At 46.1% G+C, this 144,179-nt stretch overlaps 2 protein-coding genes across 7 annotated transcripts in view; one reads left to right on the plus strand and one right to left on the minus strand.

Moving 5' to 3' along the window:
- The window catches only part of TRAF6 (TNF receptor associated factor 6), a 19,060-nt gene extending 17,279 nt beyond the window's left edge, over nucleotides 1-1,781 (plus strand). Inside the window, exon 8 of one of the 2 annotated variants that reach the window (XM_018059227.1) lies at nucleotides 627-1,781. In XM_018059227.1, coding sequence (XP_017914716.1) covers nucleotides 627-1,496 — 870 coding nt within the window. In that variant the 3' untranslated portion in view covers nucleotides 1,497-1,781. The remainder of the gene's footprint in view (nucleotides 1-626) is intronic. The other variant, XM_018059228.1, reaches the window with a different exon arrangement.
- PRR5L (proline rich 5 like) lies at nucleotides 29,595-108,923 on the minus strand. 5 transcript variants are annotated; one of them, XM_018059229.1, is made up of 9 exons: nucleotides 108,728-108,919; nucleotides 85,504-85,791; nucleotides 83,361-83,441; nucleotides 67,649-67,697; nucleotides 53,196-53,253; nucleotides 48,445-48,536; nucleotides 43,833-43,973; nucleotides 40,021-40,147; nucleotides 29,595-30,869 (listed from the first exon to the last, which is right to left on the minus strand). In XM_018059229.1, exons 2-9 carry the CDS (start codon nucleotides 85,665-85,667, stop codon nucleotides 30,475-30,477), a joined length of 1,107 nt encoding a protein of 368 aa, XP_017914718.1. In that variant the 5' UTR covers nucleotides 85,668-85,791; nucleotides 108,728-108,919; the 3' UTR covers nucleotides 29,595-30,474. The 5 variants fall into 5 exon arrangements, with proteins under 5 accessions (XP_017914718.1, XP_017914719.1, XP_013825268.1 ...); XM_018059230.1 differs by lacking the exon at nucleotides 108,728-108,919 and adding an exon at nucleotides 108,654-108,699; XM_013969814.2 differs by lacking the exon at nucleotides 108,728-108,919 and adding an exon at nucleotides 87,092-88,478.

Here is a 144,179-nt window from a genome sequence, read left to right on the forward strand (position 1 = left end):
AATAGGAAGACAGGGAAGATTCCACTTTGCAGTAGATTTGTAAAATTAAGTGCAGGGTTGGAGACAGTGCAGGTGGATGACTCTTGGTTATAAAAGGAAGAGGAAGAAAATGGTATTAGCTTGAGGGAGACAAAGGGGTTGCTCCCGCCGCACCCCGGTTTTTTTTTTTTAACAGGAAAGACTTTAATAAATCTTTTCTGAGGAGAAGGGTTAAGAGGAGAGAATGTTTGAAGATAAAGGAGAAAGGAGATGGCTAAACAAAACCTTCTGAGGAGGTGAAAAGTGATGGATGCCACTTGGAGCCCAGGTGAAGCATTAATTTAGGACAAGAGGAGGGTCAGCTCTGAGTCCAAAGAGGACGGGCATAGATCCTGATACTTTTACAAGTGGGAGGAGGTTTGTCTGAGTGAAACCTGAATGGATATTCAGCAGATAGCCTCTCAGTTTTTCAGGAAATGAAGAGGCAAGATCATTTCTCTGGATGGAGAATCTGATGCAGTCAAAGAAGGTCGTAGGGGACTGAGGAAAGTGACGATGTGACCAGAACCTTTTATTTGACTTGGCTAGGTCCCTTTCCTGGTCCTCACATCTCTGTTCCTAACCTGAGGCCTGTGCTTGATTTTCAGATGCAGAGGAATCACTTGGCACGCCACCTGCAAGAGAACACCCAGTCGCATATGAGAATGATGGCCCAGGCTGTTCAGACTTTAAGCCTCGCAGTGGCTCCTGCACCTCAGTGCACCATGCCTCCGTATGACTCTGTCCCTCCCGCTCGGCCTTCCTCTGGGCGTCACTCAGAAGTCCACAATTTCCAAGAAACCATTCAACAGTTAGAGGGTCGCCTTGTAAGACAAGACCATCAAATCCGGGAACTGACTGCGAAAATGGAAACCCAGAGCATGTATGTGAGCGAGCTCAAGCGAACTATTCGAACCCTTGAGGACAAAGTTGCTGAAATAGAAGCACAGCAGTGCAATGGGATTTATATCTGGAAGATTGGCAACTTTGGGATGCACTTGAAATCGCAAGAAGAGGAGAAACCCGTTGTCATTCACAGCCCCGGATTCTATACTGGCAAACCCGGCTACAAGCTGTGCATGCGCCTGCACCTGCAGCTGCCGAGCGCTCAGCGCTGTGCCAACTACATATCCCTCTTTGTCCACACGATGCAAGGGGAGTACGACAGCCACCTGCCTTGGCCCTTCCAGGGAACGATCCGCCTTACAATCCTTGATCAGTCTGAAGCAGCTGTGAGGCAAAACCACGAAGAAATAATGGACGCCAAACCAGAGCTCCTGGCCTTTCAGAGACCCACCATCCCCCGGAACCCCAAGGGTTTTGGCTACGTGACTTTTATGCATCTGGAAGCCCTCAGACAAAGAACCTTCATCAAGGATGACACGTTATTAGTACGCTGTGAGGTCTCCACCCGCTTCGACATGGGCAGTCTTCGGAGGGAGGGTTTTCAGCCACGGAGTACTGACTCAGGGATATAGCATCCCCTGATTTGTTCAAGAAACAACAAAAGACATCTGGAGCAAACTTAGCCTGTTTTCAATAATAATGTACAAACAAAAAAAAAAACAATGGGAAAGATATAATACAAGTGAATTTTATTTGACTTCCTATAGATTTCAGGGGATTTGAGCCAAAATCCTTGAAAGCTTAAGTTCTCATTCACCCTGGTTTTTCCTCCAGGGTGTTATTAAGGATATTCAGAGACTACTTTAAACCCTAAATATAACCTTACTTATTAAATGGGACTGTTGTCTATCAAATAATTCTCCTTTAAGTTGTTTCATTCTACCTTGCTTACTATTTCCTTTAGGCTACAATGTAGCATTTCTCCAGAGTTAGAACTCAGAACCATGTGAAAACCAGCTGCTAGGTGTTAGGCTATACATCCTTCTTTGTCTGTTCCAGACAGAGTGAATTACACAGCCCTTCCATGTTTCTTTGTTACCTAGTGGAGAAGGCGATGGCACCCCACTCCAGTACTCTTGCCTGGAAAATCCCATGGGCGGAGGAGCCTGGTGGCTGCAGTCCATGGGGTCATGAAGAGTCGGACACGACTGAGAGACTTCCCTTTCACTTTTCACTTTCATGCATTGGAGAAGGAAATGGCAACCCACTCCAGTGTTCTTGGCTGGAGAATCCCAGGGACGGGGGAGCCTGGTGGGCTGCCATCTACGGGGTTGCACAGAGTCGGACACGACTGAAGCGACTTCCCTTTCACTTTTCACTTTCATGCATTGGAGAAGGAAATGGCAACCCACTCCAGTGCTCTTGGCTGGAGAATCCCAGGGACGGGGGAGCCTGGTGGGCTGCCATCTACGGGGTTGCACAGAGTCGGACACGACTGAAGCGACTTGGCAGGAGCAGCAGCAGCAAGGTCTGGAACAAGGAGATTCACATGGTTCTGAGTTCTAACTCTGGAGAAATGCTACATTGTAGCCTAAAGGAAATAGTAAGCGAGGTAGAATGAAACAACTTAAAGGAGAATTATTTGATAGACAACACGGTAGCATTTAATCACCAACATAGAAAGTTTAAATGTCTCGCCTAGTCAGCCAGTGTGGCAGCTCATTGGTGGTGAGAAAAGCGGTTTGAGTCCAGAAATTTTCAGCTCTTTTGGACACTGCTGTTCCTGTGATTGTTGTCCAAAAATAAGTACCTGTCAAGGTACATGTAAAACAATAAAGTTTTTCTTGCTGCACAGGTGAAAGAAAGCCTGAAGGAAAGCTGCTGCTTTTTGATGACTTATTTTCTTCTTTGTGCAGCTTACCTGTTAGACATTTTTTTCTACAATAAACTGTCCTTTTCTCAGAGAAAAAAAAAGTTACATGTTGCCACAAAACATTCAACCCTAACAAAAAAAGGAAATAATATTTAAAAGCTTCCTGGTCAAATTTCTATTAAAAGTATGTATGTGCATTAGGTACCGAGGTGAGTCATTTCCTCCTTTGGATATGTTTTTTTTTTTTTTCTACTAACTTGGGAGCCTTAAATCGAAACAAAAACAGGTTTTTACCTCGCTTCAGCTTATCCTAGCTTCAGGTTTCCCTGAAGGAGTTGGATTAGATATTTCTAAGGTCCGTGCCAACCATAAAATTCTGTTTTAAGAAATGAAGTTCTAACCAGCAGAATGTTGACAGTAATTACAAAAGGATTTTGCCAGTAAAAAATGGGTGTATTTTTTGCTGACGTAGTACTTCAATTTAGTATCAATTTAGGGTCTCCTTTTAATTTGAACAATTTTTTTAAACTCCCAACATTTGGCATTTTGTAATAAACCTGCCACTTACTATATACTCGTCATTCCTTGTGAATGTGGGATAAGAGTAATGATCAGACTGTCTTTCCACATAGACGGTTTTGTTGACTCCAGCTCAGAATCAAAACTTAGCTGGAAAGTGGATCTCTTCCTTTCATTTTTCAGCCCTCCAGTCCCACTCTGAAACATGCTGGTTTGGACCCAGCTGACCTACAAGTATCTGGACTGTGTATCTGTTTTATTAACCTTTTAACATTAATTTTTGGAAATTGTTAAAAATAATTTCTTCTTTTCCCAGAGATATCCAGCCCAGTGTTCAGTGAAACTTGCAGGTCGTACCCTTTGTTATTGGAAAACAAGTCAGCATGCTGACTGGTAGTTTGGTTTTTTGTTTTTTTTTTTTAACCTGTTCTTTAGGTGTTGCAGCAACGACAGTTTCTGGCTGTTCTGCAGAATGATGGGGGTGACTAAATGCATGCGTGTGCAGCCGCTCAGTTGTGGCCAACTCTATGACCTCATGGAGGATAGTCCACCAAGCTCCTCTGTCCATGGGATTTCCCAGGCAAGAATACTGGAATGGGTTGCCATTTCCTTCTCTAGGGGATCTTCCTGACTCAGATTGAACCCAGGCCTTCTGCGTCTACTGCATTAGCAGGTGGATTCTATACCACTGCGCTACCTGGGAAGCCCTGAAATAGGATGAAAATTGAGGATTTTTTTCCCCTAATGACGGACTAACGCATTGGATGCTCTCTAGCAATTAGTTTTTGTGGCAGGTATAAAATTATAAAATTGTCCTTCATTACTGTTTTTATATACCGTAAGTCTTAGATAAACTAAGAGCATCCATGTGGGTAGAGTACACCCTCCTCAGAGGGGAGCAGTTGCTGTCTTCCCTCTGCCCAGGGAATCCTCAAGTCTTTGGTGACCAGAAAATGTTCTTAATTATTAGATTTTTCTAACTTAAGATTTTGAAATATCTTTCCTTAATTCAGTAACTGCTATTCTTGTTTTGCCTCAATTAAATTATCATTGTTTTGTGTGAAATACCATCAGGTGTTTTTGTGATACCGTTCCATAAATACCTAAGCAGTGCAGTGCCTAGAGGAAATGAAAAAGAAGCAATAGTTTTGAAGCTTTTTCCTCCTCTCCTCGCAATTCCAGTTGTTATAAAATTTCATAAAATGCGGGAAAGTAATCCTGGATGGGGAACACATGGAGAAAGGAGACGTGCTCCTTTCAAGGGGCGTTGGCAGCAGGACACTGGCCCTGCCTATGGGACAGGAGTGGTGAGGGGCACAGTCCGCTCCTCTCAGGGCTGGAGGCTCTGAAGGTCCGTGCATTCCCTCCATTTCCTGGGAAGTCTGCAAAGCACAGCCGCCGTGCTGTCTCTCAGAGGGAGAACCTCCTCTTAGAGCTTCCTTGTCTCTGCTGATTGCAGCTCCCCAACTGTCTCCTAGATTTCAGGATAAAAGCTAAATGGAGAAAAAGGGCAGGTGGATTTCTGTATTCCAGGAAAGAGATGCAATCAGTGGTCCTGAAAGCACATAAGCACTTCCACTTGAGCTCTGAGGGGCATTCAGCAATGAGCAGCAGGACAAGGTTCTGTCCAAGGCGGAAACCCTAGACTTGACGCCCTGCCTGGCACACGGCACACACTCACGATCGTGAACGTTGAAGTTCACCATTTTATGGGAGGTTATTTGTCATGAAATGTTGGGATATTGGGGGATTGTTTGGTGGTTTACTTCTCTCCCCCAGCACTTTACTATGAAATTTCTCAAAAATGGAGAATTATTGAAAAAATTTTACAGTGGTCACTACCTAGAATTCACAAATAGCATTTGGTTGCATTTGCTTTATCACTTAAGAGTGCTACTTTTAATGAGACGTTCAAGTTTCGTTTCTCTTAAAATTGCACTGCTAAAATAATTAAACAGCTTTAAGCGAGTTGTTTTAAACTCTGGGGAAATGTGATATTTGCATTATAGCTGGAATTGTAGTCCTTTCTTTACACTAGTTTTAAACGTGTACATCTGTCCTGTTGAATTTCAGACTTAATTATTTTGCCTGAAGGAATGTTTTTTTATAACAATTATTTTAAAGTCCTTGATCAGTTGTACAGAATATTCTGATGTTGTTTTCACACTTGATAAATTATCTAATTAATTTTTCTGGTGAGAGTGTACGTGGGGCTCATTTTGCTTAAAGTTTCAGGATAGTGTTCCCCAGAGGGCCTGAAGAAGCAGGGTAATTTAGCATATAAACCACTAAATTAGGAGCTAAGAGATTTAGATTTTACCCCTGACTGACTATGGACAAATCACTTCTCTTTATCTTTGTGTCAGTTTATCTCCTTGTAAAGTGGGGACTAGAATTTGATATTTAGGTTTTAATAAGTAATAGGTAACATTTATTAATGCTTGGACCAGTTAGGAAAGACTTTTTAAAAAAGAAAAAAAAAAAAAATACACGATGCATCCAAGGAGGTTCTCATAATTATCTAACTGTATGACAAGCTTCGGAATGAACTCTGATTTGAAAAATTGCAGCATGGGCCATGGTCAAAAGTATCTTATCAAAATCCAAATCCTGCTGTTGCTTAGAACTTGCTGTTGCCGCAGAATTTGTGAGTGGTTTCCCCAATCCAGCTGGACTGTGAAAATTATGTATTTTGTGAGAGGGTGAATGGGAGGCCATTTCCTCCTCTAGAAAATCTTCCTGACCCAGGGATCGAATCCTCGTCTCCTGTGTCTCCTACACTGCTTTTGGATTCTTTACCACTGATCCATCAGGGAAGCCCTAAAGATGGGAGGAGGCGGACATTAATCACAGCAAGATTGAAAATCAATGTCGAGTTGAAGAACAGGTTGTACGGAAGGGCGGGGCTTAAAGGAGTCATCCTGATTCAGTGCCACACACATTCCACTGCTCCCCAGTCGACCCACACAACGCGGAACACCAGCCCTGCTCCTGCCAGCCCAACCTCAGGAGGTCTCCGTCAGGTCAATACAATTGAATTACAGGATCGACCAGGGGCTAAGCAGCGTCTCTCTGCTCCATTTAGCAGATGAGTGTGCCCTGTCCTTTCTATTAATAAACCCAGGTAATGAATGTAGATTCACATTTATCTTACAAAGTCTCTTGAGGTTTTTGCCTTAGATCACATCTTAGTAGTGATTGCAAAGGTTTGACCAAAACCATGCTCCTTGATTGGCATCCTCAGTCAGTCAGTTCAGTTGCTCAGTTGTGTCCGACTCTTTGCTACCCATGGACTCCTGTCACTCAAATTCATGTCCATTGAGTCAGTGATGCCATCCAACTATCTCATCCCCTGTTGTCTCCTCCTCCTGCCTTCAATCTTTCCCAGCATCACGGTCTTTTCAAATGAGTCAGCTCTTCACATCAAGTAGCCAAAGTATTAGAGTTGCAGCTTCAGCATCAGTCCTTCCAACGAATATTCAGGACTGATTTCCTTTATGATGGACTGGTTGGATCTCCTTGCAGTCCAAAGGACTCTCAAGAGTCTTTTTCAACACCACAGTTCAAAAGCATCAATTCTTCGGTGCTCGGCTTGATTTATAGTCCAACTCTCACATCCATACATGACTACTGGAAACCATAGGCTTGACTAGATGGACCTTTGTTAGCAAAGTAATTTCCCTGCTTTTTAATATGCTGTCTAGGTTGGTCGTAACTTTTCATCCAAGGAGTAAGCGTCTTTTAATTTCATGGCTGCAATCACCATCTGCAGTGATTTTGGAGCCCAAAAAATAAAGTCTGCCAGTTTCCACTGTTTCTCCATCTGTTTATCATGAAGTGATGGGACCAGATGCCATGATCTTGGTTTTCTGAATGTTGGGCTTTAAGCCAACTTTTTCACTCTCCTCTTTCACTTACATCAAGAGGCTCTTTAGTTCTTCATTTTCTGCCATAAGGATGGTGTCGTCTGCATATCTGAGGTTATTGATATTTCTCCTGGCAATCTTGATTCCAGCTTGTGCTTCATCCGGCCCAGCGTTTCTCATGATTTACTCTGCTGCTGCTGCTGCTAAGTCGCTTCAGTCGTGTCCAACTCTGTGCGACCCCATAGACGGCAGCCCACCAGGCTCCCCCATCCCTGGGATTCTCCAGGCAAGAACACTGGAGTGGGTTGTCATTTCCTTCTCCAATGCGTGAAAGTGAAAAGTGAAAGTGAAGTCACTCAGTCGTGTCTGACTCTTCACCACCCCATGGACTGCAGCCCACCAGACTCCTCCATCCGTGGGATTTTCCAGGCAAGAGTACTGGAATGGGATGCCATCGCCTTCTCTGGATGTACTCTGCATATAAGTTAAATAAGCAGGGTGACAATATACAGCCTTGACGTACTCCTTTTCCTATTTGAAACCAGTCTGTTGTTCCATGTCCAGTTCTAACTGTTGCTTCCTGACCTGCACACAGATTTCTCACAAGGCAGGTCAGGTGGTCTGGTATTCCCATCTCTTTCAGAATTTTCCACAGTTTGTTGTGATCCACACAGTCAAAGGCTTCGGCATAGTCAATAAAGTTGAAGTAGATGTTTTTCTGGAACTCTCATGCTTTTTCGATGATCCATTGGATGTTGGCAATTTGATCTCTGGTTCCTCTGCCTTTTCTAAAACCGCCTTGAACATCTGGAATTTCATGGTTCACGTATTGCTGAAACCTGGCTTGGAGAATTTTGAGCACTACTTTGCTAGTGTGTGAGATGAGTGCAACTATGTGGTAGTTTGGCATCCTATTGAATATTAATTTAGAACAAATGCCAGACGGACACAACTATCCCCTTCTGTCAGTTCTGGATACTCCCTTAGCCTCTATATTACACCAATATCTTTATCCTAAAAGTTGCTGTTCATTTGTTTGGCTATGTTCAACTCTTTGTGACCCCATGGACTGAAGCACACCAGGCTACTCTGTCTTCCACTATCTTCTGGAGTTTGCTCAAATTCATGTCCATTGAGTTAGTGGTGCTGTCTAACCATCTCATCCCCTGACGCCTTCTTCTGCCCTCGATCTTTCCCAGCATCAAGGTCTTTTTCCAATTAGTTGGCTCTTTGCATCAGGTGGCCAAAATATTGGAGCTTCAGCTTCAGCATAAGTCCTTCCAGTGAATATTCATTGTTGCTTATTAGGATCCATTACGGTCAGCCGGTTTGATCTCCTTGCAGTGCAAGGGACTCCCAAGAGTATTCTCCAACACCACAGTTCAAAAGCATCAATTCTTCAGCACTCAGCTTTTTTTGTGGTCCAACTCTCACATCCGTACATGACTACTGGAAAAACTATAGCTTTTACTATACAAACCTTTGTACTCCTCATGTGAAGAGTTGACTCATAGGAAAAGACTCTGATGCTGAGAGGGATTGGGGGCAGGAGGAGAAGGGGATGACCGAGGATGAGATGGCTGGATGGCATCACGGACTCGATGGACGTGAGTCTGAATGAACTCCGGGAGATGGTGATGGACAGGGAGGCCTGGCGTGCTGCAATTCATGGGGTCGCAGAGAGTCAGACACGACTGAGCGACTGAACTGAACTTACTATACAGACCTTTGCTGGCAAAGTGATGTCTCTGCTTTTTAATACGCTGCCTAGGTTTTTCATAGCTTTCCTTCCAAGGAGTAAGCGTCAATTTCATGGCAGCAGTCACTGTCCACTGTGATTTTGGAGCCCAAGAAAATAAAATCTGTAACTGCTTCTACTTTTTTCCCTTCTTTTTGCCACGAAGTGATGGGACTGGATGCCATGATCTTTGTTTTTTGAATGTTGAATTTCAAGCCAGCGTTTTCATTCTCCTCTTTCACCCTCATCAAGAGATTCTTTAGTTCCTCTTCACTTTCTGCCATTAGAGTGATATCATCTGCCTACCTGAGGTTGTTGATATTTCTCCCAGCAATCTTGATTCCACCTTGCGATTCGTCCAGTCTGTCATTTCACGTGATGTACTCTGCGTATGAGTTAAATAAGCAGGATGACAATATACAGCCTTGTTGTACTCCTTTCCCTATCTTGAATTAGTCCGTTGTTTCATGTCCTGTTCTAACTGTTGCTTCTTGACCTGCATATGGGTTCCTCAGGAGAAACCTGAGTACTCTTAAAAAGTACCCTTAATCAAAATGAAAATAGACATTCCAAGTATTTTTAATAAAATGACTACTTTGATTTTTGCCTTATCTTTGTTCTGTTTTGGAGACTATGTAACTCACTGTATTGGGATGAAAGAACCATCCTAGGCACTAGTTTTCACTTGAAATAAAATTAATATCTTGTTCTTTCAGGAAATAATAAGTGAGGTTTCATTCTAGTTCTTGGTTAGGCTGTGGTCTCTTCCCTGGGGCCTGTAAGACTGCATCTCACAGAATGAAATCAGGCCCAAAGAGAAAGGAACCAAACAGGTGAAAATGTGAAACCAGAAAACCAGTTGAACTTACTCCCAAACAGATAAATTATTAAGTCTCTGTTCTCCCCAGTTCCTGGGCAATGGCTACCCTCCTCTCTCCTTAGTCCGCAAACTCGCTAGATAAGTTCTATAAGTAATGGTTGCCTCTACTGTGGGGCAATTAAAATCATTTTTAGTAAGCTCTCAGTGGGTCTTGTTGTTCAGTCACTCAGTCGTATCTGCCTCTTTGTGACCCCATGGACCGCAGCGCGCCAGGCTTCCCTGTCCTTCACTATCTCCTGGAGTTTGCTCCAACTCATGTCAATTGAGTCGGTGATGCCATCCAACCATCTCATCCTCTGTCACCCCCTTCTCCTCCTGCCCTCAGTCTTTCCCAGCATCAGGGTCTTTACAGTGAGTCAACTGTTTCATCAGGTGGCCAAAAGTATTGGAGCTTCAGCATCAGCATCAGTCTGTCCAATGAATATTCAGGATTGATTTTCTTTAGGATGGACTGGTTTGATCTCTTAGGTGTCCAAAGGAAGAGTCTCCTCCAGCGTCACAGTTCAAATACATTACTTCTTTGGTGCTCAACCTTCTTTATGGTTCAACTCTCAGTTCAATGGGTCTGTCTCTTCTAACACAGACTCAGCTACCTTAAGTGGAATATAAAATCTGGTAAGACATGTAGTTGTTTTACAAAACTCCACCTTAATTTTTAAATTAACGTTCCAGAAATGAAATACTGGTATTAGTCCCAGAGTAAGCCATAACAATTTTTAAAAAACATTCTGCCTCTATTTTGGGCTACTTTTTTGACACTGTCAAAAGTTCAGGGGAAAAAAACAGAAGTAAAACCAATGAATCATTGAAGTAGCCATTGGTAAATGTTTATCACACACACACACAGAAAGCTTGCAAATCGGGCGCATTCAAACCAAAACATGGAATGAGGCTCAGAGGTATATTGTTATAATGCAGTTTATCTAGTGTGGAGACAGTGCTTATTCTTCAGTTATTGGTCACAATATTAGAATTTTCTTAAAGAGTTGTTTAGTGGTTACTTCATATTAATTTTGGGGAACAATTGAAGTTTCGCTTATGATTTTCAGAGGCATAAGCAAGAAGTGACTCAGGGCAAGTTTGCCTTGCTTGTCTTGCAAAATAAGCTAATCACTTGTATGACCAAACTGGTTTTGTCTGCTCAGGAAGTTTTCAAATTTGATCTTCCTTTGTCTTTAACAATACATCTCACTCCCAGTCCATCCCCATGGATGTATGTTACACTGTCGTCACAGTTTCAAAATTAACTTTTGTCCATGGGCCAGCAGGATTACAGTATAAAGTAATGATGGTAGCCTTGGCAGAAAATGATGCGTAATCAAAGAATTTTTTCTTGGTCTGGGTAGGGATTTGGACGTTTTAAAATAAAAGTGGGTCTGCAAGTCTGATCTTCACAGAATTTATACTGCTGAAAGCTAAAGAATAAAACTGCACTGAAAAATAATCCTTATCCACCGCCCCTTCCTCTGGCTGCTCTAGCCTGACAGGAGTTGATTTTAAAATAGAGAGCGAGCCTCTGTCTGAGGAGGTCTGTCTCCCTGTCTCAATCCCCGTTTCCTTCCCCCGGGCTGGTCATTTCACTTGAGGTGTCTCGCTAAAGTAGATGAAGCCCCACCAAAAGTGCTTAAAGGTGGTAACCAGTCATTCCCTTTAGACTAGTTAGGAACTTGAAAGTAAAATTTTTTCCAAACACATCTGAAATTCCTTTGGAGCCATGGTGAAAGAAAAAGAGGAAAGAAGGAAGGTTTTCTGAATACATCTAGACTAATCGAACTGAAATTGACTGGGTTTTTGTTTTGCTTTTCAGTTGATTAAAGAAGTTGACTTTCTAATGCCTATAGGGCCAGTGTTTTGCAATCCTTTTTTATCCCTCACTACCCACAGTAAATTAGATAGAGATGAATGAATAAACAATATGTACACCAACTAACCTGACACGATAGGTTTCTGAAACACTTATTTTCACAAGCAGCCCCCAGAACACAAATGAACTTTTAAGAATGAGCTTGCCTCTTGAGTCAAGATCTGAGCATTTTAAAATAGCCCAGAAAGCTAAAGGTAAAGTTCTTTCACACACACACCACACACAGCACACACCACACACACACACACACACCACACACACACACACACACACACACACACACACACACCACCACACACACATGCAACTACAGCATCAGTTGTCCACTGGGGCTAGTGGGGCTTCCAGGCCATGCCTTGCTCCTGTTCCATCCATCCTGACCCTGGAGCCTCGCCTCTCAGGGCCTGGTCCTGATGCTCCTGCGTCTGTCTCCTTCCCCCAGCCTGAGGCAACCTCACGGCTTTGTATAAGGAAAGGTCCATCTCCTGTTTCTCCAGGATGTGGGTCCTCTCCTGCTCCCCTGCTCCTCTGAATTCTTCTGTGGTTGATGCTTTAGGAAAACAAAGCCGCCGAGAAAGATTTACAAAGTCCTTCATTGTTTGGTTTGTTTTGCTTTTGCCCTGTACCTCCCCTGAGGCAGGGCTTTCTCAGTGGCTCAGGCAGTAAAGAATCTGTGTACAATGAAGGAGACTCAGATTCGATCCTTGGGTTGGAAAGATCCCCTGGAGAAGGAAATGGCAACCCACTCCAGTAGTCTTGCCTGGAGAATCCCATGGATGGAGGAACTTGGTGGGCTACAGTCCGTGGGGTTGCAAAGAGTTGGACACGACTGAGCAACTAACATTTTCCTCTGAGCCAAAGAGGTGGTATGCTACCTAAATGAGGAAGGTGGGGAGTGGGGAGAGGAAGGAGCAGATTTCTTAATACTGAGTTACTAGCAAAACTGTATTCTTAATCAGAATATGAACTTTCAAGGAAAGGAATCAGAGATCTCTAATATGATCCTAGCCTTTGTTAAAGGATAATTTTCAAGAGTCAACTTATGGATCTCATACAGACCTGCCTCCTGAGAAATCTGTATGCAGGTCAAGAACCAACAGTTAGAACCAGACATGGAACGACGGACTGGTTCCAAATTGGGAAAGGAGTACATCAAGGCTGTATATTGTCACTCTGCTTATTTAACTTATATGCAGAGTACATCATGAGAAATGCTGGACAGGAAGCTGGAATCAAGATTGCTGGGAGACACTCCTAGGCATATGCCCTAAGATAACCAAAAATGAAAAAAGACACCTGTGTCCCATTCATTGCAGCACTATTTACAATAGCTAGAACATGGAAGCAACCTAGATGTCCATCCACAGATGAATGGATAAATAAGTTGTGGTACATATACACAGTGGAATATTACTCAGCCATAGAAAGAAACACATTTGAGTCAATTCTAATGAGGTGGACGAAGCTAGAACCTATTATATAAAGTGAAGTAAGTCAGAAAGAGAAAGATAAATATCGTATTCTAACACATATACACGGAATCTAGAAAAATGGCACTGAAGAATTTATTTATAGGGCAGCAATGGAGAAACAGACATAGGAAAGAGACATGGGACATGGGGAGAGGGGAAGAGAGGGTGAGATGTATGGAGAGAATAACATGTGAAACTTACATTACCATATGTAAAATAGATAGCCAAAGGGAATTTGCTGTATGGCTTAGGAAACTCAAACAGGGGCTCTGTATCAACCTAGAGGGGTGGGATGGGGAGGGAGATGGGAGGGAGGTTCAGAAGGGAGGGGATATATGTATACCTATGGCTGATTCATGTTGAGGTTTGAGAGAAAACAACAAAATTCTGTAAAGCAATTATCCTTCAATAAAAAAATAAATTTTAAAAATAAAATTAAGCTACAAAAAAAAAAGATTGCTGGGAGAAATATCAATAACCTCAGATATGCAAATGACACCACTCTTACGGCAGAAAGCAAAGAGGAACTAAAGACCCTCTTGATGAAGGTGAAAGAGGAGAGTGAAAAAGCTGGCTTAAAACTCAACATTCAAAAATCTAAGATCATGGCATCTGGTCCCATCACTTCATGGCAAATAGATGGGAAAACAATGGAAACAGTGAAAGCTTTTATTTTCTTGGGCTCCAAAATCACTGCAAATGGTGACTGCAGTCATGAAACTGAAAGACACTTGCTCCTTGGAAGAAAATCTATGACAAACCTACACAGCATATTAAAAAGTGGAGACACTTACTTTGCTGACAAAGGTCCCTATAGTCAAAGCTATGGTTTTTCCAGCAACCATGTATGGATGTGAGAGTTGGATCATAAAGAAGGCTGAATGCCAAAGAATTGATGCTTTTGAACTGTGGTGTTGGAGGAGACTCTTGAGAGTCCCTAGGACCGCAAGGAGATCAAACCAGTCAATCCTAAAGAAAATCAGTCCTGAATATTCATTGGAAGGACTGATACTGAAGCTGAAACTCCAATACTTAGGCCACCTGATGCGAAGAGACAACTTATTAGAAAACACCTTGATGCTGGGAATGACTGAAGGTAGGAGAGAAGGGGACAACATAGGGAGAGATGGCTGGATGGCATCACTGACTCAATGGACATAAGTTTGAGCAAGCTCTGGGAGATGATGAAGGACAGGGAAGCCTGGCGTGCTGCAGTCACGGAGTCGAGAAGAGTCGGACACGACTGAGCAACTGAACAACAACACGGATATCAAATGAGCATGCAATAAAGGTTTTATTTAATTCTTGATGAGGGACCCAGTCAGATGCTATAATCCATCCAAAGCAGAACCTAAAGAACAGACACACTTAGAGACTGGGGATATCTACATGAATGTCCAGCTTCTTCCTTGGTGGGAGAGGGAAGTCAAGTCAGTCTCTCCCCACAGGACATAATTTGTATTTCTAGAAACAAGAATTATTTCGTATTGCTTTCAGTTATCCATAGGGCGGAGCTGTAAAGTAGCTTCCCTAGAGTGAGAATCTGATAACCCTGAAGGATGTGTTCTGGACTAGACAAGGCATAGTGTGCCATCAAAGCACAGAACTTCCCTGCCTTCAGGACTAACAAGAATTCATTGCAACTGTGTACATGGTAATTAAATACACTCAGGGGGCCCATTCCTGCCTAGGATTGGACTCCAACAGGTGTGGGATGACAGCTGGTTCTAGTCCCTACAAAACTCCAAACATGACAGGCCAGAGTCAAGAGAAGCTGTCTGGAGAATCATTTGGCAGCAGGGGGCAGCAAAGCTTCATCCCTAAAGCATGTGACCTTCAGAAAAAAATTCGTAAAATAGGAGTAGCCTAAAGTCCTTGCTGAAGAATTGATGCTTTTGAACTGTGGTGTTGAAGACTCTTGACAGTCCCTTGGACTGCAAGGAGATCCAACCAGTCCATTCAGAGGAGATCAGTCCTGGGTGTTCCTTGGAAGGACTGATGCTAAAGCTGAAACTCCAATACTTTGGCCACCTCATGCGAAGAGCTGACTCATTGGAAAAGACTCTGATGCTGAGAGGGATTGGGGGCAGGAGGAGAAGGGGACGACAGAGGATGAGATGGTTGGATGGCATCACCAACTCGATGGACATGAGTTTGAGTGAACTCCGGGAGTTGGTGATGGACAGGGAGGCCTGACACACTGCAGTTCATGCGGTTACAAAGGGTCGGACACGACTGAGTGACAGAACTGAAATGAAAGTCCTTGCACTTTCAAGGAGTCCATAAATTCCGCTAGATTTTTTGCAAAAAGTTGTACTTTGTACCTTTCTCTGGGAAGGGAGTCCTTAATTTTTTTTTTTTTTTTTTTTTTGCTTTAAGTCTGATGAAACCTACAAAGCATGTCCCCCCATACTAGAAATTCCATGTCTCAACTTTCATATTTACACATTGATTGCCAAAGTAGCTTCAAATTAGAAATACCTGAGGAATTATCAGGTCGAACCATACAAAACTGCTGTTTTTGTAAGGTCGATAAAAGAGTTGAGTATAGCAATTTCTCAATGGTCAACCTACATAATCAGATTCCTGATTGCCCACTCCTGATTCCACCTAGCCCTTGTTCTGATACAGCCAGTTGGTGGATGAGCATTTGAGATCAATTGCCATCTCCAAGTTGAAGCTTAGGTAAATACACTGTTGGGACTCCAGTCCATCCCAAGTCCTTAGCGTTTAACCCCAGTCCCCTCTGTCCACAGGGTGAGAATCAAGTGGGCATTGGGACCGTCGCCACCATGCAGTTCACTGGAGGACTTTCTCAAGATGCCTGGTCTGTGGACCACCAGAATCTCCTGGGGTGCTTATTAAAAATGCATACCATTAGGTGCTAGGCAAACCCCCAGAATTAGACTTCGAGTGGCTGGCTGAAGAATCTACATTTTAAATAGGCTCCCCAGGTGACGGGGAGATGGGAGGAAAGAGTATCATCTGAGTCTACCAGCTAAATCAAATTATAATCATTGAAATGATAAAATCATGACTCATTCAAATATAAACTATGTCAAAGGTTTTGATCAGCTCATTAATTTAGGATGGAACCATTAGATGGTAAGACTGATTCCAAGAGCATTCGCGTGAAAAAGAGTTTATATAATCCACGAGGAAAAGCATTTCAAAACAAAAAAAGAATGTTAGAATAAGATTGCTAGGTTACAGAAGAAACTGGCTAATGGCGTGCAAGCTAATAAAGCCATGACCCTTGGGGTTATCTTTCCTACCAAATGGAAAAATACAAATGAAAATGTGATTTTGCAGTATCTGCGGAGAGGGAATGGCAGCCCATTCCAGTATTCTTGCTGGAGAATCCCATGGGCGGAGGTGCCTGGAGGGCTACAGTCCACAGGGTCACAAAGAGTCGGACAGAACTGAGTGACTAAGGCTTAACGCTATGCTTGCAGTATCTGAGCTATGATCAAATAATAAATAGTAAAGTCAAACAGCAATACATTCACCCAGAAAATTCAATAATCTTCAGGTGAACTTGTTAAACAATTCCCCAGTGTGACTTTGAAAGAACATACAGCTCAATTTTTTGCCTTATTCAGTTTGGGGGATTCTTTTTTACAGAGGATGAAGACCGCAGAACATGGAGAGGGTGGATTCCATTCATCTGGGTGAGAAAAAGTTCAGGAAGGAGAAGATGTATTCAAAAACAAGAACCAGTTAATTCAGAAGGAGGAGAAAACTGACTGATACTCAGAATTCATGGGCCGCTTCCTTGGATTTATTTTAGACACTAGCTACAATCACTTTCTCCTGCCTTTTAAGTAAGTGATTTGTCATCTTTGTAGTTATTTGGCTTACAAACTAGTCATTCCCTAATCATTCCTCTTAGAAGTTTGGTTTAAAAGTTTGCTACGTTTTCAATATTGTTCCTTTGTTTTTCATCTAAAAGTTCTGGTACTTAGTTTTAAAAAACATCAGAAGTATCCTCTGATTTTTATGGAACAATTGCCCATCTGGGGGATTAAACTTTGACTGTTAAGAGACATGAAGTGAAAGAGAAAACCATGGGTCCCAACCCAACCTCCATATTTTTCCATAACTTTCTTTTGCCTTTGGAGAGAGAGTTTAGGAATGAATCTCCGTTCTGGATTAACATCTGAAGTTCACCAGCTTCTTCAGTTCAGTTTTTGGAGAGAGAGTTTAGGAATGAATCTCCGTTCTAGATTAACATCTGAAGTTCAGCAGCTTCTTCAGTTCAGTTCAGTTCTTTCTACTAATTTCAAGTAAAATAAAAATTTGGTAATTCTTGTAAAGTAGTCTTTCAATGGGTATCAAGTGAGATTCAGATTTTTTTTTCTTCTTTGTACTTTTCTGTGTTTTTCCTTTCTGTAAACCAAGACCATGTCTTTTTTATTAAATTGATTTAAAAAAATTCACTTCCTTGATCAACTTTATCACTCTCAGTTACTGATATAACAATATCTATCATTTATTGGCTTTTTAAATTTTGAAAAAAAAGTTTTATTTTTGAAATAATTTTATTTAGATATGTTTTACATAGCATAAACCCACCAATTTCTAGATATCTATACAGCAATATTCATAGAAGTATTATTCACAGTAGTCAAAAATGTGCTTAGTCGCTCAGACGTTTCCAACTCTTTGCAACCCCATGGACTGTAGCTTGCCAGACTTCTCTGTCCATCGGATTCTCCAGGCAAGAATCCTGAAGTGGGTTGCCATGCCCTCCTCTAGGGGATCTTCCCAACTCAGGAATCGAACCCAGGTCTCCTGCATCGCAGGCAGATTCTTTACCATCTGAGCCACCAACACAAATGTCCGTTGAAGGAAGATAAACAAGATGTAGTACATACATACCCTGCAATATATCTCATCCTTCAAAAGGAAAGAAATTTTGACACAAGCCACAACATAGATGAACTCTGAAGACATTATTCGGAGCAAAATCAGTCAGTCACAGACGGACAAATATTGTATGATTCCACTTCAACAGGGAGCCCAGAATAGTCAAATACAGGAGATAGAAGATAGAGTGGTGGCTGCCAGGGGCTAGAGGAGAGAAATGAGGAATAATAATTGCTTAATTGGGTACAGAGTTTCAGCTGGGGAAGATGAAGATAGTTTGGAGATAGATGGTGGTGATGGTCGTACAACAATGTGAGTGTTTACTTAATGCCACTGACCTATACACCTAAAAAATATTAAAACAGCAAATTTTATGTAGATTTAACCACAATAAAAAAAAAAGAAAAAAAAATGCAATGTCAGGTGTACAGTTACATTTTAGTAACTTTCCAGGTGGTACAATCATCATCATAAATCAGTTTTAGGACATATTTATCCCTGCGATAAGCCCACTGATGCCCATTTATCATTAATCCCCACTCCCATTTCCTACCCCAGGCAATCACCCATCTGCTTTCTATCTCTGTAAGTGTGTCTTTGTTGGACATTTCATATAAATGAATCATACAATAAACAGTCTTTTGTATCTGGCTTCTCTCACTTAGCCTGACATTTTTTGAAGTCTGCCCAAGATGTAGCCTGTGTCAGTAGTTGCTTCCTTTTTTGTTGCCAAGTAGAGCTTCACTGTGTGGGTATATCTCATTTTGTCTCAGCATTCATCAGTCTATAGATGTTTAGGTTTCCAGTTTTTGGCTATTAAACCCAAGGCTGCTAGGAACATCCGTAACTTTAGCTAACCCAGAGACAGCCTGAACCTTTTCTATGCCATTTGTATGCACACATGTGTGTGAATGTGAGCAGTATATAGTGTACACATGTGTGTGCACATATATATTTTATTTTTTCTCTAATCTTGCAAGGTAGGCATAATTAGTTGCATTTTGTGAAAGGAAAGAGAGCTCAAGTAAGTTGCCCAAAGTCACCAGCTCGTATTGCTGGGCAGAGAGAAAGGTCTGTGTGGCTACAGGGGCAGACAAAGGAGAAGGAGACAGAGACTATAAACCGGGCCCTGGTTTTCCTGTGGACCTCATTCTCTCCCTGCGCTCACCGGCTCTGAGAGGAACGAGATGGGGAAGTGCCTCAGGGCACCTCTCGCACACTGGTGGGCAGCCTCACAGAGGGAACTTCCCTCCAGTGGGACACCCTGGGAAAGCCAGGGGCCCCACGGGGCCACCCAGCTAGCTCTCATCTTTCTCAATCACTGTTCTTTGGTTCAGTAATTTAGGTTACACGTTACAAAGGGTGGAAGAAGAGTTTATCAGAATATAGTTAAAAGCTAGGTCTCTGCAGCTGGACCACCTAGGTTCACGTTCTGGTGTGGCCCCTTACTAGCTCTGTGGCCTTGGACAGGCTGCTCAGCCTCTCTGTGCCTCAGCTTGAAGTGAAGTCAAGTGAAAGTCGCTCAGTCGTGTCCGACTCTTTGCGACCCCATGGACTGCATAGTCCATGGAAATCTCCAGTCCCAAATACTGGAGTGGGTGGCCGTTCCCTTCTCCAGGGAATCTTCCCAACCCAGGGATCGAACCCAGGTCTCCCACATTGCAGGTGGATTCTTTACCAGCTGAACCACAGGGAAGCCCAAGAATACTGGAGTGGGTGCCTCAGCTTAAAACGTGAATAATAATGTGTCTCCATTGCATTGTTAAGAGGTTTAAAAGAGAGAATATAGAAAGGGTTGAGTGTTACGCTAGCACTTGGTCATAGTTGGCCTTAACTGAATATTAAATGTTGTTCTTACAATTACTTGTTACAGAATTATTCTTGGGGGGGAGGGGGGTGGTTCCCAGAAGCTTGGAAGACTCTTAGGGCCCCTGCGTCACCCTGAGTCCCCATCACCTCAGCACATGATGCTCCAGACATCAGCCTATCTTCTCTGTAGGCTTTTCCAGTTACTCCTGCTGCTGCTGCTGCTGCTGCCAAGTCGCTTCAGTCGTGTCCGACTCTGTGCGACCCCAGAGACGGCAGCCCACCAGGCTCCCCCGTCCCTGGGATTCTCCAGCCAAGAACACCGGAGTGGGTTGCCATTTCCTTCTCCAATGCATGAAAGTGAAAAGTGAAAGTGAAGTTGCTCAGTCATCTCTGACTCTTAGCAGCCCCATGGACTGAAGCCCACCAGGCTCCTCCGTCCATGGGATTTTCCAGGCAAGAGTACTGGAGTGGGGTGCCATTGCCTTCTCCGCCAGTTACTCCTACCCAGGAAGAAAGAGGACAGGCAGCTGATGACAATATTCCCTGAGAGAAAACACTCCCATCATAGCTCAAAGGCAGAGAGACCTCAGCTCGCGACTGAGCACTTTAGGAAATGATTGATCTCCTGGTTTCCCTTCAGATTCTTCCCTCCCACCCCGATGACCGGCCCATCTGTCCCCACTCTCTCTCTGGGTTCCCCCAGTCCCTTCTGCACGAGCCTGCCGCCCAGGCTTCCCTCCAAGCATCTTTGCATTTTGAGGGAAGAACAGAGCTAGAGATGAGTTGGGAAGGATTACCTGAGGTTTTCCTGCTCTGGTTCCCACTACCCGCATATGTGTAGATTCAGAAACAAGTCTCTCCTTTAACCTGAGAACTGCTGAGCCTCCTCTCCAATTGCAAGGGAAGTATTTAACAGTTAAATCTGAAACCATGTGAGAGGGCACGCCTTAGCAGCCGCCTATCGACTGAATCACGGATGGATACATGCTTGAAATAGACCCGATTCTTGAGAATTTGGACTGAGAAATTCAAAGAAATCAGACTGCAGGAGTCCGTGAACTGGAAGGCCTCTGTACCTTTCAGGGGACATGTGTAACAGAAGAGGGGAGCATTTACACAGAAGCTTGTGTGTGCGGGAGTGTGTGTATGAGTTAAGCAGACTCCCTTAGGATCTTAGTTCTTGAAAGGTTCCAGTCTGCCCTTACAGGAATCCCCACAGAATATCCTCCACTTAGGTTACAATGTACTCCTGTGCTTTCAGTGACCCTCTCCAACTGCATACAAGCTTGTTCAAACAAGCATACCATAGGCAATATTGTACTTAGAAAGCAGAGCAGTGATTTAAAAGCTCTCTGGCAAGAGGTCAGACCAAACTACATTTGAATCTCATCTCTCTCATTTTCTGGTTATGTGATCCTAGGCAAATTGCTCAATCTCTCTGCACTTCAATATCCTCATCTAAGGAGGATGATAACTTTTCTTCATGAAACTTCTCGGAGGATTATACAAAACAATGACTGTAAAATACTTAGGGTGGTACATAGCATATAGTTGATCAATAAATGATTATTTTATTATATTTATATTGTATTATATCTTTATTGACATTTTATCATTATGAAATTTAATTAGCAACCCCACATTTCTTTTCCTAGCATTTACATAGTATATGTTTCCAACCTTTCAATCATTCTCTGTTCAAAGATTTAAAGTGCGTCTCTTATAAACAGAATATTGTTATCTTTTAATCTGGTCTAACCTTCTCTGTCTTTTCATTGGAGTGTTTATTAATATTTAATGTAATTTCTGATGTCATTGTATTTTACTCTACCGTCTTGCTACTGGGCATGACCCTTACTCCCAGAATGTGGGCTTTCTTGGGCCTCAACCAAAAGGTGGGACTTGAACCTCTGTCTCCTCAGCATTCTGCAACAGCTGAAATCTGTTCTGCTCTTTAGCGTCCCAGCTGCTGTTTTCTGCTGGGTTTCTTGGAGTTCTCACTGTATGTTCAGCTTGTGTTTGTGTGTGTGTGTGTGTGTGTGTGTGTGTGTGTGTGTATGTGTGTGTGTGTGTGTACACGGGCACGCTCAGTTGTGCGCTCAGTCGTGTCTGATTCTTTGTGACCCTATGGGCTGTAGCCCGCCAGACTCCTCTATCCATGGAATTTTCCAGACAAGAATACTGAGCAGGTTGCCATTTCCTCCTCCAGGGGATCTTCAGACCCAGGGATCAAACCCACATCTCCTGCATTGGCAGGCAGATTCTTTACTGCTGAGCCACCAGGAGAGCTCCATGTTCAGCTTAGGAGTCAGTCAACAGCTTGAGGGAAATGAGTATGCAGGTTTCCCATTTAGTCCTCTCCATCATTCTCCCTTCCTTCAAGTTCCAGCTACCCTCGAGCCTTAAACTCTGATCTCAGTCCAGTAAGACTGCTGCTTGCTGCTGCCACCCACTCCATCTTACTCACACCCCTGCCAGTGACTTGGGGAAAAACCATCTGTAAAAACCAGGATGAATGTGAAGTTTTACCTCATTTGTTTCTCTTCTCTTAGGGAGGGATCATAGCCATTCAGATCCTGCCTGCACTGGGTAATCGCCAGTTCCTCCAAACAGTTACTTTATATATTTTATCCAGCTTCTATAATTATTCTGGCAGAGAGGTTCATCTGATACAAGTCATTCCCCTATGGCCAGAACCAGAAGCTATGTGCTATTTCCACTTATTGAGCCCGTCGCAAAACTGCCTTGGAGTGGGCAGCAAAAGGTTTTGTTGGCAGGCAACTGACTTGATCCTAGTTCAGTCTATAGAGAATGGAATGACCTCATAATTTGGACTCCAGACAAAGCTATCTCCAAGATATATAACTGATATCAGACTTAAGTTGAGGTATTTGTTAAAAATTATGTGTTCCTGAGAATATGAAAGAATTCAGGAGATTGTTGGGTTCAAGGTATTCACATTGCTTAGTATTCTTCTCAAAGGTGATTAGCCATAGGCCAGAAGAACCAAGGAAATTAAGAACCAATGTAATGAGTCAAGATTGCCAGGAGAAATATCAATAATCTCAGATATGCAGATGATACCACCCTTAGGGCAGAAAGTGAAGAGGAACTAAAAAGCTTCTTGGTGAAAGTGGAGAGTGAAGAAAAATTGGCTTAAAGCTCAACATTCAGAAAACGAAGATCATGGCATCTGGTCCCATCACTTCATGGGAAATAGATGGGGAAACAGTGGAAACAGTGTCAGACTTTATTTTTGGGGGGCTCCAAAATCACTGCAGATGGTGACAGCAACCATGAAATTAAAAGACCCTTATTCCTTGGAAGAAAAGTTATGACCAACCTAGATAGTATATTCAAAAGCAGAGACATTACTTTGCCAACAAAGGTCCGTCTAGTCAAGGCTATGGTTTTTCCAGTGGTCATGTATGGATGTGAGAATTGGACTGTGAAGAAAGCTGAGCACTGAAGAATTGATGCTTTTGAACTGTGGTGTTGGAGAAGACTCTTGAGAGTCCCTTGAACTGCAAGGAGATCCAACCAGTCCATTCTGAAGGAGATCAACCCTGGGATTTCTTTGGAAGGAATGATGCTAAAGCTGAAACTCCAGTACTTTGGCCACCTCATGTGAAGAGTTGACTCATTGGAAAAGACTCTGATGCTGGGAGGGATTGGGGGCAGGAGGAGAAAGGGACAATAGAGGATGAGATGGCTGGATGGCATCACTGACTCGATCCGGGAGTTGGTGGTGGACAGGGAGGCCTGGTGTGCTGCGATTCATGGGGCCGCAGAGTCAGACACGACTGAGCGACTGAACTGAACTGAGTGAGTGACGTGGTGAGGAAGGCATACTTCTGAAGGTAGACTGGGAAACTAGGCAACTTCCTTACAGCTCTTTGAGGTTTGAAGTCATTGATTAAAAATCATAAATAGCACCCAGTGTCTCTTGGGGATACTGGCAAGGATCAAGTCCATCAAGTTGGTCAGCTTCACTGGTAATTTAAAGAAAGCTGAGGAACAATCACCAAAATTATCTGAAATGCTATGGTTTCCTTAGGTGGGGGTGAGAAGAATCATTCTGAAAGTCTGCAGGTCTGGGTCTCACGTTGAAAGGAAACTTCTGGTAATGCCTAAGCTTGGTTACCTGGGATGGTTACTGTCTTCTTTAGTAGGCATGTAGTTTTCAACCCTGGTTCATTGGTCTGGGTAGGGAACAAAAGCCACATCTGTCATTTTAACAGAGAGCATTTAGTAGAACGATTATTAATCAGGTATTGGACAAATAAGAATAAAATGGCAAAGAGTAGACACCGAGGAATCACAGAAGTAACTGCAGGAAGCAAGGACAACCCATAGAAGGGAACGACTGGGAATGACTGAGGTGTCAAGAGTTGGGGGGGTGGGGGCTCTGAGAGCTGGACTGACAGTGTCTGAGGGGGCCCAGTCCAGGGTGCTGCTGTCTCTCGGAGAGGATGTTAAGGTGGGTTCTGGGAGGGAGGAAAACCTGCAAACTGGAGGTAGCTGCAGCTACTAGACCCAGCTGCCAGTGCAATGGTGACAAGACAGGAAGCAGTGACTCCACCAGCTTCCCAGGCTCCCTCTAGCGCCCCCCACTGGCAGAACCAACAGCGGGCCCCATCTCACAAAGCAGATGGGTGATGTGCAGAGGCCCTGCACCCGCATCCCCAAATACAGAAAAGGCTGGAAGCTAAGCCAACAGCTCAACAACCAACACACCAGGAAGATTTAGGCTTAAGTGGAGAAAGATTTAAAATAAACAAAACTATAGCTCTAATATTTTTACGTTAGGAAGGCAAAGTGCATATTTGATATTTCAGACGTGATATTTAAGCAAGTCCCATTAGAACGTCACTTTTATAACTCCACTTTAAAATGCGTAATTGAGTAATTAATTTAGACTTGCAGTTTTAAAATAGTGACATCTAAGTTTAAGTAGAGAATAAAAAACATTTAAAGTTTCCCTTATTTATAAGTTTAATTTATTAGTTTCTATAAGAATTTAGGATTGGGGAAGATTTTGCATGCTGTCAGAAAAACTGAAGTACTTTAAAAAGAAATAAATATATTAAATTTATAAATGCATTTAAAGCACTTGAAGTGCTGAGCTAAGGTTGTAAATAGGACCAAGCATTATTCAAAGGCTCCTCCAAAGTTATTGCTACAATCTGTGAGACTTATATAAAGAACAATAAAATGTGTAAGCTGAACTTAAAAGCCCCAAAAGTTTAACTTGTCTCTTAAATTGAATATTGATTCTAAAGATGAAATGATTAATTGTACTGTTTATTAAATGATTACTAATGATTATACTTATAAATATTATTTTTAAAGCCACATTTAAATCTATTAATATTAAAGATTAAAAAAAAAACATTGAGGGGTTTCTCTGGTGGTGCAGTGGTTGAGAATCCGCCTGCTGATGCAGGGGACATGGGTTCGAGCCCTCGTCCAGGAAGATCCCACATGCCATGGGGCAACTAAGCCTGTGCACCACAACTACTGAAATCCGCTCACCCTAGAGCCCGTGCTCTGTGGCGAGAAGCCACCGTAATGAGAAGTCTGCACTCCGCAACGAGAGAGGAGCCCCCACCTTCTGCAACTAGAGGAAGTCCTTGAACAGCAACAAAGACCCAGCATCAGTTCAGTCGCTCAGTCGTGTCTGACTCTTTGCGACCCCATGAATTGCAGCACGCCAGGCCTCCCTGTCCATCACCAGCTCCCAGAGTTCACTCAGATTCATGTCCATTGAGTCGGTGATGCCATCCAGCCATCTCATCCTCGGTCGCCCCCTTCTCCTCCTGCCCCCAATCCCTCCCAGCATCAGAGTCTTTTCCAATGAGTCAATTCTTCACATGAGGTGGCCAAAGTACTGGAGTTTCAGCTTTAGCATCATTCCTTCCAAAGAAATCCCAGGGTTGATCTTCAGAATGGACTGGTTGGATCTCCTTGCAGTCCAAGGGACTCTCAAGAGTCTTCTCCAACACCACAGCTCAAAAACATCAATTCTTCGGCGCTCGGCCTTCTTCACAGTCCAACTCTCACATCCATACATGACTACTGGAAAAACCATAGCCTTGACTAGACGGACCTTAGTCGGCAAAGTAATGTCTCTGTTCTTGAATATGCTATCTAGGTTAGTCATAACTTTTCTTCCAAGGAATAAGGGTCTTTTAATTTCATGGCTGCAGTCACCATCTGCAGTGATTTTGGAGCCCCCCAAAATAAAGCCTGACACTGTTTCCACTGTTTCCCCATCTATTTCCCATGAAGTGATGGGACCGGATGCCATGATCTTCATTTTAGCCAAAAATAAATAATAAATAAAACAACAAAAAAATTGAAATATTTTCTACATAAGGAATCCATTGTCCAGGTTCCCCCAACCCCTGCTCCCCACCCTATGAGGTTTTCTAGAAACAGTTTGAGAAGAGCAAGAAAGGCAGCTTTGAGTGGACATCAAGTTTAAAGGCCCCCAGGCCAGGCAGACTGGTCTCCCTGGACACTGAGACTGGTACCCACCTGCTGGCTGCAGCTCAGTCTTCTAGTGTTCCCGGCACACCACGAGGCTGGCCTTTCCTCCCTGAGGCATCAGTAGAGGGGGCAGCAGAGGCAGTGGTAATCAGAGGCCCATGGAAATCTTGACATAAAGATTATCCCAGAGGGCCCAGTGGAATCACAAGGGTCTAAAGAGTGGACAAGGGCAGCAGAATGGAGGCTGGAGTGATGCAGCATGCGGGGGACTCAACCTATGGTGGCGGGTTTCATGCTGAAGATGAAGAGGCTGCAAGCCAAGGAACATGGGCGGTCTCTGGAAGCTGCCAAAGGTGAGGAAATGGGTTCTCCCCTTGGAGCCTCCAGAGAGGAACGCAGCCCCACCAACACCGAGATCTTTAGCCCAGTGAGACCAAGGTCAGCCTTCCAGCCTACAGAATGTGAGATCATAAATGCACGTTGCCTTTTTTTTGGCTGTGCGAGGTTTTTGTTGCGGTGCTCAGGCTTTCTCTAGTTGTGGTGAGCAGGGACTACCCTTTGTTGCGGTGCGTGGGCCTCTCATTGCGGTGGCTTCTCTGGTTTCAGAGCACAGGTTCTAGGCACACGGGATCAGTAGCTGTGGAACATAGACAGTTGGCCCACAGCACGTGGGATCTTCCTGGACCAGGGATCAAACTGGGTCCCCTGCATTGCCAGATGGATTCTTAACCACTGGACCACCAGGTAAGCCCAGGGAGCGCTTATTCGTGGTAATTTGTTATGGCATTGAGCGGGAACAAAAGCAGATTTTAAGGCTGACCCCAAATTTAGAGTGACCTTCTCCAGCCACCTGGTCTAGGGTCGCCCACACGTTATCCATTAGTCACTGTGTTTTGCCATTCTGTTTCATTGTGTTGTTCATTACTTGAAATGCCTGTGTTCACCTGACTGCCCGCCTTCCTCTATTGGATGGTAAGCCCCAAGAGACGCAGGCACATGGGTTTTCTGTCCCATGACCGCATGCCCAGCACCCACAAGTGCCTACAATGCAATGGCAGTTCCACAAATAGTTGGTGGGAAGATGAGTGGCTGGCTGAGTGCACCAGTGATGGGAAATCTACCGAGGCAAACCTCTCAGCATTCTTAGTTCCCTGTTCCAGTCTCTGAAGGCTCAATGAAAAGTGTGACTGCTCTCCTTGACCTCCTCCAGAGTTTTCAATCAGTTCAGGATACACCTCTTTGCAGGCTCTTACAAAGGCTCCCTCTGGGTCAAACATTCAGGAAAGAGACCAAGCTGGCTTCAGAAGAGACCTTGCCTTTGCAGACTCTGTTCAGTGTTTTCCAAGCTCCTCCGCAGACAGGCTGTTCCTCCAGGAAATGACTTGCCAATCCAGATGAGGATGGCAGGCAAAGCCCAGGGGAGACTGGCTGAGGTCAGGCTGCTGCCTAACCCAGGGGTGGAGGCAACAGGAAAAGGGACCTAGAAGCCGGGAAGGCGGGTTCCTCACACCGGGAGTGTGCAGACAGGATGCAGAGGTCTAACGGACGCTCTCAGACTCAGAATTTGCAAATGGACGCGCTTGCAAATGTAATCAAGACACACGGCCCGGGAACAGAGAAACGTACAAAATGATGTTTATTGAATCTGTTTTGGAAACAGCATGAAAGGTTTTTGGTTTATGAGCTCACTCGGAGTTTAAGAGTCGTGATCGTTTCCTGTCATTAAACTTCAGACACAGAAAGATCCTAGCTTAAATAATGAAAACGAATCTTCATCTCATGAAGGGGAGTTAAAAACACTATAGCTTTCGCTCTTGCAATAGCTCTGATAGCCTGAATGCTCATAAACATCAACAGTTTTTCTAGGTACAGTGTGAAATATTTACTGTACAAATATCAGATGTGTACATCAAAGGTACAGTTGTGAACTAGCTAATATTCATTAGCAGTTAAGTACACTGACTGGGTCTATACTGACGCTCCTATTCTTAACCTAAGGGCTTACACATTTAACTGATGACTGCTGTCCTCATCAGGGGCATTTAGTATATGGAAAAAGCATTTAAAAACATATATATCATTCATGTTGTAAACCAAAAAAGCAAACCCAGCCATGATTAATTACTTTGCTGGGATCAGTAAATACTAATCCCGAGTGGTAAGTGTGCCAATAAGGACAGAAGCCATCGGTTAAAGAAATCATCCTATGTTACCTACTGATATTCCATTTGCTAATGCATGTTAGTCAATGTGTGGACTTTACCCAACACATCCACAGATTATTTTTTTGTTTGAAATTCTCAAGTCTCCTTTGCATATTTTCTCTTCCATCACTCTCTTAAAAGGATGTAAATGAAACAACTTCTTAAACAAAATTTCCAGATCAGAAGCCATCAAAAGCACGACGCTGGTCATGTTTCAAATCTTCACCCAGCAGGGAAATACCGCCAAGGATGAGATGAGTTTAGAAGGCCTCTTCCTCTGCTGGCAGCTTAGACTGTCCTCATCCTCAAGCTGGCTCACAGCTCTGACGTTTCATAAACAAAGTTTCCAGAGACTAACAGGATACCTAGAAGGTGCCAGAAGTGTTCAGGGCCTTCTCTTTTTTTTTTCTGGAGTTGCAATCAGGGGGCCAGCAGACAAATACAAAAAGAACAGTGGGGTGAAAGGATATAAAAAGCCCAGACCTGTATGGAGGAAGCAGTGTTGAGAAGATATATGACTCAGATGGTAAAGAGTCTGCTTGTCATGCCAGAGACCTGGGTTCAACCCCTGAGTTGGGTAGATCCCCTGGAGAAGGGAATGGCAACCCACTCCAGTATTTTTGCCTGGAGAATTCCATTGTCAGAGGAGCCTGGTGGGCTACAGTCCGTGGGGTTGCCAAGAGTCGGACACGACTGAGTGACTAACACTTTTCACTTTTTATACATAAATAGTACCAAAGCCTGCTGATCCAAAGAACATTGCCAGACCCCAAAGGTTAGATATTCCAGGCACTTCTAGGCACTGCTTTAATCATAGGGAATGAATATCTCTCCAAAAGGTCTTGCCCACATCAGCCCTGGCTCCCCCCACTATAAAGCACTGAGACATCTCATTTGCTAGACCTCTGCTCCCAAGGCATGCTGAGTCTCCTCATCTCAATACAACTTTTCCTATAAACCATGACACTCACAAACACAGGGCTTACTGGACTCAAATCCAGCTGCTTCCAGAGCTCTGTAGCCTTAAGGCCCCATGGATTGCTTTCACCCTGAACCACTCCTAGTCTCCTTTAAGGGGTTTGATATTTTTCTGTGTGAAGACCCACCTCCATGGGAAATGAGCGGAGCAAGATCTACGTGCAAATCTTTGCAAGCGGTTTTATTTTTGAAATGATGTACATTAAAAAAAAAATTCAAGTCAAATCCAGGAACAGATTAGTTGGTTGGTATCAGCTGGCCCCTCCCCCATGACAGCAAAGGGGTCAGTTTCTGAAATGAAAGAGGGAGGAAGGCACCAGCTATTCCACTGGGAAGGTAAATTTCTTGTGTTGGGGAGAAAGCCATGGGAAGGGAACGCTGAGGCTTAATTAAAGATGGGGTTCCTCTAGCCGTGTGGCCCTCCTGGGCCAAAAGCCAGACAGCATAAAGGGTCTCGGTATAGGTGAGGAAGAACCCTCGTTGGCCAGTAATTCTGAAACTGAAATGAAAAATGCATTCCTGCTCAGGCTTGGGAGGGGCTGCAGTCTACTTTTACTCACACGAAAGAGTCAAGAGGTACCTCTCTCTACTGCCTCTTTTCACCCACCAGCCCCTATATCATGAAGACTCAAGGGGAACTCCACATGCCAACACATCCTTGCTGGCTTTGTGTGAGATTTGGATGACCTCCAGCTATAGGAACGCCAGGGGCGCTGCGATATACAGTCAGGAGGACCAGACAGTCCACTGTCTGATAATAAAAGCCCAGAGAGGAAGATCTGGGTTGAGTCAAGCAGGCAAGCCTGAATCAGGCAGAGGGCAGACAATGGGCAGTTAGATCTGTGTGGCTGCAAAAAGGTGATCACCGTCCTGAAAACGGAGAGGCTTAGGACAGATTTCCCCTAGGGCACTCAGACTAGCCTGTATCTGAAAAGGCAGAAGGTGGCGTTGCCCAGAGGAAGTGCTCCCCTTAGCGGGCCTTGGGGATGCAGCTGCCCTCATCCTGGTTACCAGGCAGGAGCTGGGAGTTCTGGGAGACAGGGGGTTCAGCTCAGGGAAGCACAGTTCAGCTCCGAGTCCTCCTGGCTGCCCGTGGCCCCCTGCTCTGGCTCGTCGGGGCCGTCGGTGATGTTGGGCTCGCTGGAGCACTGCCGGTGGGGTGGCGGGAAGCTGGGCTGAAGCAGCAGGCACTTGTCCTCGCCGCCAGGCTCCTCCCCTAGGCCCGAGTGCATCATGGTGGCCATGGCCAGCAGCTGGATGTCCGAGTGGGCATTGGCCACCGTGTGTCGCCGCACGCTGCCACACTTCTCCAGGTAGGCCTCCCCTTCTTGCTCCGTCAGCGGGGTCAGGGCCATCTCGTTCAGGGGCCGGCTGACGGGGGTTACTGGGGAGGCGTAATTCAGCAGCGTGACCTTGGGCCGGACCCTGGAGTGGCGCCTGGCTGCAAAAGAAAGACCAGCGAAGGCTGTGATTGGGTGGGGATGGGGGGTGTCAAAAACTCCTAAAGAATTTGGCGGAAGAGGGAGGTGGCAGCTCCACCTTCAGGGTGGAGCTTTAGATGAAGCCCTGAAGTGCAAGGAAAGAACTTGGCTGCGTCTATGTTTCTCTTGTAACTTCACTTTGTTCGTGCCTGATCCTGCCTATGGCCAACATGCCCTCCCATAGTAGGAGTACCAATGGATGTTCCACGACAGATGAAGGAGCTCCAAGGGAGTCTCCTCACATTTGCAGCTGCTGCCTCAGCTTCCTTGGATTTGCCCTCAATTCCCTTCTAACCAGTCTTGTCCGAAGACCTGAGCACCAGCTGGACCAGTTGCCCAGAGATGCTCTGGGCTCCATTCAGCATGATGAGCCCTCTGCAGTATTAACAGAGGAAGTGGAAAAGGCCTCATAAGCTCAAGTTCAGAGGAATAGCTAACTGGGGGGACCTTGGCTATCAAAGCAAAGGCAGTGGGACATCCCCTGGATCATCATGGACCAGAATCACCAACACTCCCAGCAGGTTGATGATCTGAGGCCTGCATTCTGTTCAAGTCGATACTCTGGATTCAATCAGCCTTTGGCAGCACCAAAGAAGGGGTGAGGCTCTGTAGATGGCCCATGGAGGCAGGCAGAGAGCAGTGGACATGAATTCTTTTAAAAACTGCTGCTTCTCAAATTCTCACATTTTGGAAACTATGCTCAACCTTGACACGTGTTCATCTTTTGAATCCTCCTAAAAATTGAACTTATGTTATGATCATTTTTCATAGTTAAAGTGGGAGATAATATGAGCATCAAAGAGAGAGGAATGGGCCTACGCACACACAACAAGAACGTAGAAGAGCTGGGATGCAAACAAGGGCTGTCTCGCTCCAGACTCACTTGTGCCAGCTGCCCACGCAGAGCACACGCAGCATAGTTGACTAAGCATCCCAAGGGAGGACAAGCCAAGTACATGAGGCTCGAATCCAGGGAGAAGAGTCAGAGGGAGGAAGCCTGTGCACAAGGAACACCCAGTTGTGAGGGTCTCTCCTCTCCCACCTTTACAAGGACCACGCCAGTCCTGAGACCTCCAGTGTGGCCGGGGCAGGGCCCAGGGCAAGCTTGCATCAGGAAAGCCTCCTCCGTAGGCACCAGCCTCCTATCCCACTGAGGCACCATGTTAGCAGCACAAATTGGATGAAAGACCCCAGCGGGGCAGAGGAGGTGAGGATGGAGGGCTGAGGAGTCGTGGGGTCTGGCCAAAGCCTCTTTTTTCCTTCTGCCCTCTTCCAGCCAGTGCACACACCCTCAGCCTTCCAACCTCCCAGCCCATTGGCACCTATCACTGCTTTCCCCAGCTCCCCCCATTCCTAAGACCTGGAAGACTCCTAACACATGCCTCTCTCAGCAGGGGATTCCAGGGGGATAAGTGAGGAAGGCCTGACCTCGCTGGTGCTCCCTCCACCCCTGACAGGATAACAAAGGGTGGAGGGGGAGACCTGATCTCTAAAGGGAGAGAAGACGGCTCTCGCCAGTCACAGACTTGCCTTGGGACACTCAGCCCGTGCTCCTCTAGTTTACTGTTGGGTTTTCCCATGGATCTGGAGGCCCTGAAACATGCAACGTGCAGTCATCAGCTTGAAAGCTCATGCGCCTTGATGGGCATTGTAGCGAGGATGCCACGTTCATCTGCAAAGTTCTCAGCAGGTCCCATCACTGGATGGTCTTATATGTCCATACGTGCACATATGCATATGCATATAAGGGCTTCCCTTGTGGCTCAGCTGGTAAAGAATCCGCCTGCAGTGCAGGAGACCTGGGTTTGATCCCTGGGTTGAGAAGACCCCTGGGGAAGGCAAAGGCTACCCACTGCAATATTCTGGCCTGGAGAATTTCATGGACTGTATAGTCCACGGGGTCACAAAGAGTTGGACATGACGGAGTGACTTTCACTTTTCATATGCATATATGTGTACACACACATGTGTGACTATATACACATACACAAATATGTATATACAATGACAAGAGAATAAAATCCTAACCCTGAGGACTAAGTCACCATGACTACTCGCTTTGAGCCCCCAGGAGCTGTTTGATGGTAACAGCAATTATTTCTCAGAATCAGGTAATAATACATAGAATTTAGAACTTACTGAGTGTCTTCTCATCCATCATCTTACTGTTGAGTCCCAATCACCCTCTGAAACACTAGGACATCTCTCATCATCCCCATTGTTCAGATGAGGAAAACTGAGGCTCAGCCCAATCCTCTGAAGCCCTAAATGGCAGTGCCCAGACATTCCCTAATACACGCTACTGCGTCTCAGGCCTCCGTCACTGCCCTTGAGCCAGGCCACTCTCTGAACTCAGGCAGCAGCAAACACTGCCTCCAGCAGTGCCAGATAAGAGACTGGATCCTCACACCCTTCTTTGGGGGAAAAATGATATAGGAGACAAAACGCCAAGGAGCCAACAGGACAGAAGAATCTATGCCAGACATCGGCAGAGGTCCTCTCTGAAGCATGGGTGCTTGTAGGCGCCAAGTCTCACATTTCTAAAACGATCCCACATTTTTACAATAACCATGTATTACTTTTATGATCGCAAAAATCGATAACTATAACACAGAAGCACCGGAAGAGTTCAAAGAAGCAGGAACCCCATTAAAGAACCATCCTTTAAAAAAAAGTGCCCTTGAAAACAATTCATCTTCTCTCCTGCTGCTGTTAAAAGCAAACACTCAAGGTTGGCAGTTGGAAAACCCAGGTGGTGGCGGCCCTACAACCAGCCTAGGAGGAAACGGGACTGGATAGTAGTTGCCTACCACCTGCAGATCAAGAAAGAGGAGAAATCTGGAACAAAGCCTGAGCTCAGGATGTGGGGTGAGGTCTGGGGAGAGACGTGCATGGTGGACACACAGCATCTCTGGAGGAAAGAATTCCTTGGATGGTTTCCATCGTTCCCAATCTGGCAGAATGAGCTAGCACAAGCTGTCTCAGATGGGTGCCTGGATGTCGTCCGTCTCTCTCACACTGTTAGTCCAGCAGCCTAAAGGTTCTGGAGGGTTCAACTTGGGCTTTTGCGGAGAGATGGAACCAGAGGGAGGGTGGCCAGCCTGGAGGAGGGGGTCCCCATGATGGCCCCCTTTCAACAAACGTTTCAACAAACGTGTTGAGCTTTGTGCAAAATGTTGTGTTCGGTGCGGAGAGCAAAGAGGAGCATAAATCTGATATGAGGCCTCACACAGGGGCTGGAGCACAGTGGTGAGGGGTAGGTGGGGGAAGTTTCAGGAGCAATCATTAGTTGAGCATCTAGTATGTACTGTATCCAAACAGGAGAGGCCTCACTGACATTATCTCCTGATTGCTTTGCAGAAAAGGAAACTGAGGTTGACATGCTAAGTCATTTTACAGTCATGGTTAGTGATGAAACTGGGATTCAAGCCCAGGGCTGATAGCAGAGCCCTTGCTCCTGACCTTCCGGAAGCCAGCACGCACATCTGTGTTAAAACCAGGTCAACGCAGCAAATGTCAGGGCAGAGGGTACAAATGAGAGCAGGCTGGGGAATCAGAGGAGGAGGAGTTATGAAGAGGGGGCTTCTCAGATGGGCCTAGTCCTCTGAGGGTCAGAGAGACTGCATGGCTGTCTGTTCATTCATTCCCTCCCTCAGAGGAGAGGTCTACGCCATGCCTGGCCTACAGGGGAGCCACATGCAACGAGGCTATGGAAGTGAAACGAAAGTGAAGTCGCTCAGTCGTGTCCGACTCTTTGTGACCCGTGGACTGTAGCCCACCAAGCTCCTCCGTCCATGGGATTCTCCAGGCAAGAATACTGGAGTGGGTTGCCATTTCCTTCTCCAGAGTCTATGGAGGAGACCGACAAATAATCAGGCCATGAGCAACACAGCATGGTAAGGTCTGGGATGTGGTTTGGGGTCCGTAGAAGGGAAGGGGAGGCACGCACAACTCATCTGGGGTAATTCCGCAGGCCCGACCATCCTAGTGGGCCTGTAATACAGCTGTTGGCAGCTCTGCCAGGCCCCTGCCCAGCGACAGGGCAGCCTCTTCCTCGTCTGTGCTCAGCCCTCCGCAGCTCAGAGACGTTAAGTAACTTACTCCAGGGCACACAGCTGAAGCCCACCCTGGTGGTTTCCACAGCCCTGCTCCCTCTGCGGCCAGCCCCGCCTCTCTTAGCACAGTTCCCTGACACTGACCCGGAGGCTTCCAGCTCCTCCTCCTGCCTTCTGGGCACAATGTTCTGGCTCTCAAGCCTGGGTGTGGACACAGCAGAGACCACAGGGGCGGCTGGGCTGTGTGAGTCCCCTGGGCAGACAGTGTATGCTTGCAAAGCTCCCCCCAACGTTCAGAGCCGCCTCCCAGAGAAGAGACCACAGGGGCCCCTTGGGAGGCCTTTAAACTGCATAGTAGGCTTGGAGCCGATAGTCAGCTCGCCACACTGTGGCTGCTTGCCCTCTTTGCCTTCTATTTCTTATTTGCATCAAGGAAAGCTGGGCCCTGCCATTCAGAGCAGGAAGTCGCCATAGGGGATTGACTGAACTGTGGGTCTCCCGCCTGGTGCCTAAAAGCTGGCCCCTCCTTGGCAAGGGGGCCCACGGAGGAGCAGCAAGAGGGGCTGGACCCTGACACCTTCTGCACCCCCCTCCCAGCCTCCTCCTGTATTTCCTCCTGCCTCACTCCCCAGGCGCCCTGCGGAGCCCTGGCATTCGTCCCCCTGCTCTGAAGCCAGCCCTGGCAGCTCCTTTCAAACCCCTAGAGAGAAGCAAAGCCCGGAGGAGGCGGTTCTTTGTTGGGGACTCAGTTCCCAGGCCTTTGATCTCCCAGGCTTTCGGCTGGGCCCCACCGGAGTGGCCCCTGTCAGGGGGGTATTACAATGCCTGCCCATCAGGTCCACGGTGGGCGTCTCTCTTTAGGCCCCAGCACCTGAAAGTCCATGAATGCCGACTGGTCAAGAGGACAAGTTACCGTATCTTGAGGAAAAGGACCCTCCCCCTGGAGACACAATGGAGAGAGATGAGTGGGAGGCCCGGGCTTTTGTGTGGGAGAAACGAGCACTAACTGAGCCAGGGCAGCGGCCTGGAAACCTGGGAAACTGGAAAGGTAGAAATGTGGGCCTGGCCTCTGACAAATAGGCCTGTTTTGTTTTTGTTTTGTTTTTTAAGATTTCACTATTTTCCTCCTCACCCACTACTCTCTCTGCCCAAGAAAAGTGACAGCTTTGGAGGGAAGGACACACACACACGCTCACTCCATCATGTCCTGGGACTCATCTTTTCTCTCTGAAGCAAGCCTTGCACATCCATGGGGTACGGCTTAACTCTCAGACCCACTGGCCTGGCTGGCAAGAAGAGGGTCCACCCGTGAGTTCCTGGCTCAACCTGCCTGAGCCCGTGAGAACAGGTGGGGAGCCCCTAGGAGGCCACTTCTCCAGCTCTGGTCACCTACCCCGCATGACCCTGGGGACATTTATTATCAATGCAGAGTCTGAGGTCATGACAGCATGCATCCCCAGAATCTGGTAGGATTACATGCCAAGTGCTTGCTCAGGGCCTGGAAGGTGACAGGTGTTTTGAGATGCTGGGCCCAGATGCCCTTCACCCCTCCCACCCTGTCAGGCCCAGAGAGGTCATGGGAAAAGCCTCCTGAGATTTCTTACGTCCACTGCCTCTGCTCCATCTCTCTCTACCTCGGCCGGTTGTCACAACAGGCAGCTACCTCTTCCACAGACAGGAGAAGAGCTTCTGTTCAACTGAGGGGGAGACTGAGTTGCAGAGAGTCCTCTCTTTATCTAGAAAGGGGTGTCCTCCATAAGGAAGGGCGCTGTGGTGGCCATTTTAGCTTTTTGGTGTCCAGGGGTTGGGGATGAGGTCCTGGCCCCGGACACCTCTGGCACTAAGGACCGCGTAGACAAAGAATGCCGCCTGCCATACCACTCAACAAAGGATGCCCTGGCCATCGAGCCAGCAGCCACTGCAGCTACCCTGGACTGTGCACCCTCAGGGGATTCAGGATGGAGAAAAGCTACAGGAGAGCAGGCCTAGACGTTAGGGGATGTATCAAAGGACTTTGAGATCAACATGTACACGCTGCTATATTTAAAATGGATAACCAACAAGGTCCTGCTGTATAGCACAGGCACTCTGCTCAATGTTATGTGGCAGCCTGGGTGGGAGGGGAGTTTGGGGGAGAATGGATCCATGTATATGTTTGGCTGAGTCCCTTTGCTGTCCACCTGAAACTATCACAACACTGTTAATTGGCTACAGTCCAATATAAAATATACAATATACTCCAATATAAAATAGACTCCAATATAAAAGTTTTTTAGAAAAGGAATGACTTCAATGAGCCCAGACTCTTGCATCTTCCCATATGTAGAAAAGCACTAAATTCACGAATTTGAGATATCTATTTTTCTTTAATTAACAGTATTCTCTCGTTGGAATAACAATATTCCAACTACCTGGTCTTCGTTGCAAACATTTCTATATATCCTGGTTCTTCCCTTCCCTCTTTGGAATAGTCCTCCAGAGCTATCTGAGAGGCTGTCTTCTATGCACAAGTACTTAGTTTGTCCATGACTAAAACACAATTCTCAGTTTTTAGGGTGTACATTTATTTCAGCCAACAACTGAGAAGGAAGGACCAGCTTCTCTACGGCCCCTCAGCGCCATCAGTCACCTCTTGGAGCTGACAGGGTGGGTGGGGGGGCGGGTGGACTGTGGGAGAACAGCTGGCCAAGGGCAAGGAGCTGGGGGCTTTGAAGCCTGTCTCCAACAGCCAAATGACCTTGACCTTGACTTGCCTCACCTGTGAGTGGGAACGTGGTATCCAGCCCACCCTGCACAGTGCCCAGGACGTGGTGTGTCCCAGAGCTTCCCCTGCCATCAGCCACTCTGCAACTCTAAAGCTCTCTCAGTTCCTCAAACATTGGACCCTCTTGCTTCCCCCACCCACCTCCCCATAACCTCAAAAGCCTCCCAGAGATCCTTCTTTTTGCCTGGTCAGTCTTCCCTCCGTTGACTCAGCTAACTTGTATTCATCCTCCAGGTCCCACTGCAGAGATCACCTCCTCCAGGGAGTCTTCCCTGATTGCCCAGTCCAGGTGAAGTCCTCTTGCTGTGGACCCTGGACTTCCCCACTCAGAGCACTTGTACACTGATGAGTCATCATCTAGTGTTTGTGACTTCCTCATTGGTCCCTGTGCCAGAGGGCAGGGGTGGGTCAGTTTTGTCACAGATATCACCTGCAGCACTTCACAAGGTGCCAGGGACAGGGTCTTGTTAGTACACATTTGTTGAAATAATAATATAATAAAAAAGTAATCAAAAGAAGGTCATTTCCTCCCCTCTCGGGTTCTACTGTGACAACGCCCCAGAGACAAGGACTGTCCTTGGCACAAGAATAAAACCTCAGGCCTTTGATTACAATCTGATGAAAGTATGTATGAATCTTATTATAGCTGAAAAGTTGAAGGCATCCCCTCTTAGAGCGAGTCCTCACTGACCAAACTTCCAAATCCACTCGTGTTCCCGGCCCCAGGCCCAGCAGATGGTGGGGTCCCTGCCATGGCCCAGCTAACCCGCTGGCACGCTGACATCTCCCTGTATCCTCCTGCCCAAAACTTGGGAGCCAGCTGGCCCGGCCAGAGCAGGAAGGTGGCGCCCAGCCCTCCTCACAGGGAGGGCAGGGCACTGTTTTCCTTCAGCCGGCTCTTGCCAGCTCCTGGGTGGAATCAGGGAAGGAGGGAGGGAAGGAGGGAGGGAAGGAGGGAGGGAAGGAGGGAGGGAGGGTGGAGGACCAGGCAGGCAGAAGACTGGGGCCAGCACCCTCAGATTTGTGGTGACTGTGGTTAAACTGGTGTTTCCAGAGAAATATGAAGGGCCCTAAAAACTGTGGCAGGCCCTGCTTTCTTCTGCAGTCAGGAGGCCCGGGAAGGGGTGGGAAGCCCGCTGGAGGCTGCTCCTCCCCTCTTTTCTTTGAAGCCCAGCTCTGTCTCCATTCAAGCAAGAAGAGGGGATAAAGGGTTTCAAATTCTGGAAATCCCTTTCCACCTCTGCACCTGTGTGTGGGTGCTGGTTACCCCAGCCTCGGGTACCACCCATCCATCTAACAAATAGTTTTTGACTGTCGCCTGTATGCCCGGGCTTCCTAGGTGGCGCAGCAGTAAAGAATCTGCTTGCCAATGCAGGAGATGTAAGAGATTCAGGTTCAATCCCTGGGGTTGGGAAGATCCCCTGAAGTAGGAAATGGAAACCCACTCCATTGCCAGGACAGAGGAGCCTGACGGGCTATAGTTTATGGGGTCACAAAGAGTCAGACGTGACTTAGCGACTGAGTATGCACACACACTGCATTGCCAGGCACCATTTTGGCTGTTGAAGTTAGAATCACAAACCAAAAGTTCCTGCATTTGCAGGGGGTGGGTGGTTCCATTTCAGAGAGTAACTGAGGAATACCTTTTATGATATTCTATAGCTATTTCCTCATCTAGACCGTAGTCTCACTGAAAGAAGGAATAGACCCATTTCATCTCTAGATTCTCCGGGGTGACTAGCACAGAGCCTGAATTTTAGCTTTACAGCCACTGAAGGATGCCTCAGTGGGATTTGTCCCCCAGTCCAGCAGCCCCTGTCCTGCATGTGAAGTCCCTGGCGGTACCTACAGGAATGCAGTGGGCAGCCAGCAGCTGGATCTCCAGCCACACACCCAGTAAGCTGGCTTCACGTTTTGAGCCACTTTCGAAAGGAAATTCATCACTGGTGGTTTTTCCAGTCACGAGGGTGTGGGCTGCAGTCAGGCATGGTTTTTGGTATCAGATACAAGAAAATTAACACTGCAGGCACCAAAACAGATCAAAGCCACTGATCAAAGATGTGAATCAGACCAGCACCACCACAGAAGTTCGGTATCCGTTCCTGGGGAGGAATCGCCAAGCGGGGAGGTTATTGCAACAACCAGGCCAGAGGGAAACATGAGCAGCGAACATGCAGAGGTTTGCATGACCCACGTGGGAAGTAAAGGGCTTGGTGGGTCATCAGGGCTCAGGGAAACATAACTGGTACTAGTCACTGAGGCTCCTGGCAGCTTGAGAGCCGGCCCCCTTACCCAATGTGTACGTGGGGCCTGAGAGGCCGCGGTCCTCGCTGATGCCAAGGAAAGGAGAAACCACCTGCTTCACCAGCTCCTCCAGCTGCAAATAACCCTCACTGGGGCCTGTGGGCTCGTGAACACTCTGGAAATAAACAGCCAAGAGAGACAGGTCAGTCCAAGTCACCATGGCCAGCGGATTCTGGCCACCCTCCCACTACATTCAAAGCAGGCTGTATCCTTGTGGCTGAATGAAGGAAACCCAGGCTTGGAGCCCCAGGCACTGGTCCCAGGTGGCAGTGATCAGAACTGTGTGTGGCAAGCACCGTGGCCGCTGCGGTAGGATCCCAACCCAAAGCAGGGCCAGCGGGACTGTCCCCACCCCAGCTCCAAGCACCGTGGCCGCTGCGGTGGGATCCCACCCCAAAGCAGGGCCGGTGGGACTGTCCCCACCCCAGCTCCAGGGCTGAGGTCTGACCGGGCCCAATCACAGCCAGCTCACCCTCTCCGTCACAATAACTGTTCCACACCAGGCACACAGGAGCTTTATGGAAGCACTTTATATGTTTCATAGCACCTGCCAACAACCCTCACCATCCCCCCTTTTACACACAAGGAAAGTTAAGAGTCAGAAAGCTTATGTAACTTGCCCAGGAAAATACAGCTGGTAAGCGGCCAAAACCCAGGACTGGCACACAAGCTGCCTGGCTCTGAGCCCATCTTACTGCTCCTTGTTAACAGGCTAGAAAAGAAAGCAGGAGAGAATCTGGAAAAGGCCAGAACAGCAGAAGAAAGGGAGCATCACTGTGGATCAGACACACATTTAGTACCAAGATGAAGGGTCGGTTCAAAAGGACGGGAGTCCTCGGAGCTACAAGGAGCTGGAAAATCATCGAGGTTTTCTAGAAAACCAGCTAACTCTGAAGGAATTCAGTTTCTTGCTGGAAAGGCGTGGAAGCCACATGTTTGTGTGGAGGGCCTGCAAGAAAGCAAGGCTTTGTGGGCGCTGTGCTCAGCCCAAAGGGCCAGCTGTCAAAGTCTCAAAGCGGAAGAGATTTTAAATCACCTCGTTTAAAAAGAGAAAACTCTCCCCTACACTGGAGTTTAGGAGCTGGGACCAAGAAGCGGGAGGGCCAGTCTTACAGGTTGGGTGGAAACCCCTGGGTGAAGTGCAAGCTCCAAGGAAGCTGGCTGATGTGGTACCTCGTCAGCTTCATCACAGTGAGATGGAGGCAGCTGGGGGCAATGGGAGGGAGGGGTGGCTTACCAAAACAAAAAAGAAGGCTGAGGAGGGGGCTATGAGGCAGAAGACTTGGTTTCAGGACCAGGAAGGGGTCAGAATTGATGCAGAGGAAATGTGAGTCGAGGTTGTCTGGCACTTGAGGGGGCTGCTAATGGGAGAAGACCTGAGGGTTTTTTACGTCCCTCAGCAAGAGCAGAAGCACTGGGAAAGGCCAGCAAGATGCCTCGATTCATACTCAACCAGGACCTACTGTAGAGGACAGGGAACTTTACTCAGTGCCCCTAATAACCTATATGAGAAAATGACCTAAAAGATCAGAGGTTCATGTACACCTGCAACTGAATCACTTCGCAGTACCCCTGAAAGTAACACAACATTATAAATCAACTGTACTGCAATATGAAACAAAAATTAAAAAAAAATAAAAACAGGTGGAACTTCAGAACTACTAATACGTGTAATGTGCTAAGTCACTCAGTTGTGTCCGGCTCTTTGCGACCCATGCGCTATAGCCCTCCAGGCTTCTCTGCCACAGAATCCTCTGAGCAAGAATACTGGAGTGGGTTGCCATTTCCTTCTCCAGGGGATCTTCCCGACCCAGGAATCGAACCTGGGTCTTCTGTGTCTCCTGCACTGGCAGGTGGGTTCTTTACCACTGGCTATGCTGCTGCTGCTGCTGCTGCTAAGTCGCTTCAGTCGTGTCCAACTCTGTGCGACCCCATAGTCAGCAGCCCACCAGGCTCTCCCGTCCCTGGGATTCTCCAGGTAAGAAAACTGGAGTGGGTTGCCATTTCCTTCTCCAGTGCACGAAACTAAAAAGTGAAAGTGCAGTTGCTCAGTCGTGTCTGACTCTTAGCGACCCCATGGACTACAGCCTACCAGGCTCCTCCGTCCGTGGATTTTCCAGGCAAGAGTACTGGAGTGGGGTACCATTGCCTTCTCCGGCCACTGGCAATACGGTATTACAAAAAACTTCTTTGTTTAAAAAAAATAAGTATCGATCACAACTAACTACAGAATTACATGTTGAGAAAAGAAAGGCTTCACTTAGGAAGGCACACAAGACTCTCCACAAAGGTGAGCGGATCCTCCAGGTGGCAGAAGGGAGAGGGGAGCCTTACTCATGCTCCCAGAGACCCACCCACAGCCTCAAAAGCAGAGCAGTTTCAGCCCCAAAACCACCTTGGTTGGGTTTCAGAGCTGAAGACACTTTTATCTCATTTTTTCACACCTTGATATTTCTCATCTGCCATCTCCCCACAAGACTCATTCACTCTACAATTCCTAAGTGCTACACAAGAGAGGGATGCAGAACAGGAAGAGGCAAGAAGTGGTTAGAAAATTCTGAGCTGCATCAGAATCCCTGGGCAGAGAACCTGACTTGCACACAGCCCTCTGGGAAGGAGTTGCCCTTGGCTTGGCTGCTGGACTGGCTATGTAGTTGCAAGGCTCAGCACAAGATGAAAATGTGGGGTCCCTTGTTCAAAAATTAAGAATTTCCGGATGGTGATCAAAAGTGAAAGTGTTAGTCACTCGGTCATGTCTGACTCTTTGCTACCCTATGGTCTGTAGCCTGCCAGGCTCCTCTGTCCACGGGTTTGTCCCAGCAAGAATACTGGAGCAGGCAGCCACTCCGTTCTCCAGGCGGTCTTCCCAACCCAGAGATTGAACCCAGGTCTTCTGCATTGCAGGCAGACTCTTTACCATCTGAGCGGTCAGGGAAGAGAATTAAACCCAGCATGGGATCCTGCTGGTGGGGGGATTGGGGGTGGGGGAGGACCCTGGGGCATTGGCTGGCAGGGGGCACACAGGCTTGATTGGGCGGGTCCCCTCAGAAGGCACCATTCTAGGACAGTCTCAGACCTACCTGCGCCTGCCAGGGAGAATCAGATCTCCAGGGTGGTCAAAGTCTCTGGTTCAGCCTCTTCCTGGACAGCCTAAGGATAGGCCCTCATGACCCATGGGAGGAAAGGCTGAGCCCCTTGTATGTTTTGAGAGGGGAGGGGTTGGTTCAGGGCCATTTTCGAAATGCACTGGCAAAGAGAAATGACTCTTCTCTCTGTAGGAGAGGTATGCAGGGAAAAACCAGCCTCAGATCTCTTGATGCTGTGGACAGTGGGGGCCCAGGCAGAGAAAACAGCAGTTCCAGCTACTGGGGCCCAACTTCCCTGCAGCGGGGATAGTCTGAGAGCAATACAACTTGCAAGTTTCCTTTAGATCCAGAAGCCGCCACCCCTGCCACCAAGAGTTAGTCCTGGGCTGGGGAAAGACCGCCTTTGTCACTCTCACACCCCCAGCCTCTGGCTTCCTGACTCCCAGAGGGCAGAAGAACATGTCCCAGGAGGCCCTCAGGGAAATGAGGCCAAATTCCCCGCGTTACAGGGACCATCGCTTATGGGGCATCTCCAAGTGTCCTGGGAGACTGCGGGAGGAGAGGGACCTTGACAGTGCTTGCTGCACGCACAGCAAATGGACAAAGGAACTGGAACGTGACCCATGACACTAAAGAACACGAAACCGAGCCAGGGTGTTCCAGCCACAGGGCCGCTTTCCCTCTTCCTGCAGTGATGTCTCCATCGTGCCTCACCTGCAGGATGAGCAACATCTGGACGATGGATGAGGGCGGCTGGGGCTGCGCTAGCAGCAGCAAGTCCTCCAGCTTCACCTTCAGCAGCACCAGGTCGCGGAAGCCCAGCAGGGAAATCTGGCGGATGGTCAGCTCCTGGCCCTGGCGGAAGAGAAGAGGCAGCGGCGGGAGGTGAGACTTCGTGGGATCTGTCACCAACCACGTGGGAGCCAGGACCACAATCAGAGGGTGGGACCGGTGTCTCCAAGGCCCAAGGGGGCTGTTGAGAAGACTAGTTGACCCCTGTTCCTTCAGAATGAAAGTTTCCTTTAAGATAAGGTATGACTCATGGGTTCAAAAAGATCCATGTGCCCCAATGTTCACAGCAGCGTTATTTATAATAGCTGAGACATGGAAACAGCCTAAATGTCCATAGGCAGATGGCTGAATAAAGAAGCTGTGCACACACACACACACACTGGAACACTACTCAGCCATAAAAAGAATGGAATTTTGCCCTTTGCAACAACAAGGATAAATCTGGAGGGTATTTATGCTAGGTGAAATCAGTCAGACAGATAAAGACAAATGCTGTACCTTATCACTTACAAAACAAACTAATGAATATAACAAAACAGAAACAGACTCATAGAGAATAAACCAGTGGTTACTAGTGAGGAGGGAGAAGGCCATGGCACCCCACTCCAGTCCTCTTGCCTGGAAAATCCCATGGACGGAGGAGCCTGGTAGGCTGCAGCCCATGGGGTCGCGAAGAGTCAGACACGACTGAGCGTCTTCACTTTCACTTTCCACTTTCATGCATTGGAGAAGGAAATGGCAACCCACTCCAGTGTTCTTGCCTGGAGAATCCCAGGGACGGGGGAGCCTGGTGGGCTGCCATCTATGGGGTCGCACAGAGCTGGACACGACTGAAGTGACTTAGCAGCAGCAGCAGCAGCAGTGAGGAGAGGGAAGGGGCAGAGGTAACACAGGGGTAGAGGATAAACAGGTACAAACTACTAGGTATAAAATAAATAAGCTACAAGGATATATTGTACAGCACAGGGAATATAGCCAGTGTCTTACAATAACTTTAAATGGAGTACACTCTATAAACCTATTGAATCACTGTATTGTAAACCAATATTGTATCATTGTAAACTAATACTGTAAATCAATTATATGTCAACAAAAAAAGTAAGGTGTGACTCAACCTGCCTAAATGACCCAAAGATATACAAGACACATATATTGAGGGTCGTGCTGTGCTGTGAGTGGTCAGGAAGGAGGAAGAGGAGGAAAAACCAGAGGAAAGATAGACAGCGCCTCCCTTCACTCAAGGCTGTGTCCTCAGCTTCAGCCATTCAATATTTGTGGACCTATCATACGCCAGACAAAGAAGGAAATACAGGACCTGTTAAGACTCTTCTGCCAATGCAAGTAACATAGGAAGAAAAACCACTGAAGACGTAGAAGAAAAGGATTTGTTCAACCACGTAGACAGGGGCTGAGGGTGAAAACAGTGACTGATAATTGTAAGAGCTGATCCTTATCTTAGTAAGGCTAAGTAAGACCCTTACCTCTGACAATGTGCTGGGCTTGATTCTCAATATGCTAGATATAAATGGCACATTTAATCCTCATGACCACTTCTGAGACAGATACTGTAATAAAACCCAATCCACAGAAGAACAACCCTATACCCAGACTGACAGGAATTTACCCAAAGTAGAGCTGGATCTCAAAGATAAAGTATTTGATTCTAGAGCTCCTAAAGCTTCCCAAAACAGAAAGGGAAAGGAGGGCCCATTCTCAGACACTCCTTTCACATGTGTACACAGCACATACCCCAAATTGGCTGGTCTTAAAGAAGATGAGATATCATCAGGGTATCCTCCCAAAGGGATGTGGCCTCCCATTCCTCAAGTTGGTCAAGGTTTAAGGAAGTTTTGCACATCCTATAACTCCTTAGGGTTTACAGAAACACAGGCAAGAGTGGCTTTGCCATTCTCACAGCCCTCTACTCTCTAATCCCAAGACATACACCCCACCCACACCTCACAGGCTCAGTTTAACCATTTCTTCTTAATTTTTTTTTCTTTAGTTCTAAGTTTTTTCTTTTTTTGGCTGCTGGAAACACGCAGGATCTTAGTTCCCTGACCAGAGATTAAATCCGTGCCCCTGAAGTGGAAGCATGGAGTCTTAATCCCAGACCACCAGGGAAATCCCTAACCACTCCTTCTTGTTGCCTTCCCTGGCCACCCCCAATGGTGGTGATCCCCCCACCTTTCCCACGGTCCTAGAATTTCTATTCTTTGCACCACATCTTAGCAGTTGGCACTGACTGCCTATCTCATAGGTGTCTACGCCCTTGTTTCTGCTCCAGGACTCCATTCACTCTACAAAATGGAAAAAGGCAGGCAAGTTTCCACACCCTTGAATACAGCAGGCACTCAAACACCTTTATCCAGTAAGGAAGCAGGTCTCACGCACACACTTAGGCAGCAAGTTAGTGTCTAGACTAATAGACGCCCCGAGGGTGTTATTACCGGTAGTAAGAGCCCAGGGGTTCTCCAAGTGGGGTATCTGTATCAGCAGCAGCACTTGGGAAATTGTGGGTGGGGGAGGTGGCTGAGGCAACAGCATATGTTGCCACATCTTACAGTTTTTCTTAAAAAAAAAAAAAAAAAAAAAGTTTGGTTTTTTTTTTACTTATTTAGCTGCTCTGGGTCTTAGTTACAGCATGCACAATCTTCACTCTTCATTGCTGCATGCGAGGATCTTTAGTTGTGGCAAGTGAACACTTAGTTTAGTTGTGGCCTGAGGGATCTAGTTCCCTGACCAGGGACTGAACCTGGCTCCCCGCACCGGGAGCATGGAGTCTTAGCCTCTGGACTACCAAGGAAGTCCCAGATCTTGCAATTTTTTAGGAGAAGCAGGACAGTGTCATCCTCAGATCCACACAACTGGGCTCCTGCCTGAATCTGGGGCTAAGGGAGCCCTTCTTGACCCTTCAATACCAGGGCCAAGCCCACTCAGCTTCCTCACTCCCCACTCTAACTCCATCTAGCAGGGAATTCCCTGGCAGTCCAATGATTAAGCCTCTGAGCTTCCACTGCAGAGAGTGAGGGTTTGATTCCTGGTCCTCTGGTCAAGGAACTAAGATCCTGCATGCCTCAAAGCATGGTGAAAAAAAGAAAAAACCCATCTGGGTATCTCTATCTTGGAATTTCCTGCTGACACAGTCTTAAGAAGGACCTAGGTCTATACCCCTTCTCCAGTAGGGCAGCCAAATAAACCAGAGGCTATCCAGTTACATTTGAATAACTTTCTAGTATAAGTATGTCCCAAACATTGCATTGTTTATTATTTACCTGAAATTTAACTAGGCATCCTGCAGGTCAATTTCTGTTTTTTGGCAACCCTGCCTCCCAGGCGTGTCATCTTAAGACCCACTGCTGGCCAAGGAGTGAGTATTGCAGCGAAGGGACAAGTTTGTGGACAGAGAGGGTGAGCCATCCACAGAAAAGCTATAAATCCTCTCATGGGGGCGCAGCAGGGAGCCAAGGATGGGATGAAAACAGCAGTGGGCTGCAGGCCACACGCTTCTACTGGAATTGTTAGGGGCAAACTGGAATTGGAAAATGGGACTCTGAAGGCGTAATCTCCAGATTTTAAAATATTTGACATGTAGTTAAAAGAATCCAGAATTCCTTTAAAACAGCATTCAGAGCAAACAAAGCCCACGGGCTCTTACCCCTGGTACAAGGTAATTCCTACCAATTGCTTCACACCTAATCTAACCTGATTGCATGCGAAGCCTTAACCCCAATGGGAAGCGCTATTGTGAGCACACAGCAACGGAAGCCTATGACAGACACGTACACTTTAGAGAAGAACATCTATTGGTCAGTCTGCCTGAGGGCGTGTCCATTCTGACCAGGCACTGACCAATCCTGTTCTTGGCCCCTGCAGGAGGGTGGAGGGAAACCAGCACATGGTAGAAATGAGCTGAGCTCGCAGAATAAGAAGCATAAGAGATGCTGTTCATCTCGTACTCTAAATTCCTCATCCTGCAAGAGATGAAACGGAGCCGTGCTCAGAGACGGGAAATGAGTTTGCCCACATTCAGCTACAGATTCCCAGTCCGCAGTTCTTTCTGCTACATCATGGGCCTTCTTTTCTTCAGGAAATCGCTTACAGAGAGCAAGGAACACTACTCCTTTCCCGGAATTTGGGAGTCACAGGAAACTTGCCAGACAACTGTGCTTCAAAGAAAGCGGGGAGGGGAAAAAAGGAAAGAAAAGGGGGAAAAGTCTCCTTCCCCCATTTTCCCTTACTTCTGAAAAGTAAGAAGAAACAAACCACTCTAAGATACAGACATACTCAAAACCAAGAGGGAAAGGAGAGCCTACAGATTGCTAGGTATGCAGGCATTGTTTGCTGCTTGAGGTTAGATGCTAAATATAGAACAGAGTGCCCTCCAAAGATGTCCGAAGTCCTGATCCAACTCCGGCAGTGCCCAGGCTCCTGGTTTTCCCCCATTCACTGGCATGCCCCAGGGGGCACCGGTCAAGGAGTAAGTAAGACAGAGTGCCCAGGCCGGAGGAGATCGTTCCCCAGTGAGACTGACCTGAACTGGATAGAATATGGCCTGCAGGGTGGGGAGAGTCTCAGTGAAGAAGTGGTCCCAGACTTCAGCCAGAACCTCAATGCGATTTTCACCTACATGAGGGCGAGAAGATGGGAGGGGAGAAAGAAAGAAAAGAATGTGGTCATTACTCACAGGAGTGGTTGGGAGGCAGTTCCTAGTCAAATGGAGCACAGGCGGGGGTGTTGTGGGAGAAAGCTCATTACCTACATTGGATCTCCAAGTTCTACTACAGTAAACATGGAATTGGATGGGAAGATGATCAAGAATATGCAACTATGCCTTCTCTCCCTCAATCCACAAAAGGGAGCTGAATTTTGAAAAGCACATAATAACTGCAATCATCATGAGAATGGTTACAGCATGATCAGGCCCTGTGCTAGACTATTACCTATAAGCAATCTCATGAATGGACGCTGTTACCCTGCTTTACAGCTCGGACACGCCAGGCATCTGGGCTCAAAGGAACACAGGTAGAAGGCCAAGCTGGGCTTCCAGGACCCATGTTCTTGCCCATATAATCCAGCAAGATCAAGTACACAGTTATATATTATCTTTTTTTTGTTTTTGCAATCACTAAGACACTGGTTTTTCAGTCTAGATTTGAGCTATCCCTGGAGAAAGATGGAAAGAGGACTTAGAAACTATCACCTGCACCCACCGTAACTCTGAATGGTCATCTGCAAAACACAGCCACCTCCTGACGCCGTGTCTACCACGCCCCCGGGATCAGGAAGCCCAAGTCCTGGCAAGCGCTCCCCCCAGGCTAGATGGACACAGGTCACCCTACACCACCGGAAGGCTGTTTGAGGAACTTCTGCACTTGCAGGAAAGGCGGGCACTGGCAGAGGGGAGTCTGCACAGTGGCTGCTGTTTAATGACCTAGATAACAGAGCTGACTGGGCACTGTCTCTGCCCAGCTGAGGCAGGGAAACTGGGTCAGCCAAGATTAGACACTGAGAGATGCGTCTGGCAATACGTTGCCAGATCCACTGAACAGATCTTGAAAGATTCACTTAGTGATGTCCATCTATTAGTTTAACAGACAACAAAAGCAGTGGCTGGGAGAGAGAACAGAATGAAGCCATGACTTTAGCTGGCAGGATCAAAGATGTGCTGATTTTTAAAGTCAGAGTGAAATACACCAGGGAAAATGCAAACCCATAACACCCTCTACTCTCCTTTGTAAATTACACTCTGTTGGAATCACTCATTCACTTCTCTGTCTCCTCCACTAGAACGGGAGTTAAGGGCACCAGCCCTGTTTTCCTGTTCACCTTTCTATTTCTAGTGCTTAGCATGGTGCCAGACACATTGGTAATACACTGTTTGGAAATCTTTGATTGAATGAATGGCAAGTATTGAGTATATGATGCTGCTGCTAAGTCGCTTCAGTTGTGTCTGACTCTGTGCAACCCCATAGATGGCAGCCCACAAGCCCCCCCCGTCCCTGGGATTCTCCAGGCAAAAACACTGGAGTGGGTTGCCATGAGTATATAGGTTTTTTTAAATGCCAGGGCTGGTGAGTGGAAGGAGGTTACCTTTTAACCTGGGACAGGTTACCTTTTAATATGGGACAGGACAGAGCAGGCAGGATTTAACAGTCAGCTCCAACATTTTCCTTTGCTCTTAGATAAAGAAAACCACACCATGGCAACCTGGCTGGGGAGAGTCTGTTTCCTTTTTCTGTATCTTCATCCTCTTCTGAATTCCCCTTTTATGTGAATTTTATTTCAGCCCCTTACACTCACCATCCTCCCTCCACGCCACAGGGCTTTTGCACATGCTAATTCCTTTGTTGAGACTATTCTCTGCCTTCTCTCTTTGCCTAACCTACATCTGTTTATCTTCATAAAGTGTTCATCTTCACAGTTTCAACTCCAGCATCACTTTCACAGAAAAGTCTCCCCATTGCTCAGACCCCCCTGTTATGGATTGTATTCTTAGTACTTGTCTCAGTTACAGTTTTATATTTGGTGGTGATTTGATTAATACATGTCTCCGCTACCAGGCTGTGAGCATAAGATTTGTAATCTTACGAAGTTTTGCTCACCACTGTGTTCTCAGCACCTAGCAAAGCACCTGGCATAGTAGATAATCAATAAACGTCTGAATGAATCAATCAGTCACCATCCTCTTTTCAAAGGCAGGTTTGCTAGTTCACTGCAGGGAGGAGGCAGGAAATCAAGAGGACAGTCTGCAACATTAGGTCATGCTGGTGCCTAAAGCCAAAATGAACCCCAACACTTGGAGAGAGTGTCTCAAAGGAGAAAAGGCTCTGCCAGCTCCTTTACTGATGGTCCTTACCCCGAGCCTTCCATCACAGAGACAGGCAGAGGCCCTGCCGACTAGAAAGGTGAGACAGAAAGCCTGCTGCTCAGTGCTCCCCCTACTTTCTCCCCTTCACCTCCAAGACGGAATACTCATTGGCACGTGCAGTCATCATTCAACCCGGCAGTGGGAAGGTGCCTCTCCTGGGAACCTGGGTCTAATTGCTGGCTGCAAACTTCAGAGAGGAATGGAGGTTTTGGAAAGTGTTCAGAGAAGAACATCAGAGAGACAAGCTAAACAGAGTAGCCTGGGGAGGAAAGAGTTAATGGGAGGAGGTGACTCCACCTCCAAGAACAGCCCCCAGGTCAAGGGCTTAGTCCCCTACAAAGATGAAAGGGGTCTGGATGGAAGCTTCTAGATGATTATCTTATTACAAACTGTCCTCTAATTGCCACAGAGGTTTAGATCACCAGAGGTGTACAGAAGTCTGAGAAATTCTTTAAAGCCAAGGTTACTAAAGCTCTAGAAAAGATTACTGAAACTAACAAGGTATATTCTGCCTACAAAAGAGAACCACATCATGTCTAGGGGCTGCCTCTGTCCCTTCTGCAGCCATCAGTCAGGGTTGATGTGTATAAGTCAGGTTGATAAAGTACAGGTTATTCAATGATAAGATAGATTCCAAACTTGATTTTATAGCAAAACACTTTCATCCAATAAAATCTTTCTTGGAGTTATAACATACAAAATTAACATGTAGAGATGTTCTGTTGAAGATGTAAGAGCGCCTTCACTGTGCAGAAAGGACCCTGCCACCCAACCCGCAGGACAAGAAGGGACCCAGCAAGAATATCCTGGCCTCTGCCCTCCAGTCGTGCTTTGGAGCAGAAACACAGAAACTTGGATGCTCCTGTTTCTCCTATCAAGCTCTGCGCCTCAGTTTTCACTCTGAATGTAGCTATGTTGAGTGTCACCTGGGTGACAGACCGTCAACTTTCCCTTTTAAGGTCCCTTGAATCTGTTTTGCTCAGGATCTTGTTCATAACTCTGGTTATCCACATTTCCAGGAGCATATAACTCTCCAAATGACTTACAAACTATGTGGTTGAAGATGTGGAAGCCACCCACCTTTCACGCCTGGGTACTAGCCCCACTCCCAAATGCAAAAAGGCCATGAAACTCTCAACGCAACTGCATTCGAGGGAAACACGGCTGCAGGTTCAGTCAACTCTTGAGTAGACAGAGGTTAATTTCGAACCTCTGGTTTTTCAAAGTCTTGGTGAGCACTCATTGTGTGCTGGGCCCTGGGACTTTCCAGGGTCAATTTCTCATTTTTTTTTTCCTACTTTGTCTTTCTAGGAGACACGGACACAAGTGTCTTTCCCAGAGAAGGGGAGGAGAAAAGGGGATGGTCTACTACCTGATATGTCTGAATCTAGAAGTAAATTTGATCAACAGATAGAGGTCTCCAGGCTAGAGTAGAAAAAAAAGAAGGAACCAGTGTGCATACCTACTATGTGCCAGGGACAGCACTGTGCTGGTTCTACTCCTATATCCCCTACAATCCCTAGCTCCATTTTATCATTTAAAACACTATTTGAAAAACCAAGACTCAAAGAGATGAGAAACTCGCCAAAGGTTACCCAAGAAGTAGGGGGCAACCAGGATCCAGGTTAATGGGAGCTGACAGTAACCATCAGTGGCACCATGGGGTCTATTGGCCAACTCTTGCCTTCATCCCAGCTCCCAGCTCCATTCAATGCCTTTCTATCAGTTTGACTCTAGAATCTTTTAAGGCTGGGGAAATTTTCTTTGCTTATTAAATCTTACCCCACTGAGTGGGTGCCTGCTAAGTCTCCATCAAATGAGTGAACCATCTGACAGATACGACCTCAAAAAACAATGAAAGTCTGCTCAGTCATGTCTGACTCTTTGTGACCCCATGGACTGTAGCCTGCCAGGCTCCTCTGTCCATGGAATTCTCTAGGCCAGAATACTGGAGAGGGTAGCCATTCCCTTTTCCAGGGGATCTTCCCAACCCAGGGATCAAACCCAGATCTCCCACATTGCAGGCAGATTCTTTACCGTCTGAGCCACCAGGGAAACCCCGAGAAACAGTACAAAGGTCAATAGGAAATAGCCTAGATCAGACCAGAGGGAACAGGATCTACAGTATAATGTATTCCTTCAAAGGAGACCCCTGACATACATCTTGTGAAAACCAGCCCTTACGGGGGTCTCCCAAGAGGCCACCCTAATTCCCCCTCATTTCTCAAACAGTCTGACTTGCACCGCAAGGAGTGGCTGACTCAAACTGAAACGCTGCCGCCTAGCTGGAGAAGAGGCGGCTGGGGTGACTCACGTGCTTGGAGCCTGCCTCTCTTGGACAGACTCATTTCAGCTGTCCAAGCATCAAAGGCTGAGTCAGAGTTCCCGCCAGACGGAGGCTGCCTTGTACTTGCCTTCACACAGCTTGATCTTCTCCTCCACGAACAGCAGTCCTTTTGCTAGAAGCTGGTTCTGCCGAAAGAGAACAAAGGACACAAGACTTCACTGCGTGACTAACCCTTGTCCACTCTAGGTGGGTGAAGGCATGGAGTTCTAGGCACTTGGACACTGTCATGCCTCCAGGCTGAAGAAGGCTTCAGTCCTCTAGGAAGGCTGAGGCTTCAGGAGGAGTCAGCGAGACAGTCCGTCACAAAGGAGGGAGACGAAAGCCAAACCCAACCAGCATTCCCATCCCTCCAACCAGGGAAGATGTGACCACAAGCTTGGCTGGACTGTCTGGAAGGACTAGGGTGGACACCCAATGTCCTTTGAGCCCTTCATATAAACTCAGAAAGTGGAGCGTGGAGGCAATGAGAAATTATGCAGAAATGATAGACTTTTTATAAAAACTGACAGTTTCTCAAGCTAGCATGAAAGAGACGGCAGCAGTGAGTATGTGTCCCTCAGTGAGTGTGTGCATGAGGAAGTTGTGGAAAAACAGTAAGATGAAGTCCCTTTGCGATTGCAACTAACAACTGCTGGGCGTTTTGCAGATATCACAGGATATTTATTCTTCATCTCATCTAATTCTGACCCTCCCAATAATCTGATCAAGTTGGTGCTATTACCCCCTGACTTTACTGATGGTCAGGGTAGACTTGCCCACAGGAGACAGACTCAATCTTCCTGGCTCCACCAGCCATGTTCTTTCTACTCTGCCTTGCTGCCTTCCAGCAGGTCTTCCCACCCAGATCCCCTTCTTCCCTCAAAAGGCTACAGCTGGTCCCATGCAATGCAGGCAGCTCTTCCAAAGGTCACAGAATCTCAGAGATGCCTCACCACTTACCTCACACCTTTAGATGATCAAAGGCCTATGCTTATGGTGTGGGGGATCCATAGTGGTATATATCCTACCAAAAACCTATGCATTTCTTAGAGTTCTCCCTTAGAAAACCCTAAAACCCTGTTACCATGATGGGGAGAGTATAAGACAGACAGGTGTTCAAGTCCAGCTCAGCCACTTTCTAGCTGTGTGATCTTGGGCTTCCTTTCCTGAGTCCTGAGCCCCTCATCTATAAAATAGCATCACACCAGCAATATCATAAAGTTCTTATAATATTATAAATACACACACAGGGACTTCCCTGGTGGTCCAGTGGTTAAGACTCCGAGCTGCCAATGCTGTGGGCGTGGGTTCGATCCCTGGTTGGGGAACTAAGATTTCACATGATGTGCGGCACAGCCAAAAGATTAAATACATACACACATACATGCACACACACACACACACACACACACACACACACACACACACACACACACACACACACACGGTAATCAGTGGTAATGGGCAGGAACGACAATAGTTGCTCTCTTAACCCAACTATCTTCCCAAAAGGACAGGCAGGTAAAGAGATTCACTAATGAATGGACCTACATCAAACATATTAAAGTAGTTTATCAAAGGCACTATCACATTTCTGTGACTAAGACACATATATGGAATTTTATAGACCCAATTAAAATTGCCAAGCTATAACCTAATTTGAAAAGTAATTAGCCATCATTTAGTTTCAAGATGGAACCCCAACTCAAAGTTATAGTGACATCCTATAGGAGTCCACCAACTCTGTTAAAGGGAAAACGATCAATTCCTTTCCCAGGAATGATGGAACAGACAAGTAATGACGGTGAAACTCTGTGTCCTCTACCTTCCACCAAGCACACGAATCCCAGAAGCAAGAAAAACACCACAGCAACACTGAGATGATCAAAATCAGGACTTTGTGGCACCGTAGCTGGGCAGGAATGGATGGCGCACGTGTTTCCAGATGTAACCAACCGCCACCAAATGGCTCTGAGCAAAAATCCCAATTCAGGCCCGAAGTCTGTGCCCGGGTCCCTTTCACTGGCCCAGAGGACGGTCTTAAGAGGTCCCCAGCGCTCTGTGCGAGCTGTCCTGATGCCTTGCTCTCCATCACTGCCTCCATTGCCAACACGGATACCCCAGCCTTCTTCCAAAATAGCCACAAATCCTCCTTAACTTCAAGTTTCTGAGATTTACCTCCAAATGTATGAGAGACTCCTCCCTGTGATGCAGGTTTCATAATTATGTTCCTGCACTGTAATTATTTACATTTTAAAGGTGGGCCGTGTCCAAGGCACCGAGAGAAATAAAAGCCTGGTCCAGGTTATATCATGAGTCAGTAATAGTCAATATATCCCATGTGTCAGGATTTTAGGTTTTTAGGGGTGAGGACCATGTAATTTAGGTTACCTGGCTTGGAGAACAATGCTTAAAACATGGTAGAAGCTAATAAATATTCACTGAGTACATATTGCCTGTTTGGATGTTACAAACCATTTTTGCTTTTAAGAAATCAAGGTAAGAGATAGAATGTTTTTAAGAAGAGAGAAAGTGATGTAAGTCCCTAAAATTCTAATATGCAATAGGCTACGTGCTCAGTCGTGTCCTACTCATTGTGACTGTAGCCCACCAGGCTTCTCTATCCATAGAATTTTCCAAGCATAAATACTGGAATGAGTTGCCATTTCCTAATCCAGGGAATCCTCCCAACCCAGGGATTGAACTCAAGTCTCCTGGGCTCCCGCATTGGCAGGTGAATTCTTTACCACTGAGCCATCTAGGAAGCCAAAATTCCAATACCCTTAGGCATTTGTACATTTTGCTCTTATTTTATAAATGCCATTTTCTTCCTTTGATGAAAACTACTTTGCATCCTACTGGACAAACTTTTTAAAATGGCATAGGCTCTCCTTCCTGCTCTACTTTGGGGAAATTTTTTTAAAACTAAGGAAGTCATTAGTGTATTATGGAAGAAATGGAAAAGAAAACATTCTTGTTAAATTTCTCATGAAATACCATAGAAATTCTGTAGCTTAGATTAAAATAAGAGTAACAAAAACCCGAGGTGAAAAGGGGCCTTCAGAATCATCTAGTCATTCTCACCTCTCCCCAGCCCTGTGGTCCAAATCAAACGGTCACACACAGTTTCAATAATTTTTTAGGTTGGACCCATTTTCCAGAAAGCTAAAACAACTTTCAAAAGCATCTTAAAGAAAGCATTTTTACTCCTAGGCTTTGTAGATTTTGCTCTTATTTTACAGTTGAATAAACTGCAGCTAGAAGTACAATCTCCATCTTTTATTTGGCACGTGCTAAGTGAATTCGGATCTTTTGGGCTAGCCTGGCCCTCAGCCCCACCTCTCTGGAGAGTCGCTCACCACCTACTCAGTGGCACTGGGCCCCCTCTTGCATGCTTGAGCCCTTTGAACCCAGCCTGCATCTCTGGCTATGCTGATTGGCCGGGTGCCCACCCTCCGACCCACTTGAGTCTCAAACTGAGCCAATCACTTGCTCTCCTGGGAACTGTAATCAACCAGGCCCCGCCTTTGATCCAAAGGGCCCTGTAATCCTAAGGTCCCAGTGCTTTGAAAGGACTTATGCTCTGCAGTTGCCTTCCTCACTTCATAATATTTTTATTTCTGAATCTGTGGGTTTTTTTTTTTTCAAATGGTTTGTTCTTTTTATTTATTTTTTTTTAGTTTTTTATTTTTTAAATTTTAAAATCTTTAATTCTTACATGCGTTCCCAAACATGAACCCCCCTCCCACCTCCCTCCCCACAACATCTCTCTGGGTCATCCCCATGCACCAGCCCCAAGCATGCTGCACCCTGCGTCAGGCATAGACTGGTGATTCAATTCTTACATGATAGTATACATGTTAGAATTCCCATTCTCCCAAAGCATCCCACCCTCTCCCTCTCCCTCTGAGTCCAAAAGTCCGTTATACACATCTGTGTCTTTTTTCCTGTCTTGCATACAGGGTCGTCATTGCCATCTTCCTAAATTCCATATATATGTGTTAGTATACTGTATTGGTGTTTTTCTTTCTGGCTTACTTCACTCTGTATAATTGGCTCCAGTTTCATCCATCTCATCAGAACTGATTCAAATGAATTCTTTTTAACGGCTGAGTAATACTCCACTGTGTATATGTACCACAGCTTTCTTATCCATTCATCTGCTGATGGACATCTAGGTTGTTTCCATGTCCTGGCTATTATAAACAGTGCTGCAATGAACATTGGGGTACATGTGTCTCTTTCAATTCTGGTTTCCTCGGTGTGTATGCCCAGCAGTGGGATTGCTGGGTCATAAGGTAGTTCTATTTGCAATTTTTTAAGGAATCTCCACACTGTTCTCCATAGTGGCTGTATTAGTTTGCATTCCTGTGGGGTTTTTTTTTAAAAGAGAAGGCTGATGGGGCAATGGAGCTCACCCCAGGGGCTTGACTTCAGCTCACTTGTGGTCTCGTCTCCTACAGCCACCCCAGGAGGTCCCTGCTCCCCACCCCCTGCTGTTCCTTGCCCTGCCAGTCTCCCCTGCCCTGCCCCACCACCGCTGTCGTCCTACTCCTAAGGCGATGACAGGGTCACATCAGTGGGGGCCCAGGCCCTGGTGCCTTACAGCATCTTGCAGAAAGCCAGGCAGCAGACCTCCCTGCCCTGGGCTGGCAGAGCTCTGGCTGGAGTGCTGGTGACTCGGTGGGGGCCTCTTGACCACCCCTGATCTATGTACCGAGACCATGAAGGTTATAACACTTGGGGGTCCCCTGTCCATGGTGGGTTGCAGCTGCAGGTCCATGGGAAGGGAAGTGCCTTCCACGCCCTGGCAGCAACCAAAATTGCATTCTGCACCTGCTAATGATGAAGGCCACCCTGTCTGCTGATCCCTTCACCTGAGGACACGCCGACTGGACATCTGTGCAGCTTAAAACGGCTGAGACTTAAAGAAAAAAGAAGAGAAAAACAGCCTGGGTTCAGAGAGCTCTTATCTTTCTAAGCATCTCTTCCCCCTGGCCTCACTTGCCAGTATTCCCAGCTCCAGATAAACACCTGGCTCTAGAAGGTGCTGAGAAAATGTCTGTATGGGAACAGAGCTGGAGAAGATCCCGACTTTCCTCTTGTCCCACTTCCTGCCCAATGGCACCAACCCCATCACCTCCCAACCCAAAGGCTTCGAGCCAAAAAACCAGTTATATTCAATAGCAGCCACCTAGGAAATGGGCCAGTTGTTACTCAATGCAGCCCCCATAAATGAACTTGGACGGGGAATACATAGCCCTCTAATGAAGTGGCAGAGGATCCAGAAGGAAAAAAAAAAACAAAAAACAGCTGACCTGTGTTTATGAAGATGTTGAAAATGGGCTGCCAGCAGAAGAACAAGGCTCCAAGGAAAAAACGCAAAAAAATAAAACAAAGCAAAACAAGGATGTCTGTGGAAAAGCAGCCAAAACTATGCAGTCTTCAGTGGATTGAAAAGATTCAGCTCATCCTGGGTAATCCTGGAGAGTGGGCAGAAGGAGCTGGGGAGGACAGAGAGAGTGGGCCTGTGACAACTGCAGGGCCGCTCCCTGACCCGGCCCGAAAGACTCCGGAAGATGAAGAACCAACAGGCTAGGAGCTGGGGTGAATGATGCTACTTCCACACAAGGTAGGCGCTCTGCAAACGCTTAAGGCTGCTCACCATCCATCGCGTCTGGTGCTTTAGCAGCGATGATGACAGTAAGAACAGCAAGGATGACAGGAGGGATAACGTTGGGTTTTACTCTTTGTCAGGCTCTGTATTGTACCCTTAGAATGCGTGATCTCACGTGACCATCGCCACAAACTGACACCCTTTATACAGAAGAAGAAACTGAGGATCAGAGAAGTGAAAGTGAAAGTCTGTTGTACCTAACTCTTTGCGACCCCATGGACTATATAGTCCATGGAATTCTCCAGGCCAGAATATTGGAGTGGGTAGCCTTTTCGTTCTCCAGGGGATCTTCCCAACCCAGGGATTGAACCCAGATCTCCCACACTGCAAGCAGATTCTTTACCAGCTATGCCACAAGAGAAGCCCAAGAATACTGGAGTGAGTAGCCTATCCCTTCTCCAGTGGATCTTTCTGACCCTGGAATCAAAACACGGTGTCCTGCATTGCAGGCGGATTCTGTACCAACTGAGCTATCAGGGAAGCCCTGAGGTTCAGAGAAGCAACTAGCAAATGTGAGGCCAGAACTTGCATCCAGGTTGGTTGGAATTCAAAGCCCAAATCTTTCCCCCAGCATATGACTCTGTTTTACTTCAGCAATGATGATTAAAAAAAAAAATACTAAGGTGAACAGCTATCATTCCTTGATGGCTCACTTTTATTATACAAAGTACTTGATATATGTCATCTCCTCTAGTAACAGGCAACAATCTTTTGAAGTAGGTACTGTGATTACAGCCAGATTATCACTAAGAAAACTGAGTTTCAGAGAGGCTAGGTAACACACCTACAGTCACATAGCCAGAAAGTGTTCTGGCACGGACTGGGTTTCAGACCTTCCTGGCAGAAAGGCTGGTGTTTTTAGGCATCACACTCTTCTGCCCTGTCAGCTGGAAAGGTTTTTAATGCCCTTGCCCACAAAGGAAAATAGATGAGATCCATCTGGTTCAGATATGGTGGGGAGGTCGGATTGGCAATTTCAGGCTATGTAACTAGGTTCCACCAAAACTTTCATTCTTCTGAGTCATTGCTGCTGCCCAATCCTGCTACAGCTTCTCAACTTCTGCCTCTCCAAAACGGCTTTCCCTGAGGCCTCCCTCTCCACTGTGCTAGGTTGCTTTAGTCGTGTCCAACTCTGTGAGACCCCATGGACTGTAGCCAGGTTCCTCTGTCCATGGGATTCTCCAAGCAAGAATACTGGAGTGGGTTGCCATGCCCTCCTCCAGGGGATCTTCCCAACCACATTCTATATCCAGAATACACCTGGCTCCCAGGTGGATTATATACACCTGGCTCCCAGATGGATTCTATCCCCAGATAAGACATTCTTTCCTACCCCAGAAGGATTTGGCAGTATGTCACTCTGCCTACCAAGAACTTATATTAACCAATAATTCTAGTCCAGGCATTTCTTTCCAGAGACAGCAATGTCTACAGAGGTTGTTGTCATTGGCATCAAGCCAATGATAGATTCATGGGCCACCTCCATTTTTTTCCCCTTTTGTGACTTTGAAAGTACAGCCATCATCTCTAAGGATGTCTACATTTCCTGTGAACCTGGATGTCTTCCTAGATAAGCAATAAAAAGTCTTATAAACAAAACTCACCCCCAGGCCCAGGGAGTTCTTAATAAACCAATGTGTAGGAGTGATGAGTCCAGAGAGAAAGCCCCAGATGGGAGACTGAAGACAATTTAAAACTTGGTACAAATGCTAATTCTTCATTAGCATCATTTCGCTGGTAAAATTCACTGAAAGGGTGAATTGGGGCTTTTTTCAAGTTATTTTATGAGGAAGCAGGGAAACAGTCCCATGTCTGTTTTGCTAGATACTGAAAATATAAAATTTTAAAACACTGAAATTTTTCTTCTCCAGGGTTTTTCAGGGGATGTCTCCAGGGCATTTTTAACACTTAAATTATATAATCCAAAAGATTTTTTTCTCGTGGCCAGATGGCCTGGGTTTGATCTATGCTCTACCTTTTACTGGGCTTCCCAGGTGGCGCTAGTGGTAGAGAAACAGCCTGCCAATGCAAGAGATATAACAGACACAGCATATGATCCCTGGGTCGGGAAGATCCCCTGGAGGAGGGCATGGCAACCCACTCCAGTATTCTTGCTGGAAGATTCCATGGACAGAGGAGCATGGCAGGCTGCAGTCCATAGGGTCACAAAAAGTCGGCCACGACTCAAGCGGCTTAGCATGCACGCTTTTATAACCTGAATGATAGTGGATAACCTCTCTTTCCCCAGGTTTAGCTGCAATACATGCTAAACGATAACAATGAAAATTTCCTCATCCTCTGTCAGGAGGTCTACATGACTTAGTGTAGGAATGGTTCTCAGATCAGTTCTCAAGACTTGAGCTCACACGAGAATCCCCGAGGACTTGCTAAAACACAGACTGCTGGGCCGAACCCCACAGTTTCTGATTCAGTTCATCTGAGGCGGGGCCTGAGGATTTGTTTATCTGACACTTTCTCAGGTGATGCTGAAAATGCAGGTCTGAGGACCACACTTTGAGAACCAACAGGTTAGAACAATGCCTGACACATAAATGTTGGATAATATTAGCTTTTGCTAGTATGATGATTATTTTTGTATTCCTTGAGTTGTAGAACAGCCTCCGAGAAAGGGCCCCTGCTGCTTTCCAAGTCTAACAATACTCTTCGGCCTACCCACCTCAGTCTTTACTTCTCAGGCCACTGAAGTGCTAGGTGTTCTCATGTGTCCAGCATCGAGCTCTGTCTTCCATCCCTTCTCACACTGGCTCCCTAAACCCGTCTCCTACCATTCCCAGCCTAGTCACCCAATTTCATCCATAATGGGTTTCCAAAAACACAGACGCATGTGGGACAAGACACTGACGTGTTATAAGGGGGAGTTCTGTTCCCATACAGCACTAGATGATAAAATCCCTAATTACACCTCATTTTTGGAGCTCATCTTCGAGTGATTTATTTGCAGCATTTGGTATGTACATGTTCCTTCTTTAACAGTTGAACGTGTAATAACCTCAACTGACGAGGCTAAAGAGTTGCCGTTTCAGCATGTCCACAGATTTCCATCTTTCTCTCACTTATATTAAGATTTATGGCTATCCATTTCAAGACTCACTTTTCCGTTTATCTCCATGAAATTGGAGGAAAGTCCAATAAAAATATTCAAATAATTGCACAAAATTCAAGTAATTGCCGAGGAGATTAAGCACAGCAAAGAGGCTGGGTGGTGGGCAACCCCACAGAAGGCACCCTGAAACAGCTAGGGGTCCTCCTGGAAGCCCCCAGACTATGCCAACTTTTTCTCTCCCTTCTCAGCAGCCAAGGGAAGCGTTAGGTCACCCCAGTGTTCATAGACTCTGTACGTAAGTAAGGCCTCTCTTCCAAGAGCTGGCCAAATTCAAAATGCAACCTCTAATGACCTTCTCACCTAAAGACATCATCCTCTCCCCATCTCTCCCATCTTCATCCTGGAGTTCGGCTCCTCTTGTTTAAAGCCCCTCTGGATCCTGGCTCCAATTTCACCTTCAAAGCAGTATATAGGAACTGTCCCTCACTACCTGTGTGCTTACATGCTAAGTTGCTTCAGTCATATTCGCCTTTTCGTGACCTTATGGGCTGTTGTCCGCCAGGCTTCTCTGTCCATGGATTCTCCAGGCAAAAATACTGGAGTGGGTAGTCATTTCTTCCTCCAGGGGATCTTCCCGACCCAGGGATTGAACCCGAGTCGCTTATGTCTCCTGCAATGGCAGGCTAGTTCTTTACCACTAGCGCCACCTGAGAAGCCCTCCTAATTTATCTTTTTTCCCATTTCAGGAATCACTCTAGCCTTCCCAAGTGGATTAAAGAGTTTAAACTTCTGTACCCTATTCCATTTGGGTTTGGAAATTGCAAAAATTATTTCCCCCACTCTTTATTGTTTCTCCACCCTAATTTTTCTGGATTCTTACAAGCCCTATCTTTGTGCCTAAACAATGTATTTATTTGGGGCCTGTTTTTAAGCCTTTACCTTCCGCTCAGGGCTTCAGTTAACAGAATGTTCTGTATCACCTGTATGGATGTATCTACAGCCCTGCCCTTCAATTTCATACTCCATGGTGACCAGGACGCTTCTTATGGGTCTCTCCTTCAGCTTCCTGCCACGTGGCCCCATGCCCTTGATGAATCCTCTCTGACAATGGTGAGTTAATGGGAAACTGGCCTCCTGGGACTCACAGATATGAGAAGAAGATGGAAACATTCGTATCACACACTACTAGGCCATCTGTGACCTATTGACAAGTGTGGTTGCCAAATTTCCCCTTTTGCTAGGTAGGGTCTTGTTCAAGGGCTTCCCAGGTAGCTCAGTGGAAAAGACTCTGCCTGCCAGTACAACAGATGCAAGAGTCGTGGGTTCAGTCCCTGGGTTGGGAAGATCACCTGGAGACGGAAATGGCAACCCACTCCATTATTCTCGCCAGGAAAAATCCCATGGACAGGGGAGCCTGGTGGGCTACAATCCATAGGGTCACAAAAGAGTCAGACACGACTGAGTGATTAACAAATCTTGTTGAAAGTCACTGACTACACACTGAGTTTCTGTATCAAGCAAAACTCTGGTTCCACCAAAAATAATTTAACTTTCTGGGCTTGAGGAAAAGCTTCCAACAGACACAACACAGCCAGCAGATGCAGAAACACAGAAAGTGCTATCTGCCACTCTTCCCATCCCCACATCCCGAACCACCAAGGCACCTAATCAGTTAAGAGAAAAATGCAGAGCATTTCCTATCATCCATTTCCAGAGTTAAAAGAAACCAATTATCCCCCAAGGGCTGTCTCTAGGATAGAGTTTCTGTCGGAAACCCCAATTTTCCTTCTGGGCGCAATTCAAAACAGACCAAAGAAAAAAGAAAATCAATACTGCAAATGTCAAAGATTTTTTCTGGCTGGTGTCTTCTGGAAATCTATCTGTGCTTTTGCCAATCAAACGGGCTGTCTTCTCTGTGTGCAGGCATAAGATAAGCACCATTTTCCCACCTGCTTTCCCCCTTCCCTCACCTTCAGGTCATTTTCATTATTCTTCCCTGAAGACCGTCTTTTTTTAAAACTGCAAAATGAGAATGTTCACATTCAAAAGCGGAGCCCCAGGGATGGATTTTACAAACAGTGATCTCTGGAATGGGGGTTTAGGGGCAGACCTCACTGCTGAGTACAGATGTCTGGGAGGGTGGTCATCTGATCCTCCACACAGAGGAGCCCACTTGTCACTTTACCCAATAGCCATGTCCATGGCATGGGGGTTGCAACAGTCCACCCCCGGATTTCATTCCTCACTTGTCCCCAGACCTTGCCCACTCCTTCTTTCTGGAGGAATGCTTTTTCTGGAGCCCATCCTGACTGTCCCTCTTAAAACTACAGCTGATAACTGAGTGTGAAGGCTGAGGTTGCCTCTATCCGTCTTCCCTCCTGGATTTCCCTCTTCAGATGAAGAACTATTCTCGGCGTGGCTTTGAAACCAGCCCATTACCAAGGGTGCCTGGCAAGGGACTTTCCAAACCTGAGTCTCTCTTGAACCACCGTCACCACTTGGCCACAACCAGGGCCAAGCATTACACTGTTATTCCTGTATACTATTTTTCTTCAATCAATCCATTTTTTCGTTCTTTATTTTTAAATATATATTTTTTAATGTGGACCATTTTAAAAGTCTTTATTGAATTTATTACAATATTGCTTCTGTTTTATGCTTTGGTTTTTTGGCCCCAAGGCATGGAAGATCTTAGCCCCCTGACCAGAAGCCCATACCCCCTGCATTAGAAAGCGAAGTCTTAACCCCTGGACCACCAGGGAACTGAGGGAAGTTCCCCTCAATCCACTTTTTTAAAATATAAATATGTTTAAAAAAGAAACCATAGCAACCCCATTTACCATAAACAGAACGTAACTCAAGGATCGACTCAGTGCAAACTAAACGATGTTACGTAACTCGAAGTTCTTCTGGCTGAAGACACTAAGTGTGAAACCTGCTCTCTCTTCCTTAAACAACAAAGATCATCAAGTCTTGCAGAAGTATAACAGACACAAGGGCGCACACCAAGACTTTCCCTGGCAGGATCAGAAGTGCCAAAGGAAAATAAGGAAACACCACGAAGGCAAAGGCTGCTCCATACCATGGCATACACCTCCTCAAATCTCTCATGTATCCATGGTGGACAACCCCTTCCTCTAGCCCAAGAAAGTTTACTGGGCATCTACTATGTGCTAGGTAATTTCTAGGGACTAGAGAATCAAACACATTTTTAAAAATGGCTCTGTGCTCGCATGAGACCTAAAACCAACATTTTAACAACAAACAGTGTCTAGGATAGCCTTTGTTCCAATCTAGCACCTTAAACTAAGGAAAAACCCAGATGTGAAATCATGAAAAACTCCCAGGAGACTCAATAGTCACCAAGCAGTCTCTCTGATTAAGCTCTAGATAAAACATGACATGTGGTTACCAGCTGTTAAGTGTCTGGCACACTTTGTAAGCAGTACTAACTGCCCTCGAAACCTCAGGGCTTCCCAGATAAACAAATCCCCACCCAAAAGCCCTCCACCACTCATCCAAGGGGGAGCCCCCAAAGCCAAGCAATGACTGACACTTCAAACCTGGTTGAAACCACACAGGGAACCTTGTCTATTTTAAATGTCAATGAGGAAGGCAGCTGGGCCTGCAGGTTTCTCCAGGAGGGACTGAAAAACCACTTCTGTAGTGGTATTTAAAACTCAGTCACTAGAGACAGCCAGAGAAGAGAGTGTGGACAAGACTGACCTCTGAGTCAAGGGCAATTGAAATGATTCACATTTGTGACTAATTATCTCTTCTTTAATCTTTGTTTGTCTCTCTCCCTGGACAGGGGTTGTCTTTCAAGCTGCTGAGACTTTTGACCTGACTGAATTCTGGGCTTCTGTTGGGTCTTGCTTTGTCCAGACTTAGAATGGCCAAGTGGCTATTTTCTGGTGTGTGTGTGTGGGTGTGTGTAACAACTGCCATTTGTCATTCTTTCAAAGTGCACATAAAAGTTTAAGCTTCCTGATCTATGCAAAGAAAATGAAAGGCTGCTTGCGTTGTTATTAAAACCTACAAACTCTTTACACTGTCTGAAAAGTATGCTCACCTGGGACACAGAATAATATCACCAACCTGAAACCAATTTGTTATGGATTTTTATGTCACTTTCCCATTAAAATGGGTGGATTACACTTTAGAATAAAGAATATGTATACAGCTGATCCTTGAACAACATGGGAGGCTTTGGGGAGCCAACCCTCCACGTACTTGAAAATCTGCATATAATTTATAGTCAGTCTTCTGCTTCCCAAGATCTTTGATCTTCACAGATTCAACCAAGCATGGATCCTACAGTAAATACAGTAGTATTTACTATTAAAAAATCAACCAAACGTGTACAAGTGGACCTTTGTGATTCAAACCCATGTTGTTCAAGGGTCAACATTATATAGATATTTAATGAACACATTATTCTGTTTTACTCTGTACTAATCACTATTCGAACACTTTACAAATAATAATTAACCTTAGTCCTCACAACAGCCCTATAAGGTTACATTCTATGACCCCTGTTTTTACAGAACAAGACACTAAAATAAGAGAGGTAAAGTGGCTTCCCAAGGTCACACAACTAGAAAGTGGCCGTGCTGGGCGCTGGGCCCAGGCAGTCTGGCTCTAAGCACTCCTCTCTGCTGCCCCCCCGCCCCGGCCCCTCACACTATGTGCTGTGTGCTTTGCATGCATTATTTCATGTGGACCGAGCAGGGACCTGTAAGGTAGATCATTTTTTAAAATTCCATTTTACAGATGGGGAAACTGAGGCATAGACGGGTGAAGCAGCTTGCCCCAGACACTCAGCTCTGACTTCGTGGAAGTCACCCACTCAGTTACATGACACCTCCCCACGCCCTCCCACCACATGCCTTTGGCTGGAGTCAGGAAGCCAGCTCGTGCCAGTGGGTTAAAAACCATCTGTGACTGAAACTGGAGTCTTGAGTTCACTAGCTACATGACAACAGTGTCTAGGCAGGAGGGATGTTAGCTTGTTTGATTCAATTCTACCTTTAACAGAACAGACTGACAGGCTTAATGACAAGAAAGAACTTGACTAAAGGGACATATCATTACACTCAATTAGGTCCCATCCACTGGGTGGGACGGAATGGCAGTAGAGAAGCCGTTCTCCAAGTGTGGCTCAGGGTCCCCTGGGGGATCACCCAGACCTCTTCCACATGGTCAAAACGATTTTCTTAACAACACTAAGCTGTTATTTGCCTTGCATCCTCCGTGAGTGTACTGTGGAATTTTCCGGAGACTGTGCAATATTTTCCAGATGTGCATTATCACAATAGACTGACGATGAAGCTGATTCGAGGATCCAGTCTGCAGGCAAATTTGCAGGCATATAACACAATGCCACACTTCTGCATTTAGTTTGAAAAAGTTATTGTTCATAAAAATGTCATTAATGCTAACATGCAGTAGGTTTATCATTTGAATGAATTAAGGCACACAGTAAAGCCTCTCATGTCTAATTTCTATCATGGTGAAGATACAGTTAATCCCAATCAATGATCATTTTAAGAACATAAAGGGGTTCCTGAGACCAAAAAGCCTGAGAACTGCTGCCTGAGACTATAATCTCCAGAAAAGCAAGGACACCTGTCCTGTATGCCTCCACAGCTGCTGCACCGCAGTGCCCAGCACACAGGAGGAACTCAGGATACGTAATTTTGGATGTTGAAGGCATGTCCTGTGTACTGTATCAGTCACCCCTTAGGGTCCATGTACCCACATGCAAAATACAACCCATGCTCAGATGCACAGAACTTACCTGGAAATAGTCTGTAATGAATGATCCAAGTTCACTCTTCAGCAGCCGCCTGGAGAGAGAGAGAAACACCGTCAAGCAGTCCTTGATGTCACAGATCCTGGAGCCCAGTTCAGGGACGCACAATGAACTGGCATGCTTGCCAGCGACACAGGCGCTGAGACCAGGCCTGGGAAGGGACTGTGCTTTCCTAGGCCCTAGGAATGCCCTGCCCCAACCAAGGTTATTAGAGAATGGGGGAGGGGATGGGAATCCTAGAGGGACTTCTGCTCCTTCATTCACTTTATGGGTAAACCATCTCCAAAGGGCAGCCACAGGGGATCCTATTTCTAATAGAAGTGGAGGCAGGTCAGGGCACCTTGCCTCACATGCAGCAAAAGATATGGAAGAGGAATACCACAACTGTGTAATTAATTCCCCCATGTTTGCAGACTTCCTGGTTTAAAATGCATTTTGCATACATTCTTCATCCAAGTATTGGAAAGTATGTGTGTGTGGGGAGCAATCATTACCCCTCATGTATAAATAAAGAAATTGAGGCACAGAGAGGTCTCCCAAATAAGTCAGTGGCATAGTTAACATTCAAACTTCTTCTGCAAATTCAACATTTTTGCATAACTCTACCCTGTCTTGCCTCGAAAATTCATGGAAGAATATATTCAGGTACCATAGTTTCGGTGGTCTCACTGCCCATCCCCGAGCAGCTGAAAAGTCCTTCAGAGGAGAACGGGTTTATTTTATTTATCCAGCACCAACATTCATTCAGCTGCCCTTTATGTGCCAGACATTGTTCTAGCACCAGGCGAGAAGAGAACAAGACGAGAGCAAGGACAGGCAAGGTTTCTGTTCTCAAGGAGCTTACATCTTTGCAGGGAGGGTTATGAAGAAACAGTAGGTTAATCAATACACTCCCAAGATAAGTTCAAAGAGCCTTAAGAGCTACAAAAAAGAAAAAAGAAAATGAAAAACGGGGGTATTGGCACCAGACCTCCTTCTCCCTCAGACAAATCATGCGACCATTGCTACTGCTCTTTCTTTAATTTAACCCAAACAAGGTGAGGAAGCTGAAGCCAAGAATCCAGTGAGTTCCCTAGAGAAGAAAGCCTTCAGAACGTCCAATGACTTTATTTATGCATCCCATCAGCCACGGTTACTAAGGAGCAAACATTCAAACTTCTGACCACACCAACTAGGTTTTAACTCCTCAAAACAACGCGTTCCCACGTATCGGATAAACAGGAAGTTGTTAGCGCAAGATGTCACAAGGTGCAGAAGATAGACACAACAAGATTGGGTCACAAGAAGAAACATCCATGACCTAAACTTTTGTACCATGAAGAACACTGGAATGCTGAAAACCCACACTGAGCAAGGAAAAGACCTTCTTTTTCCTAGGACTGAAGATGTGTCTGTGGTAGACACTGCATTTTCTGATCCAAGAGATCAGAAGGCCACCCCACCCAGAGAACCTAAGGTTCACCAACATGTGGGCAGGTTTGCCCGAGCCAGGGAAGTCTTCCTCGGTCACCAGGCCAAGATCTTGCAGGTGGCTCCCAGCTGGTCTTCGAGGCTAGAGGCTTCTCTCAGATCGGACACGGAAATCAAGTGGGCGGTTCCAGGGGGAGGCCCTGGGACAGGAAGAGGCAGGGAAGCTGCTTCCGGCTGCTGGCTCCCAACAAGGTCTTCATGGCCACTGGGAAGTCTCAAAACCACAGGTGAAGGAGCCAAGCTTCATCAAAAAGTGGGGGAAACAAGTCCCCATAGTCAGTTACTACTAACAGAGCTGCTCAAGTGTATCTTCGGGGCCCACAGTGTGGAGGGGTCAACACGGTTCTGAGACTAAATTGTGTGCTATGGAATTGGTGTCCCAAGGAAGCCACACTGGGAGAACACTGTGCTCATGCAGACGCTTCAGGTAAAATCGAAAAAGAGAGTTCAGCAGTAAGAGTAGGCCTTCAAAGTCAAGAGCTATGGAAACCTCCTGGAGCATGGCAGGGGCGTAATCACTGTTGACTGGGACTGGACGTGACTAAGCAGGTGATTATTGCCCAGGGATTTTCACAGTGGCACCCTGGGAGCATCGTGATGCTACCCAACCGAGGACTTCAAGACATCTCCTCCCCTGCCAGTGACAGGAATGGCACAACACCCTAAGGTTTCAGCCAGGGCTCCATCAAGCCATGGCCAACGTCAGAGTTCCACAGAGCATTACAAGAACACAAAGCTTGAGATAGAAACCAGCTCATAAAGGCGCAGAGATTAAAGTGTGAACTTGTTGCAACTGCCAAGACGAAGGTATAGCAAAAAGGACTCAGAAGCTAGCAGCAGCCATGCCAGGGCAGCAAGATGCCAGGATATGAATAAAGAAGCAGAATATAAACAGGTGCTCCCACCACACTGATGAGGGTGGTCCTCAGTTCTTTACTGAAGCGGGAGCAGACACAGGTGTGGAAATCCGCTTTCCATACATTAAACGTAGTGGACTATAACCAGGTCTTATAAAAGAACCGTGCAATTGTCCTTTTATCAAATCCCAAGTTCAAAACCCTCTCCACGAGGTATTTTTATTACAGTTACCAGAACAGAACGGACCTTACCTGATCATTTAAATCAACATTCGACTGGCCTGGGTGGGTAAATCAGCAAGCTATCTGTCCCTTACAAAATCTTGTCTTATTTCTGTCTCCACATGTTACTGGTTAGACAAGGTCAATGCATATATGTAGAAGGTTTTGTTGCAATGAAATATAGGGATTAACATAAATGGCACCAATAAAGTGCTCATAAAAACTTGGTTCACTCATACAATGAAGTTCTAAGTAATCATAAAAAAAAAACCAAAAGGAAATAAAGTGCTCTTAATGATAATATGAAGATGCCTACATTACGTTAAGTTTTTTTTAAGTAAAAAACTTAAAAAAAATTATACATACTGTTGCAGAACATATCGTTTCTTATTTACACAATATCAACAAATTCATCTATCAAATCTGCTCTAACTTGCTGTTCTATCACAACTATATGGTTTGGTGTCCAAGTGGCCCTTTGAACTAAAATACACGGTACCTTGGGGCTTCCCAGGTGGCACTAGTGGTAAAGAACCTGCCTGCCCATGCAGGAGACGTAAAAGACACAGGTTTGATCACTGAGTTGGGAAGATCCCCTGGAGGAGGGGACGGCAACCCACTCCAGAATTCTTGCCTGGAGAATCCCATGAACAGAGGAGCCTGGCAGGTTACAGCTCATGGGGTCACACAGCTGGACACAAATGAAGCGACTTAGCGTGCACACACACACACACACACACACACACACACACACACACAGTACCTTAATTTTTAAACAGGCAAAACACACATGCATTTTCAAAATTATCTGTAAATGCACTGTAAATGTCTTCTCCCCTCTCTCTCTCCCAAAAGAAGGCTACAGAAGGTTGAAGCTGTTACTGGAAATTGTCGGGCTACAAAACACTTCGCTGGGGCTTCCCAGGCGGCTCAGTGGTAGAGAATCTGCCTGCAGTGCAGGAGTCACAGGAGACACAGGTCCATTCCCTGGGTTAAGAAGATCCCCTGGAGGTGGGCTTGGCAACTCACTCCAGTATTCTTGCCTGGAGAATCCCCATGGACACAGGAGGCTACAGAAGGTTGAAGGGGAGGCAGGTGGGAGGCGGGGTTCAGGATGGGGGACATATGTATACCCGTGGCTGATTCATGTCGATGTATGGCAAAAACCACCACAGTATTATAAAGTAATTAGCCTCCAATTAAAATAAATATATTAATTTAAAAAAAAAGGTTGAAGCTGTTACTAGAGATTAAGTCGGGCAACAAAGCACTTCAGCAAACTTTATTCCTTGAAGTTGGGAGATGAAGTGCTATAGACACCAAATCACCTCATCAGACCCCAGTTTGTGGGCCTCATATAAAGTGTCAAGTAAGTATCCCCAGCTGCTTTTCCGTAAGTATTCCTTCTGTATGTATAAAGGAACTCTGGAAGAATAGCCAATAAACGACTATAATAAAAGTGATCTTTGGCAGGGGCGTAGGAGCTGGGTTTCTGGAGTACAGGGAAGGGAGATTCCTTAGATATTTAAAATCTGGGAGTACATGGTGAACACGTCCTACTCAAAAGCCCAGAAACGATGGTTTCTAATTAACGATCACCACCACCAAGGTTACCAGCGGATGGCTCGAGGCCGAGAAGGAATTGTGGGAATGTGTTCCCACATCAAGTACCGTATCAGGAAGCGGACTGACCTCAGGGAACAGAATCCCACAAGGCCTGAGAATCTGCCAGTGCACACCCACCCCAGGGTGGGTAACTCGAGAGCTTAACACAGAGAGCTCGGGGTAAGGTGAGGTCAGAGCTTGCTGGCCAAGCTGAGAGCAGTCAGCCGCTGAGTCAGTGTGGGATCCGCCATTGATTTGTATACTCTGTGTGTTTGCTCTGCTTGCACTTAGTTTACAAGGAAAGTGCACTTCTGAAAAACTCTACCCTGGCCTTAGCTGAAGTGAGAGAAAGGGATTTTCTGCCTCTCGGTCTTGAGGAGTCATCTCAAGGGGAACTTGGCAGTAGCTTCTCCACCAAAACAGGAACAGGGGCCTGACAGAGCATCGGGACCCCAGGAGTTAATTCCACCAAGTCACAAGCCTTTTCTGAAAACCTACTGTGTGTCAGAAACAGTGTGAGGTGCTAGGAGAGGAGGACAGAAGAGCTCAGACCATGATTCCTCCCCGTCGGGACCACTCCCTCAGGAGACAGGGTACCATCTTGTCCCCAAATGGAAAGCATCAAGACATTAGGGATGCACAGATCCATATCCACAGAGGGATCACTCAACTCTACAATCTTCCTCACTAAGTTTTCCACTTTAGCTTGTAAAGTACAAGAAAGAAGAGAAAAGCAGAAGACAGGATTAAAGAGCCTGTGCTTTGTGGTCCCCTCCATACAGAAGAGATGGCAAACCTGGTTCCCAAAACCCTGGATGCATGTTTCTCCTGGGCACAGAGGCACAGAAGTCAGCAGCCTCCCTTCCTCTTTTTCCATCCTTTTCTACAGTTTCTTCCCAGGAAACAGGAAAGTAATTACATATTGGAGCAATTAATAATAATGAATAAAAAACCAATTGCTCCTAGGAAGAAGCCTGACTTTTTTTTTTCCCAATTAAAGTTTACTGAGCACTTATTAAGTGCCAGGTGCCACTGTCAATAATGTACATGTGTTTCCTCATTTAAGCCTCAAACAAAACTGTTAGGTGATAGTGATATTTCTGTTTTTTAGACACAAGAAAACGGAACCTCAGAGGTTACTGAGGAGGGTGTGCAGTGGGCTTAGGATAGAGAGGAGAAGAGTTTCATTAAGAGTGCAGTTTCATTAAGACCTGGGTCTGAACCCTGTGGTTAGCAATATCTTTTACAAGTTAACTTACAAGTTAATCCCTTGTACCTGTTTCCTCAACTGGAATTTGGGGATAATAAAGCTACCCACTCCACAGAATTACTGCAAGGCTAAATTAGTTAATCTTTGAATGGTGAATTTATAGAACAGTGCCTGGCATACCACAAAGCTTGGCAAGTGTCACCACCACCATCACCCCCATCACCAATGTCACCACGATCACCATCATCACCACCATCATTACGAGCACCACCACCACCATCACCACCATCACCACACCACATCACCACCACCACCATCGCCAACACCAACACCATCACCAACACCACCATCACCCTCATCACCAATGTCACCACTATCACCATCACCACCACCATCATTACGAGCACCACCACCACCATCACCCCATCACCAATGTCACCATGAACACCATCACCACCACCACCATCACCAACACTACCATCACCCCATCACCAATGTCACCACGAACACCATCATCACCACCATCATTACGAGCACCACCACCACTATCACCACACCACATCACCACCACCACCATCACCACCACCACCATCACCAACACCAACACCATCACCACCACCACCATCACCCCATCACCAATGTCACCATGAACACCATCACCACCACCACCATCACCAACACCAACACCATCACCAACACCACCATCACCCCATCACCAATGTCACCACGAACACCATCACCACCACCACCATCACCAACACTACCATCACCCCCATCACCAATGTCACCACGATCACCATCATCACCACCATCATTACGAGCACCACCACCACCATCACCACACCACATCACCACCACCACCATCACCACCACCACCATCACCAACACCAACACCATCACCACCATCACCCCATCACCAATGTCACCATGAACACCATCACCACCACCACCATCACCAACACCAACACCATCACCAACACCACCATCACCCCATCACCAATGTCACCATGAACATGAACACCATCACCACCACCACCATCACCAACACTACCATCACCCCCATCACCAATGTCACCACGATCACCATCATCACCACCATCCTTACGAGCACCACCACCACAATCACCACCATCACCACCATCACTACACCACATCACCACCACCACCATCACCAACACCAACACCATCACCAACACCACCATCACCCCATCACCAATGTCACCATGAACACCATCACCACCACCATCACCAACACCAACACCATCACCAACACCACCATCACCCCATCACCAATGTCACCATGAACATGAACACCATCACCACCACCACCATCACCAACACTATCATCACCCCCATCACCAATGTCACCACGATCACCATCATCACCACCATCATTACGAGCACCACCACCACAATCACCACCATCACCACCATCACTATACCACATCACCACCACCACCATCACCAACACCACCATCGCCAACACCAACACGATCACCAACACCACCATCACCCTCATCACCAATGTCACCACAATCACCATCACCACCACCATCATTACGAGCACCACCACCACCATCACCAACACCACCATCACCCCCATCACCATGAACACCATCACCACCACCACCATCACCAACACTACCATCACCCCCATCACCAATGTCACCACGAACACCATCACCACCACCATCATTACAAGCACCACCATCACCACACTATCACCATACCACATCACCACCACCACCACCACCACCACCATCACCATCACCACCACCACCACCACCACACCACATCACCACCATCACCATCACCACTCATTACGAGCACCACCAGCACCATCACTACCCCCGCATCATCACCACCACCACCCCTCCATTACTATCACCACCGCAATCATCACCATCACCACCACCAGCAGCCAGTGAGCTAGAACGAGAAGGAAGTGGGGACTTGAGAGTAATGGGAAGTGAATGTTTCTGTGGGACTCAACCCAAAAGGGAAACAGGGCATGAAGTTCAGTCAGAAGCCAAAAGGGCCATAACAAGGAGAAATGGGGAACCACTCACTCCCTGATCTGTGATATCTCACCCTCTCACCCTCCAGGCTGACCGGGTGAGAAAACACCCCAGATGACAGAATTTCCTGTTATTACACAGGCCTGCCATCTCACCCCACACCATCTTGTCAACTCAACTTCCCACTTCTGTGGGCTCGACGGTAAATGAGGCACAGGAGCTGGATTCTAGCCAGCTGAGAGGCAGAGGGATGACCGAGTGGCAGGCAGGGCAGGAAGTGGAAGAAATGACGCAGAGAAACCACCTTTGATATGAGCCACAATCTCCCCTGAGCACAAGCCCCAAAGTAGCAGAATTCCAGAGGATGACGAAACAGCTTAGAGAGAGGTGCCTTGGGGCTAAAGTCTAGCCAGCACGACTGGGGAAACCGTTTATCAGTTGCGTAGTATTTCTGTGCCACATGACAATCGGCGGCTGCCCCAGGCCCCTTGGCAGGATCTGGCCAGACACCCTCAGGGTCCAGGAACAGAGGGGACCTTACAGGATCCTGATCCTAAGCTAGTCAGTGCCTCTCCGATTTGATCATTAAATTCTCCCAAGATCACCCACCTCGCATCTACAGCAGGGTGTGTTTCAAGGCAGCGGCATCCTTTAAGCAGGAAAACATGGAAATGACCTTTCCTTGCAGGCCCCCATTCTAAAAGGGCCCATCAGAGATCGTGCGCATGACTCAGATAAAACGTTAGGACTCTCACACCTCTTTATATTCTGCACCGCATGGGTGGCAGTGGGGAGAGTGAAAAAGATGGAGAGAGCTGACAGCGAGGATTTCCAGAGCTACACATTATGTCGCTCGTACTGTGCTTAAGCAACTGGCACAAAGCATCTGGAATTCTCCAGTAGCCTTTAAACTAGGAATTTATCCTTGATTTGAAGACAAGGAGACTTGACACTCATAGCCTTGCCTGAGGCCATACACACCAGCAAATCCCAACTCAAACAGAGGCCCACCTGAACATCAGGCAGTGGTACCCGCCCCCACACCCACAGGGGCAGGCAGAAAAGGTGAGTGAGGGACACAGACGGACACCAACAGCAGAGCTGCAGCACACTCTGCAGAAGCCAGCAGCCAGATCTCGGTCCCGCCGACCAGTTGACCAGCTCCAAGTCCAGCGCTGCCCAGTGTAAACTTTCCAGAGAGCCCTGGGTTTTCAGGGCAGATGTCCAGATGCTGTGCAGGCCAGCCACCGCATGGGCTGGCCCTGGAGGTTTCTCAGGAGCTCCTTCCCTCAAATTACTCTTCCTGCCCCCAAAGATAAGGCTCTTTCTCAACCAGAGCAGACACACGGTGTCAAATCTGAGCGACCTGGGCCAGAAAGAGATCTTGCCTGAAGGGCTCTCAAACGAAGGTTCTCAGAAGACAATGCCCCAACCATTTGATGATCTGTTCATGAACCTCTGTCCAGGGGCATCAGGCTTAAATCTGGACAATGCCCATCATGTGCCTCTTGGAGCCCACTTACCATTTTTTGGTTGTTGTTGTCCTTATTTTTCTGTTTGTTTTTAAATTTTATTTACCTATATATTTATTTGGCTGCGTAGAGTATTAGCTGCTACAGGCAGGAGCTTTTGGTGCAGCCTGGGTTCAGTAGCTGCTACAAGTGGGCACATGGGATCTTAGTTCCCCGACCAGGAATCAAACCCACATCTTCTGCACTGGAAGGTGAATTCTTAACCACTGGATCACCAGGGAAGTCCCTCACTGACTGTTTGCTAAGGAATATGGGAAGATCAAGCCCAAGTCAGCTGCTACCTAGCTCTGCAAACTCTGGGCCAGTTATCCCACCTCTCTGTGCCTCTATTTCCTCATCTGTAAAAGGAAAATACAGCAGCACTCAGATCACAAGAGTGTGGTGAGTTTTACCGTTAACACACAGAGCCTGGCACGCACTAAATCAATGTTCTACTTAAGTCTGCAATATGTCACGGAATCTTCACTCAGACCGGTCCCCTCTGCCAGCCTGTGGGCTCCATCTGGGTTCTCTTCTTCTCCCCTCCCAGCTCTTGCCCCAGCTGCAGGTCTCAGTTGGGTCAACAGATTCCTCCCAGGGCTGGACCCAGCTGAGGTGGAGCTCCGCTCTGGGAATTGGGCGGCCAGCTGACTCAGAACAAGGACGTTTCAACTCCAACCTGTCAGCGATGGAGCTCAGTTCTTGGAACCTCCTCTTTCCTTGAAAATCTCTGGGGTTTCCTTCACGATGCCTCCCTCCCAACAAGAACAGAAGCAGGGTGGTTGGAGAGAGAAGGAAAATGTGAGTTTCCTGCCTTAGGCCAGCTGCAGATAACTCATCTCTGGTTTCCGGAAACCTCCATCTGTGAGCATTTATTTCTGCTGAAGAAAAAAAAAATCTCCCCAGGAAGAAGGAGGGGTGAAAAGGTATGGAGAGACGGGTGGCAAGATTTTTCTCTCCTCACGTGCCCTTTCTACCTGACTCTCACCTACCCCATCCTACAGATTTCAACAGGGTGCCCTCTCCCAGATCTAATGGTGCCCACTCCCCACCTCACACTCTGGATTCTCCCACCACCTGACTTAAAATATCGCTTGAGAGCTGCTGATTCAGTTCCTTCATCTCAATCTGTGGTACGTTCCCTAAGAGCAAGAATTACCCACCTCAACGGCTGCCCCAGGATCTGGCAGACAGTCCACAAATATTCACTGATGAAATGAAGGAAAGCATCAATGACCCCTCTCTCTATGTCTATCCCCCAACCTCCCACCAACCGCAAACTGAAAGCATTTTTAAGAACCTACTTGCATAGATTCCTAAGGACCAGGACACATAAACACTAGCTTTCTCACACTTTCCTAAGTTTACAATCTGTGGACTAGTTACTGAAAAGAATGTTTTAGCAGGAGCATGCTTCCGTGTCTTAGTTTGGCCATTCTTTTTTCCTGGGAAAACTCCTGAGACCCAAACCTCTAACCCAGACTTGTCCCCACTGTTAAAATGAAGCCACATTAGGATGGAGGCTGGAGAGGGGCACTCAAAACCACACTGATGCCCCATAGAGAATTTAACCCAAGAACATACTCAGGTCCAGCCCAAGCCAGGGCAGACAGAATTGTAGGTTGTGATAACAAGGGTTTCACTAGACTATGTTTATTCTGAGGGGCCATTTTCTAAGGCAGTTTCAACAGAAAATAATCTGATTCAGTCTTCACATTGACAGACCATGAGCCCTGGCTTTAATTTAGGGAAAATTTGCCACTTTATTGAGGTGGCCACCTGATGTAAAGAGCTGATTCACTGGGGAAAAAAAACAACTAAATGCTGGGAAAGACTGGAGGCAGGAGGAGAAGGGGGCTACAGAGGATGTGATGGTTGGATGGCATCACTGACTTAGTGGACATGAGTTCAAGCTAACTCCAGAAGACAGAAAGACAAGGAAGCCTGGAGTGCCGCAGTCCATGGAATTGCAAAGACTTGGACACAACTTAGTGACTGAACAACAATTCCTAATGAATTTGGTCTTAAAAGTTCTCCACATCCTTCTCTTGATCTAATGATCTATTTTAGAACCTGACCATCCTTAGTCCAGAGTTCTTCCTCAGAACTACCCCACAGTCCATCTGCCAACGTTTAAACTGGAGTTCATTTTTTAGACATGGAGACATGTCTTAGAAAAAAACACCAATCACTTGTAACAACTGCGTTTCGGGACACAGTTATATAAAACTTACCTTTTTGGTGATCCTTTGCATTGGCTAATATTTACATGAATTCACGTTTCCCGGGGAACACACTAACTCCACAATTAGGAAGATGGCCAGGGCTGGCTGGGGTAACCTGGGAAAGCTGATTTAGGTTTTGACACTGGACTTGGATAATCCATCAAAGTTTATTACTGTTTGGCTGGAGTAGAATGAAGAACTGAGAGTCATTTCCTCTTGGTCTTTCCTCTGCAGAAAGGAGAAACAGCTGGCTCTCCTTGTAAGAACTTAGCCTCACCCTCACTCCCAGGCCAGCACATTCTTGGAGGGGCCTGGCCTGGATCTTTCTAGTTCAAAGTCAGCTCACCTCATCCAAACAATAAGAGAACTCGTTATACAGTACAATTGGTCACACTGCCCTGTGCTTGCATGCAAGGTACTCAGCCAGCATTTATCACTTTATTATTGCTAAATTTTCACAATACGAATAATAATGGCTAACATCTATTAGACACCAGCTCTTGTCCTAGTAACACTTTTGGCATTATCCCTGACCTCCCAATCACTATGATTCTGATGTCGTTTTCCTCATTTCGTAAAACAAAGAGCAGAGACTTGGGTAAGCCATGGTCACATAGCTGGTCTAATCTTCATCCCTTACCAAGAGCTACTCTCTGAAGTTAAACAGTTCTCTGGAATCTGGCAGGGATCTTCCTGCACATAGAACTGTCATAACTGATTGAATAATGGGGTTGAGAGTAACAGCCTTCTTTCCCTCCACATCTTCCTCCCTCATCCCTACTGCCTCTGCCCCTCATCCCACCTGGTGGGGTCTCAATGCTGGTGAGATGGCACTTGCATTCTGCGAACAGGTCTTCTTAGAGAAAAGAGAGAGAGAGAAGAAAAACCAAAACCTGTCTGTCTGAATGTAACCAGAGACTAGCAAGCCTGTTTGGTGTTTTAATTCCTGAAATAAAGGCAGCTGTGTTTATTTCCATGTTGCCTCTTGCAGACAAGGGTTCACTTATTTAACTAGGGACAACCAGGTCCTACAAAGTCTGGGATGCATTTCATGTTCTCAGGTATACTCTGAGTGTCTGTGCTGGGAAACCCCACATCCATCCTAATGACCAGCCTCAAGAAGGACAGAGGGTAGATGGTCCAGAGCATGGTCATTGGAACTCTGGTTTTTGACAGCTCTGATGTATTCTGGGCCCAATTCACATCCGGGCAATTAGCTTCAAACCTCAACCATATGTGTTTCTCATCATCCTCAAAACAGACAGGAATATCCAACACCTAACACTAAACTCAGTACTGGAAAGGAGCACTGGGGGAGTGTTGTGGTCCTCGGAGGGTGTTAAGAATCAAAGCTCATGGTGAGAGATGGGGCCTTGGAGGCCTTGGGAATGGAACCATGGCACAAAGAAAGATCAAGACCACTGGCTTAACCCTTCTTCCAGCTAAAACCTCTCTCTGACACTGTCATGCAGTGCAAAGAACACAGGTTTCACTGCAGGCTGACTTGTGTCTCCACCCCCCTCAACCCCCCAAATTCATATGTTGAAGCCCTATGCCCACAGTGTGCTAGTATTTGGAGATGAGGCCTTTGGGAAATAATTAGAGTTTGACGAGGTGATACAGGTAGGGCCCTCAACACTCATGCTGGGATTAGCATCCCTACAAGAACAGACACCAGAGCATGCCCTCTCCTCCGTGCACACAGAGGGGCTGCGCCAGGACACAGCAGGAGGGCAGCCAGGGAGAGAGCTCTCACCAGGAGCTCAGTCTGCCAGCACCTTGACCTTGGACTTCCCAGCTTCCAGATCAGTGAGAAAGAAACATCTATTGCTTAAGTCACCCAGTCTATGGTGTTTGTACGGCAACCCGAACAAACTAACACAGGTGTCTAAATCAGACAAGGATTCATTCTTGTTTGTTTTTAATTTTTAATTGGAGGGTAATTGCTTTACAATATTGTATTTGTTTCTGCCACAGAACAACATGAATCAGCCATAAGTATACATATATCCCCTCCCTCCTGAACCTCCCTCCCACACCCGCACCCCAGCCCATAGGTTTGTCACAGAGCTCCCTGTTATACAGCAACTTCCCACTAGCTCTTTATTTCACACCTGGTGGTGTATATATATGTCAGTGCTATTCTCTCAGTTCGTCCCACTCTCTCATTCCCCACTGTGTCCACAAGTCCATCCCCTATGTCTGCGTCTACATTCCTGCCCTGCAAATAGGTTCCTCAGGAAAAGGTTCACATTCTGACTCCGCTTGTGACCTTGGACAAGCTATTGTGTTTCTCTTGCCCATCATTTTGTGGGCAGACTACACACTGAGAACAATGGTTCTCTGACAGCTCTGTGAGGTGGGTTGAGTGTGGTGGAGGTGAAAGGCACCCAGCACTTTTCCTGGCACCTCCATCCATGTCAGCGCCCTTTCCCCCAGCTCAAGGGTCCTTAGTGCTAGAATCTGGGATGCACCATTCCCATCAGCCTCCCATGCATGTTCTGGCTGATCTCACAAATGGGCACCTCCTTGGTCAAGTTCAGCCCACAGATGTGTTTTGTTTGCCCTGTACTGATGTTTGGGGACATCTGGATCATTTATCAACATTTAAATGATATAAAATTTCACATAAAGATCTCAGTCTCTGGTCTTCTTGAGAAATAAGATGTCATGACACTGGACCTGCATTCTTCCAGCAGGGAGGGGAGTGGGATCCCCTCGGGCAGACGGTTAGCCCTCATCTGCATCCACCAGGCTGGCTTCACCCACTTGGACCTGCTGGCACCTGCAGGCCTCTCAGTGAGTGGCCCATGGGTTAACCGGGCTGGTGCAATCCGGCGTGACCCGTACTTTTCCTAACTGCCCACAAACAATGGTTTTTAAGTACAATTTCAGGATCTCTCCCCTGATACAAGGAACAATTAGCACGTTCCTGAGTCACTGCTTTATTTATTTATGTATCTATTGTGAGCTAAGGAACATTCATAGAGAGGCGGAGATCTTAGTTCTTAGAGTGAAACTCAGCTTTTGCAGCCGGGGGGTTGGCTGACCCAGCTTTGCTCCCGTCACTCAACTTCTTGGGGCCTCAGTTTTCTCCTCTGTAAAAAGGGGGCCCTGGGTGAGATGATCCCTATTGTGTCTTTCCATATTTGTGTAATTCTTATGTGAAATTCAAGCACATGGCTAGAAATTTAAGACAACTCTCTTTATTTCTGAGCTCTAAAGGTTTTCATGAAAGCAGAGGTCTTAAAACACTTCACTGACCCTTAATACAGGTCTTAACTAAATGTAAACAGGACTCGAATAATGGCCTTGTTTAATGTTCTGCCCACTCCAGGCTTGGGTCTTTAGCCTTGATGTTCTGCACTTAACACACCCAAGAGGAATGAACACCAGCCCATTAAGAGTTGATGTCCAACTTCCTGTCCCCAGGAGATCCTGGGGCACTGGGCCATGCTTGCTTCTCTGCCCTCATTTTACCAACACACAAATCCAACCACACCACCACCCAATCCCCGGTGCTCTGGGCAAGTGGGCTTACTTTCAGTTCCGTGCTCAGGTCCGTTGCTACCACAGGACCTTTGCACCTGCAATTGCCACTACCTGGAGCCCTCTTCATTGAGTTAATATCCACTGATCCGTCAGATGACAGCGCAAGCATCACATCACCATCCCTGGCCTCCTTGGCAAAACCGAGTCCTACTAACGCCAGCTCTCATCATGTCAACTGTGTTGTGGTAGCTGTCACAGACACGTTATTATTAATACATTTTACATGTGTGATCAGCTGGCTAACGATTATTGCCCCAACTGAACATATTGGAAATTCCAGGAAAAGCAGTGTCTACATCTATCTTTGTTCATTATTGTGTTTCCAGTGCCTGGCTAATGGGGAGGCACTGAAACATTTCATGTATGGATGAATGAACGAGTACTGGACACTACTGGGAAGATTCTGGAAGACAAACTCTTCAAGGACCATATCTTATCGAGAGTTTTATCACGAAAACCTAATAGCAATGACGGTGACAATGATGGTAAGAGCTCCAAGTAAGTACCAGCTCTGTTCTTATAGACTATTTATGCAGTAACTCAATACCTCACAAGAATCTTATGGAAGTAGGCACATTTCCTATTCCTATTTCACGTAAGAGGAAGCCAAGACACAAAGAGGTTGGTAAAACCTCTTAGTAAAAGAAGAACAGCTATAAAATCCTAAGTAGTGTAGTCCCAACCACTAGACCATCCTGCCTAAATATGGTCAATGAGGCATAAGAAATGTTCATAGAGTAAATGACAGCTGCTAGATGTCACCCCCTACCCCCTGTGCCCCAGCCACCCACACATGCACTATACACATGGACAAATGGACAGGCCCTCTCTGGAGCAGAAGTCTAGACAGACAAGGGCCCCGGAACTTCACAGTTAGAAAAGATTCAGAAAAGCCAACAGAAGCAGCAATAAGAATCAAGCAGAAAACAGAACTTAAGGTGAGGCTCCCAGAGTGATGGTGAGGTGTAGCTCCCTGCCCCAGTTCAGGCCCATGGAGGGGAGGGTCCCCAACTGGCCAGCCACGTACCTGATGTTTTCATTCAGTGCATAGAGCTCATTGCTCTGCAAGCCGCCCCCTTTAAAGACGTTGATCACGGCAGTCTGGACGCTGCAGGGAAATAAAAAGACCCCCGATGAGTGGATCTGCCTCCCCGGGGCCACCTCCACTAGCAGCTCAGAGCCGAAGGTGGGGAGAAGGGCCAGGAAGCCCAGGGCACAGGCAGGCCCACGTTTTCTCTCCCTGGAATCCATCACTTGCACATGAGGGTCCTTGGAAAGGGAGGAAGACTGAGGCCAAGAGGACAAAAAGAGGCCCTCTCCCCGCATTTTCTCGCAGGCTGGCAGCCCTGCTGGGGAGCAGCCTTAATGAAGGGCAGGCAGTGGGATCTGCTCTCAGGAAACTGCGTGGCCAGCACCTGCGGGTCTGAAAGAATCCCGCGTGGCACTGGCTGCAAGCAGTTCACCCCAGCCTGCAGTTCTCTCACTTAGGGGGCCTCTGTCTTCACAGCCTGGAAAGGATCACGCCTTGCCTTATCTTAATGTTTTTTAAATTTTGCAATTATGGATTTTAATTGTCCTCGCCTTTTATTTTACTTTTTTAAAACAACAGGAGTATAATTGCTTTACAATGGTGTATTAGTTTCTGTGATAACAATGAAGTGAATCAGCTTTATGTATACACAAGATCCTTTCCTTCTTGGACCTCCCTGCCAGCGCCCCCCTCAATCCCACCCATCTAGGTCATCACAGAGCACGGAACTGAGCTCCCTTCAGAGCACTGAAGCCTGAGCTGCACACCGGCTTCCCACCAGTGATCTCTTTCCCAGCTGCTGGTCTGTGTATGCCACTGCTCTCCCGATTCATCCCACCCTCCCCTTCCCCCTCTGCGTCCACACATCACTTCGCTATGTCTGCGCCTCTGTTCTTGCCCTGCAAATAGGTTCATCTGGACCATATTTTTCTAGATTTCATATGCCCCAATATATGATATTTGTTTTTCTCCTTCTGACTTACTTCACTCTGTATGACAGACTCTAGGTCCATGCTTTTAATAGTACTTTCTGGGAAGAACTCCAGAAGGGCTGGCCTCACTTCCCCTTCCCCTCCCACGAGTGTCCAGGCAGAAGAGTTGATCCCTTGAAGGACCCAGGTAAGTCTCTGGACCCAGCCCAGCATTTCAGCAAGGAGCTGATCACAAACTTGTCTTCACCCCAGGTTTCAGGCTTTATTAAAATGAACCAGGTTCTACTTAACATCAAAACATTTCAGATCTCCCCTCCCTCACCATCATGAGTTGTGCATTCATTAAAAAAAAAAATTGATAATGATCCAAATGACAAAAAAACCCTCAGTAATGCTTTAAAATAACAATGCATTTGATTTATCCAAACAGAAACCACACGATTTGAAACACAGCTCCAGGAGGGTGAGACATAGTACGGATTCAGCCTCTACTCAGTACCTGGTACACAGATTGGCTGGGCACTTTATGAAGGCTCAGAGTCTCCTCTCCCAGCCACCAGTAGCTTCCAGGTGGGGATCAACCCTGGTCTACACTGCATTACTAGCTTTTCACAGATACGTGTCTAATCTTCTTAAACAGGTAGCAGGTGACTGGAGGTTACTTAGATGTTCCCACCCTCGGGTCGTCTGACAACCGGCATGGGCCTAATGTTAAGTTCTGATCCAACTGTCCCGGGCTGGTTAACTGATTTTGAGAGCCCAGAAGCCCCCAGTGGTCCGCTTCCCCTCTATTCAAACAAGGAAAGACAGGGAGAGAAAAAGAGGGACAAACTAAGAGTATGGGATTAACAAACTGGGATACAGCAGATAAGCAACCAGGATTTACTGCATAGTACAGGGAACTATGTTCAATATCTTGTAATAACCTATCGTGAAATATAATCAGAAAAAATAACAATCTAACACAATACTGTAAATAACTGTATATCAATACAAAAAGAAAAAAATACATTTAAAAAAAACAACAACAAGAAAAATTGATGGATACAGTTGCCATAGGGAAACGGGCACACTGTGTCAGTCACCCCTATACCCATGACCTTCTGGAGCCTGATTTCAGAAGATGCTGAAGCTCAGCTAGCCCCTGGCCCTGGCACGCCAACCCCTACCCCACCACCACCTTCCCGCCCACCCAGTGCCTCCCATACCTGTTCCAAGCAGAGTTGGAACTCAGCTGCAGAGCCTGGCGGGCTGCCTGGAAGCGGGGCAGGTCGCTGAGCGCCGGGGAGCTCATGAAGCGCGGTCTGGGCCTGCGGAAGGAGCCCATCTTGGGGAACTCGACGGGCAGGCTGGGGGCGAAGCCACGGGTCATAAGTCCAGGTGAGGGGGCAGCTTCTCCTCTGGACCAGAAGGTTCCGACTGCCCACCCAAAGGGCTCCTCTCACGGCTGTCTTCCAGCCCTCAGGCGTTCTCAAAACCACGATGTTGGCCAATACCTGAAAAGAGAAGCCAGCTTTTCTTGAAAACACCTGGGCTGAGCAGACCCCATCATGGGGGAAGCTGGCTGGGACTTCCTGGCCAAACTACCCTAAAAAAAAATTCCAGGACCCCAGAGTACTATCTATAACTTGCACGGTCTCACTCACAAGTGTTCACAAGCCTCCTTTTGGTTATAACCTTGTGGTCATCCCCGGGTGGAGAGGCACTCACAATGGGTTGAGGCCAGTCCTACAGAAAAGTGATTGCTAAGCTACGTTTGACTGTGGTTCCCATGCACAGCTATCAAAGTTTGGGCCCCCGCTGAGTTTCTGTAGCTTCTACCAAGTTTTTCATTGAGATGACTTAAAAAAAAAAAAATAGAGCACACAAGAGCTCCTTGTCTAGACACTGAAGATGGTCCATGACACTCCCTGACGACCACAGCAGCCCACGTGCATCGCTCAGTATTTCCCAAAGCATCAGTGCCTCTCCCCTCAGGGTCATCTCTTCACCCTCCCTTGCCTGCCGTTCATTCATGTATTCTATCAGAACATATTTATTAGCTACTATTTACTAACCAGGCTTCCCTGGTGGCTCAGTGGTAAAGAATCCACCTGCTAATGCAGGAGACATGGGTTGGAATTCTGGGTCAGGAAGATCCCCTGGAGGAGGAAATGGCAACCCACTCCAGGATTCATGACTGGAGAATCCCCTGGACAGAGGAGCTTGGTGGGCTACAGTCCACGGGGTCGTAAAAGAGCTGGACACAACTTTGTAATAAACAACAGCGATTTATTAACCATGCGAGCTGTGTAGCATCTGAAGACTTCTAAGACCTAGTCCCTGCCCTCAAGAGGCTCACGGTCTATGGGAAGAGAAGTCGCCATGTATTTGCTCATGCAACAAACATTACTAAGCCCCTGCAGCGCTTTAGGCACTCAGGCCTTGGGGATGCATGTGGCCTTGGAGAATGTGGTCCCTGCTCCATGGAGCTGTTCCAGGTGAGGCTGCAGGCTTTTGATTGTATCTACTATTTCCCTAAGGGCTTCCCTGGTAGCTCAGCTGGTAAAGAATCCACCTGCAGTGCAGGAGACCTAGGTTCGATCCCTGGGTGGGATGATCCCCTGGAGGAGGGCATGGCAATCCACTCCAGTATTCTTGCCTGGAGAATCCCCATGGACAGAGAAGCCTGGCAGCCTACAGTCCTTGGGGTTGCAAAGAGTAGGACACGACTGAGCGATGAAGCACAGTACAGTTCTATTTCCCTTGCCCAGAATCCCCTCCCTCTTCCTCTCTGCTTATCTGAATCTAACTTACCCTGCAGGGTTGGGTTCAATGATATTGTCTCCTGGAAACCTTTATGACTCCATGGTTAATGACTTTGAGTGAATCTGGGTTCGAATTTTAACAAGGTCACTCCCAAGTTGTGTGACTTCGGGCTGATTGAGTCTGAGAGTCCTCAGCTGCTAGCAATGCCAACCTCACAGGACAGATAAGAGGGGAAATGAGATGGTGTGACATGCCCAGCAAAATAGCAGACCCAAGGCTCTCAAGCACTGGCTATTTCTATTCAGATCTGACTTTCTCTCTTTTCTGGGCACTTTTGAACCTGCTCTTTCAGTCTTTTATTCTTCGGTCAGCGTCAAGCCCAAACTGACGATGCAAAGTGAGTTTGGGAACTGGTCAGAGGGAAGGACAAAAGCAAATCACCAAGATCACGGTCACTTTTTTCTTCCAAAGCTTTAGGGTTAGCCCAAAAGTATTTTCAGTGGCACCTCACCAGCTTATTCTGCTGTGTCCCCAAAACCAACACTGAAAGAAAAAGATATTCCAGCCACAAATGCCAACTTTCCAGCTGGCAGGGGGAGCAGGTTTTGCAGGCCCAGCTGCGGTGTTGGAAGAAGGAAGAATCCAGGTCCCTCCTCCCAGGGAAACAAGCTGCCCTTGTCCGCGAAGCACTAAGGCTGCTAGCTGGGCCCTGAGACTGTCCATCCAGAGGGCGTGGGCAGGGCTATCACTCCCTGTAGACAGTGGGCACAGTGACAATGAACTTGTGAAACCAGGAGCCAAGAAAGGAATTGCTCATCCTACGTCTGACATTTTTTAAACGTGTCCCACTTTCTCTGACAGTCTGCCCTTCACCCCATTCTCAGAATGAGCCAATGATGACTAAACTTTACCAATAAATGCTGAGGAAGTCATGCTAGGCCTTCTCACTTTCAGAGGGTCTCAATAACCCCACAAGTGCCCCTGGAAGGTGGAAAGATCTATGCAAATAAATGAGTGGGGCAATGCAGTAATAAAACCACGGGAGCCCTTCAGACGCCTTAAACTAGCTGGCTTTGGGATTTAACTTGCCTGGTAAAGGTCACACCATTAAGAGAGACTCTGTTTCACCGCCTTTCTTTAAATGAGCCTGTTAAGTGCAATTCATCTGCGTAATTATGGGATATTAACTCCATTTACGAGGATCCTAAACTCCAGGTGATGGAGCTGCCTCCCACTCAGGGGCACCTGTACAGGGAAGTAAAAAGGTGAGCAGAAGGCATCATTCGAGTCTTCTGGTTTCCTGCCGAAACATCACTTCTCCAGGAGGCTGGGCAACACAGCGGACCCCGGGGGCAGGCTCCTGCCCCTCATCCCACTTCTCAGTTACTGCCTCCCACCCCACTGCCAGGCTTCCTGCTCCAAGCCGTGTGCACGCAAGCCTCATGGGCAGCCCCATCCACATACGCAACCCTTTTAACTACGGGTGACTTTCAGCCAAAAAGATGATGACCGCGGCGTCCTCGGCCTCGCATCAGCCGCGCAGGAACACACAGCCAGGAGCGTCTCTGACTCATTCGTCCCCTGCAAAACCTGCCACCCTCAGATACAGACATTCCAATGCTGTCTTCATCCACCATGCCTACTTCCGGCTGGAGCCAAGAGGCCTCCCCAGAGCACCGAGAGGAAGCTGTTGTTCGCGTTGACGAGAGGGGCCTGAAAGGGAAAAGCTGACACAGCCGGTGTCCACCTGCCATGGCACTGCCTCTTCACACCCGGGCTCGTCCCGACCTAAACAGGGCAAGGCGGAAACTCACACGACAGGCGGGGCTTCGGCGTGAAGCCAGGCCAGGCTCCCGCTTACAGGGGGCAAAAGTGAGGCTTAGAGTAGCAGAGCAAAGTCTGATGTTCGAGGTAGGAGAGAGCTGGGACTGGCTAGAACTCAGGTTCCCTCATTCCTATCTAGAAAGTTTCCCAGTCCCCATTCTGTAGGCTCTTTGAAGACAGCAATCAGATCGAGACTTACTCATCTCTGTAACCTCAAGCCTAAAGGCACTGCTGAAGATAAAAATGAAGACTAGCAATTCATAAGGCACCAACTGCCTGCCTGACCTGATGACAAACGCTGTCACCAAACCCCATCTGAAGATCAGAGAAGTTAAGCAACCTGCCAGAAGTCACACAGCTATTAGGAGGCAGATCACTGACGACTGGCCTCATCCTATCCTAATGGACTGGCCTCAGCCCATCCTCCCTTTCCTGGGAGACCAGAGCTGGCCAGGAGAATCACAACTGAAGCTACCAAGTTCGGCAGGAACATCTAGTCACAGAATGTCATGTTAAAATTTAGACCTCATGCCCCAGAGATGGATAAACAGACGTAAGGAACACTAAGACCACATTTGTGGCCAGGGGAGCACAAGCAGAAAACAAGGAATGGTGAAAGCTTGGACTGCTTTAGTTAGACACCCCGCCCCTTACTATCTGTGCGACCTTGGCAAGTCTCTTGACCTCTCTGAGGCTCAGTCACCTCCTGCAGGAGATGAGCTAGCTAGCGTGACAACCTCAGGGTTGAATGAGGATAAAAGGAGGATATTTGTAAAACACTTAGATGGAAGAGTGCGTGGCAAACAGCAAATGCTTCATAAGTGCTTGTTAAATAAATAACTTGTTATTTCTAAATCTCTAGGCAATGACAGCAGTGGGAACATAGCAACACTTCCTCCGGCTTATGGCGACCTCACAAACATCTGGAAAATACTCCAGTTGGGAGCAGGCCAGGTCTCTGAGCCCCCATGGTGGTCATAGAGCATTAGGGCCTTGGGTAACTCAGGATGTTATTTATTGAGGCATGATGCCTTTCAACTCCTTTCCTGCAGCGTGGTTTCTGGGTGGCAGTGGGGTGGGGGTTGGTCACAGAGTGAAGCAAGCTAAGAATTACTGGCCCTTTGGCCCAGTAGTTCCACTTCTAAGAATGTACCCTACAGAAATGGTGACATGGTCCTGAAGACTAGCAAATATGCCAGTTTTTTGCAGTAATGAAAAACTGGAAACTACCAAAATATCCACCCAGAGGGGACAGGTTAATCAACTACGGTACCCCCTAAATGGAACGGTTGCTACTCAGTTGCTCAGTTATGTCTGACTCTTTGTAACCCCATGGACTGTAGCCCACCAAGCTCTTCTGTCCATGGAATTTTCCAGGCAAGAATATTGGAGTTGGCTTGCTATTTCCTCCTCTAGGTGATCTTCCCCAGCCAGGGATCAAACCCATGTCTTCTGTGTCTCTGGCATTGCAAGCAGATCCTTTACCATTGTGCCGCCTGGGAAGCCCAAATGGAACAGTTCAGTTCAGTTCAGTTCAATCACTCAGTCGTGTCCGACTCTTTGCGACCCCATGAATCGCAGCACACCAGGCCTCCCTGTCTACCACCATCTCCCGGAGTTCACTAACATACCACTAATTAACGGGAATGACTGTAGCTCTCAAGGATGAGTGGTCACCAGAGGCTTTCGAATCAGGCAAACTCTGGCATCAGTGCTCATTCTGCCACTCATTGACTGTAGGAGGCAGAAAAACTGGCCCCCAAAGATGGAGCCACTTCTTAGTCCTCAGAACCTGAGACCATTGCCTTGGGTGGCAAAACATGTAATTAAGTCAAGGATCCGGAGAGAAGAAGTTTAGTGTGGATTATCCAGATGGGCCTATATATACAATTACATGTACCCCGATAAGAGGGTTGCAGGAGACTGGAGATAGAGGAGGAGACACAGACACACAGAGAGAAGATGCAAAGACAGAGAAGAGACGGGAGAGATGCAGCCACACACCAAGGAACGCTGGCAGCCACCAGAGGAAGCCGAAAGGGGAAAGAAACAGACTCTCCCGATGCAGCTGCAAGTTGGTATGCTGTGAAAAAGAAAACGAGATTCACCCCTAGAGTCTCTGGAGGGCGTATGATCCTATGATACATCGATTCTGAACTTCTGACTCCAGAACTGTGAAAAAATACAGTTCCGTTTTTTTTAAGACTTTTTTTTAAATGTGGACCATTTTTAAAGTCTTTATTGAATGTGTTACAGTATTGCTTCTGTTTTATGTTTTGGTGTTTTGGCTTAAGATGTGGGATCTTAGATCCTCGACCAGGGATCAAACCTGCATCCCCTGCATTGGAAGTCTAAGCCTTTTCTGAAACGCTATGTGTTAATTTTGCAAAACTGTTTGTTTTGTACTGGAGTATAGCCAATTAACAATGTTGTAATAGTTTCAGGGGAGTGGCAAAGGGACTCAGCTATACATATACATGTATCCATTCTCCCCCAAACTGGAAGTCAAAGTCTTAATCACGAGACCAGCCAGGGAAGTCCCCACGCCTGTTGTTTAAAGCAAACCAAGGCTGTGGGCATTTGTTACTGCAGCCACCACCAATGAATATACTCACTGTGTCCCTGGCCCACCCTGCACAGCAGGGTCTACATCGAAAACATGGGAGCCTGGAGAGCTGTGGTGCTGCCGAGCCAGATGATCTATGAGCAGCTTGGCATGGTTCCTGGAATCACGCAGGTGCCACCCCACGTGCTATGGAGGTTCAGACCAAAAGGGCCAGAGCCAGGCTCCGTGTCACCACTTCCAATCGAGGCAGGCGACTTAGGATTGGTGGTGGTAGTGATGGTGTGGGGCTGGTTGAGACGATTTAAGGGAAGATTTAAAATAGGCTTGGTATGCAGCGAGCGCTTGATATCCGCTGCTGCTGCTGCTAAGTTGCTTCAGTCGTGTCCGACTCTATGCGACCCCATAGACGGCAGCCCACCAGGCTCTGCGTCCCTGGGATTCTCCAGGCAAGAACACTGGAGTGGGTTGCCATTTCCTTCTCCAATGCATGAAAGTGAAACGTGAAAGGGAAGTCGCTCAGTCGTGTCCAACTGTTCGCGACCCCATGGACTGCAGCCCACCAGGCTCCTCTGTCCATGGGATTTTCCAGGCAAAAGTACTGGAGCGATATCTGCTACCTATTGCTTACTTTTATTACCACCACCACCACCGCTGCTGTCTTAGCCTGCTCAGTCTGCTATAACCAAATACCACAGACGGGGTGGATTCAAGCAACAGACATTTATTTTCTCACAGTTCAGGAGCTACAAGTTCACAATCAAGGTGTCAGCAAGGTGGTTCTCTCCTGAGGCCTCTCTCCCTGCCTTGCAGACGGCCACCCTGTGTCCTCGCGTCGACTTGCCTCCATGTGCCTGCATCCCTGGTGTCTCTCTGTCCAAACTTCCTCTTCTTATAAGGACACTAGTCATATTGGATGAGGGTCCACTGTAATGAGCTCGTTTTAACTCAGTCAGCTCCTCAAATTCCCTATCTTAAAATGTTACATTGGCTATAAAGGCTTGTTGGGTTTTTTTCCCCTTAAGATGTTACAGAAAAATCCAAATGAACATTTTGGCCAACCCGATACAATCACATTCTAAGATTCTAGGGGCTGGATCTCACCATACAAATTCTAGGGGGACACAATTCAGCTACAACCACCACCACCATCATCACTGACACGATCACAAAACCTTCCTTGCCTAAAGTCTCTGAGTTACAGAAACCACGGTGTTTCAGTAGGTGTTCTCTATGAAGGACCAATGAGGCTAACACTTAGGAAAATATGCTTCTAGAATGATTTAAGTAGTTAAGTTTTGGGTGCTTTTCAGTTATCTGGGAAGCCAGAGTCCTGTGTCCATGAAGCATGAGGCAGTTAGAGGGCTCCTGGGTGCTGTCACTGGCCTTGCTCTCCCCCAGGCTCATTGCATGGGGTTACTTTGGAAACTCGGGATCCACAATGTGTATCCTGGAGAAGAATGTGGTGTCTTGCCTTCTCCTCTCGGCTTCTAGGGCCAGGGCACGGGGAAGGGGGGCAGCCTACGGGCTGGACCAGTGGGCAGAAGAAGGTGGTATACCTAGTGGAAAATGCAAATAAATTCTATCGTACTAAGGCTCCAACCCTCGGCTCTGAAAAGGGAAGTAGGATCATGGCAAAACTTAAAGAAGTGGGTGGCTTATAATGACTCGGAGGCTTCCAGGAAAAAGCCATTCTGAGGGTAAATAACAAAGAAGTCAAACAAAACTGGGTACTCAGTCTGATGTGGCCGCCCAGAAAACAGAAAACAGGAGAAGCCCGTTCCCAGGGAAACCAGACAGACAGCTCATCTGATAGGCCCCTTCACCCCCACCCAGGTGGCCCTGAAGGCAGGAAGCCCAGCATGGAGCTCCTCCCCTGGGACACGAACACAGAGATGAAGAGCCAGTGACCTTCCACACCCTCAGGATTTAGATACCGTCATTCAACTCCACCCATCCATTCTCTTAACTATGGCCAGAGCAATCTTGATCATGATGACCCCAGAGAATGATGGCATATTCACTGAGGGCAAAGAAAGGGACAGGCACTTGACATGCCTTATCTTGGTGCCTTTGAAATGAATTTAGGGGGGCTTGACCCAAAACCTTTCGTGATATAGATTAGAATAGAAAATATCAGACCACCCATTTGGGGAAATGTGCATATCACACATTTACTGAGACTAAATTTATCAGTATTTCCTACTGTCAAAGTGTTAGAAAGCCCCTGAAAAAGACACATGTTCATTGTAGCCCAATGTTCATTGCAGCACTATTTACAATAGCTGGGACATACAAACAACGTAGATGTCCACTGACGGATGAACGGATCAAGAAACTGTCGTACATATATACAATGGAATATTACTCAGCCATAAAAACGAATGCCTTTGAGTCAGTTCTAATGAGGTGGATGAACCTAGAGTCTATTATACAGAGAAGTCAGAAAGAGAAAAACAAATAACATATATTAACGCATATATGTGGAATCTAGAAAGATGGTACCAATGAACCTGTTTGCAGGGCAGTAATGGAGACTCAGACATAGAGAACAGACTCGTGCGTACAGAGGAGGGAAGGAGAGGGTGGAATGAATGGAGAAAGAAGTATTGAAATAGATACACCACCATATGTGAGACAGATAGCCAATGAGAATTTGCTGTAAGACTCAGGGAACTCAAACTGGGGCTCTGTGACAGCCTAGAGGGGTGGGATGAGGTGGAGGTGGGAGGGAGGTTCCAGAGGGAGGGGACATATGTATACCTCTGGCTGATGCATGATGATGTATGGCACAAATCGACACAATATTGTAAAGCAATTATCCTTCAATTAAAAATAAACATATTAAAAAAAAATGCTTGGAAGCCCTGTGTGCTATCATCTTCCCCATCTTACAGAGAAGGAAATGGAGATGCTGCTTTGAACACAAACCCAACACCCCAGTGCCTGCTATGCTCACAGAGCTGTTGCTCCAATGCTTTCAAAGGCTCCCTACAGGTCTTAGAATAAATCCCCAAACTTCCTCCTCACATTCTCACTTCCCTTCACTCTGCACACCAGCTTTCCTTCATTTCCTCTAATACCACCTGCTCTCTCCTGCCCCAGGACCTTTGCATGTGCTGTGCCCTCTGTGTGAAATAGTTCCTATTCACTTATCCAGGCTCAAACCTGCACACCCTTTATCACCTAAACTTCACTTGCTCAGAGAGGTCCTACTCCTTCTCTCCCGGCCCCTCCACCCCGATCAGGTCGCACCACCCCACAGAGCACCCTCCTCACCAGGGACCAGTTTCGTGGAAGACAGTTTTTCCATGGATGGGGGCAGGGGATGTTTTGGGGTGATTCAAGTTCATTATATTTATTGTGTATTTCATTTCTATTATTATTACATCAGATCCACCTTAGAGCATCAGGCATTAGATCCCAGAGGATGTGGACCCCAGAATAAATCACTACAGAAATATTCCTTATTGTTTCCATAAGGTCCATAACGGCAGGGACTGTGTCTACTCTGTTGCCAAGTGCATCCCCAGAGTGCAGTATAGTGCAAGAATTCCACAGATATTTGATGAATGCGCAAATGAGCCAGCCAGAGAGTGATAGTCTTGCTGGGAGACACAGAAACCATAAACAAGTATCAGGTGAGGAGTCCGATACCTCAAATTACAGACGGCTTTACTGCTTATTTAACTTATATGCAGAGTACATCATGAGAAACGCTGGACTGGAAGAAACACAAGCTGGAATCAAGATTGTCGGGAGAAGTATCAATAACCTCAGATATGCAGATGACACCACCCTTATGGCAGAAAGTGAAGAGGAACTAAAAAGCTTCTTGATGAAAGTGAAAGAGGAGAGTGAAAAAGTTGGTTTAAAGCTCAACATTCAGAAAACTAAGATCATGATATCTGGTCCCATCACTTCATGGGAAATAGATGGGGAAACAGTGGAAACAGTGTCAGACGTTATTTTTGGGGGCTCCAAAATCACTGCAGATGGTGACTGCGGCCATGAAATTAAAAGACACTTTACTCCTTGGAAGAAAAGTTATGACCAACCTAGACAGCATATTCAAAAGCAGAGATATTACTTTGCCGACTAAGGTCCATCTAGTCAAGGCTATGGTTTTTCCTGTGGTCATGTATGGATGTGAGAGTTGGCAAGGCTGAGAGCCGAAGAATTGATGCTTTTGAACTGTGGTGTTGGAGAAGACTCTTGAGAGTCCCTTGGACTGCAAGGAGATCCAACCAATCCATTCTGAAGGAGATCAGCCCTGGGATTTCTTTGGAAGGAATGATGCTAAAGCTGAAACTCCAGTACTTTGGCCACCTCATGCGAAGAACTGATTCATTGGAGAAGACCCTGATGCTGGGAGAGATTGGGGGCAGGAGGAGAAGGGGACGACCGAGGATGAGATGGCTGGATGGCATCACTGACTCGATGGATGTGAGTCTGAGTGAACTCCGGGAGCTGGTGGTGGACAGGGAGGCCTGGCGTGCTGCAATTCATGGGGTCGCAAAGAGCTGAAAACGACTGAGTGACTGAACTGAACTGATTGAAATTACTGCATGAAAACATCCGAATATTGAAATCCGACAAGCCTGGGTTCAAATCCAACCTCTATGATGTACCAGCTGGCTGACCTGGATAAATGACTCAATCTCTCTGAATCTCTGTTTCCTCATCTGTCAAATGAATGTGATATTTATCTCAATGTTATTAGCATTAAATGAGGCAGCCTAGATCATGGCCTCACCCATAGTGGGAAACCCCCTAATTGGAGCTAGTATTAAATTTTTATAGAACATTGTTCTCCATGAAGCCTCCCAGGTTCCCAGACATGACATCCAGTGTGGGGCTTGACAGAGTGCAGTCTGGGGCAACCGCCAGGGAGGAAAATCTGACAAGATCTACAACCTGGGGGCTCAGATAGTAAAGAATCTGGCTGGAATGCGGAAGACCTGGGTTCGATCCTGGGTTGGGAAGATCCTCTGGAGAAGGAAACGGCAACCTACTCCAGTATTCTTGCCTGGAGAATACCATGGACGGAGGAGCCTGGTGAGATACAGTCCACGGGGTCACAGTCACATATGACTGAGTGACTAACACACACAAAATGACGAAGGTTGTATCCTCGGACACAGCAACGCTACTTCCAGGGATGTTACTCTGGGCATGTCGAGTGGCTTCTAAAACCAGAGCTTTCCTACAGCCTTCTTTATAACAGCCAGGGGTCGGGAAGACCCCAAATGCTCAGCACCGAGGACTGGCTCTGACTACTATGGTGTCCCATACACTGGGATCTAAGAAAGAAGGGTCAACAAACTGCATTGCACTGACTGGGGTGCTCTCCGGGGACGCTCTGAACAAAGCGTATTAAAAAGCTAAACATAGAATCATGTGTACGTTAGGCTCCCATCTACATAAAAAAGATGAAAAAGCATATTTGCATATTTCACTAAAGGAGCATGAAGTATCTCTGAAAAGACAGACCAGAAACTGGTAACCCTGGTTTTCCCCCAGAAGGAAGATGGGTGGCAGGAACTCAGTAGGGGAGCACTTTCTCTATAAACCCTTATGTAATTTTAAAATTTTGAAACATGAAAATGTATTACTTTTTCAAATAAATAAGTAAAAACAAGTGATGCCCCCCCCCCACTTCCCTCCCCTTCTCAAAAGTCCAATACAACATAGCTTATAAGATTTGTTCAGTCACTCAGTTCTTAGAAGTGGGATTCAAACTGGGCTCCTGATCCCCAGGGCAATGCTCTAAAATTACCACTCATTCATTCAACATAAATTTATTTATTTAGCATTTATTCTACAATAGGAGCTGCCTTGTGGAGGGATAAATGGGCCAGAAAATAAACCCTGGTAAGAAAAGATGAAGGGGAGAACCAATTTCTTTCCATCTTCGCATCATGCATCACAAACCATCCCAAAGGGCTGAGCCTAAAACATCCCGAAGAGTGGACAGAAACAACCCAGGTTCAAGGAGGCGTCCACAGACCAATCCAATCTGGATTTTGCCATCTTAGGGTAAAAGCCCAGCTGTCCCAGATCTGAAGTTTTCAAGAGAAGCCCCAAATCCAGACCTATTAAAATGTTTAAATCACTCAATGTGCAAGAGTTGGCAACTAATTCACCAGGCGGACTAACACCTTAGGTGCCTCACATAACCCTTCCCAGCTGGGATAGGAAGGGTTCCCAGTAGTAAAGAATCTGCCTGCCAATACAGGGCTGCAGGAGATCCGTGGGTCAATCGGGAAGATCCCCTGGAATAGGAAATGGCAACCCACTCCAGTATTCTTGCCTGGACAGTCCCATGGACAGAGGAGCCTGGTGGGTTACAGTCCATAAAGTCACAAAGTCGGACTCGACTAAAGCAGCTTAGCATGCATATGGGTCTGTGACCTTTATTTTATCCCATCATAGCTATGACCACCAGCCTTCTCACACTTTTTACCCAGAGCCTAATTAGAGTATAACGTAAGCCCGCACTACCCAGCTGCTGTGGCCTTGGATAAATAACTTCCTTTCCTAAGATCCATTGATTTCTCAGGTAAGTAAGAGACTTGCCGATGGCCATGGTAACCTCTCAGCACTACCAGCCATGTGTTCAACCCCTACCCTGTGAGGCCCACATAACTAGGCCCCTTTGACAGACCACGAGGGGGATTAGACCCTGACACAGTGCAAACGCAGAACCAGCCCTCAGCCTTCTGTCATCTCCCACTTGCCGTATCATCTAATTGGTCAAACTCTTAACTAACCAGCTCTCTCTCTTATCTCATCCTTACTCCATCATTGCTTCCTCAGTGAAGCCACAAGCACCCTCTCCTCCCCTCTACACTACATACACACCCAGATACACTCTTCAAACAGGGCCAGTCAGCAGCCCCTGAGATTTCGCTAAAAGAAACACATAGCAAACAGCCTGCTAAGCCAACCTAGGAAACCAGATCTGAGCTACCTGGTGCCCGAACGTTTTTAAGAACAGTGGGACCATTTTCCAGATCAATTGCTTCCCATGACGATTTTCCTCTTGTCGGTGTTGGTAGGAATATACTAACCATCATCAGAGGCTGGCCCAGATGGTGGGGTAATGCTGAGCCTCTGTGAGCAACTATCATCTCAGTCCATTTCTGCCCTAAAGCAATGAGGCAGTTTTTATTATTTTCATTTTGCAAAGGAAGAAACTGAAGCCTGGGAATTAACTTGCCAGAAAACTAGTTAAGTGGGACCAAAAGTCAAATCCCACCTGATTCCACGACCTGAACCTCCAACCCACCGTTTTAACAACAGGTCTGCCACAGGCCCACCTCCCATACTTCCCCTCTCAACCATCGCCAACAGCTTCTTACCCGGTTCAGGCAGCCAGTGAGTTCTGTCCCTTACAGGAAGGAGGTTTTTGTTTCTTCATAGTCCCTTCGAGAGAGCTGAAGTCATTGCGCTTGTTTACTTGTTCACAGCCTGACTGGCCCTGAGGGCACGTAAGTTCTTCAAAGACGTGTGAGAGCTGGCTGGACTTGCTCGCCATTATACCCTGCTATGCGCACAGTGCTATGCACATAAAAGATGCCCAGGAAATAAGGTTGAATATTGGGATGAAATGTGGACTTCCAGACCAGCAAGTGGAACAACCCTTTCATTTCTGAAAGTGAAACTCTTAGTCAGTCAGTCATGTCCCACTCTTTGCAGCTCCATGTATCACAGCCCGCCAGGCTCCTCTGTCCATAGGATTCTCCAGGCAAGAATACTGGAGTGGGTAGCCATTCGCTTCTCCAAGGGATCGTCCCAACCCAGGGATCGAATCTGGGTCTCCCACATTGCAGGCAGATTCTTCACCCATTAGAGCCAAGCATACACAAGGGACCAGAAAAATACCCTTCCTTCTGCTTGAACTGGGGTCCACCTTAGCATCACTGGACCTAGGCCACGTGGGCAAGAAGTCCTGGGTCTGCCTGCTGGTCAGTGGAACCTACAAGCACAGCAGAGGAAGGTGCCGGCTGCAGGACATGGCACACTTATTTGGATTAAGACCCACCTTTGCAACTTGTAGGAGACAAAAACCAGCAGGAGACAGACATTCTCACAAACAAGAAAATGTTAGGAGTCAAGTTTGGACTATGGAAAAAGTTCAACAGGAAGAATGAGACAACTTTCTCAGTCCTCCGCTGGAAATCAGACGCAGACGGAAGAGTCTGGGAGTCCGAATTTGTGCAAGAGTAAATACTGGCACAAACAGGATGCAAGCGCCTGTTTCTCTCTGCTTCATAAGGTTGGCAAAATGTCCCTGGAACTCAGAGCACTGACAATCCCGATCCATCTAGAAATAATTATTTCATTCCAGCATCATCACCCAGGCCTGCCAACCACAATATAATCATCAGAAAAATCCCCTCCTGTGATACAAGTCAAACAAAACTGTGGGGAATAACCACACCTCTTATTTGCTCCTCTCGAAGCCCCACTTTAAGTATCAGGTTTCTTGGAGAGCAAATTGTTTGGGTGTGGCCCATAAATGCCATCCAGAGTGATTCTGCAGTGCCTCCCAGATGATAAACTGAAAAGTCTAGACACCAGTGGTCGCAGAGACTGACCACGCATGATGTAATTGCTGACATGGAACATACATAAAACCCTGAGGGGTGACAGAGCGGTCAGAAGCTACTGTCTGGCAGCCAGCAAGAGTTTTCAGGGTGGGGAGATGTGCTCTAGAATAACATGTGTGATTTACTAAAAATTAGCTTCACTCTCTCATTGCAGGAACAAGATGGAGTGCTTTCTCATAAGAAAAGAAGACAAAGGGAAGGGGCTCTTCTCCCATGTCATGGGGCCAAGTGCAAAGAGCGCTGGAGAGAGGCAGGAGCCTGAAGGGGCTCTTGGGATCTGATCATTTCAGGGAGGTCATGAGTTCGATTCAAGTTCATGTAACAACCACATGTTAGAAGGTCTGCTGTGTGCCAGGATCTGAGTAGGAAAAAACGGTTCAGAACAAGGAAGAATGGAGTATCTGCCTCCAAGGGGCTCAGGGGCTCACAGGAAATACTCAAAAGTCATGCTATAAATGCACTATTACACCAACGGCTGTAATTGAAGATGGACGGTTGAGACAAGACCGAGGCAGAAAGATTAAATCGCCTTCTCCAGTTACAAAGCAAAGCTAATGAAAGGTCGCCCGAAAAATACATGCTCTCCTTTTTCTTGTCTGTTTCTCTAAAGAATACGAGCACTGGACACTGGGAAGGAAATCTGGGGAAGAAAAAAACAAGCTTTTGGAGGTAAAGCTCAACAGGTACCCTTTTAAAATCTGACAAGGAAGGGACCAAATATTACGCTTTAATAAATATCAGTAAGCACCCACTATCCAGAGCACAAAGAAGAGCCAGATGTGGTCTTATCAATAATAAAGAAAAGAGAAAAAAGGAACAGGAATTTGGTCGTGATTAAAGAAAAACACAGGAAGGCCTAAAGCACTGATGGCAAACAACTCAATGCCTGCAGTGGCCCGAGGCAGAGAACACGCCCAGGCTTGGAGGCCCAGGTGGGGCCACAGCAGACTAAGGAGAACCCTCAGTCTTCTTTCTATTTCTTAAAAAAAAAGCTGGAAGCCAGGGTTTACGTGTCAAATCTCCCAATTTTTAAATACTGGAGCAAATAATCTTTTTTTTTTTTTTTTTTCAAAACAGGACTCAAACCAAACAGGACATTTCTGATGCCCAAGTCTGGCCCCTGGGCTGCCAGTTTGAGGCCCCTTGCCTTAAACAGTTGGCTACAGAAAAACAAGTATAGTTCGTAACTGCCAGGGCCAGATGAATAACGAGGAAAAGAGTGTGATGGTCACTCAGGAGGCCTGTAGGAAGATGAATCCAGACCTGGGAAAAATAATCGGACCAGCAAAATAAAACTTCCAGAGGCCTGTGGTAGACCACTCACCACTGGCACCTGCACAACACTTTGTATGGTCAGCTTTAGGGATCTGTGGGTTCTGAGCCCTCGAATACAGAGGGCCACGTGTAAAGACTTGAGCATCCTTGGATTTCAGTCCAGGGAAGAGAGACCTCCTGCACCAGTTTCCTACAGATACCAAGGGATGACTAGTTTCTAAAGCTCATTTTCACATTCACCTCATCTGATCTCCCCAACAACTCTCAGAAGTAGGCATCACTATGGCCCCTATTTTAGAAGTAAAGAGTTTCTGGTTCAGAGGCCAGGGAAGGAACTTGTCTCCAGTCCCACAGTTATGAAAGGGAGGACTTTCATAACTGAGTCCAATAGCACCAGGACTCAAGTCTGGGATGAATACTTTTGCATAATTTCAAAGAGGAGAACTCCAGGCTATCCTGACGTACAGCCAGCCTTTACAACACCAGTCTAGCAAAAACTAATGTTCTCAACCAAGGGTGATCTTGCCCCCATCTCCTCCCGAGGGAGACATTCAGCAATGTCTGGAGGTATCTTTTGCTGCTATAATGTGAGGAGGTGTGGAAGGTACCACAAGCATCTAGCCGATAGATGTCAGGGATGCTTTTAAACATTCTACAGAACACAGGACAGCTTCCTATGACAAAGAACTATCCAGCCCCAAGTGTCGATATGGATAAGTTGAGACCCTGGTCAGACTCTAGTGCCTGGCTACTTAACTTGAGACCTAAGAATCAGCAGAATCGGCATCACTTGGGAGCTTGTTAGACATTCAGGCCCCACCGCATGCCCACTGAATCAGATTCTGTGATTTAACAAGATCCCTGGGTGATCTGCATTTACCTGAGGAAGCACAGCCCTAGACCAGGCTTCCTTGGCCATGTCGGAATTTATTTTGTAGACAGCAACAGTGAGCAATTGGCCCCCGTCAGACTGCTTGCCCACGGCAGTCTCTGATCTCAAATCCAGATCAACCCAGATCTCAAATCCCTGTCCTGCACTATCTCTGAGATGCCAGCCAGGACCAACATATGGCCTTTTTGTACAACTCTCTCATCTGCAAAGTTGATACTGACCTTTGGGGGTGTCTTGGGGACTTTTCTGAAGCCTGAAAGGAATCAATTATCCTGCTGGCTGAGATTTTTTTTAATGATCTCAGAACACTGCATGGGATAACCATGTTCGCCCACCACTTTTGCCGGCAGATATTTTACAATGAAAGTGGTCACACAGCTGCCACAGTGGTGGACTCCAGTGGCCAGCAAGTAGCAGAGTTCTCCAAAATGACGGCGGCAGCTGACGTGGTCTCCCCCAACGACACCTGCGGAAAAATGCTGAACCCGTTCCAGAGGAGTATTTAGAATTCAACGACAAGGGTAAAAGGCTTTACACGGAGGATTTACCCAGCTGAGGTCACGAGCAGGTTGTAACAGGGTGTGAGGCAGCTTAGTTCAGAATAATACAGACGCACATCAGAGTCCTTGCTGGATTTTTGCTCCTAGTCCTTGGGAAGAAGAGGAAAACAAATTCCTTCACGTATTCTCCCAGGCTCAGCTAAATGGACATATATTCTAGTTCCTGAGTGGCCAAGGCAGTCCCAAGCGGTCCCTTAATCCTAGTATTTGCTAGAAACAACCGTTGTCACAGATGCCTTCAACAAAACACAGAACTCGGCCTGCGTCCAGAAGAGCCAGCAAAGTTGAATAAAGTGCTGTAACAAATGAGGAGAGAAGCAAGAAACTGGAGGTGTTGCTGGTGCGTGGTGGCCAGCTAACGTGAAACCAGAACACTGATGAGTATTGAGAGAAATCTCACATTTACCCCCCAAAATTAAGGTGAGGTGTACTTAGAATTAGAGGTAAGTACATGTTTTCTGGAGCCTATGATTATACGCAAAATAAATCATACAAATAATTATGAGAGGCTGCTTGGGCACTGGCAGGGGTAGATGTTGACCTGGTTTTTCCAGAGGCCATGGTCAAGAGGGAGAGGGATCTTAGCGTGAGTCCCATGGCTCTCCAGGACCCTCTGGGCACAGTTCACCCATAAGTGAAAAGGGCTAGGAAGAGGGTGAGGCTAGTGAGGTATCTCTCTCAGGGCCACGCCCTTGACAGCTCACTCACCTCACCCTAGTGCGTGTGTGCGTGCGTGCGTGCGTGCGTGCGTGCATGTGTGCGTGCGTGCGTGCGTGCTTGTGTGCGTGCGTGCGTGCTCACTCGCTTCAGTTTTGTCCAACTCTTTGCCACCCTACGGACTGTGACCAGCTAGGCCCCTCTGCCCATGGGGATTTTCCAGGCAAGAATACTGGAGTGGGTTGCGATTTCCTCCTCCAGCGGATCTTCCCAACCCAGGGATGGAATCTGCATCTCCTGCGGCTCCTGCATGGAGGCGGATTCTTTACTGCTGAGCCACCAGGGAAGACCCCAGCTCACTCTAGACCTAGCCTCAAAGCATACACACCACCTGCTTCCAAAAAGATCACTCATATTTTTGACTGAAAGCTTACACAGAGTAAAGGTGGTTGATTTTCATTTTAAACCTAACTTTTAACTACGGAGAAAAATGAGCAAGCCATGACCCATCCCCAAAACCTCACAGAGCAGTCCTCACATTTCTGACAAAGAACTCAGATAACTGACTTGCTCTCCAATCAGCACAGAGCCAGCTAAACCGGGCTGCTGGCTTCTGCTTCGTAACGAAGCCAGTTTATAATAATATCATTTATTATCCTGTACAGAAATGGAAGATTTTTTAAAGGGAGGAGATAGAGAATGTCCTCCACACATTTGAAAAATATTTAAAAAGCCCCCAAATCACCAGAATATGTTAGGAGTTGGAACTATCAGAGGGGGGGAAGAAAAAAAGTCAGCTTAAATTTAATAGACCATTTAAATTCCTAGTTGACAGTAATTAAAGAGCAAGCAGTATTTCTTTAAACTGCTGCTAGACAGAACTTAATCCAATTTAGGTAATCACTAACCTTTACTATTTTTTTTGTCTCTCTCTTTCTCTCTCTCTCTAAATGGAATCCAAGGATTGATCTACAAAGGCCATAAACTGGCAAAGCATAAGAAAAGAATATTTAAAGAGAGAGAGACTGGGTGACTGTTACCTCAAAGAGTCAAGTCCAATTAAAATGGAAACAAGTCTGGGGCTCCCTAATTTAAATTGACTATAGCCTGGGGCTTCTAACGAGGCTTCTTCACAGCAGAAGCCAGGCCAAGAGAGGTGGCAGTACTTCCTCCTGCATTCTCCCGTTTCAGCACCTGTTGGGCAGGCTGATCACCAGGTCCTGCCCACCAGGGCGACAGCCATCCCCTGCCAGACCAGCACCAGTAATTCTTACGGTCACAGCACCTTCTGGGCCTCTCTCCTTCTTCCATGGAATAACTACTCTCAGAATTACCCACACTGTCCCTTCGGTTCCTCCAATGTTAACCCAGCCCCTGTCCTCTCATTTTAATGCGACCACACTGCTCTGATTCAGAAACTTCCATGTGAACAACTAGGACCTTCTTGAGATCCTGGGATCCTAGGTTCTTCATGGAAGGCCTTCAAGGACACATATCAGAATACACTAGAAAGAACAAGGGGCTTGAGTTAATAGCTGTGTGACATCAGGAAAGTAATTAACCTCTCTGAGTCTTCGTTTTTCACATCTTAAAATCAGGAAAAGACTATCTACCTGCTTGATTGTTGAGAGGTTCACCTGCTTGATTGGTAAGAGGTTCAAATAACATTACCATGACTGAACCTAGCCAGTAACTGCCCAGGAAATAAGTTGGCTCCTTTAACTGTACGTTTTAAGGTAAACCTTGAATCTCCAGCCCCTGCCCAAACCATGAATTAAGTTCAACGCTGATGCCCCATCATTGCTTAGCATCACTCAACCTTCTTCTTAGCTCCAAAGGGGACTCTTCCCTTGTAAAACAGTACCTTCTGCTCATCAGGGTACCACTGTCTCTGTTCCCAAATTATTAAACTCATAGCCTGTACAAAACCCACAAAATATTTTATTCCCAACACTCAGCCACTGAAATATTAATTTATAATAAACAGTTAACAAATGATAGTTTCTATAAGCATTGCTTTTAGCAAGAATTTAGTTTCGCATATATAGAGGCAACTCCAGGGAACAAACTTTAAATGATGAACACACCACAGTAGAGATCTTTCAGAAGGCCTCACACTATTTCTCACATCAATTCTGTATCAATCTATCTCTGTAAAAAAAGAAAGGAGGGGGGTGAAAAAAGGCTACAATTCAAGTTTCTGTGTATTCTACATGTACAAGGGCAGTACAAAAGGAATGACCACAGGAGACTGTTCACATGCACACCTACAAATTCCCTAGGATAGAGAACGTATTAAGAAATCCACAAAGTCCTTATTGATTTCAATTCGACAGATGAATGGTCGAAATACTGCATGTACATTGTTAATAACCAAAGTGAAGATTATGACATTAGGTCTGGATCCCCAGAATGAAATTTTCAAATACCAGTGCGATGGTTTTTAAAGATAAGACGAGGATTACCCTCCCCTCCCTGCCCCCCAGTGAGTCACTCTATGATATTTAAAAGAAAGAAAAGAGAAAAGCCACCAGTTAATCAACTATAAAATGATCTTATCAACAACTGAGGCCCTGAAAGGAAAGACATCTTCAGAGATGGCTGGCACTTCAAGGCTGGAGTAACAGATCTGGAACCCATTCTCCACTCCAGGGTGTGTGTGCCTGTTACTGAGTCCAGGCTCGCTCTGCTTGCTGCACAGAGGGCAGTGAATCCAAGAGGCAAGGTGTTAAGGCAAGGAACACGACTTTATTTGGAAAGTCGCCTGACCAAGATGGCAGACTAATGTCTCAAAATAACCATCCTGTCAGAGTCTGGATGCCAGATTCTTTTTTGCATCAGTGATGGGGGGTGGTGAGGAAACAAACTAAAAAGGCCATTTAATCTTGCAAGTATCTCCTAGAGTAGCAAGCCTCAAACAGAGTGATGTGTTAATGTCTTCCTTCCTGCCATCTACAGGTGGAGGAGTTCTGAATAAAGGCACTTTAGCTTAACAGTCAAGCAGAAGGGCAGGATTCTCAGAGGCAGGCCATTATGTGTGATTATAATAACAAAAGAAATAGATCTAGCTTTGACTCTTCCCTGTTATATGACTTTGGACAAATTTAAGCCCTCTAAGCCTCAGTGGACTTATCTGTGTCATGTGGAAATGATAGTACTTATCTCCTCATTTTTTGGGTGCAGATTATATATCAAAGTTTCTTAGTGCAAAGTCTGATATAATAAGACTTCAAGAGGTGTTTGTCCCCCTCCCCTTTTATAAAATAAAGGCAAGATTTTTGAAATGTTCAAACACAGACCATTGTTGAAATCTTACCCATGTGAAATAAAAACACAACCATGACTCTCTGGATCTGAAAGAAATTACATCTCCTCATTGAGAAATAAGCTTGTTTAAACTAAGCCCTTAAGAAATAACCAGGTCAAACAACCTTATTTCTAATACCTTTCTTTTTTACACTACTGAGGGTTCTGGCTCTAATTGTCAATGGAATACTGAAAGGATGATGGTTGGGGGTTGAATAAAACCAAAGACAACTTTGTGGATTAACCAAGCATTGTTGCCTTTATCTGCCACATTCTATAAAAACACTGAACAGCACTCTTAGTCAGATTTCCTGGGCTCAATACAACCAGAGAAGGCCCACCAGCCAGGTTTCACAGAGAGGAGTGTTGCACTTTTCTTAGTCCTACTAGGAAACTCACAAGAGACTAAATTTAAAACGTGGCTAAATTAGTTCCGCAAGTGCCGTCTCGCCTTCTGATACAGGTGCTGTTCCTGTTGTCAGTTACGGCGGCTCCCGCCCGCCCCCCCCCCACCCCCACCCCCACCCCCGCCCCGCTCCCCCAGCAATTTACTAGAACACAGTCCCATGACATTTGGCAGCATGCAGGCCAGTGAAATGTCATGACTGCACCCACAGTGACCAGGATCACTAAAGGGAAGTAAAAAGGGCCACCTCTGAGGTTTGATCAGCAAGCGCCCTTTGGTGGGGAAAGGGGAGGGGGTGCAGAAGACGGAGACAATCTGGACTTGGTGTCCTTGACCGCTTTGGTCCTTTGCAATGGGTCGTTTGGATCTGCACGCACCGTGTGGGCAATAGGTCTAGAACTCTACCCGGCAGGAATGTCTGGAGATTCTAGCCCATAACTTTTCCAAGTGGGTCTCCGGAGCAGATGTGCCTCTGAGCCACCTCGCGTGAGCCTTCCGTCTTGTGAGATGCATCGTAAACTGAAACCTTGCATACCGCAGGACTGCAGTGGTGTCTATAAATACTCACCGCCTTACTGCTGACCAACAAAACGCGGGCTCCCGGCACCGCGGGGGAAGAGGCGGTGGCATGTGACCCAAGGCGGAGGCTAGGTAGAACAGGGGAAAACCCTATTGCCAACCAGGGAGGCACCCCAGAGCCGATTCCTGAAGCACGGTTTGCAAGTACAGAACCTGGTCTGATCCTGGGCGGCCGCCCCTAGGAAAAGGGGGAAGAAAGCTGGAACCAGAGTCTAGAGGCAGGAGTCAAGATTCCAGAGCGCCCCCCTGTGCTCGCAAAGAGCTCTGCGTGCGCGCACAGTAGGCGCGCAGAGGAAAGCCTCCCCAGAACGAGGGCTGGCGGGAAAGAGGTAGCGGAGAGGGGATGCTGCTGGCGAAGAGGGCCGCCCGCCCGAGTCCGCCCCAGTCTGCGGAGTGCGCACTTCAGCAGCGCTCGGGACAAAGCGGTTCCCTTCTCTGGCCTCCCCTCCCAAGCCTCTCTCCGAAAAGAAGGGGGAATAGCAGGAAAAGATGGAGTGTTTGGGGGCGCCGAATCGCCCGCGCCCGAGTAGGGGCAGTTCTTGAGATTTGCACCTCAAAAGGGCCAAAGGGGAGAACGAGAGAGACCTACAAGCAAACTTTCTTTTTCGATCTCCAGGCACAGCCTGGGTCCTAGGATCGGCGGCGTCCCTCGCCCATCCTAAGCCACCGACGCGGGGAACGTTCCTCCCCTCCCCGGCCCCCCACGGTGGTCGCGAGCCCCGTACTCTGTGCCCGCCTGCAGCGTCGGATACGAGGACCCTTAACCACGCGAGGGCCCCCACCCGGTTGCCCCCAGATGTAACGCTTTCCCCAAGCCCCCTCCGCGAGCCCCGCTGGATTGTCCCCGGTATGCCCGGCGACTGTGTTCTCAATCCCGTGCTACTGCTGACCCTAAGGCTCCAGCCCCTCCCGAGTCACCTCGAGTCAACGCACCCCTGCAGCTCGCCTCCGCCCGACTCTGCGCGCCCGGGGAAAAGTTTCCGGTCTTCCCGAGAAAGTTTTCTCACCCGCGAGCAAAGAGCGACCTGGATGGCTCTCGCCACCGCGCGGTGCCCAGCTCCCTCTCCTCCCTCCTCTCCCGGCTCTGCGGGGTCCTGTTCAGCCTCAAGTCCGCTCCGGCGCGAGTCCACAGTCGCGGTGGCGGCGGAGCTCCCGGACCCAAGCTGGTGACACGTTTCCCTCCTCGCTCATCTTACGACCTCCCCCTCCTCCTCCCACCGCCCCCCGCTCCTCCTCCTCCCACTTTTCCTGTCCTGTGCTCATCGCTTTAGTTTCTCTCCAGCAGCTCGCACCCCACCTCACCCCATCCCAGGGCTCCTCCCCAGCAGCAACTCTCTCTCGGCTAGGGAGGGTGGGTGGTGCAAGGGGAAGGGGTCGACTGCACTTCGATCCAGTGCAACAATTTCAGGAAATGCAACGCTTGAAAAGCTGGAGAGGATGCAACAGGTCATGGGAGCTTGGCGCTGCGCTTCCCTCACACAAGAGGAGACCCCCACCGCACCCCCCCACCTCCACCGCCACTAAAAGAAACTCTACCAGGATGCCAAGAGGGTGATTATAGGGCTCAGTGGAGGACTGGAGCCTGGGACTTCTGTCATTGCTTGAAGGGGCAATCCTCAGGCCGATTCCAGAAGTTAAGTGCATTAATGGAAATGTAATTCCAGTGAAGTCTCTACCTTAGATTTGGTAAACTTTTTTTTTTTTCAGTTTATCACTTCTCTTTCCAGCTGAAGGTTTAGTGAATCGGAGGGTCCTTCAGAGTTTGAAACAACAGAAAGCCAACCGATCCCCAAATTAAAAACAATGAAAAACTATTTTCAAAACTGTTTTTCTTTTGCAGGTGTTAAGAATTTGATGCAGCTGTTCTCAGGACTCACTGGCTTGCATAATTTCAACCTATGGCTAAGCAGGAAATACTTTACAAATAGGCTCGTTCACACATCACACTTAGGCTTTGAAACCACAGTGACATTTGCTGAAAAATGATGTCTTTTTATGTCAAAACTGAGAAAAAAATGTCGTGTTTATTTTGAGCACTGTGACCTTATGAAAGGGTTGCTGGTCAGAATGTGCCCAAAGAGCGTTTCATGAAGCTCAGGGTGCTCCCCTTGTCCAGAGATATCAGATAAAGCTAAAGTGTTCTCAGCAAAAGTCAGCGTGATGAAGAGACTTTAAATCCCATCCCAGGAATCAAAGACAATGAAAGAGACTGGACAAAGCATGTGCCTGGGATCAGAACGCTTGAGAGGGCAGTGGTCAGTGAGGGGACCTGGGAAATGCAGTCAAAGTTACATTGACTTTTTCTATTTCATATTCAGTGCTCCCATTTCATTTAGTTTATGTTTTCCAATTTCTCCATCTCTTCTGTTTTTTTAGATGTTCTTTCTCAAGCCTTTATCAAGTGCGGTAGAAAAGCTTTTGTATACATATATATAGTATGTATAATATATGTATTTTAAGAAAACATGAATTTTTGCCTAGCTGAAAAATTTATGACAATTTTGATTCTACTTGTTTGACTTAGTATAAATAGAATGCTAGGTTTCTAATTTAAAAAAAATGTAGATACACAACAAGCAACAAAGATATACGGTATAGCACAGGGAACTATAGCCAATATCTTGTAATAACTTATAATGGAAAAAATCTGAAAAATAATATATATATATGTACGTTTTACTGAATCACTTTGCTGTACACCTGAACCATTGTAAGTCAAATACAATAGAATATATATATTAACATTTTTTAAAATGAACTATCAATCAAAGTCAGTAGGATAGAGAAGCAAAAAAAAAAATAGATTATTAATAAGGACCTACTGTATACCACAAAGAACTCTACTTAATGCTCTATAATGGCCTATATGAGGAAAGAATCTAAAAAAGAGTGGATATATGTTTATGTATAACTGATTCACTTTGCTGTATACTTGAAACTAACACAACATTGTAAATCAACTATACTCCAGTAAAAAATTAAAAAAAAAAAAAAAAGCAGTTGTGTAGAGCAGTTGAGAGTCAAAGCCTGGAACCAGAGGTCAAGGGTAGTCAACCACTCTTTCTGACTAGTTGCAGAATATTAGCCAAGCTATTTAACCACTACGCTTCAGTGTATGCCTATGCAAATGAAGATAAAAGCAGTAGCTATCTCAGGCTTGTTATGAGGCTTTAACGAATTCGTACAGAGAAAGTAAGTGCTTAGAATCTCTGCTGAGATTCAACAGACAGTATTATTACTGTTATTATTCTGCAGGTCTGGGAAGTGGAAGGGAGTCTTTGTTCAATGAGGACTTCCCTATTCAGTCTATTTAAAATTATAACTCACTCTTCCCTCCCAGTCCCCCTCATTCAACTCTACTTTTTCTTTTTCCATCTATTACCATGTAACATTTTATGTAACTTATTTTTTAAAAAATTTAGAGGATGAGAAGGTTGGATGGCATCGCCAACTCGGTAGACATGAATTTGAGCAAACTCTGGGAGATGGTGAAGTATATGCAAGCCTGGCGTGCTACATGCAGTCCATGGGGTTGCAGAGTTCAGACTTAGCAACTGAACAACAACAAATTATCTCTTCCATCACCTCTAGTTTCCAGACCAGAACATCAGCTTTTCAAGGACCTGGATTTGTTCTGTTCGCGGATATTATCCAAAATCCTAGGAGAGTGCCTGTCATATTTTCTACTACCCAGTAGATAGCGTATGAAGGAATTCATGAACAGATTTCATCTAGCAAATATATGCTGTACTGGTTGGCTGTGGTGGGTTGGGCTCTGTGCAGTAAGAAAAAACGTAATTACTGGGCCTATCCAAGAATGAAAGAGGCTCCCTCCAAAAGACGCACACTCCCTGGTAAAGAGAAATATTCACAATACAGGTGATGCCAGCATGGTGGGGATGCCCTAAAAGAGTATTCAAGGATTGGAAGGAAGGTTTAAAGAGGTTAGAGTCTTCAACTCTAAGTTGCTAATTTTGTAAACAGAAGTTTCTAAAAATTAGAAGGAGCCAACATGTTGGTGCAAATGAGAGCTTTGCTCTAAGGCCAATTGATACCAATATATTATACTTGTTACCACTCAAATTTTCATCAAAATTCTACCTAAATGTCAATGGAACATTGCCTTTTCTTAAGAAATAGAATTTTGTTAGGAGAAACTAATACAGTTTATTCTATTTAAACATTCATTTATGGAGGAGAAAATTCTCATTCTTTATTAGATATATCAGGTACACGGTTTACCATGGCCACAGCTTCTGACGTGGAAATTTGTCCAATCAAGTTTCCTGCTGAAAGGGTAGGCCTTAGGCAGCCTCAGTGGGCCCCGACCCAAAAGTAGCCAAACTCTGTGACAAACTTCTCTGAGAAACTCTGGCCTCAAAAAGTATACTGAGTGAATCAGTTTCCATTTCAAGAATGTAAACACTCACACACACACACAGATATACATGTAGCTAGTATCCAGAACAAAAGCTAAAATGTCATGACTTTATCTGAACTCTAGTGTCTGGTCACTGCAGATTGGCTGTCTGTAGACTAACAAGATATATATTATATGTATACTGTTTGAACCCCGTGGTGTCAACACTTTTTAAATCACTTGCCAACATGTAGAAATCAGAAAACTTTATGCAAAAATATGGATTTTCAGCTTGCCTTGAAAACTCTGGACAACCTGGCGTTGTCCATGGTGGAGGCCTGCACAGCCCCAATTAGCTGGTGCCATGGTCCTCTTCTGTTAAACAGGGCATCCACTTTCCGCTTTGCGCAATCCCAGCCACTCCCTACTCTCTGCAACCCAGCCTACCTCACCCACTTCTCTGGCACCCGGATGCAGCTAGAAAAGGGATGCTGGCATATTGTCAGAGGGGCCAGAGGTCTGAGTCAGCAGAACTTATGCTAGAGTTCAAACCATTTTTCTCCCAGCAAAAGAACCCATTTCTAAACAAAACTTTGCTTGGAATTGCAGAATTTGAATGTTGCTGAGGGAGAGGAAGCGATGGAGTAGGTATGGAAGTGAGTGAGCATCAAGATGGGGAGCAGCTGAGGCCTTTGCTAGGGTTGCCTTGGGATCAAAGCCACCATCCAGTGCTGCTCTTTCAGGAAGCCTGTTCTTTCTACTTTCCTCGGTTCCCATGACAATGCCTACCCCTCCCAGTTCCGTCACTCATTCTACCCCATTCTACTCCCCAAAGCCTAATCGACCAAGTTCAAGAAGGGTTAGGTGACTTGTCTAAAATTATACACGAGCAAGAAAAGACAGGGTGGGCAATGCCAATTCAGGGCTCCTGTTCTATACTGTACTCCCTCTTGTTCTGATTAAGTGCTTTCATCTCTAAATTATAATTAAATTGCTTAAATTTACAGAATCACAGCATAGTACCTTAGTATCATAGTACATAGTACCATCACAGTTAGTACCTTAAGGATCTGGTATTCAATAGGAATAAAATAAATGTCTGTTGAATTTAGGTGTTTAAGGTCTGATTTCTAATTCAGACCTCCTTCCATGACACCTCAACGTCTCATATCATATTCTAGAAGTCTTCCAATGAAGAGAAAGATCATGTCCTTCTATAAGTTTTCTCCTCTTTGTAGATAGAAAATTAGAGGCCCATAAATTCCAAAATCTTTTGCTAATGCCAGGTGCAGAGCTTGTGAGGAGCATAGGTAGGTGCCCAGGCATAGGCAGTATCAGAACACAGTTTTTCAGGTCCTTAGAGCTCAGGTCATAAAATGAGTTAATGTAGTTACTCATGATAAATATCAGTCTAGATATAGAACTTGCGTAAGCCCTCAATATACATATATCCACAGCACTGTGCCATCCATAAAAACAGGATCATTTGAAAAATAAGCTCAGCATCTGATCTAACACCGGGGTGTAAAATCAGTGACCTTTGTTACAGCAGGAGGATTTAGCACACAAATGAGAAATCTTGCCCACTTTCTGTTCTCTTTTTAACTTCCACAGTAAGAAATACTGATAACCTTAAAGTCTGTATATTGAAAGAATTTTGGATGACACAAAAAATTGTCTCTTTTCATTCCTTTCTTGATAGCAATGGGCTATTTCTGTTATGTTGTGTTTTTTTCCAATTATTTTTGTCTTTTAGTATTGGGAAGTGCCTCTCCTTCATTCTAAAGGATGAAAGTGAAAGTGTTAGTCACTGAGTCATGTCTGACCCTTTGGGACCCCATGGACTGTAGCCTACCAGTCTCCTCTGTCCATGGAATTCTCCAAGCAAGAATACTGGAGTGAGTTGCCTTTTCCTCCTCCAGGGGATCTTCCCAACCCAGGGATCGAACTCGTGTCTCTTGCATTACAGGCAGATTATTTTACTGTCTGAGGCACCAGGGATTTTCAAGGGGCTGGTATGTAATTCTGAAGGTATTTTGAGAATAACTTGAATGAGCCAATCTTAAAAGTGAAAAGAACTTTAGCAATCTTACACAAATTTTCCCTGGATAATCCAGATTTCAATTATTCCTTCCCACAGTTCCAAATTAATCAGCTGGTGGACAAATATTGACCCGTCACTTATTGTTGTCAGATACTGGGACGGCTACAGTGAACAAGAAAGACGAAACATCTGCTGTCAAGAAACAGAAAACAATAAACATGGAAACGAACACATAGAGATGACTTCATGTAATTTCAGGTATTGATCTGTGCTATGATGAGGATCAAATGAGGCATTAGGGTGATTCGGAGGCAAGAAGAGAAATGCTTTGTCTATGGTTATCAGGCATGGTCTCTCAGAGAAGGTAGCTCTGGAGTTGAGACTTAAATGACAACAAGAGGGGGACTTCTCTGATGCTGGTTAAGAATCCATGCTTCCTCTACTGGGGGAGTAGTTTTGGTCCCTGGTCAGGGAACTCAGATCTCACATGTCACATGGTGTGGCCAAAAAAAAAAAAAAAAAGGCTGAAAAAGTGATGACAAGAGGCAGACATAGGAACAGAAGAAAGTTCCAAAAGAAGAAATGGCCAGTGTAGATGCCTTGAGTCGAGAAGAAGTCTGGCAAATTAGAGGGATTGAAAAGAAGGGCAGGATGGTTGAAGCCCAGCAAACAGGTCCAAGAAAAAAGATCAAAGTCAGATCATATGGGACCTGATAAGTCATGGTAAGATTTGGGTCACAGTGGAAAGTTATTGGAAGGTTTTAGAAGGTAGGGTGTGATGTGATCTGATTTCTGTGTTAGAAAGATCCCTCTGGCTAATACATGGTGGATAATCCAGGAAAATAGCAGAAGTGAGGGGCTGGCAGTCCTTTTACGGGGGTGAGTGCAGTAAACCAAAGAAGAGGTGATGAAGCTTGGATTAGGTTTGAAGCAATGTTTGTAAAACATTAGAAATGATGGGATTTTCTGATGGATGTATGAAGAAATGACAAACATCATAGGATATGCTTCCACTCTTTGTTAGAGCAATGGGATGGAGAGTGATACCATCTGCTGGGATGGGAAGGATGGGATGGAAAGGATGGGATGGAAGGTGAGGTTAGAAGGAGAATTAGTAGTTCTGCTTTAGCCATGTTATGTTTGAAATGCCTAAAGTGAGAGCCAAGCAGAGATGTCAAACAGACACTGGAATATATGAGATGGAATTGAGGGTTAGAGAGAGAAGTATGAGACTTCTCAGTGTATATAGATGGTACTGAAAACCAAGGGACTAGGTGTGAGGCCTTGGAGAGAATGGATGGAGAAGAGAAATCGAGAAGAATAGAGCAGTCTAGTAAAAGAGGAGGAACCCGCAGAATAGAAAGAAATGAGTTTCTAATGAGACAGGGAAATCCTAGAAAGTGTGATACAGAAACTTCAAGAAGATGTACGAAGAAGGAAGGATTGATCAAGTATGTTCAACACTGTCAAAAAGTGAGTTAAAATGAAAACAGAGTTAATGTTTCTTTGGCAAGATGTAGGTTGATGCTGATCTTGATAAGGGTTCTTTCAGGGGAGTGGAAGGGAATTCCATCAGAGTGAGCTGGAAAGAGAAAGAACGTGGAGACGGGGAATACTAACAACTCTTTCAAAGAGTTTTGTTTTAAAGGGGAGCAGAGAAATGGGTCTGTACCTGGAAGTTACAGAGTCAAAAGACAGTCTGTTGGTTTGGTTGTCTGACAGTTAATTTTTAAATGGGTGATAAATAGCAAGGCATGTTCTAAAGGCTGATGAGAATTACCCAGTAGAGAGGGAAACTGATTTATGTCCCTACACACATTTTGGTGGGAGGGAACAGGGAAATAAATGCTCTTGTTGAACACATCTTCCAAACGTGGCACCATTTAAACACATTTTAAATGCAATAAATTGACATGTTGAGACTATGACAAAAAGGTGATAGAGGAAGCAATGTGGAAGTAAGATATGGACATGCACAGAGAAGCTTCTCACATCACAGCTTCCACGTTACACAACTGCAAAAAGCGTCAGTCACTTAGACCACAGTGTGAATGATGTCTTCTAGGACTTGTGCAATAGGGTAGACTTGAACTTAAGATTAAATTTGAACTTGAACTTAAGATTGTTTGGGCTAGGACTTCCCTGATTGTCATGATTAAGAATCTGTCTGCCAATGCAGGGGACATGAGTTCAGTCCCTGGTTCGGGAAGATTCCACTTGCCAGGGGGCAACTCAGTCCATGTGCCACAACTACCGAGCCCGTGTGATGCTACTGCTGTAGGCCGCACACCGTAGAGCCTGTGTTCTGCAACAAGAGACGCCACCTCAATGAGAAGCCCCTGCATCGCAACTGGAGAATAGCCCTGCTCACAACAAGAGAGAGCAATGAAGACCCAGTGCAGCCAAAAATATATAAATAAAAATTTTAAAAAATTGTTTGGATTAGATCCTCTACCAACCAACCATTGGTGCAGACCTATGTCTGAATTTTCTCTGCAGAGTTAAGAATGTGATACATATATCAACCCCCTCACCATGACCACCTCCAAAGATGCTGATGTTGCCCAATGCACTTCTCGGAAGTCTTTTGACCCCAGAAGTAAAGGAAGACAGGCATGATAAACCACATACCCCAAGTTTTGTGTCATAAACTAGGATCAACACTCACTCAATCCATCTCCACACCTTCAGACAGAAGTGAGTTTGAAACAATTCAGTATTCCAAAGAAATATTCAAAGTTGTTCCCCCCACAATTTTTTTCCTCCATCATTATCACAGGCATTTGAGAATGCGTATGCAGACCATACATCCTTGTCCAAGAACCATCACACACTTCAGATTCTGCAGGGTCGGGAAGCCAATCATCCTATAACTGGTGATCTCCACCCCCAGGACCGCCTGGGGTAGGTAGAGGAGTACCTAACAGACTGCCCTCTAAAAATTCAAACTATGTTGTGATGCCAAGTCAGCTTCATACCTCCCACAGCAAGGTCTGGCTCCGTGTGCGCCTGACTTCCTGGTAACACTCACACCACTCTCTGCCTTCAACATGAGGAGCCAGGACTCAAGATCACTGTTAATCCTCCAGATTGTCATCATCACACTTTTTTCTATTCCCATTTCTCACCTGCTCCCAGGCCTTCCCCATTCCCCCAGACCTTCTGTTGTATGGTCTAGAAGCCACAGTTCATCATCAGCAAAAATACCCTTTGTCTTCAATTCCTCTGAACATTTCATTAGCCTTTATGCCCTAATTGTGTAGTTTTCAAACATTTTGGTTTCAGGGCACTCTTAAAAAGTATTTGGGATGCCCCTCCCCCCCCCAAAAAAACTCTTTTTTGTATTTGTTGGATCTATAAATACTGGATTTGAAATACAACATTGAATTTAAAAATAACTATAGTAAAACCATCACATATTTTATGAAAAATAGCTATACATATAAATTTTTTCAGTCCCAGGAAGAATGGCATTGTTTTACATTTTTACAAATCTCTCTAACTTCCAGCTCAATGGAAGACAGCTGGATTCTTCTACACTCCTGCATTCAATGTGTTGTGTTATCACACATCAGGTAGCCTCTGGAAAATTCCACCGCAGATTTGTGAGAGAATGAGAGCAAAGAGGCAAATAGGATCTTAGTGCTACGATGAAAATACTGTTTGATTTACAGATCTCTGACAGGGTTTTAGAGGCTCCCTGGGGTTCCTTAACTACACTTTGAGAATCACTGTTCTAAATGAACACTGGTTCTCCCCTGAGGGCCTTCCCTCCTCCAAAATCCCGAATGGAGGTGGTTTCTCCCCGCAGGCCTTGTATCACTGGACTTCAAGGGAGAGCAGTTGTTTTCTTTGTTCCTCTTGCCGCTTCCAGACCGCAGTCCCTCCCTAAACATCCCATCAAACCATCAGACCATTCTACCCACTCTCCCTCCTTGTTGTGGTCATTGCAGTCTCCCAGTTAGCCTTCTCTTTCCTTGAAGATTTGAGTCCTTGTTCAAGGTCACTCTGCCTCTGATGGTTTCAATATCCACTCAATATCCATTGAAGAATTATCTTGGTGATTTCAATATCCACAGAAAGACTTCTTCCAGTGTCCTGGAAGCTCAGTTCCTTAACCCCAGTTTCAGTGACTTTTTCCTTCCTTCTGCCGCAGCCACCCGCTCTGATGGTCAGCCTTGACCTTGTCATTTCCTACTGCCACCCTGACCCGCTCTCTAACTTTCCACTTCTCTCCCTCTACTTTCCTGCCTCGCATAATTCTTCAACTCGCTGGGATGTATTGGGTTGGCCAAGAAGTTCCCAAATGAAAACGGCACGTAACCCCTCATGTCCTCACTTCCCTCCTCATTCAGCTTAGAGTCCATTATCATATTAACTTCTTCCCATACATCCTAGACTCCCTTGCACCTTTCTCATTTCGTTGCTTTGCTAAATTAAGGTTGTTTCATCAAATTCTCTACTCTGTGCCTACATCAATATGAACATAGGAGAAATACAGGCTACTCAGCACCCACACCGAATGTGTCTAGTCTTCACACTTCTACTGTCTCCTACATTCCAAAGTTTTCCTCCACATCCTCACTCTCATCTGAGAACCTTCCTTCCTTCTTTGGATAAAATAGGAACATCTCACAACAATTTCCACAATGCTATGGACTGAATGCATGATCCCCCCAGATTCATATGTTGGACCTTAATCTCTGATGTGATGGTATTTGGAGGTAAGGCCTTTAGGAATTAATTAAAGTTAGATGAGGTCAAAAAGCCCTCACCAAGAATCAAACCTGCTGGTTCCTTGATCTTGGACTTCCTGACACATCTGTGAGTAAATGGACGTCTGTTGTTTAAGCCCCCAAGCCTGTGGTATTTATCATAGCAGCCTGACACATTTATCGCCACTGGTATACCTGTCCCCTTGCTATAATCAGCAGCCATATTCTGCCTCTCTCCTATTGCCGGAGATGAGCTGCCAATGCGGATTCTGAGGCTAAACCCTCCACTGTGCGGTTGATCCCATCCCTCACATTCCCCATCTCCTAGTGGAGCTGGTAGGATGCTCCCCTCCCCCACCCTTCCAGTTTATGTACAGCAAAACACCTTGAAAGAGTTTTCCGTATTCATTGTTGCTAATAGTTCTTGTTTTTCATTCTTTGACCCTCTCCAATCAGGCTTTCCTGTTCTCTATTCTGCTGGAACTGCGTATCCAGGTTATCCATGATTGCCATGTCATAGGAACTCAAACACTTGTTGAAGGAATGGATGAATGAATTCTCTGATGTTGAGGCTCTCCCAACAGAAAAGTCACACATGTGTACATGTGCACAAACAGACACACACACACACACACACACAGATAGAGGGCAAGAGTGAGAGGGAGGGAGAGAGAAGGATGGAGAGAGAACTCTTTCTGGCCCCAGATCCTGCAAAGCCTGACTTGGCCTTATGTCTGTGAGAGGCCTCTTTTATTTAAAAGCAGGGTATGGGTAAGGCTGTCTTCTGTAACATGGTTATCTTGACCAAAACAGTCCTCCCTTCTAGTATAATCCACATCTTACAGTCGAGCAATGTTCCCTTGTGGGGAAGAAGCTTAGACTTTGATCTAGACTAGTATTAAGAGTATTATTTCAGGGTGAGCTTCCCACGTGGTCCAATGGTAAAGAATCCGCCTGCCAATTCAAGAGATGCAAGAGACTCAAGTTTGATCCCTGGGTCAGGAAGAACCCCTGGAGTAGGAAGTGGCATCTCGCTCCAGTACTCTTGCCTGGGAAATCCCATGGACAGAGGAGCCTGGCCGGCTACAGTCCATAGAGTTGCAAGCATTGGCCACAACTGAGCGCATGCACGCACACTATTTCAGGGCAGTTCCTTAATCTGTGAGTCTCAGTTGCAGATATAACCTGGTTTTCGGGGATGTTAGAAAGTCTAAATGAAGCTTATGAGAGATATGTGAAATATTTGGCATAGTGCTTGGCACACTGTAGGACATTTTTTACTAGCAATAGAAAAGTAATGAGGCGCCATATTCAAAACAAGAGACTGTTGTATGTTTATTGTCCATAACATTTGTTTCCCTAGATGAATAATCCCACTTCCTTCACGGTAAAGCCTAGTATTTTGCTTGATTTCCAGTTTGGTTCACATGTGTTTCGACCTGTCTTTATACTCTAATGCTTACTGTATTACTGCGATGCAAATAAACTCTTGTGTTAAAAAAGTACTGTCGAGTATAAAGGAGACTTTTACAAGTGGTCCAAGAATATGGCAATAAAATGGTAATCCTAAGACATGACTTTTACATGCTCCCACTTCAAATATAGATAAAAATAAGGAGCAGAATCACATAAATGTAACAACAAAAGATAACAGTCTGCATTCCAAAGACAAATGGAAAAAGCAGCAATGAGTTTATGCTAATTTCTGTTGGGGTAGGGAGAGGGAGAGGAAGAGGATAGGAAGAGGAGTGTTCAAGAGGATAAAGAAAAAGGCAGAGGGCGGGCTTCCCTCATGGCTCAGTGGTAAAGAATCCGCCTGACAGTGCGAGAGATGCGGGTTGAGCCCCGGATCAGGGAAGATCCCACATGCCGAGGAGCAACTCAGCCCCTCCTGAGCCTGTGCTGTAGAGCCTAGGAACAGCAACTACTGAGCCCACGGGCCCCAACTACTGAAGCTCAAGAGCCTTAGAGTTCATGCTCTGCAACAAGAGAAGCCATCGCAATGAGAACCCGTGCACCGCAGTGAGAGAGTAGCCCCTGCACGCCAAAACTAGAGAAAAGCCTGCGCGGCAACAGAGATCCAGTCCAGCCAAAAATAAACACATACAATTATTTTTTCAAAAGGTAAGGTAAGAGAGATGGTCTTGTCCAGCGAAAGACTTCTGGCCAAGAGAGTTTGTCCAGGCTATAGTCAAGAGGCCTGATGGAAAAAATCCCTCAAGGCAATCTATCCCTCTTTCCTCAGAATCAGTACCCATCTCACAAGTCCCTAACCTTGAATTCAATGTCCTGGGTACCATGATGCAGCCACAAGGTGTATCCCATGCAAAGGAAGCTTCTGAGGACTGACTCATGCTAACTAAATTCTCCGGGGTCTGATGTATAAGTGAAAGTGTCAGTCGCTCAGTCGTGTCTGACTCTGTGCGACCCTGTGGACTGTAGCCCCCCAGGCCTCTCTGTCCATGGGGATTCTCCAAGCAAGAAAACTGGAGTGGGTTGCCATGCCCTTCTCCAGGGGATCTTCCCAACCCAGGAATTGAACCTGGGTCACCTGCATTACAGGCAAATTCTTTACCATCTGAGCCACCTGGGAAGTCCCTGATATATAAACTAAGGTATTAATTAATGGATAACCAGTGATTCCTGGGTTGGGAAGATCCACTGGAGAAGGAATAGGCTTCCCTTGTGGCTCAGCTGGTAAAAAATCAGCCTGCAATGTGGGAGAACTGGGTTTGATCTCTGGGTTGGGAAGACCTCCTGGAGAAGGGAAAGGCTACCCGCTCCAGTATTCTGGCCTGGAGAATTTCATGGACAGAGGAGCCTGGCAGACTACAATCCATGGGGTCGCAAAGAGTTGGACTTGACTGAACAACTTTCACTTCAACCAGTAATCTTGTTTTCCAGGACTCTGCCTAGTATCACATTGATAAATTATCTCTTTAAGTGAAAAAGATAATTAGTAGGACATTTATTCATTTGCCATTTTAATTTAAATCTTCCTCTGCAAGATGGAATTCCCATTATACCTTAAACATTGTGTCATATGCCTCCCACTTCCCTCTCTTCTTCGTTCTTTTGCTTTCTCTCTCTCTCTCTCTGTCTCTCACACACACATGGAATCTACACTGGCAACAGTTACAACTGACTGTTGTAACTGTAATATTAATTGCAGACATATGATGTGCTGGCGCTGTGTTAGGTGCTTTGCAAGCAGTAGCTCACTCCTCAGACAGCAAACCCTGTGACATGGGGGCTATTATTATCCCCATTGTACAGATGAAGAAATTCAGGCTTAAGCGAATGGTTGGGTCCTTTCCCAAGGTCACGCAACTTGTCAGAAGCAGAAATAACCACAAATAACAGTGTTTTCTTTCTCACTGTAAGTCCTTCCCTACCCTGAGTCATCTCGACCTCCCAATTTAGGGAGAGGAAGTTGCAGGGCTGTTTGGGGAAGATAAATATTCTCATCCAAACCACCAACTGTAGGGAGGTTTTCTGCTGGACATGGGAAATAAGGAGAATTCTTCAGGAGGAGAAAGTAAACAGGGCCAGGATACTCTGTCCACTTGGACAGCTATCCCTAGCAACTTGGTCATGGTAAGCCAAGCCAGAGTGTGGATGGCCACGGGGCACAGAGCATTCTCTGTTCCCTCTCTGGCGTTAACTGGGGCAGTTCTGATTTGACATCACTCAATGTCTGTTCTACCTCTTCTAAGTATGGTACTCATATTACCAGAGTTTGGGTGTTTCTGCATGACTTTCATCAGTGAAGTCTAACTTAGGACATTTTTCAAACTCTTTTCTGAGGAAGAGTAAGCCACAAGATGTTGCTTGTGTTGCTGGAGAAAGGTTCCTCACTCAAACAATCTTTGGAAATATAGCATACGATATCACAACATGCATCTGTATGTTAAGATCTTGGGGGTGGACTGCAGGAAAGAAACATTCAATAATTTCATTTCTTTTCATGGAATACTATTAACAGTTTAAGGATATAATTTTCCATAGAACACAATTGATACAGTGCTGTCCAAGACTGAAGAATTGCATGTCAGTCAAGTTTGCTTTGAAGACAGCCCAGGACTGAATAAGATCACGGGGAGGTAGCAGTAGAGGCTTCCTGGCCGGCTCTGCTTTCAGCTTTTTAATTTCTTGGATGACGAATATACGATAGTATCCTAAATTTACAGAGGAAAAGTCTGCCTGCTTCACTGTGACTACAGAAACAAAATGAATAACCTTCACAATCACTCCTTCTGACCTATGCATCTCATCTGGGCTGGAGAAAAGAATAAGAACCAGTCACCTCCTTCAGGAGAAAGGCAGATGAAAGCAGATGCAGATGTGATCAGGCATTTGATAGTGAATTAGCATGAGCAGCCATATTTGCTGAGAGCACATAGGTACCATGTGAGGCTAGGCTCCCAGCAGACGGTGGGGGACCTGCTAAATTGCACAGTCTTCCTGTGATGCATCATGGGCCTGTCCATCTGGGGAGTACCCAGAACCTAGCACTGTGCCTCCACTGAATAGACACTTAAAAATATTTATTAAAGGAAGGAAGAGTGGGAGGAAGGAAACAAATTGAGGTTTGTAGATGCTCACTTGTCCAACATCACACCTCTGGTGAGCAGGAGAGCCAGGACTTAAATGCCAAATAGCTGAGCTTGCCCATGACTCACCGACTGCCAAGATTTTGGTTAGCTAGTACACAAGCAGCTTCAAGGAGCTGGCTTGAGGTTCTGGCCACCTGTGCTCTGTATGTCAGCTTTGGCATTATTATTACTTGTGCAATCACAGTTGGTGTTTTGACACAGCACTTTTAGTCGGGGGGGGGGGGGGTAGTGGTGGTGCCTAATACTGACAGTTAAAATTTAGTGATCACTTACTACGTGTCACTTACTGCACTGAGAACATGACTCAGCTCATTCCCCATGACCATCCTAGAAGTCAGTACAATTGCAGACCCATTTTATAGATGCAGAAACTGAGGAGCAGAGAGATTAGATGACATCCTCTTACCAAGTGGTGGAGTTAGGATTTGAATGGAGGCAGCTATTCTACTTCTAGTGTGTGTGCTCAGTCATGTCTGACTCTGAGACCTCCTGAACTGAGGCCCAGCAGGCTTCTCTGTTCAGGAAAATTTCCAGGCAAGAATACTGGAATGAGTAGCCATTTCCTACTTCCAGGGGATCTTCTGTGACCCAGGAACTGAACCTTCATTTCCTGCGTCTTCTGCATCGGTAGGCAGATTCTTTGCCACTGTGCCACCTGGGAAGCCAGAACTGAGGCAGTTTGACTGCCCAAATCCCTGTTTTTAACCTCTTAGCTTCATCTATTCCATCTGGCCAATTACAGACATCCCAAGAGAAGGAAAAGACAGAGGCAGGTACCACACACAGCTGGATAATTATATCTGCTTTGTTAATCTAACCCTTAACGATGTTTACATAGGTCTAAGCACATCACCAATACCAACTCATTTAATCTTCAAAATACAGTAAAACAGTATCAAAGTGAAAGTTTCTCAGTCGTGTCCAACTCTTTGGGACCCCACGGATTATACAGTTCATGGAATTCTCCAGGTCAGAACAGTGGAGTGGGTAGCCTTTCCCTTCTCCAGAGGATCTTCCCAACTCAGGGATCGAACCCAGGTATCCAGCATTGCAAGCTGATTCTTTACCAGCTGAGCTATCAAAACTGGAGGCTGGTACTATTGTTTCCATTTCATAGATGAGAAAACCAAGGCACAGAGAGCTTAGTAACTTGCTCAAAGTCACACAGCAAATAGCAGAGCTGGAACTCAAACCCAGGCAGTCTGCTCCCTAGTCCTTAGGCTTAACCCCTACAGGATGCAGCCCAGTGGGAACAGGCAGGCACCTCATTTAAAGGAGAAATACCCTCCCAAGACCAGTGGCTAAAATGATCTCCAAGTTCCTACTCAGAGCCATCTGCAGTCCTGGAAGTTAAACAAGGGTCAGGGAGCTTGAATGACTTAATTGCTATTCAATTTGGATTTCCTGGCTGAAAGGGTTTCTGCTCATCCTACTGGAAATTAATAGCCAATTGTTTCTTTGCATTCTTGTGGGAGGGTGAGCCATTCTGCCTGGGCCCTGGCTGTTTCTGGAACAGAAAGCACTCAGCCAGCATCAGCCAGGTAAAGGCTGGGAAGTGAAGAAACCAAGTCTCTTTTGTTGAACCTGGTAGCTTACTCCACTGGTCTAGGAGCTGGGGCCCCTCCTCCTGACTTTGCAGGAAAACTGCCCCTCTCGTGGGTCAGTTCAGTGCCCTTCTGCGCCCCTAATAGAGAGAGTCAGAGGAAGGAAAGGAGGTTATTTGTTAGGAGAAGGAGCACAAGGTCTTCAAAGGAAGCATGAGAAGCAGCAACCATAGCATCTATAGACGTGACCCTGCCCTATTAACAGCGGATCCCGCTTAGCACAGTAAGTCTACCCCCAGCCTTGCTGCATGGAAGTGACCTGCATGGAGGTCACGGAGGGAGCGACTCTGTCTGGGCACAGGGCAGGGACTCTGAGAATACACACTGAACATCTTGTAACGTGAATATAAGTGAACAGCCCCTTGAAGCACTGGGTTTTACTTTCTCCTGGTCCCTGGTCACCTCCTTATTCTGTCTGCCAGTGTGACTAGAGGAATACTATAAGCTGGCTGGACCCCAGCCTCATCTCCAGCTACTCTTTCTTTTCACTCACCTTGCAGTGCGCCAAGTCACACTGAGCTGCTTGCATTCTTGGAAAGGCGGGACTGCATTCAGATCAAGGGGCCAGGCAATGGAGACTAGATTTCAGCGCTGGTCCAGCAGTACAGTGCTGTGAAGTTGGGTACATCACTGAACCTCTCTGGGCCTGGAGCATCCTGTTCTCCCTTATAAAATACCACTACCCCCGCTAGGTGCCAGGTCAGGATTATCCCTTTTCTCCACCCCAGGTGGCCTGCCCAGCACTTTGCACACACTTCTTTGCATCCACCCGGGGCACCTGGCCCTACACACCCTCCCTTGCAGCATTTGCGTCAGTGCCTTACAGAGATCAGTTCACCTGTTCTCTGCTCACAAATCAGGAAATCAGTGATGCCAGGTAATTTATCTTCGAATCACCAAACCTAGGCAATGCCTGGGATACAATCGTGCATGCTCAGTCGCTCAGTCCTCTTCTGACTCTTTGTGACCCTATGGAGTTCACCAGGCTCCTCTGTCCGTGGGATTCTCCAGGCAGCAATATTGGAGTGGGTTGCCATTTCCTCCTCCAGGGGAATCTTCCTGACCCAGGGATTGAGCCCGCGTCTCCTGCATTGGCAGGTGGATTCTTTACCACTGAGCCATCCGGGAGTCCCCTGGGATATAATAGAGGTTTAGGAAAAGCTGTTATGGAAGAATAGAGGAAGAGGATAAATGAAGAAAGAAACACAGATGGAGAGAGAAAGGGACCCATCTCTGATGACCCCTTAAAAACAGCAGGTATGGTTTGAAAAGTTCTAGCAAAAAAAATGTCCTTATCCTGAAAATATCTATTTTGCTTGCCCAGAGTCTAAGATATCCTGCTTGGGAGACTTGTTCCTTGGGGTGAAGATACTGTCTCCCCTTGTTTCTTTTCCAAGGGTAATGTGTTCAACCATTATCAGCCAAGCACCTAAGCATTCCATCACAAGATGGATTTCCAAAAGACAAGTGGGGAAAGCACGTCAGTGCTTTAGTGGAGGAAAGAGGCCTTAAAAAGGGAAGGGAGGGATCAGTGACTTAAAAAAATGTCCATCTCAGTGAGTCAGAGTCATAAGAATGAGAACACGCAATTCTCATTCCCACCCTGCCCTGCCTACCCGGTTCTCCCTTGCGTCAGTCACTCTGAAGTCCTCTTCTCAGACTCCAGCTGGTGCCTGGTTCCTTGCATGCAGGACCAGAAACTCTAGTGATTGCTGCACTGCTTTGGTCTGATGGAATATCCTTTTTCTCCTCCTTTCTTGTTTTCTTTCTTCTCCTCCTCCTTCCTTTTCCTCTTCCTCTTCTCCTCCTCTGCTTCCGTTTTCTTGTTCTATCTTCTCTCCCTCCTTTCTTTTTCCCTTGTATAATATGTATACCATTCGCTATGACTTTAGCCCTGTGAGTCTGGACTAGGTAAGGGACCTCAGAAGTCACTCACCCAACTCTCTGCCTCATGCCCAAATCCTCTCCAGCACCTACTCCAGAAGTGGCTTCTGCTTGAACCCTTTCAGGGACGAGATGCTCACTGTCTCTCAGGGCAGCCGTTCCATTCTGGGAAGCTCCCATGACTAGAAGAAAACCAGAATCTGCCACTCTGAAGCTTATCCAAAGGAAGAAAGACAAGTAGAAACAAGCAATTTGTGTTAGATGACATGTTGGGAAATTCTGAAGAAGTTCAAGGGTGAAGAAAAGGTTGTGTCTGTCTCATCTTTAAATAGAGGTAGATTTCTTAAAATTTTATTTTATTGAAGTATGGTTAATTTACAGGTTTCCCTGGTAGCTCAGCTGGTAAAGAATCCACCTGCAATGCAGGAGACCCCAGTTTGATTTCTGGGTTGGGAACATCTCCTGGAGAAGGGATAGGTTACCCACTCCAGGTAGCCTATTATTACATTCTTTTCCTATGGTTTATCACAGGATATTGAATACAGCTCCCTATCTATACAACAGACCTTGTTGTTTGTCCAGCCTGTGTGTTGGGTTGGCCAAAAAGTTCATTCTGGTTTTCCTATAAGATACTATGGAAAAACCCAAACAAACCTTTTGGCCAGCCCAATATAATACTGCATCCGCTAATCCCAACCTCCCATCCATCCCTCCCCCTCCTCCCTCCCGCTTGGTAACCCCAGGTCTGTTCTCTATGTCTGTGAGTCTGCTGCTGTTTCATAGGTTCATTTGTGTCCTATTTTAGAGTCCTAGACATAGATTTACCTACATAAATGAACAAGTGTGATGGTTAATTTTATGTGTCATCCTGACTGGGCTAAGGGATGCCTAGCCAACAGGTAAAACATTATTTCTGAGTGTGTCTGTGAAGGTGTTCTGGAAGAGATTTGCATCTGAACAGGAACCCTGAGTAAAGAAGATCGTCCTCTCCAATGTGATGGGCTCTTCCAGTCCACTGAGGGTGTGAGTGGACCAAAAAGGCAGAAGAAGGGCCAGTTTTCCTGGACATCCTTCTTCTCCTGCCCCTGGACATCAGTGCTCCCGGCTCTCGGGCCTTCAGTCTCGGGCCGAGTTACACCACTGGCTTTCCTGGGTCTCCAGCCTCTTGGTTTGCTTCTGTTTTCATTTGGGCCAATTCCTATAATAAATCTCCATTTATGTATATAATCTCTCCTATTGGCTATGTTTCTCTGGATAACCCTGACTAGTACAAGTATAAACAAGGACACTATCTTTGGTCACATTCCTTCAATGATTTCTTTCTTATAATAGAAAAAGTAAACACCTATAAAGCCTTGAATAGCTTTCAGACAGCCTTAAATAGCTTTCAGACTTTTTGGACTCAGAATCACTTTTTACTCTTAAAACTTATTGATGATCCTCAAAATTTTTGGTTTTTGTGAGTTGTGTCTATTGATATTTAATATGCGTGCGTGCTCAATCGCTTCAGTCATGTCTGATTCTTTGCGATCCTATGGACCGTAGCCTACCAAGCTCCTCTGTCCATGGCATTCTCCAGGCAAGAATACTGGAGTGGGTTGCCATGTCCTCCTCCAGGGTATCTTCCTGACCCAGGAATTGAACCCGTGTCTCCTGAATCTCCTGCATTGCAGGCAGATTCCTTACCACTGAGACAGCTGGGAAGTCCAACGTTATGGGGAGGGAGGTGGGAGGGGGGTTCATGTTTGGGAATGCATGTAAGAATTAAAGATTTTAAAATTTAAAAAAATAAAAAATAAAAAAAAGATAAAACTGAAGAAAATTTAAATAGCTATTTATTGACTCACTTAAAAACCATTAAAAAAAAGACATTTCATGTTAACAAAATTAAAATACATTTATGAAAACTGTTTTCCAAAAGCAAAATACATATGGTGAGCTGAGTGGCATTGTTTTTCAAATCTGCAGATCTCTTTAACGTCTGGCTTCAGAGTAAATAGCTAGATTCTCGTATCTGTTTCTGCATTTGATCTGATGCAATAGAGCTCCAACTCATATAGCTTCTGGAAAACTTCACTGTGTATACTTGTGTGAGAAGGAGAGTGGAAAAGGCAAATAATATAGTAAAATTATCATCATCATTATTACTAAAATAGTTTTGAACTCACGGATCCCACGGAAGGGTTTCAAGCATCTAAGACCAGCTACATTATTTGCAGGCAAATGGGAGGAGTCTCTTGTTCAAAAGTTATTTAGAATTTCAAGACAGCCAGAACACAGCTTTAAATGGAGCACCAGCCCTTCTGAGCAGGGGGCCCTGTGTGACAGGGCCTGAGGGCAACTTCAAAGGTCCCTGGACTTTGAGAGTGGCTACTGCAGAATACTGCCTGCATCTTGTATCAGATTGCTGACTTGGGGCCATGAGTATAGGCCAAAACGCTGCAGAGGTAGCAGTCTGCTTCTGTGTGTGTGTGTGTGTGTGGTTTGAGCTGCTGGATCACCAGGCATAAGTGTTTTTAATCAATAACACATCCATAGCAAGATAGAAGTATCACTTGTGCAGGTTTACCCCTGGGTGCCTTCCACATAACCCAGCCTTTTACACAAATACACACACACACACACACACACACACACACACACACACACACCTCTAGCTAAAAGGTTGCACCCCTTGTGTTCCAAATGGCTGCACATCAGATATTCATCACAGTTTCCTGTTTTGTGTTTTTATTGTGGTTACGGGCTTCTATCAGCCAAGCTGATATCTGTGGTCCCCATTTTCCTGTTTGGTGCCTAAAACATAGTGGGCACTCTATGCTTTTGCTGAGCTGAATTTTATAGTTCTGGTAGTTGGGGGGAAATTCTACTTATTAAGTGCTGTTAACAACTGATGGTTGGCAACATAAATACAGCGATTGTCCCGCCTTCCTGAGAACCAGGCTCTTGGGGTGATAAGCAACCCCATGACTAATGGGTGGACTCACGCATTTGAATGACAGCAACACAGCATTTTCCAGCAACAAGTTGGCAATATTTCTTGAAGTTCCTGAGGCTAAGATGAGTACATAGTTAATAAAGGAGCAAAGTTTCTATGGTGTTTAGAAGGATGCCCTTAGAATCCTGGTAACAAACAAGTCAATTTCAATGAACATTATGTGTGTGCACAAGCAAAGTCACTTCAGTCATGTCCAACTCTTTGCAACCCCATGGACCGCAGCCCGCCAGGCTCCTCTGTCCATGAGATTCTCCAGGTAAGAATACTTGACAGGGTTGCCATGCTCTCCTCCGGGAGATCTGACTGGCCCAGAGATTGAGCCCACATCTCTTATGTCTCCTGCATTGGCAGGCGGGTTCTTTACCACTAACGTCACCTGGGAAGCCCAGTGAACATTATACAGCTTTATAAATATAATACAGAGCAGTTTACAATTCTGGTCAAATCACCTCTCTCTCCAGCACAGAAGAAAGGGACTGTGACCTCTCTCTCACTCAGACAAAAAATGACACAATAGAGGTATTAATCCTCCACCTAAAATAGACCTTCTTCTACTCATATTAAAAGTGAGCACTGCGGCAAGTGCAAAGGACCCAGGATCTTGAATTCAAATCTACCACTTTACAGGACGGGGAAATTGAGACTCAGAGATAAGAAGTGACTTTCTTAAAGAATTTTTCATACAAGTTTACTTATTTACTTTCGGCTGTGCTGGGTCTTCGTTGCTGCTGCTTTTCTCTGGTTGTGGTGAGCAGGGGCTGCTTTCCAGTTGTGGTGTGCAGGCGTCTCATTGCAGGGCCTCCTCTTGTTGCGGAGCATGGGCTCCAGGGCACACGGGCTTCGCAGTTGCAGTTCGCGGGCGCAGTGGCTGTGGATCCTGGGCTCTGGAGCACGGGCTCAGTAGTTGTGGGCTACAGGCTTAGTTGCTCGGAGGCATGCGCGATTCTTCTGGATCAGGGATTGAGCCTGTGTCTTCTGTACTGACAGGCAGATTCTTTGCCGCGGAGTCACCAGGGAAGCCTAAGAAAAGACTGTTTCGCCCAAGATCACAGAGCTGTTTATTAGCAGCTGTGGGACATACACCCAATTCTACAAAAAGATAATGGATCATACACACCAGGGCTTTTAGGACAGTGTGGGTCCAGATTACTGGAAGTTTAACCACTGCTTCATCTAGGATCATTAACAAGTAAAGCCCAAAACATTTCTTTCAAATACAGCTGGACATCAAACCCTCCACTAGTGCCCTGAGCACCATCCCTTCCCTGACATTCATTTGAAACACCTTTGCTTCATTTTCAGCATCTTTATCCTCTTCTATTCCATCAGCCCCCTTTCCTTTCCTCCAACATGCATTTGTTACCTTGGGGAGAAGGAAAAGAAAGCCTTACCATGGCTAGCTGCTCCGTGTAGCTGTAATTCTATTTCTTTCTTGGTTGTTACTGTGAAACCCCTGGAAGTGATCTATAACCAGGGCCTCCCTTTTCTCACCTCCCTTGACTCCCTTAGCCCTTGCAGTCTGGCTATCATCCCAGCGCTTTACAGAAACCACCCACTCAAGGGTCAATGATGTGCTTGTCCTAAATCAAATGGCTTTGACTTGGTCATAATTCTCCTTGACGTCAATGACTCTGCTTCCCTAATAGTGATAGTCATCGTGATAATACGAAGCTTTTATACTTCAAAAGTAGGTCAGGTCTTAAAAAGCCATTTGTAAGTTCAGTGGTTAAAAGGACTTTGGAGCCAGACTGCCTACTTCATCTCTTGCTTGCACAACTGACTAGCTGGATCCCATGTGCCTCAGCTAAACTGGAAGCATAACAGTACCCAGCTCACAGAGTTGGGGTGAAAGTCCATGAGCTATATTCAGAACACTGTGTGCCACATATTACATGCTCAGTAAGCATGAGTTGCTGTTGTTAGTATAATATTTGTAAATCTAAGAAGATTGAGAAGAGTTTAAGCTTGCAATGTCCGTTCACATATCCACCAGACGGAAGGGTTAGTTGGCAGTCTGACATTCCTATTTCTCCTTGCTGCTCTCATACATCTCTCAGGCATATTTCTTTAAAATAGATCAATTTGGAAATCTATCGAGGCAATTGACAGTCCATCTCCAGATGGTCTCCATGAGTATCTTAGCAGTCTATAGGATCCATACCCCAGTCACCCAAGGTTCTGTCTAATGAGGAAGAGATTCAAATGAGCTTTAAATTAACGCATCACCCATAGCTTGCAATAGAAATCTCCAAGCGGCTCTTTCCACTTTCTGCGAACAGGAATGTATAAGCCCTCGCATTTTCCAAAGCCTAGCCTACTCCTAAATTTGCATGAGGTTTCTAGGGTTGACAGTCTGCTCTGGCCTCCTAGTAGCAATTTTTTTTCCATTTTGGTTTTCTTTTTTTTTTTCTTGCCTCAGGCTGATAACTGTAGAATACATGAGCTCAACATTTTCCAAATATAATACGATGCCTTCTTCGTTCGACACGATGACGATATGATGATGACAAAGATGGAAGGAATTTCTTGAATGCTTACTATGTGCCCAGCTCAGTTCTCAGCACTTTATATGCCTCATTGTCCCATGTTCTCACTTCACCTCAAATGCACATGCACAATTCTTTTTCTCACTTTCAGTTTAAAAAAATGACCTCTACTTTCATTTCCATTATGAGCAAATCTCTCAGTAACATGCTCAATGCTCTCCCCGCTTTTGCACATACAGGAAATTAAGGATTTAGTAATAAATCAAAAGACACCTCAAAACAAAGCAACATCCAACTAGCAAGCCATAAATAAAGGACAATCAAAAGACTGAAGCTGAAGTAACTACCCCAAAGACTCCCTCCTGTCTTTGGTGGCAGTGGATACGTCATGTCCAGAGCTTACCTTTGTTCCTAAGTATAAAATAAGCTGAAAGATGATTAGAGAAGCTTCAGTAGGACTGTTGAGCGTTTACCAGGTCCCAGGCTCTGCACTCAGAGCTTTAGAAGTATTATCTTCTTGAATCTTCAAAACAGTCATGAGCTGAGTATTGTTAGTGTCTCCATTCTACAGATAAGGAAACTGAGGTTAAGAAGGTTATTTGCCCAAGTCATATTAGGCCAAGATTCAGACACAGGTGCATCTGCCTTCAAAGCCTACGTTCTCAGCAGCTCAATTCCTATGCTGACTTCTGTAGCAGTATGTTCTCCGAGTTTTCCCAGAGAGAGAAAAAGATATGTGACTGCCAGTGTCCTTTCTGCCTTCTCTCTTTTCTCCCATTCCCCTTAGGACCGGAGGAGAGCATTTCAGTTCAGTTCAGTTCATTCGCTCAGTCTCGCTAACCTAGACTAGAAACATTTTAAAGTCATCTCATTCATCCCTGTGTGTCTAAAAACTTCCATAACTCCTGGCATATAGTACATAGACAGTATATACTGGTCTGGATAAATGAACAAAATACCTTTCTAAAGGTGTTGGAAAAAAAAGTAATCATTGTATTCTCAAGGAATGATCTTAGAGCTTCAGGTTTTAACAGTTTATGAGTTTGAGCCCATGCAACGATTGAGCTCATTGTAAGCACATTGATAGAAGGCACAGGTTCTCAAACTTGGGTGGTTTTGTATCCCCACCACCACCACGCCAGGAACATTTAGCAGAGTCAGAAACATTTTTAATCCTTATGACTAGGGGTGGGGGGAGGGATGCCAGTGGCACCTAGTGGCAAGGATGCCATTAAATACCCTCCAATACACAGGAAAGTCACCAAAATTAAGAGCTATCTGGTCCAAGCGTCAATACTGCTGAGGCTGAGAAACCAATCTAAGGGTTTGTTCTTTCTGAAGCTGGAGTCCTGGAGGTTGAGGCGGGGCAGGGACGTATAAGCCCTCTGTTTATCCAAGTGCCAAGCACTGTAATCCAGGGTCACCCTCTTATCTGAATGGAAGGAATGGGGAAAAGGAACAGCTTGAGGATCCAGAGATGTAACTCCTGGTCCTGAAACGTACAGCTAACATGATTTAGTGCTACAGAAAAGGGCTGGGCTCAACTTTTCATCTGCAAAAGGGGTGTGGATAGAGGGGACCTCTTTTAGTTCTTAAACCCCCTAGTGTTAACAAATTTTGAAAGCTGAAGTTTTCTTTTTGTTAATTTATCTTTCTGATTTCACTTCCAATCCCAAGTCAAGTTTTACGTTTGCTTTTGAGACACTCCTGCAACTGCCTCCTTTCACTCCTCTGCACCACCTCTTCCCCACCACACACACTCTCTTCTACCTCATTGTCACCACCTGGATTGCAGGATGAAATTCCTAATTGACCTCCTTCTCTCCAGGCTAAACCCTCGGGAGATACAGGAGCTCGACCTGGATGCCCCGTATCCCCTAATATGTGACATAAGGCATCTTTTCTCCCCTCTTCATTCTCTCTCCACCTTCCCTGGAGAACAGCCAATGCTTCAGAATACCTCTTCATGGAAGTTTCCCCCAAGTCAGCAGAATTGCGTTTTTTGCTCACACTCTAGTAATCCTTTCTGTCTAAAAGCAGGGCACACATTTCTCCTGAGAAAGTGCCCTCCTGGTATAAGGAGGAAAAGAACGTTCTTATTACCCAAGATGGGGAGTTGAGATGGAAATGAGCTTGCACAAATAAACATTATTCAAATAACCCGTATTTATTATAAATTAATTTTTATATGTTATATATATAATTTATTATCAAATTTATAAAATAACCCAATTTAATTAATGAAATTAAAAGACACTTACTCCTTGGAAGGAAAGTTATGACCAACCTAGACAGCATATTAAAAAGCAGAGACATTACTTTGTCAACAAAGGTCCATCTAGTCAAGGCTATGGTTTTTCCAGTGGTCATGTATGGATGTGAGAGTTGGACTATAAAGAAAGCTGAGCACCGAAGAATTGATGCTTTTGAACTGTGGTGATGGAGAATTCTCTTGAGAGTCCCTTGGACTGCAAGGAGATCCAACCAGTCCATCCTAAAGGAGATCAGTCCTGGGTGTTCATTGGAAGGATCGACGTTGAAGTTGAAACTCCGATACTTTGGCCACCTGATGCAAAGAGCTGACTCATTGGAAAAGACCCTGATGCTGGGAAAGACTGAGGGCAGGAGGAGAAGGGGGTGACAGAGGATGAGATGGTTGGATGGCATCACTGACTCAATGGACATGGGTTTGGGTGGACTCCAGGAGTTGGTGATGGACAGGGAGGCCTGGCGTGCTGCAGTTCCTGGGGTTGCAAAGAGTTGGGCATGACTGAGCGACCGGAATGAACTGAACTGAACTGAACTGAACTGAAATAACCCTTATCTTCCATTAGTTTCCCCTATATATTTCCTATCCACTTTCCCACAGTTTACCACCTTAGAAGCCCAATCCCCTTTCCTTTGTCTAACTACTTCTCCGCAATTTATCACCATTTGTTAAAATGGTATCTAGATCAACCCTGGGATTTCTTTGGAAGGAATGATGCTAAAGCTGAAACTCCAGTACTTTGGCCACCTGATGCAAAGAGCTGACTCATTGGAAAAGACTCTGATGCTGGGAGGGATTGGGGGCAGGAGGAGAAGGGGACGACCGAGGATGAGATGGCTGGATGGCATCACGGACTCGATGGACATGAGTCTGAGAGAACTCCAGGAGATGGTGATGAACAGGGAGGCCTGGCGTGCTGCGATTCATGGGGTCGCAGAGTCGGACACGACTGAGCGACTGAACTGAACTGAACTGAACTGAAGCCCCCAGAGATTTCTACTTCTTTCACATACAAATATTGATATAAAATAAAATGTGTCTGCTTTTCTTGTTACTCCGTCATCTGTCAGCTTAATTCACAGTCCTGACTCAGAATCTAAGAGGGTAGAGGAAAAGATTTTCCTCCTCTGAAAAGGCAAAATTATTAAGACTACTGTGCTGTGCTGAGTCACTTTAGTCATGTCCGACTCTTTATGATTCCCATGAACTGTGGCCCGCCCCGCTTCTCTGTCCAGGGGTTTTCCAGGCAAGGATACTGGAGTGGGTTGCCATTGCCTCCTCCAGGAGATCTTCCCAACTCAGGGACTGAACCAGGTTCTCTTAGCTCTCCTGCATTGACCGGCAGGTTCTCTCCCACTAGCGCCACCTGGGAAGTCCCACAGCTACTTTCACATGATGAGCACATTTACGGGCATTGCCCATTGCTCCAATGGCAGGGGAGTGAGGAGTGGACTCATCTTTGTTTAGAAAAACATGGTGATGAGTCTTTAGGTATAAAAAGTTATCCAATTCAGATTGTAATGAAGAAGCGGAAATAAAGGAAGCTAAAAGTGTCTTCTAAAATAAAGTAACAAGAATTCTCCATTTTTCCCTTGAAGTCTGAGCCACAGAGATATTGGAAAGGCTCAGGAATTATATAACAGAAGAAAATGAAAGCAGTTCATCAGGGTAAGGGCGACTGGGACACCCAGCAACATAGAAACTAACCAAATCAACAACAGAGATGACCTAGATACTGTGGTAGTTGTTTATAACTGATTATCTACTGGTTACCACGTGCCAGGGGCTCCCCAGGTAGTGCTAGTGGTAAAGAACTGCCCCCAGTGCAGGAGACGTAAGAGCCGCAGGTTCCACTCCCTGGTTTGGGAAGATTCCCTGGAGGAGGGCATGGCAACCCGCTCCAGTACTCTTGCCTGGAGAATCCCATGGACAGAAGAGCCTGGAGGGCTACGGTCCATAGGGCTGTAAAGAGTTGGACACAACCAAAGGGACTTAGCAGGCACACACCATGTGTCAGGCATGTTTCTAAGCACCTTACAAGTATTCAGTCAAGGAATCTTCACAACAATCCCATTAGTATTGTTCATTATCACTATTTTATAGATGAGGATGCTGAGGCAGAGAAGTTAAGTGATTTACTTCGGATTCCACAGCTGGCAGGGGCCACAGCTGACATTTGAACCAGGGCAGTCTGACTTAAAGATCTGTTCTTTTAATTGACTGTATTGCAGATACATGTGTTTGCTCTGTAACTCTGTTAGCTCAGAAAAAATCTGAGAAGTTAAAATGAGAGAGAACAAAATCTATTCTCTTTAGCCTGGGAGTTCAGCGGTGCAGAGCTGAAACCCCCAGCAGCAGTGAAGATGGGTTAGAGGCAATGGAGGAAAAGCAGGTGGCAGGAGGTCAAAGCCAGGGATGCTGCTGGGCTGTCTGCTCTGCTGACTCCTCTGTAGGGAAGGCTGGAGAAAGGAGCGGCAACCCACTCTAGTGTTCTTGCCTGGAGAATCCCATGGACCCAGGAGCCTGGCGGGCTACAGTCCACGGGATTGGAAAGAGTCGGACACGACTGAGTGACTAGGCAACCTGTAGGGGAGGGTAGGTCTCACAATCCTTTCTCTGGTTATTAAAGGAAAGAGTGTGCCCAGTTCCATCTGGACCACCCCAAGATGTCTTAAATCAAGTTCAAAAAATGATAGGCTTTTAAAAAGTGACAAGCTAAATTTGCCATCCACCAGAAACAAAGGAAGCTGTACCCACCCATCCCCACCCCTGCAACACACACACACACACCCCAACTCCCACCAGGAATTCCCTCCTCACCCCTCCCTGCCTCAGGAGCAGGAGCTGGAGAGCTCCCAGGCGGTGTCGGGGTTTGGGTGGCGGGACAGGGGCCCCTTGCCGTAGAGTGTGGGCATCACGGGATTCCGGAGAAAGAACAGAAGGCCCCTTGCCTTCCTTCCCCTGAACAATCGACCAGAAGGAAGTCGGGACACTCAGCGCTTGGATTTTCCCCGCAGGAAACCCGGGCCTTGCAGGGCCTCCCGCTTCCCCTCCCCCACCTCCCGGGTACAGCTCCACGTGAGCCCAGGGCTCTTTGGCTAAACAGAAAGGGCAGGGTACAATCCATAATTTGTCTTGCTGTCTATTTAACCTTGTTGCTTCTAGAAATAACACTTTCTTAAATCTAAATTCATCAGAGAGGGGTACTAAATAATACTACATATTTACTCTGAGCCTACTGGGTGCTGATACTGAGCCCTAACAAAATAGGAAAGAGTCAGCCTCTTCATAGATGGATACATGGGTGGTACCTCATTACTCCAGCTGCTTAATCACTTTCCTGAACTTCACTTTTCATCAGTAGGGTGGGAACACAGATACATAACTTAGAGAGGTGCTGTGATATTACATGTAAATTCTGTGTGAAGGTATCTAGCACCGTATCTGACACACAGCAGTCTCCTTGAATTTAGCATCAATGATTAGTTTTTAATTCATCTTTTTTTATAGTTATTCACTTGAAAATACATAAGACAAAGTCCCTGATCTCCAAGATCTCACTTTCGGTTGTGACACGTCCATTCAACTACCAGCCCACACCACAATGCCCAGAAGTCTTGGAAAGGGAGCTACTGTGTGGTCAGAAGAAGCAAGACTTTAATTGGTTGAAGGAGAAGCAGGATTTGGGTATCATGTCACCTTTCATTTACATCCTGCCTTTTACACTCCCAGTGTAAAAGGGTCTTTCATACCTCATCTGCCTGAATAGATGGGGACAGCAGGTGCCAAGAAGTCTTTTTATAGGTGAGAAAACAGTTCCAGAGAAAGAATACAACCAAGCCAAGACCAGTGTGATACTGTCAAAGATTGGGAGGTGAAAAGTTAACCAAAAGTTAACACAGTCAAGAGTAAACCGAAAGAGTCCTCTGGCAGTTGGGTAACAACCCCAGTGATGACTATCATGACAGCAATCTATTAATATCTACTAAGCACTTATTCATTGTGCCAGGGGTCACAGAAAGCGTTAAGTGTGTGTTGGCTCGTTTGGTTCTCATAATCAGTCTATGAAATACGGGGTGGTATTATTATTAATTTTCTCTCTCTTACAGAGGAAAAATTAAGGCTTCCAAAGGTTCAGAAACTTGGCCCAAGGTTGCTGGGCTAGCTGCTACCCCAGGTCTGTCCACCCCAGAGTTCAGGCCCTGAGCTCAAGCCAATAGAAGTTCTGCTGAGACCAGCTTGTTCTAGACTATTTCAGACAGGGCCCATGTAAGGATCACTTAGTCTGATCCTATCCAGTACCCGCAGTGGCTGGACTGTTCCCTGCTTAACAGGAGGTGATGGGTCACCGTGGTTCAGGCACAGACTCTGAGGCTCCGTGAGCGGATGGGTCTCCTCTCCACATCCACCCCCAGGCATGCTCTCTCTGCTTCGGGCTCAGCAGACTCTGCTCCTTTCATAGGAACTCCCTTGACCTCCACCTTCCCAGCCTCTGTCCTCCGCGATCGCCTAGTTTGCTCATGTGTGTCTAACATCCCAGCACCCCAGGTGAGAAAGAGAGCCCTGACTTGACTGGTATAAAGAGGAGTGAGACTGACCCTCTATCATAAAATCATGCTTTTGTAAGCAGCTTTTGCAGGAAAGAGCTCTCAGCAGGAGGCACCCTTTGGTCTTGTCACTAACTTTAATCTGCGCACCCCCATGCTCCACTCACCTCCAGTCCTAGCACCCCTTTCAGACCTTTTGATCACACAATAGGTAATTAATAGGTGACCAGATCTCTTCCCCTGCTCCCCCTTCAGTAATCTCGTGAACAAACTCTGTGAACAAGAAACCTTTTAAAGAAAAAAATCACAAGAAATCAACAAGCCTGCACACAGTAGTTGGATCTGAGCTCCAACTCAATGATTAACTGAGATTGTTTCCCTTTGTCCCTTTAAAGACTTTCACAACCAAGCAGAATCACTGGAGATGGTTTTAGGGGGACACTGAGCCCACGGTCTCCCCACATTGCTGGGATTTTGATTAAAAGCAACTTTCCTTTCTGCCAACATTTCCCTCTCTCTCTCTTCATTGAGTTTTGAGCAGTGAGCAGCCAGCTGGACCTGATTTGGTAGTGCTTTCATTATCATTGTCTCAAACTGAGTTACTTTTTTTTTTTTTCTTTTCTGGCTTTTGGTTTTGTTTGTTGGTTGGTTTACCAATTACTGATTTCTCTGCAGCTTGTGGCTAACTAAAACTTCCTTCGATAAAGTCACAAATGTCTCACTATACAGAAGGCACTCCCATACAGCTGAGAATTCCCAATGCTTAGTTATGTCATTTGGGGAGTTCAAAAAAGAAATTACAAAAAAAGCAATGCATGTGTTCCATCTCAAATCACACAAAATGGAAACGAATAAAGAAAAGTGAATAACCTCCTTGCTCCCCATTCTATGTTTTTTTTCCCAAGGTACCCAACATTAACAGCTTGCTGCTGCTGCTGCTAAGTCACTTCAGTCGTGTCTGATCCTGTGTGATCCCATAGACGGCAGCCCACCAGGCTCCCCCGTCCCTGGGATTCTCCAGGCAAGAACACTGGAGTGGGTTGCCATTTCCTTCTCCAGTGCATGAAAGTGAAAAGTGAAAGTGAAGTCGCTCAGTCTTGTCCAACTCTTAGCGACCCCATGGACAGCAGCCTACCAGGCTCCTCCATCTATGGGATTTCCAGGCAAGAGTACTGGAGTGGGATGCCATTGCCTTCTCCATTTAACAGCTTGGACCTATCTTTATAAAATATATACATACTATTCAAGGGGGATCGAACCCAGGTCTCCCTCATTGTGGGCAGATTCTTTACCAGCTGAGCCACTAGGGAAGCCCAAGAATACTGGAGTGGGTAGCCTATCCTTTCTCCAGTGAATCTTCCCGACCCAGGAATCAAACTGGGGTCTCATGCACTGCAGGCAGATTCTTTACCAGCTGAGCTACCAGGGAAGCCCCCAAAAGATCACACTCTATGCCAAATGTCAGAAAACTATGGTCTGCAGACTAATCTGATCCACTGCCTGGTTTTGTAAATAAAATTTTATTAGAACATAACCAAGTCTATTTATTTACATATTGTGTATAGCTGCTTTTGCACTACAATGGCAGGGCTTAAAATATTCGCTATTTAGCCCATTTCTGAAAACATTTGCCCATTTCTGCCCTATATATGACATTCCCAAAAAATTTGCCCATTTCTGCCCTATATATGACATTCCCCAAATTTGCCCATTTCTGCCCTATATATGACATTCCAATCCATATTGTCACAAAGTATCATGGCCACCTCTTAGGTCACACCAGAGGATCTAACATTCTTTTTAAAGCTATTTAATGTTTCATAATATGAATTATAACTTATTCTATGATTTCACTATTTGTGATACCATGATATAATAAATATATGGACCACCCTGGTGGCTCAGACAGTAAAGAATCTGCTCGCAATGCAGGAGACCTGGGTTCAGTCCCTGGGTTGAGAAGATCCCCTGGAGAAAGGAATGGCTACCCACTCCAGTATTCTTGCCTGGAGAATGCCATGGACAGAGGAGCCTGGTGGGCTACAGTCCATGGAGTTGCAAAGAGTCTGACACGACTGAGCTACTAACACAACAATAAGAAATATGTATTTCTTCTTTCTTTCTGGTTTCTAGCACAAGCTTCCTAAAACCCTAGTAGTTTCCTATGTAATAGGGGTGAGAGGAGTCTTGTTATTCATTATAAACCCCTGTCAACCAAAGCTGAGTCAATGCTAATAAGGTGACCCTTGGTGGTTCCCTAGGTCATTTCAGGATGGGGATTGGTTGCCAGAGGAACCAACCATGTGATTAGAGGGACCCCCACCACTCCCCCTACTTCCAGGGAGGGGAGGGAGGATCTGGGGATTGAGTTAATCGCCAGTGACCAGAGATTTAATTAATCGTATCTATGTAACGGAGAAATAGAGGGGTTTGGAGAGCATCCGGTTGGTAAGAACACCTACGTGCTGGAAGGGTGGCATACCTCAAACTGCACAGAGACAGAACCTCCTGTGTTCAGGATCCTTCCAGACCTCCCTGTAAATACCTCTTCATCTGGCTGTTCATTTGTATCCTTTAAAAGAGCCTATGTAATAAACTGGTAATAGTAAGTAAAGTGTTTCCCCAGGTCCTGAGAGCCCTTATAGCAAAGCAAATGATCAAACCTAAGGAGAAGATCCTAGAAACTCCCAATTTGTAGCTGGGTCAGACAGAAGCCTGCTGCTGCTGCTGCTAAGTTACTTCAGTCGTATCCAACTCTGTGTGACCCCATAGACGGCAGCCCACCAGGCTCCCCCGTCCCTGGGATTCTCCAGGCGAGAACACTGGAGTGGGTTGCCATTTCCTTCTCCAATGCATGAAAGTGAAAAGTGAAAGTGAAGTCGCTCAGTCGTGTCCAACTGTTCGCAACCCTATGGACTGCAGCCTACCAGGCTCCCCCGTCCATGGGATTTTCCAGGCAAAAGTACTGGAGTGGGGTGCCATTGCCTTCTCCGAGACCGAAGCCTGAGTAACCTGGAAACCCACTACTTTTGATTGAGTACATCTGAAATGAGGCAGGCAATTTTGTGAGACTGAGCCATTAACCTGTGGGGCTGCACTAACTTGGGGTAATTAGTGAATTACTAACTTGGGGTCAAAAGTGAATTGATTTGTAGGACACCCAGCTGCTATCCACAGAGGACTAGAGAATTGTTTGGTGTGGAAAACCCACACATTCGGGATCAAATACAGAATATGGGTAAAAATACTGATCATATCAGTCATACTCTTGATGGACCCTCAGATTGTTCACAGGTTTCTTTAGCTGTAATCAATACTGTAATAAATGTTTATTTTTAGAATTACTGTATGATACAGCAATCTCACTCCTGAACATATATCCAAATAAAGCTACAGTTCAAAAAGATATGTGCAGCCGTATGTTCATAGCAGCACTATTAACAATAGCCAAGGCGTGAAAACAGCCGAAATGCCCATCTACAGATGAGTGGATAAAGAAGATATGGTATATATATACATACATACACATATATACATATATGTATGCATATATACATATATATACGCACACACAATGAAATACCATGCAGCCATAAAAATGAACAAAGTAATATCATTTGCAGCAACATGGATGCAACTAAAGATTATCCTGTTAAGTGAAGTAAGTCAGAAAGAGAAACACAAACACCATATGATATCACTTAATGCAGCATCTAAAACACGACACAAATGAACCCATCTATGAAACAGAAAGAGACTCATGACACAGAGAACAGACTTGTGATTGGTAAGGGTGTAGGGGCTGGGGGGAGTGGGGATGGAGTGGCAAGTTGGGATTAGCAGATGTAACTGATTACATATAGAGTGGATAAACAACAAGGTCCTACTGTGTAGTACAGAGAACTATATTCAATGTTATATGATAAACCATAATGAAAAAGAATATAAAAGAAAGAATATATATATGTCTCTGTGTGTGTGTATAATTCAACCACTTTGCTATACAGCCATGGGGCATCCCGGGTAGCTCAGCTGGTAAAGAATCTGCCTGCAATATGGGAGACCTGAGTTCAGTCCCTGGATTGGGAAAATCCCCTGGAGGAGGGCATGGCAACCCACTCTAGTATTCTTGCCTGGAGAATCCCCATGGACAGAGGAACCTGACGGGCTACAGTCCATGGGGTCGCAGAGTTGGACATGACTTAGGGACTAAGCACATACAGCAATAATTAACCTTGCAAATCAACTATACGTCAATAAAAAATTTAAAAGAAAAAAATAAATTATTTTTAAGATTTCCCAGAAGAAATGGGATATAATAAAGAGATTCATAGGGCTCAAATATGAAGCTCCCACTGTGCCAAAAAGCCTCTTCAAGCAGCAGTTCTAGTCAGCCTTGGGTGTTGCCAGGCTCCCACGGGAGGAATTAAACTTTTAGAAAACAGAGTACATCTCCAAGTGGAAATTATGCCTCGATAGATTCACCTGGATGCATCCCAGCTTTCTGCTGTGCCAAAGAGCTTTCCCCTGAACATTCAGTCTCTGCCTCCTGAGCCACCCATACCTCCTGCTAAGCCCTCCACCACCCAGGAGTTAGGCTGGGGACCCTGTTGTTCCATCCAAGCAGCGTTTTCTGCCAATTGTGGGGAAGGAGGTGCCTTTGAAATAGGGCAGAAGGAGTTCAGGTCTGAAGAGAGAGTACCTTTGATCCTAAAGATGGAGGGAATGTACACAGATTACTTGTTTCTGATTTGCTGGGGGTCATATACTCCTGAAAGCTATAGATCTTTCCCCCCAGAAAAACGTGCTTATTTTTCTGTGTTAGTCGCTTCGTGTCCAGCTCTTTACGATCCCATGGACTGTAGGCCACCAGGCTCCTCTGTCCACAGAATTCTCCAGGCAAGAATAGTGGAGCAGGTTGCCATTCCCTTCTCCA

This window comes from Capra hircus, chromosome 15 (genome assembly GCF_001704415.2).
Source record: "Capra hircus breed San Clemente chromosome 15, ASM170441v1, whole genome shotgun sequence".
Lineage (NCBI taxonomy): Eukaryota > Metazoa > Chordata > Mammalia > Artiodactyla > Bovidae > Capra > Capra hircus.

Excerpts from the sequence above, each read along its gene's own strand:
- PRR5L (XM_018059229.1), bottom strand. The coding sequence starts at position 85,667 with ATGACCCGTGGCTTCGCCCCCAGCCTGCCCGTCGAGTTCCCCAAGATG. Across the intron at positions 48,537-53,195 it reads GAAGATCAAGCTGTGTGAAG|GTGAAAATCGCATTGAGGTT; the intron begins GCAAGTACAAGG and ends GCCCTCATGTAG. Across the intron at positions 43,974-48,444 it reads CCATATTCTATCCAGTTCAG|GGCCAGGAGCTGACCATCCG; the intron begins GTCAGTCTCACT and ends CTCTTCCGCCAG.